The following is a 144,179-nucleotide window of genomic DNA, read 5'->3' on the forward strand; positions in this document are numbered from 1 at the left end:
ATTTCAATTGCTTAACAGATTTAGTTTACATGATAAGTTTTGTATCTATTGAAATCTTAGTTTAAAACAAAAGAGGCAGGCGCACACAATGGAGGAATTTAGGTTTGGAATTAGGAAAATAGAATAATACTTTTTGTCAGCTAATAATTATGACTGTCAGCAGGGGAGAGGGTATTCGAAAACCACTTATGGGTGTGACAGGTTACAAAAACTTTTCGGTGAGCACATATAGGTTGTAGCTGCAGGCTCGGCGTTCATCGCTTGACTCAAAATGCAGAATATTTGGATATAGGAAATGTACCCAGAAAAATGATAGGGTCCACGGTTGAAGCGACAACATACGATAAGCAATGTTCCCTGTAAGGTGTGCGCATGTGCGCGCGTACACCTACCAAAATGTGTCTGCAAAAATGTTTTCTTCCCTGGCACAGTCCTCACACGTAATAAATAACTTCAGGTGTGTTTAGTGTATGTAACAAACATTTAAAGTGAACAATACGATTGCTTGCCCAGTTACATAATTTTATAGAGAAAACTTATCGCCTAAAAATGTCAAAAAGGAGAGAATGTGATATTTCAAATGCAAGAAGAAATACTGCGATAAATTTAAATTGGAATGGCTCTCTGAAATTGTCGAAACAGAAATGCCATCTTCAATGATTCGCAAAAAGTAAGATTGGTGATATATTTGTTTATTCGGAAACAGATAAATTGTGTCAAATGCATCATAGGCTCCGCAGCAAATATGCAAGGAGAATTCAAGTCTGGAAAGAAATGGATTGAATGGAGGTTGTATCTTTTAAAAATGCATGTCAAAAAAGTCAAAAAGTACACCAGGATGCTGTTACGAAATTGAATTTTTTAAAAGATGTGGACTTTTGAACATAATGATGGAACACCCTGATACTGCGAAGAACGAAAGAATAGGATTGAGATCACCGAGTGCAGAAAATTATCGTTGTTAGTGTTATTATTATATAAAATCACTGAAATTAATAAATACCTTAAAAATATAAGTTTTAATGAAAAATAATTGGATGTGTATGTTTGTGTGGGGTGTAAATTTACCGCACCAGGTGACACCAACCCTAGTTACGCCACTGCTCAGATGCGTTGATGATCTGCATACACAATAGAAAAATTAGAGGGTACGTTGACGATAAGTAAATGTGGAATTCAGTGGCGCCTGCTATACATTGTAACCCTGCCCCCACCCGCCTGCAAATTTTTATGGATATTTTTTGGAAATGGACACCCCCATACAATTTTTCTTTGTTATAATAAAATTAATATTCTATTATCACCTGGTTATACTTATTATCTTTATCAACGAAATAATAGTTCTTTCACGATTTATAGGTATAGGCATTTTTCCCGTTATTATCATACCTAGCTGTTTTGCAAGAATGGAGAGCAGAGCTGAGATTCTTGAGCGAGGACGTTTTTCTTCTTCCAAGGCCTCAATTACCCGAGATCTTCCCTTGAATGAAAAGACACAGAAGTTGATGTCTCGGGATGAAGCATGATGTGGCCAAAGTAGCTAACTTCCTGATTTTATTTCGCTGATAATTTCTTTGATCTTCTTCATTCACAGTGACTTGTCATTTAGACATGCCGCATTGGGATCTTACAATGGCTACAGTAGAATACCGAAAAGAGACGGGCCAAACCGTTGAGAAGGCTGTTCAACAGCCAAAACATCCGGGTCACGATCTTAAGTCATCAGGTCCTAACGAAGAAGAACTAGTATTTCATTTACTTAAATAATTTAATTTTTTTGTTAGAGGGGGTCCGGACCTAAAAACTCCACTTGGGACCCAAACTGGGACCAACTAATATATTGGTTGAACATTAATTTCAGGTAAGGTGAGATGTCAGTGGTTATCAATAAAATGAATGACAACCAAAGCAAACAACTATTTTATTGCAGTAAAATGATTGCCACATATTTTAATAAACTAAGAATTCCTGTCTCTTTGCTCATTAACCTCACTTTCACTTGAACATGAAACCACAGATAACGGCATATGAAATTGAAAGCCCAATTCTGGTAAAATGAGTAGGTAGGATGCTTAAAAATGAAGGAGTAGGGTAGATAGGATAAAACATTGCTGTTTTCATGGCAAGGATTTAATGAAATAAAACATAAAATTTATATTATTTACATGGTATTTATCTCTTTATTTTAGGATATAATCATTGTAGATATTTAATTTTCATTACATATTTTTGAAGAAGAAACGGGAAACTTGTGACAACATTATTTTTTTCCTCGAACGGAGATAATAGTTATGGACACTATAAAATTAAAATAACATTAAATTCAAATTTACAATCTTTATAAACAAATATACGATAATAATCTATCCGTATTTTTTTTGCTTTTTTCTTTCTGGCAAGAATATTATTACAATTTTATTTAAAACATTATTATTAAAAATTGCTAAAATTTTGTTTCCGTATAAGTAGTTTAAAATATACACAACTGCTTACGATCGAATGTATTTCTGATTAAAATTTTAGGGTTGATAAGAAACTTATAGAGTTACGAAATAGATAATTTTACGGATCGCTTTTGCACCTGCACCTACGTTTACTTCATTTAAAACTTCTACATAAAATATTTTCTGCTCAGTTACCTATTGATTTGTGTAACGCAAAATCACTCTTCAATAATTGATAATCATTAATTAAAATATAACAATAAGATCTGTATCTGTAACAAGAAACTATTAGTTATTTCTCTGTATATAAAACGAAACCTGGCAGTTATGGCGGGCTCAACTATTGTATTTATTGTATTGTATGAAAAATAAACCATTTGATTACATTCCGCAATAATTATTATTACAATAACAAGACCTTTATTACTCTTCTTAAATTTTTATATGATAATAATTACGGCTATTATATTAGTTTATCTCAGAATATTTTCACACTGTAAATGAGATATTGTAAATGAATATAAAATGATACGTGAATCGTGGGCTAGATTTTAAAGATTCCACTAAAACTGTCAAAATATACTATATTCTACATCGGTAGACTTGTTATTAGCGAGACTGTTAAGTTATCCAAGAAAAATAGAACAATCCCAATTGGTTTCATACAATTAATTCATTCGAAAAATAAAGTATTTGTATTCTCTGATTCAAAAATTATTTTAATTCCGTTATAGATAATTTGACAGTTTTTTTAAAATTTCATTCCTGTAGGTAGTCAAATTAATTTATTTGGTAACACCACAAAATATTAATATATTTTCATTTGTGTATCCAAATACATTATGACATTTATTTTGGTTTTCTTTTTACCAACGTTTCAAACCCATTTTTACTTTACAATTTTGCAATGACGTATACAATTTGACATTTTTATTACTTATAAATTTTCTTTCGGAAAGAGTGCACTATATTATTTTTCGAAGAGAAAGTTTTTCTACCTATCAACCAGTCTAGATTATTTATTTATTGCGATCAAATGATATGATGAAATGAGATTTTTCAAAATATTAAATTTTACACTAAACATTTTGTTACATTACATTAGGTCACTTTCAAAAGATTCATGTATTTCGGTTGACTTGAGATTATATCTACTCTCAGGTTAGGTTAGGTAATATTTTTTGATACTTTTAATTGTAAAGTAAGCATTATGCAAAAATATGTGTTTAAAAATATTTTTGGAATGTTAAATAAGGACAATTTTTAATGGAATGGTCCTATCAAACTTAATTTGGTATGACAATTCTCACTCAAAAATACAATGCATTATTCTAGGTATTTTTTGACAGAATAAATTAATGACTTTAGTTCTTACAGATTTTATCACTCAAAATAAGCATCATCTGTATGAAACTAAACATACATAATCACTAGAATTGTGAGGAGTGGATATACAGTAAACCTTGATTTTGCGCACCTTGATTAAACGGATAAAATTTCCGATCTGACGTGTACCTAAATAAGATTTTCTTGCATTTCATTTTGTTTTCGAGAATTTAATTAAAAATAACGTAATTAATATGCATTCGGAAAACCTAGCTTATTACATAACGACTTTCGGTTTTGACGGACACTCCCAAACCCGAGTTAGTCAGTTACAACAAGGTTTTACTGTAGGTACTGTAATAACATAATATATTATAATTTAACGTTAAATTGACATAATCGTTTCTGAGGCTTCTGAAAGTGACCCAAAGATATCCAAGGCAATTATAATAGCTTTGTTATGTAAACTGTTCTCGTATTATAGTGAATTAGAAGAATTATTAGGCCAACACTGAAATGTCAAATGTGCATTTTTCTACAATTTATTTATGCTTAGTTGTAATTTAACATGTAACTATATCACTTGTTTATCTAATTATACAATGGTAATTATATATTTCTACTTGAGAAATATCTTTTCGAAGAAATCTGTATTTTATTGTATGTTCAGATCACTCATGGCTGCATTATTACGATTATATTGTAAAGTTTGTAAAAATCAAGGCATTCAGTTTCATATTATGGAATCAATTATTTGATTAAAAGTGTATCTTATTAGTTAAATTAACATTTTAATATTGTTTGTATTTCTGTAAAATATGAGACACAGAATAATGTTGTGAGTTTATATTATTAATGATAATGTTAAAATAGCCATGAGTTTTTCACACATGTCGAGTTTTTTAAAACACTGTATATTATGTTTACACAATATATTTTGGACGATTTTTTTATTGAGATATTTTCCCTTCCTCGGAATAAATTAATATCCACTCGTGTTTATATAAATATTTTTAGAATGACTTATAAGATAAAAGGAATAAACAAATCTCCAAGTAGGTATACATTAATTTGGTTGTAAAATACTTAAATACATAATATTTTAATACATTTTACATCCACTGATAATCTTTTCAAAAATAAGAAGTTATAGTAATTAAACTATTATTACAAGTTATTACAAAATTTATTTCTCCACCCTCAAGGTGTGTCATAATAATAAAATAAACAATGAGATTTCAATTTTAATCAAATGAATTTATTCATTTATTATGACTAATCTGTTTAGCGAAGCAAAGATATTTTGTAGAAGAAAAATATGAAAGGATAAACAGTTCAATCAGTGGGAATTAATATTCATATTTTTTTCTGGTGTTATGTGAAATTGTCAATTTAAAATACGAAAAGTGAAGATTATCATTATAAAATATTATGATAATTTTACTGTAATGACCTTAAAATTATTATAACCTATCGACCTGTAACAGCGTTTAGATATTTATTCATTAATGTAATTCAAAATATAGTAATAACATTTGTATAAAATGAAACATTCAGTTCTATTAAGTATTTATATATGTTTATTGTGGAACTACTGCCTCGGGCAGTATCTGTAAAAAAAATCCGATAATTATAATAGTAAATGCACAATTTATCAATACATATTAATAAATGCTCATAAAAATTATCTGCCACAAACTATGACTTATTGTTTCACTATGAGGTTTGAGATATTGGTTTATTTTGTATTTTCTATTATTCTGTTAACACCTGTATAAAAAAATCTTTTGTTTATCTATTGATTTGTATGGTAGTGTATAAAAATTCTTCGAGGTCTATTATTTGACTATGGCACTATGTTATGTAGTTGAATTCAAACAATTTATGAAGAATACTTATTTATTGCATTATTTTATAATATATATTGTTCCGTCACTTTACGATAATGATAACAATATAATTGATTCCATACCATCTTAGCTTACTCCTTTAATGCAATGTAATGTCTCTTCAATAATTGTTTGACTTAGTAATAAATAACCCAATATATTATATAAACTGTTTCTCATATTTTTTTTATCATTATAATGAGCATTATTGCATATTAATTAATAATATGGAGATTTGAAGTAAACAAAAAAAACTCTTTCAATGTCTCCTACTATAATGAAAGAATATTAGTTCACAATACAACCGGAAAATTAATTAAATGATAAAACCAATAATTGTCAAATTAATTAATTTATCATTATCAACAGGCGGCACTTCGCTAAAAATGTGCGTTTTGTTTACAAATTTAAAACATAGTATCTACTCCCTCTATATGGGTACTGAGACCACTCCTGACAATACTCATGTGATGATGCCATTTTAGTAAACTGCATGATAATTACTGTAGACAGAGAAGTGTGAATATATTTAGTGTCTCAATTATGTATACGAGACATCCAATAACAAAAACTGACAAGTCACACATAGGGTCAAAATCTAAGAAAAAATATGTAAGTAGTGTATCTATGTGCTAATGATTTATAACTTCTAAAACGTGCCAAAATCACACGAAAAAAATATTTCAAAACCTAATTAAATAACTGTTAATGGGTATTTGCAATTTTATTTTTCATGTATTTATTACTAAAAGGTTTTATTAGCTAATAAAAATGGGAATATTGTTTAGTTTTAATTTATAAGTTTTTTAATTAACAAATTTCATGAAATTATTGTTCTAGTTTAAAAATAAAATATGATAGAAACCAAAAAGTTACATTTGATGCAAGAACATATAGTTTACATACTTCAAATATTATATTGTGGACTTATCGATATTTGTAAGTAGACGCCTCATAATAATATTACCAATGTAAAATGGCCGAACTGGATTTTTAAGATAAAAATATTAAAAATCAGATATTTGTAAAAATATTGATCTGTTATAATATCTGGATATGGATCTAATAATTTATTGTTGTTACACAATCTTAAGCTTTGCCATTCTACAAAGTTATTGTTGAAGCTATTTATGACATCACTTTTATCCTCTGTCCCGGGTGTGCCTAATTAGTAACAAGAAGAATTATTTGCAAATCTTTTCACTTGAGAGCGCCACACCGACACAACAAAAATCCATTTATCACAGCGATTGTCTCAGTCCTTAATTTAACAAAATACGTTGCCATTTGTCGCCAAGACGACGCCGTTGAAAACTGAATAAAACATTACTAAAAAATTGGCAAGAAATAAGAAATCAAAAAGTCAACGCTTGCTAAACAACATAACTGTGAGATTTCAATAGATAATTATTATTTTACATTGAATACATATTCTATCGTTATTATATAACATTCATTTAAGTCTTTTTGCTCCAGTATGTGTGTACAACCTTTCCAAGGTTTTGTTAATATTATAAATACATTATTTATAAAGTAACAAACAAAAAAAACTTCACAACATTAGAGACACATGTTTATGGATTCTTTTCTACAATTCAATTGATTATTCATTTTCACTCAAAAAACTTAAAGAAAGTAAAAACATTCAAGAAAAACTTCCGATATAAAAATGACATTTTTGTATAAAAATTATTTTAAGACAAGACGGTAGGTACCCTACTAATTGCATTTTTTTTATAAATCCACTGTTCATTTAAAATATCATCAATGTAGTTTCAAATGTTGCCTGTTGATAATATATTAATTGTAATAATTGTATTCACATCAGAAACTATATTGTGATTACTTATTTTATTGAAAAAAAAATCTTGGAAGCTCGAGGATTATGTAAACACTGTAGTTTAGTTTGAATTATTGATGATGTTACTACACTGATGATAACTTGAATACGTGTATTAAATAAGGCTCTAAGTACCAAAAAGTAGTATTGCCTGTAGTTACAAAATACCGAGTCATTGCAGTAAAATCTCATGAAGCAGACCTTTTGAAAAATGTAGTTTTACAGTGTGAAGCAATCACGGCAGCTTCTATAATTTTAGGTATTAAGAACTCGCAAGTGTCAACACACCATCGTCAACTAATTTATAATGAATGCCGTTGACCACTGCAGTGCTACGTAAACCATTATAAATAAAACACGACAACGGACTTACAACGTCGACAGGTTTAATTATTTTGCTGTATTTTTTTGAGTTGGTTGAGGCACTTAGACTATAGTTGAAGTTATTGGCGTTGGTATGTAGAACATTTTTCTATAAAAATGTTTGTTTTTATTTTTTTGGTACTTAGCGCCTTAATTAATACACGTATTCACTTTATGAAAACAATCGTGTCAAATGCGAAGCTTATTGTAATAATATTTATTTAGGGCCTTACACCATAGACACCGAACACCGTTGAGATATCGTACAGAAGACGCTATTAGCAAATTTCGCATATGTTTTACGCATTTTACATTAATTCACAAACAAAAATTGGGATGTTCTGCATATTTTAAGTTTGCTATTGTGCAGTCAATAATTTTACATAAGCATAAACTGACGGGAAAATGTGCATTTTGGGACAAAAAGGCGTCTTAAAAGTGGGAGCGAAATAAGATCTCATTGCCAACAACAGAGAACACATCATTCACTTTAATTGTTGCCAAATACGAAACAATTCCCATATGATTATATTCTCTTAAAAGCTCTTCTATATTTAGCAATTACTATTTGACATAATTAACATTTTGAGGCTTTTTGAAATTGCTGGTTGATAATAAATGAGTTTAAGAAGATAAGGAAAAGCAAACATGTACAATAATATTGAGTTTCAAATGTTTAATTGGATGTTTCACTACATATTCGCAACAAATCTTACAACTGTAATGACGTGGTCAGCATCTTTGGCAGGCGGGTACTTTCTTTTGTACTCTTGAATGATTACAAGATATAGATTAAAAAAAAATTAACGAGAATCAAATTTTAAGGAGAGACTTTTAAAACTATAATTCACTGTCGCGTAACATGTTTGAAATTAATATGTTGGCAGCGTAATTAATTGATGACACTGGCATTATTTAAGTTGAAGTACAGGAAATAAAATGTATCAAACATACGTAATATTTAAAGAAGTTACATTATGATAGATATAAATGTATATTTTAAGTACACTGTATATAAAAACTATTAGAAACTATACCATTCGTATACATTTTGTGATAAAAATTAGGCCTTCGAAAGATCTGTTGGAAATTTAATTTAATCTAGTATTGATAAACAAGTAAACAAAATTTCTCTTAATAATTAATAATATTTTAAAGCAAATCGTGGCAACTGGAGTCAGTGAGCAATAAATCGATTTTACTTTTACAGTAAAAATTGAACCACCAATATAATAATATAATATAATTTATTTATAAACAAAAATTATAAAATGCAGTAATAACATTAATTGACAAAGGTAAATTAAGATAATAATGTACAATAAAAATAATATTATTATAATATCAAACCAAGCTGTTACAATAGAAAATTTTACAAATAAAAGTAATTTCTTACATTAGTAAAAAAAAACAAAATATTTTCATATTCAAACAACTTATATGGTGCGCTAAAATACAGTATAATGATAAAATAAAAAAAAACATTAAAATTACAAGCACGCAGAGTATAAAAGTGTTTAAAACATTACAATATAAATAATCCACTATATTTAATTATTTAATTATATGATAAAAACATTGGCAAGTAATAATACCGTGCTTATGATACTTAAAAAAAATGCACGTAATAATAACTCACATTAATTGATACGCACATTTTAAAGCTTTTATTTTACCTGTAAACGAGAATAACAGGGATCCGCTACATGTAAGAATATTCACTCGTGAAACATTGTCCTTAAAAACCGAAAACGTACACAAAAAATGGAAATGATTTCGAATAAATGCAATTGAATGGAAACATTTTCCCGATCGAGAGCAGATCATAACCGCAGTCAGCTCGAAGCGCTAACATTATTTTAATTTCTAACAAGTAAAAAATACTTAATCAATCATTAATACTATTGCCATTTCATTGGATATTATGGTCTCCATGTAAGACAATTACGTAGCAAAGATTGCTTTAGAAAAATAACTTTGGCATAATTATTCAATAATATTACACTAATCTATGGCAGGTATTTTAAAAGCTGCATGATTTCCACATTATTCCTAATCTAATAGTTAATATTATAGCATAATTACACTCGAAAAGTGTTCATCAATGTCCCTGGATGCTTCTATATAATGATCAGAGAAAATAGTTATATTGTGTTGATATTATTCTCAATAATAATTACCCTTTCATGTAAATATTATAAATGATAAATATCGGCTTGCATTATGATTAATTAAATTATTTGAAACGGTTTTAATTTAATTAAAAATTGATTTTATCAGTACCTTTACAGTAGGTAACTATATTATTTAATACTCAATAAAAGACAGCTTTCAATTTAACCAAGTCTAACTGTAGTCATGATCTACCGTAACCGAGAGATTTAATATAACAATAAAAGGAATTAAAGTTAGGTAACTTTCTAGTCTTTTCGTAGAATATTGTTTTCGGTAGCGAGACAGCGTCGGATATCAGTTAAAAGTTAAGTTCTGCATTAAGAAAATATGTATAAAATATTCAGTTAAGTGTAAATCATTCCACCCAACCTTTAGGCACCTTTTTCTGCCGGCCTTTTGCGATCTCGGGGACCCATGTTTAAGGTACATTGGCATCATTCATAACTTTAATCTAGCGGAGTGGACGTACAGGCAACATGTCAGAATTACTCTCCCCTGAATTCCTCACGAGAAAATAATGTAACTATAATTTTTGTGACCACATTTTAATTCGAGAGTTTCGTATACATAATATAGACGTGGGTCACGGGCCAAATATGCGGAGTGAAGCACTCTCTCATTCTATCATTATCATGCAAATGTGAGGGACAAAATGTATACAGTATGTTTACTTCGATATATTTACATTTACGGTGGTGATCTGTTGTCACGTATTATAAAAATGTAAATGCAAAAAAAAATATTGCTATTGTCTAATTTACTTCTTGAATATATGAACATGATAATGTCAGAAGGAGAGTATAAAATAAATATTTAATGATTATGTTTCTACATTATATTATTGCATATAACAAAAGATGAATCTATAGACGGTTATTAAAACTAGCTTCTGCTATAGTCGATTTGAATTAGGATTCGATATAGCTGAACTATTATATGCTGTTCCGCTTTGACATTTCTCTCGCTCAGTGGCCAATACGATTTGACAACATTTGTGAATACGGTACGATGTAACATTTCACAAGCGTCTCTGGAATTTTAATTTTTACAATTTATATTTTTGATTTGTTATGTTCTTGAGCTGTGTTCTAATAATGACTATTTAAAAAAAAGGTTTTAAATGACATTGTTGTGAATTGATAGTTTAACTATGTCATTCACTGATTTACATATGTGACAAACGTCAAAGATTATACAATGTTACGTAGGTCAAAAGACAGGGACAGTATGTTCGATTTAGTTATCTGACTTCTTATAGTCTTACATTACTTAATGCATCAGATTAATGAAATTTTAAGTAAAAATGATGATATCCTAAAGAAAGTTGTTTATAGAAAGAAAGTATTATTCAAAAAGAAATAATTAGGATATAGGTACTGTCACATTCCATCAGAAATGTGAGAAGGTAATATTTATTGAATTATGGTTGTGGTATATCAAGAAATATAGAAAAGGTACCTGCCTATATAGAATACTGATAATATCATTGTTGGCATTGGTGGAGAAAACTTAATAATAAAAATGTAAGTTTCAAGTAAACGATTTTACTTGATATCTACTTTGTATTCTAATACAAGTGAATAATACCTAAGATTGAGATCAATAATTTCATTTTAAGTACATCGGAGGCATTGTTTTAATAAAAAAGTACCAAATAAAATGTAGCAATATAATATTGGTAACGATGACATGTTGCCAGTTCATCCACAGAATTATTACTCTATTGACAATGTGCACTATTTACATATTTTTAAAATATCAATTTATACAACTGTAAATATAATAATATGTAAGTCGATATAATATTGTACGGAGGGCTTGCAGTTTACAAAAATACAAAAAATTATTCCGGAGGCCCCCGAGACCGCGCGGGCCGTAGCATTCCTTATTCTTAACGTTAAACTCTCCCTAGCCTAGGGTTTTTTTTCATTAAAATTACAGTTAAAAATTACACAAAGAGATCACACATTTAAACCTTATACATGTATATAAACAAACTTTCTCATAGGCGGTATCGTGTGCGGAGCGAGATACATTTTTCGATACCTAAAGTTCTTCTCTAATTCGACGCAATATTAATATTCAAATCAAATAATAATAATAATAGTACGGGTCGGACTGGGATTTCGTATTGCCAAATTCGCGGCCGACTCGCGGCGACGAGGTTTACAAATTTTCCTACCTAAACGCTATTAATTTTTTACATCGAGATTTGGAATCGAATCGAAAACTACCCGCCCCCGTCCAGCCGGGGGAGTGTCCCGAAACAGGTTTTGTACGGCCGAAAGAATCTCGATTCCGCCGAATCCGAAGACTCCGTACGAGCACCATGCGAATATCGTTTCAAAAAATTCCACCAGACTACGTCTCCTTGCCGTCGTAGAAGACGGGATCCAGGGCGCAGGGCGGGCGGCGCGGATAGAGAGAGAGGTACGGTCACTGGGGCGGCGGTTTAAAGTCCTGCGGTGGGGGGGCGGGCGAACCCTGCGGCTGGAACTGCGGCTGGCCGAAGGGCGGGGCGTAGCACTGCGGGAAGTAGAGCTCGGGTTTGATGGCGGCGGGCGGCAGAGCACGCAGGAGCGGCTGTTTGGTGTCCAGCAGCGGGTTGCAGTTATTGTTGCGGCGGTTCTTGGCGGCGTGGGGATTCATGTGGTTGTCGATGTGCTTCTTGACCTCGGGCTCGGTGGCAAATCGTCGCCGACAGTTGGGCATGGGGCAGCAGAAGGGGCGGTCGCCCTGATGCGTGCGCGTGTGCTGGTCCAGTATAGCCTTCTGGCGGAAGTCTTTTCCGCACTGCGCGCATTTGTAGGGTTTCTCCCCCGTATGGATCCGCAAGTGCTGATTGAGGATGGTGCGCTGGCGGAAGAATCGCGGGCAGTAAACGCAGCCGTACGGTTTTTCATTGGTATGGATGCGCAAGTGCTGCGTTAAATGGGACTGCTGTCGGAAGCGCTTGCCGCACTCGGGGCAGGGGTAGGGGCGCGACTCGATGTGGATGCAGCCGTGCTGCAGTAGCGTCGACTTCTGCTTGAACTCCTTCTGGCAGATGGGGCAGCGCACGTACAGCGGCATGCCGGCCGACCGTCCGTGCTGGATGACATCAGGCAGCCCTCCCTTGCCGGCACCCTTCAAGTACTGCAGCGCACCGAAGTTGGCGCCGCCGAACACCGAGTGGTTGAGACCCTTGGGGTCCTTAAAGTAGGCCGGGTATTGGACCGAGTCCGTCGGCGAGAAGCAGCCGTTGCGGTTCTGGTCCGGGTGGGAGCTGTCGGCGTCGCCGAAGGTGGACGCCGCCTCCTCTTTACCCTCGTCAGGCGGAAAGGGGACGTCCTGCGGCCACAGCGTCGGCGTCATCCCGTTTTTGAAAATCAAGTGCGGCGACACATCTGCAACATCGTAAAATCTATTAGATCGCAAAAAAACTTCAGCACAATTAATTCTCATCGTCGCCAGACATGTGAGATAACGGTAATTAATACTTTTAAGTGTATCGGTAATTTTAGGAAATGCATGCAATTTTTAAAAAATGATAAAAAATTTAAATTTCGAAATGATCGCGACGCTTTGGAGCGGTCGAGAGGTGTAAACAGAAGGCCAATGGGTGGGTCGAATCGGCGGAAGTGCATTTTAATCTACTCGCGAATTGCGCAACATCGCGGTTGTTTCCCGTGATCTGAGAAAAACACCTAAAGCGCTGAGGCTAAGGCTGGTTTGAAGAAATACAAAATTCCGCTCGGCGGAGAGTCGGAGGTCGGTCTCAAAATGGGAATAGCGCTCGCCTTGGTGTGTGCGGACGTGCTGATTCAGGATGGCCTTCTGGCGGAAATGTTTGCCGCACTCCCCGCACGAGTAGGGCTTCTCACCGGAATGGATGCGCAGGTGCTGGTTGAGGATGGCGCGCTGGCGGAAGGTGCGCGGGCAGTAGACGCACGCGTAGGGTTTCTCGTTGGCGTGGATGCGCAGGTGCTGCGTGAGATGGGACTGCTGGCGGAAGCGCTTTCCGCACTCGGGGCAGCCGTACGGTCTGGAGTCCGTGTGGATTCGCTCGTGCTGCAGCAGCGTTGACTTCTGCTTGAAGTCTTTGCCGCACGTGAGGCACTTGAACAGGCGGAGGTCCCCGTTCGGGTTGGGCTTCCGCGGCTTGGGCATCGAGCCGTCGGGGCCGCCCTGCTGGATGATGTCGGGGAGAGCCGCGCGCAGGTCGGGCATGCTGCCGTACTGGTGTCCGTCGGGCAGGGGCAGAGGAAGAGAGCCGTCGCCCCCCAGCGGCAGGCCTCCGCCGGGCTGCTTGAGGTAGTGCAGTCCCGGGAAGCCCCCGGGCCCTAGCATGTGCCCGCCGGGGCCGAGGGTCTGCCTCGCCTCTTTGAAGTAGTGCGCGGAGTACTGGTGCTGCAAGTCCTGGTGCTGGTCTGAAGGCGGGGCGTAGCAGGACGCTCGGTCGAGAGTATCGGCCGCCGATGGCAGCTGCGCGGGAGACGGCAGCTGTGAGATCTGGTCCTGGTCTCCGTTGTGAGCGGTCTGGTCGGTGGGCGGCGCGGGACTTCCCAGCTGCTGTTGCTGCTGCTGCGTTTGGTGCTGTTGCTGCTGTTCCGCCTCCGCGGCCGCGTGATGCTGCTGCGGGGAGCCTCCGCTGGGCGGCGACTGGTGTTGTCCTCCTCCGTAGCCCGAGGAGTCCAGCGCTCCCGCGCCCCACTGCCCCTGTCCGCGTTCCATGCCATCCTTGTACAGTACGTAAGGTGCTCCGGTATCTGGAACGCAAAGAGAGAAAAATTTTAATTAATAGATTGCATTTTATTTGGAATCGGTAATCAGCATGTCCTGGAATTCACAATAGGAATTTGAAATAAAAGTATGTTGTGTTGCAATGTACCATTTCGTACATCGGACGCGTCGGGGTTGCAGGCGGGCGGGGTTGGCTTTGGCGTGTCTCAGTTCACTGTTCGGGATCTTTTGCGTGTTTTAATGCAATTTTATATTATTTATATTGTTTTATGGTTCACTAAAACGATCATTCATAATACATTACATTACGATGGTAGGTATAACATTTTGCCGTTACCAGTGACGTCCCTAGACAAAATGCCGCCCCTAGGCAGTGCCAAAATGCCGCCACATTTTTTATACAGTACTTTTTATCATCCTTTCATGACTCAAATATCTAAGAAATGTGTTGTATGGATACATTACTACTAACAAGATATATACCACTAAAAATCTAATTTAAATGCCACCTCTGCTTATACAATATTGTGAGTCTACGGTTTTAGATAAGTACATTTAAAAATACACCTGACAACTTCCAAAACTCGCGAGAGACTTACAAACATATTTGGATATTTTTTAAATTAGGTATGCACGTGTCATTGCTATTCACCAAGAACGTGACGTCCAAAGACAACGGAAGTAAACTAGACATCGCAAATCCGACAAAAAAAATGTCCTGTTAAAACTTGTATAGTACCTAGTTAATACAATTTGTTTCTAACCAGTGAACTGATTTTTTTAATGGAAAGATATTTCCGATATTACGAATGTTATGTAGCTATTTCTATATATATACTTAATGATTATCCTCGATTTGCCGCTCTTTGAGTAACTGCCGCCCCCAAGCAACGCTCAATCTGCCTACCCCCATGGGACGTCACTGGCCCGTTACCATCAATACCAACTAATTTCACTCGGGCTTATTTATTGAAGGCATTCATACAATGAATTTGTATAAAAAACTCAATATTTTCAAGTGATCAATTAACATTAGATATATTCATCGCCAAATACCTACTACATAGTATTCTGATTAATCGTATTTAGATGATTTATTATCTAAAAAAATGATCGGTCAGACGTAGGTAGAAAAAAACTAGTTTTTGTTTTAAAAAATGTTGAGACCGGAACTTACGCATGGTATGTGTAGATACTAGATTGTATGGTGTAGGTTGGTCAGGATATAAATACTGAATCTGATAATTATAAAAAAAATCTTCCATCACCAATGTGAACCTACTAACCCTTTCTGCAAAATCTTGAATGTGATCACTTCCGAACGTATTCATATTGCCGGTTATGTTTTTTTCTTTTCGTGCAAATGAATTGAAATTTTGAGTCGGGTGTTTATTATGTATTATCAAATACCTCCGATGTCTCTTTGAAATTTTTTTTATTCAGTAAACGTGATTTGATAAGACATTAAAAAAACAAGACACTACTTTCAAAATAACAAATTTAAAACGTTCGAGTTGGACTACAAATAATAGGTATCGAATTAAAATTATTATCTTAATACTATCGACCGAAGGTGCTTGATGGAATTTGAATTAAAATTCTAATGTATTTAAGTTTTGTACTATTCCATTTAAGTAGTTTTTTACGACCCGGGTTTCGCCTTTCGGCATCTTCAGGCGCTGTGTATACTCACCAAAAGGCAAACACACACTGACAACGAACACGACGAACAAATTGCACTGAAATTCCCACAAACGAGGGGCTGACAGGGCTCTAGCCTGAGGAATTGACCAGATGAGTGAGATAAACGCACATCACAAATTTGCTCTAATTGTAAAAAAATCGCCTGCGGCGCTAATTTTCTTCAGGTATATTAACATTTTAAAATATGTGGTTGTGTAATTGCATTTTTGGTTAATGTTTTTTGATACACTGAATACCCTTAATTTTATCTCTAACACCATTACAAAAAACGCTTCTATAGAGCGTCACACTGCCTTTAACCTTAGTGATAGGTAGGGGGCCCGCCAAAAATCCTGGATTGGGGGCCGCTTCAGGATGTGGAGGACATGGAAATCACTAAATATAATATTATGTTTTTACAACTTTATTTTTTATAACTTTAGTTGTTTGTTTAATTTCTTATGCGCTTCGTGGTAGTTAGCAGGTAAGAAGTTTGGCTGAAGTGAGTTCCGCTTCCGGCACCTTTGTTTTTATAAAAATAGCCCTGGATATTGCTATAGATTAATTTATTTATAAATTAATAGAATACCACAAAAAAATGGCAGACTGAATGCAATTTTGGCAAAGCGCATCCCTTCGCAGGAGATCGGTCACTTTCAAAGCCGCCCAGACTTATAGGTTTCTAAATTTCTAACTTTGAAAGCCATACTATTTATTATCAGAGTATTACTTTTACTTTCAATTTTCAACATGAACTCAATATTATCCTTCAATTCGCGCAAGAAATCCGGGGCAGGCGTTACTTGTCACTCGTATGTCGGCACCAGACGATTCGTTGATTCATACGAGCATTATAGATGGTGTTTATTATGTCAATGCCATTGACTTAGCATGGAAAATCTCATTATAACAGTGGACAAGTCAGCAGAATAGATCAAATACATGGACGCAAATTTGTAATATGCACCCTTATTGCAGTGTAGATATTTCTTTTCCAAAAACAATGCATTTACCCTGTAACTTGTATGTGTAATACTGAAATAGCGTAAACGCATAAACGTGAATTGTATTTTCAATAAGTAAGCATCCTTCCTAAGAGTTAATTTTTAATAACACTCATCTGCATTCATCCGTTTACCAACGATTGGAATTTGTGTAAGACGTAAGCATGGCCCCCACATCCTGAAGTGGGCCCCCAGGCTAGGATATTTGGCGGGCCCCCCTACCCATCGCTAAGGATAAAGGCAGTGTGACGCTCCACAGTAGCTTTTTCCAAATGATGTACGCGGTAAAGTTAATGTGTATATTTTTAGTGTTTTTTAATATTTTAATACATCCATTTGAAATATGGAATTGACGAGTATACACAAACAAACATCGTATCGTACAAACACATAATTTTAAATAATAAGGCGACTTTTTTACTATTAGAGAGGATTTGTGATTTGTATTTATATCACTTTATCTGGTCGACTCGCCACGCCGGACCGTTCCTGAGCCCGGACCCCCAGGCTAGAGCCCTGTCAGCCCCCCCCCCTTTTATGGGGGCCATGGACGTAAGTGAGGAGACCCAGTGTAAATGGTACGTGAATAATAAAAATAATACACCGTGTGATAATACGCATAAGATAAGATACTTGAGTCATGTTCACCCCTCGTCGAGATGCACGAGCTAGGAATCAAATAATGCGTTTTACCTGATCCGCGAAAAAAATGGTTTTATTTATGGTTCTTCATTTTCCGTGATGATTTTGTTAGGTGAGAATGATGAGCGGCAAGATAACACTATTAGGCGCGCCCAAGAACGTTATATACATCGAAAGTGAACCAAAAAAATGTATTATAAAATTTACAACGCATTGGAAATGTCAAGGTTTGAAAAAATAACGCAGCGAGCTGCGATTTGAATGTCACGCCATGATCATATCCAAATTATCTGGGGTCATGTGTCAGACAGACTTCAAATCAGTTCCAGATTGTGTGTTCCGTGTCGAAAATGCATGCAAGATAAGAAAAAAATCTTTGATTCAATCTCGCTATTAAAATTATATTTTTATTTCAAAATTGAACCGCATCAACCTACTGTAAATATGCTTCAAATGGTTGTAAGAATTTAGACAATCGTTATTATGTCTATAATAATCATTTTTATCATAAATATTTATCGGCACTTTCGTGCTGGGACAAGTGGCGGCTCATGGATAAGATATCTGGAGGTGCTGCGGTTGATTAAAAATAAAAAAAATGTTTATTGGGATTATATTTTACTATTAACATGAAAATTAAATATAAATTATTAATTATATTAATAATTTAAATAAAGAACTTTGCATAAATTGCTTGCAGAAATAAATTTTAACAATGTTAATAAATCATTAAAGCTATATTTCTTCCCTCGCTGTCGCGCTCGTGCTCATGTGGGAACGCAAAAACGACAAAATACCGTCGGACCGGCAGTACCGACCAAGCTTCCAACTGTGAGCTCCGCTTCCCGCACCCCTCCTTCACCCACAAGAGCATATTCCATTGAAAACGGTACTGCATAAAATAAATAAAATTAGTACCGCGGTGTATGTTAATTATTGAATGTATCGGTGCGCGGGCGAGCTTAATACATGCTTAAATAATATTGATATTTTCATATAAAATACATAAATGTATGTATATTAAAATTGTACATTTTTCTCAATTTGCTTGGGGGTGCTGCAGTTCCGCAGTGCACATGGACGAGCCGCAAATGGCTGGGACTAGGTACTAAGTACATAGTAATTAAGAATTCTTTTCCGAGTGCAAAAACACTGTGTTTGCTTAGTAATATTTAAATATACTGCTAAGTTTTAAATCAAACGAATAAAAAATGACACTTTCACGAAATTGCTACTGCGACTGCGTAATCACGCCATCATTTTCGCAATGGATAAAAGGGATGTATTTGTTTCAAACAAGATCCAACCAGCAAGGATCGTGGATCTTGTTGCAGAAATACGTCCAAATATTGCGGTGATTTTTAAATAACAATATCTTAGGAATAAATAAAAAAACAACATACGTACCTATCTGTATTAATAGGTTATAATATTATAGCGACAATGAGTATAAAAAAATACGATTACTGCTTTTATTGTTGACCATGTCCGATTGAAAGCAGATGGGCCTCCACGGGTGGAGGTTTGTATTAACAGACTTTTATTTTTACGAGATATGGATAAGTACCTATATCTTGCTATATTATACTACAATATATATATAGGGATAATATACTTGCTCAACCTATTATGTCCATACTCTGACTCCAAACACACATTGGAAAATAATGTGCATTTACCACTCAGGATTCGAACCTGGGACCCCCAACATTATAAACCGACGCGTTAGCCGCTCGGCCTCCGCTTTTATTTCTTCAATATTTGGACTCAAACTTTTGATCTTGCTTTGATATTGTTTTTAAAAAACTTGATAAAAGCAAACATCTAAAAAAATCTTTTCCATTACGGCGATTACCAATAAATTTAATGTGTATTGAAACCCTGCGATTTTTTACACTTCACTGAAATGTCGAGTCAAGAAACCGCATCAAGGTAATTAAATTTATTTATTGTTTTGATCACTATACTGAATTATATAATCATTTTATTAATTTGTAGAATGCAATGACATTATTATAATATACGTAAATATATAAGATTAGTATGGGCGGACATCGTCAAGAAGGATACAGAGCGTCATCGACTGGAGAGAGGATGTTTGGTATAGAGATACCTGGATGACAGTTGTACAGTCGGCCATCGAGTTCAATGGTCTGTAAGACCAGTTTCAATAAGTATTTTGATATTATTATGGTCCAGCACTCGAAATGGAAAATTTTACGAACCGGAGCGCACGTTAATTTTCTGAAAATAATAGCATAGTTATCTAATTTTATATGTGCTTTATAAAAATAAGTGTGTGGCCATTCTAGCTCAAACGGTAAAATTATTTTTTTCCACGAGACGGAATGACAATGTGCCGATTTTTCGACCCGGAATGGCGCTCAGGTGTGTCGAACCCTGGTAGCGGATACGTTCTGTATAATAATATATAAGGCGTAAAACCCACTAAACGCAGCGAGTGGGGCACTCGCGCAAAATTTCACAAGTGGCGCGTAAATCATCGAAAATACAACGTAATCAAATACGCCAGCGCACACTGATTTGACGACGCATTGTGCCCGCCCGCCCCATGATTCACCGTTGTTTGGCTTCTCAGCGGGACGAATTAACGAAAATACAACGTAGTCCATTCATTGAACACGGCAAGCAAAATCACGCTTCTGGAAGCGTCGTCGATAGACGGACGAGAAGGCATTATTTAATAACAGTGAACTCATTGTTTAGTTATTGCGTGTCCGATATTTCGCTGGTAGAATGATGTCATCGTGAATATTAATTAGAAGCCCCGAAAAATTTAATAATATTTTTATTGTTTTGTTATGAGAGACGCTGATAATAATAATTATTTTGTGCTTCTTGTGCCCCTTATTACATAGGTGAAGGGTAATGCGCGGGTGGGAGGGGGCCTACTTCGTAGTGAGCGTACCGAGCGCCGCTTTGGTGGGCTTTATGCCTAAAGCTTAAATTTTCAGATTATTATCGATTCACTTTTCTTGACATGGAGGCAGTGCAATAATTCTGATGATTATTAACCTGGTAATCATCAAAATTAGTCTATATAATCAGGGTTATTTGGTTAAGGGTAGATCTTAATAATCTATTTCTGACCTGCGAATAAGAAATTTCATAAAAACTCAAAACAAGGTTAGGTAGGTATCTTACCTACAAAAATTAATGATTGTAACTAATTGATAAATAAAGAGTAGCGATTGCTTCTGTAAAAAAAAATGATAAATGATGATGATTGACTGGTGATTGTGTATATAAACCGTTTAAGCTAGAAATATACTATAATTCATTAATATTTGCAAAAAAAATGATGGCTTATAAATAATAAGCAATATTCTTCGCAATTCAATTGATTGAGCCGGTGATCATCTCTAATAATAATTTTCTTACCTGCACAAGCGGAAATACCTAACATAGAAATATTAGCGATGTACCCATTAGCTTTTTGGGTGAGTAAATCAATACATATCAGTGGCGAAGACTCCATACTAGGCGATTATTTAAAGCCTACCTTCTATAATTTTTATTTTCATGTTGACGTATTTATATAATCACAAATAATAATATATTCAATATGCCCAAAGACATCTATCGTAAAATTGTCATAATTTTACGATCTTTTCCCATATTTCAATAAGCACCATCTATGGCATCTCTCGAAAGTTAAAAAAAATAGAACACACCGCGTTTCGCTTCACATATTGTATAGGATTATTTTCGCGTAAAACGACGGGTTTTTGAATATGAAGTTTTTTTCTCATTATTTCAAAATGTCTGGCGTCCCGCATACAAATGGACAAGCTGTTTCGTTAGCGCTTACGTCGCGAGAGCGCATTTATTCAAAATAATTAATAAGAAGATAATTTAAAAAAAATATTTCTATGGGATTAAATCACATAAATATGTATTGATTGTTGTTAAAAATATAAAATAATTTATCTCGTGATTTTTATTTATTTATTAGTTCACTCGTTAGACAATTAAGATATTATCTGATATTGTACCTACCTAAGTCTGTGTTTTAAATATAGAAGTATTTTAAAATGTCTAGTTTTACGGGTTAAATTATAAATTGTTATTGAACATAATACATACAATACAGCAACGGATATTTTCATAGATGAGGTAATATATTTTGAGCGTAAATGTTACGTTTATAAATGTTTAGGAAAATACATAAGTAATTCAAGCTAATTGCTTATCTTTATGAACTAATTATAACAAACCAATTAAGCTTTTGAAATTTCTTCGTTTTAGCGTACCTATTCATCAGTAGTAATATTGGGTTGTCTTCTTATTTCCCGCAAATATATTTGACATGCATGGTTACTCCCACAGCCTACCTCTTTCAAAAATTCACCCTTCGCCACTGATACATATCAACGATATTAAAAGGTTTGTGAGGATAATATTATGTACTTACAATTAAAATCTTACTTCACAATATCTGACACACGACCTGTTTGACAAGAAAAGTAAGTACCTACCTATATATGCTCTTTATTTTATATTTAGTAAATCAATCATTCATCAAATTTATTTAAAAGCGTGAGGTTTAATTAGGGAAAACGTAAAAAAACTGACATCTTCGATGCATCTCGATATTTTGATTTTCACCTCCTGGGATAAATTATAATTTTATAAGAATTCAATCGAGATTTAATGAAGTTATGTTTTAAAAAGTGAGTTATCACTAATATAGATACCTACTATAAAATTGTCATAACGATATACTTTTAATTTTACCACGTTTTTCTTAGCTCGTATTCTTGTTTGTCCGGTGGTTGTTTATCCAGTACAAATCTTGCAATCGATTTTTAACTAACTTCCCGATTAGCTAGAGACATTTGAAACTTTTAGAATATATCAGAATACGAATCCAATGCATTTTTTAAATACTTTTAGCCATCTTTAAGTAGAATTGAATTCATTTTCAGTTAATTCTATTTTGTATGAAAAGTTATTTCGGAAGAAATCCGTAATTCAATCCACTATTATTGGTTGCTAGGGGTCTGGGGTCCTAGCAACTAAATTATTAATATATGTATACGTACGTCACTATAGAAATCAAAATGACATTTCAGTATTCTATATTTGTTTGTTTGTTGCAAAATAGCAAAATGATTTGTTGACAACTGCCTTATTTGTCCTAAATTATTAATACATAGAATTGTCAAGTTTATATGATTCAACAGAAAATTTAAAAACGTGGTAGGTATATAAAAAGTTCTTTTATTTTGTAATTATTTACTTATTCATTTAAAAGAAAACCTTCTTGGCTATGTATGATTCACACAATTTATCGACAGGCGTCGCACAGCGTCGCGTCTTACAAACGATGGCAAAAATACCATTTGAGGCGTTTCATTATGCCGTTTCGTTTCAACGACGGTTATAAGAAAGAGATAGCGGTTGTCTGTTACAAAGATGTAGCTTCTCAACATGTTTTCGCACATGGGTATTTTTTTTATCGTGAAGATTAACGGAAAATTGCACACCCAGACAAAAAATTAGAGCAGATGATGGACCGAGGTAAAAATCTGTTAAGTACGGATTAATCACTAAATACTTTCGGTATGTGGGTAGCATGGCTCCCACAAGGGGGGGAAGCTGACAGGGGCCTAGCCTGGGGGCCCGGCGAGACGAGACGACCAGATAAATAAGATTAACACAGATCACAAATTTGCTTCACTAGTAAAAAAAAAGTCGCCTGCGTTTATTTTCTTTCAATACTATTATTATTTTAAATTATTTGGTTGTACGATACAACTTTTAATTGCGTATCAATACTCAACAACTCCATAATTTAAAGGAATGTATTAAAACATAAGTAGGTGCCTACACATTAATTTTACCACGTACAACATTTGGAAAACGCTACCGTAGAGCGTCACACTGCCTTTATCCTTAGCGATAGATAGGAGGGCCCGCCAAAGATCCTAGTCAGGGGGCCTGCTTCAGGATGTGGGGGCCATGGTGGGTAGGTATGTAAATGTCTGCAAGATCAATAGTTCATGTGTACAATTCTGTTGTGTTGAACATAACTTTAAACATAATTTTTTTTGATAGTAAATATTTACTTTACTTTATATTCGAGGGAAAATTTCTCAGCTTTTAAAAAGTTTGCGGCATTATACGGCAAGCGAGAAGGTCTTTTCTCATCGAGAATTGACCGTAATACATTATATGGAATTAGGGATCACGCACACTCTAGTGCACGCCAACCAAGGTCTTGGGAAGTTGCTCCTGGGACACTTTCGGCACAAATTTGAACAGCGCCTATCGTTCGTTACGCCACGGTATACGCCTGCATAACGGGTGTGGAGACGTGGCGGGTGGTGGAGGGAAAAGCAAGTAAATATTTACGCATATCTTTGGGTAAAAACATGGAAGTCATAGGTAAGAATTTTAAATTGTTAAAAATAGGTTTGACATACTGTTTCAGTAAAACAGGCTAATTTTACGATGATTACTACAAGTTATTTTACCGAAAGTAGTACCTACGTCGGCAATAACTATTTATGAAGGAAAGGGTGTATTTAATAATTTTATGTTATTGAATAATATGTATAATTGCATCTAAAGGGAACATTAAAAAATATTCTCCTGAGAAACTATTTCTTTTCGACTTACCTAGGTGATTTTACCCGAACCCAATCATCACAGAATAATAAATTGTTCACTGCTATTAATTGTGGGAATATGAGGATAACGTTCATTGGTCTTCCAAATTTCTTGTGGGGAAAAGTTTCAGAAGCACCGGCAGTTTTAAGTATATCCGTTGCAAGTCTCTGTATGTACTTACCAGGTAGCCGTTTGCAAAACCGGCTGTAGTCGACTCGACTCGTTATGATCGAATGTAATGTAAGAGTAGTGCTGTATCACCGCTTTTAACCTTGACAGAGAAACTTGTGTTGAGGTAGTGAACGGAAGTAGTATCGCTTTATCCGATAAGCTAACGATCCTTTGCAATCATAATTAAAGTTTTATAATAATTATTATTTTATTGCACGCTGTAAGTACCCGGCGTATCGCTTGTAAATTATTGATTATCGACAAGTTATTGACGTATTCTCTACATTGTAAGCATTAATAAAATGTGGAATATTTTTTTAATCATTTCAGTAAGGACAGTAGTTGGCAATATCAATTTTTCGAAAATTGAGGGTTCTAGAAACAAAAACGACAGTTTTCATTTTTGAAAAATTTTAGCAAGTCAATAAAAATGTTTTATTTCTCTTTTATATGTATAATATCTAAAAACAATAATATAAAATGTTAAGTAGGAGGTAAGTATAGAATATTATTAGATTATTATACTTATACAATATTTTTTTCAGAAATTATAACCATGAGAAAGATATAAGACGTTTTTAATGACTCACCAACATTTTACGGAAATGGAAACTGCCGTTTTTGTTTCAATTGTAGAATTAACAAAAGTTTTGTTTCAATACCAATTTTTATTTTGATTATTAAAAATACTGTGAAAAGTTCACGAATCACATCCCTTCTTGTAATCTGGTATTATTACCATTAGGGGAGCGTGGGGTAATGGGAGCCGGTGGGTAATGAGAGCGACTGCAAAACAGGTACCATCTAACACTAAAATGACTCGGAAATAACCAAAACATCTTCGTCAATCGTCGGCTAAGCCCGTCGATCGCTGTCGGCGCTTAGTGGCACGTGCACGCGTGTGGCGAGTGGAAGTGTGTTTTGGGCTAAGTGCTTACATAAATTTACAATACATAAACATCAACGTAAGTACATAAAATTTTACTTATTTTATCATATTTTGTGTCCATTGTATAGCCAGATACATGTATTTTTGTTTAGTAGTTTCAGAATCAAAGTTTAAAATGGTTTGGTTACGTTATTTATCAATCTTCAAAGTGGTTGACATTCGGTTAATTGGAGCCTAGGTGGCTCCCATTACCCCTATATAAATTTCACACCTCTTTTACTAGTAGACAAGATTTTAATTGTTCCAGATGCCCAGAAATAGAAAGCTGACGACTTTCAAGGCTGGTTGGACTGTGACTTTGTTGGAAAATGCCCTCCGAAACCCGAAAGATTATATTTGTGTTTTTTGCTTAGTTCCATAATATGACGTGTTGATTCTTTTGATATTTTTAGTACTAGAACATATTTTTGATGAATTACATTAGTAAATATTTAACATTTTATTGTACTTATGTCTGTTATAATGTGTATAAGTGTTTGTAAGCATATTAAAATATGAAGCTCCCATTACATATTTGGTAAATTTTTGGCTCTCATTACCCTACATGTGGGGTAATTGGAGCCAAATGTGTTTTTTGGGAAAACGTTTTTATTGTACCTTAGTTATAGAATTTTTGAGTGGAAATTGCAGTAATATTATTACTTTATAACCAAAGGACTCATTTCAAGTCTTAATATAAACGATTAGAACATTTTGTTACTTTTTTTCAACAATTTCCTTAGTAGGCTCCAATTCTCCCTTGCTCCCCTAATACTAAATAAATATTTAATTAGTCATTTTTGTTAATTTAGACGACATTGTTTTTCTTTATTTATCTCCACTATATAAGTATACTCATACCTATTAATTATTACATAATATTACATTCTACTCTACATATTATCATTTGCATTAGAATGTATTATTGGCTAGAGGTACTAGAAAATATTCTGTGGAATACCTATTGTTATCTTCTGAATGTGAGCAAAACTTAACACCTATCGGTCAATGTGTCGTCTGAGGTCCCGGGACAGTATTTTAAACTAAATTAATTTGATAAATGAAAAAAAAAACGATTCATAACTCCGGTTTCCTCCTCGTACTTCACCCTGTCATGTCCCAGTGTTGGGTATAGGGCAAACGCAAGGTCAAGCAACTTCCCTCGGGCCATGATCATCGTGACGGAGGATCGGAAAAGGTGTTGACTTGAATATTATTTGTATTCTATTGTCAAACGGCACAGGGGGTGGTAAAAATGTAATAGACATTACACGACAAGACACCAGTAATTATTAGACAGTTTAAAATATCTGCGATATCATAATAACATAATTACGTTGTTAATATTTGCAATAAAATTTTAATGCAAAAAAATGTATTTGGGACTAGTCGGTATACTGGGATTTCTCCCAGTGTCTCGTTGGACCAACACGCTTCTGCCTAATCACGATTTTTTTTATTCAATTCAATTAATTTATTTTACATATTGTGGACATTACAAATTATAAGTTTAAGACGTTCACAACATGACATTTAGAAACAACGAAATATTATTAAAACAATATTAGGTACATAACAAAAGAGATAGATCAGTATTAAGTTATTCTACAGTATAAATGTGTAAATACAAAAAAATTATATAGGTACAAGGAAGTACACCGGATGAGTTAAGCAGACCCTATTTTAATAATTTATAAAATAACGTCCACCTATACTCATCCTCACGTAGATGGAATATATCAACATCCGAAGCGATTTGGTTAAACAGAGTTATTGCCCTCCCAATCGGCATCACCAATGGCAGGCTAGTTCTGCTCCTCGGGAGAACAAACAACTGATGCTCCCGATTTCTAAGATAGTTATCAGGGACACACAAGTCAATACTACCAAGAATGGCAGAGTTCTCATTCACACCACGTATAAGTCGAAAAAAATACGTGGCCAAATATTGATATCTTCTAGCACTTAAACTACAGTATAGATACTATAGATAGTAAACTACAGATATAAAATACACAGTGGCGGTTTTAGACACGATGACGTCCGGTGCAGTCACTGGCAGGCATGGAGGCCCTCTTACAAAATTTTACTGAATGTTACAAATTGACATGTTTTTTTTACAGTTTTGTGCTTAGATTGGGTTTTTAAGCCGTTCACACTTTCTGATGTGCGTTACAGAAAACTGCCACTATTTCATCAGCAGTCAGGCTATATTTCAAATTTAACATGATTGGTCGATAGGCTCAGTTATTAATGTGGGAATAAATTATCTACATAACATGTATGTATAAGACATTATTAATTAACACAATAACTGATTGATTTTGGTACTTAACTGCGTTTAAAATATGTTTCCTGCGAAGATTTATAAAACAAAACAAAAAATGCTACATTAAAATACGTAGCATATTTAAATGACTATTAATCATTACAAGAGCTACATTACGTCATCTAAAGATAGGCTAATAAAAAAATCTATTACAGATATGAGATAATCATAATTATTCATAAAATAGTAATGAAAAAAAATTCATGGCCATCCATTATAATAAATAATAATAAATTGAAAATGTTTCATACACCTATCCTATTATAATATTATTATTTACATTATGTTGGTAAAACTTGATTCCATTGACCGAAAGTGCAATTGCGAATGCATTTTTGTCTCTGCTATATTCATAAATGTAAAATTAGAATATTTATTTATTCAGTGCATCAATAAATGGTAATAGCAACATTATTATGAAAATGTGGAGTCATTTATTTGTCTTGGGTCCCTTGGCACAAACACAAATATCAAAATGTCGAAATAACTATCATGATATGAAAATGCAGAGACTGCGCTGCGTGAGCCACGCTGCATGGAATGCCGGCGGAATTACCAGCAAAGCGGGCTATGCACACAAACTCCGAGGGCAAGCCACCCGAAAGACCCTGGACGACCGAAACCATGATTCAGAGAAATGTGAGATAATAATACACTATGTAATAAAATAAGAAATAAAATAAGAGAAATAAAATAAAATAACAAAAATAAAAGTAGATGGAAGCACACAGAGTGAACTTTGATAGGCCCTATCTTAAAAACTTATGAAATAACGTCCACCTAAATTCACCCTCACGTAAGTGGAATATATCAATATCCGAAGCGATTTTATTAAACATCATTATTGCCCTCCCAATTGGCATTACTAACGGCAGGTTAGTTCTGCACCTTGGGAGAACAAACAACGGATGCCCTTGATTCCTAAGGTAAATCAGAGACACACCAGCCAACACCACCAAGAATGGCAGAGTCCTCATTTAGGCCGCGTATAAGTCTGAAAAAATATGTAGCTAAATAAAGATCCCTTATAAATTTTAAGCTACAGTATGTAAGCATACCTAAGAGAAAGTCAGTCGGAAAGAGCCACGGATAATATCCATACAGCCTGGTGTGATAGCTGGACTGCGCCACGGGAAATTTAAGGATGCTCGGAGATAATAACTTTGTATTTACACTGATAGTTCGAAATGACGATGACATCGATACGATATAATCTCACTATGAGAGATATTTTTTAGACAATACGCCAATATCAATACTGACTAGGTACTTTTGATCGCATTGAATTAACGTGATAACAATATCAATAATTCGAATATCAGTCAAAGAAAACAAATGAATCTATATATCCATTATATTATGACACATTTGTCTTTGGTCATCTTTGACAGTAAGCTCTAAAAGATTATTATTTACCATGTGCAATTAACTCTTATTATATCAATATTTGCATAGTAATTAATTACTAATTATAATTGTTTAAGGGCTAAATTTTATGGTGGATACAGTGGTATTCACATTTAAATATTAAAAGGGTAATGTTATAGCCATTAAAAGGTGTTATGTGACATAGCAATTACTTGTTTTCTTAAAAAATATAAGTACACTTCAAACGAAAGATCTTTCAAGAACATATAAATCGGAATGACTGTTAGGATAATGAACAAACGTGACATTAGCGAGATGTAAGTGCGATTGAGAGAATCTCTAACGATAATTATATATAGGATAATGGGAAAATCGGGAAATATTATTTAAAATATCAAATTTCAACTTGCAACACTACATTATTATATTGTATAATATTTGAACTTTTGTCAAGAGAACACCGTAACATCCATTTTCTTATTAAACGTTAAAAATATAATACCGGTACAATGCGAATATACGAGGGTGGGTCAATAATTCCTTAGAAAAAATCATTAAAACAGTTTTTATTTTTGTATTTTTTTTTTATTTCTCAACATAATCTCCTTGGAGCTCAATATACTTGGTAAGACGTTTCTCATTTTTTTTTAAACCGTCAGAAAAATAAGTTTTCGGAAGGTCCTCAAAATAAGCATTTGTCCGATCGATGACTTCTTCATTTGAAAAAAAACGTTGTCCACTTAGCCATTTTTTTAAGTTTGGGAATAGGAAAAAGTCACTGGGGGCTAAATCTGGCGAATACGGTGGGTGGTCGACCAATTCGAACTTCAATTCTTCAATTTTAGCCATTGATCGTAAACATGTGTGAACACGGGCATTGTCCTGATGAAAGAGGATTTTTTTCCTGTTTAAATGAGGCCGTTTTTCTTCAATTTTGTTTTTTAGCTGGTCCAATAAAGATGCATAATAATCCCCTGTTATTGTTTTTCCTTTTTCCAAATAGTCAACGAAAATAATTTCACGTGCATCCCAAAATACAGTAGCCATAACCTTACCAGCTGATTTTACGGTTTTCGCCTTCTTTGGACATGGTTTGCCTTCGCAATCCACTACTTTGACTGTTCTTTCGTCTCGGGAGTATAGTGGTGTATCTATGTTTCATCCACAGTCACAAAGCGACGAAAAAAATCATCCGGATTGCGTTGCATGAGCGACAACAGGGCTTTAGAGGCCACCACCCTATTGCGTTTATTGTCGACTGTGAGCAAACGCGGCACCCATCTTGCAGAAATATTTTTCATGCCCAATTTGTCATGTAAAATAGAAATGACGCTACTTTTTGAGATCCCTGTAACCTCAATTATCTCACTCAACTTTAATCTTCGGTCACTTAACACCATATCGTGGATTTTATTGATCATTTCTGGTGTAGTCACCTCTACAGGACGTCCTGAGCGTGGTTCATCCTTTGTTGATGTACGACCACGTTTAAATTCATTTAACCAGTTATAAATAGTTGCAAGTGAAGGAGCAGATATGCCGTGAACTAAATCCAACTCATTTTTTATTTCCTTTGCTGTTAACTCTTTTATATTAAAATGTTTAATAACAGATCTAAACTCAATTTTCTCCATTTTTGTAAACAAGCAAATTTTTTTTTTAAATGTACGAGAAACACACAACAACCCGACCAATCTGATTGAAACTTCGCAGCATACTGAATCGGTAGTGCCGCTGCATGAAAACAAACCGCTTACAGTACTAGTCGCGCCACCTGTCGGCTTTTATAAGGACTTATTGACCCACCCTCGTATTATAACAAAACAGTTAGCATTTAAATTATGGTTTATATATTCATTGAATCTTTCTTTCAATAGACGATCTGGCTTGCATTAATTTATAAGCAAGAGGTAGGGGTTAATAATGTGGTAAATGCCGACTGGAAATGGTCGGTTGGCTTCACTATCTGGAAAGCATACATGTCTCAATAGGACATACATACATAAAGCGGAGTTTCTATAACAAAGATACGTCGATATCATTTTTATATAATTTTGTATCTAAGACAATGTCAATCAAATGAGCTTAACATTATATTTCTTCGTGTCAGGTTTATTCCTGCTGCACACTACAAATTGGTTCCAGACAATTTGAGATATTTGTCTCCCCATATGCGTGAATCCAAAACTAACCGGAAAATAAACCTTTGTATGATCAGTATTATTATAGTAAGTACTAGTTTTACATAATATAATTTGATGTTTGTTATGTCATCTGTCGCTTTGATAGCTTGTTGGCCACATCACGACTATTACGAGTAGAGTTGGGTATTTCCCCATAAAATCTCAATCTAGAGATTCGGGATTTCCAGAAAAGAATTCTCGAGATATCGGGAAATTGAAAAAAATCTGTAAAAATCTTAAAATCAGTGTAAAAACAGACAAATTTGAAAAAATGTGATTTTTATTATTTTTATAAGACAAACAAAATAGATGTAGGAAAACAAAAATAATTCAAAACATTACTTATTAAAATAGACTTTCAAAAAAAACAGACTGTCAATCGCTGTGCCTGACAATCGCGTACGCTTTTGAGACACAAAATTCCCTGATGTTGTAAAAATTGCGCTCATTTTGAGTCGACGTTGGCTTCATTGTGTTAAATGCCCCGATCAGTCTTTGAACGTTTTGTGTTTTCTGTCCACTTTTTCCATATGGAAAATCGTTTTTTCAATTAATATTTGATAATGAAGAAATCCCGAATCCCGAGAAAAGATTCTCGAGATCCGGGGTTTCCCGAAATGTTACAAAATTTCAATTCTTGAGATTCGGGATGGAAAATCTCGAAAATTTCTCGAGAATTCCCGTCGGGAAATTCCCGAAACCCAACTTACTCTAATTACGAGTCACCAAAAAGCAGTTCTAGCAGCGGAAACAGAATCAACTGCTGTGAGGCCACCATTCAAAATGCATATTACTCATGCACTAAACGTCAGCAAACCGCTCACAACACTGGATGGACGAAAATCGAAAAAACATAATAACAATAAAAATGTGCAACTTAAAATTAGTGATATAAGATATAAGCTGGTGGGTATTTGAAATATTTACAAAAAAATCGGTGTGTACTTATGTACGCGCGTTAGAAGTTATACTTCTTTGGCGTAACAAAACAAAAACAAAACTTGTGATAACCTAGATTCTTCGACTAGCTCTTAATTATCTTGTTAAATTACACACTCAAGAAAAATGACCGCTTATTGGAACGCCGTTGGTTTATTTCTATACACTTTAACTTATATTACTAAATTAAGTACTTATATAATTATTTATCCTTGTTTTTATTTTTAAAGTAAAAAATGCCACTATGACGTTTAATAGTTTGTTTACGTAAGGAATTGCAAATGGCCGACAAAAATAAATTCGCTGCCCAGGCAACGGAACAATTCTAAACTATAATATACTGTATAATCGTCACGATTGGAGTATCATACTGTGGCGTAATGGTAGTGCATTCAGCTGATAACCTAACAATCGGTGGTTCGAATCCTATCGAGTGCGTTTATTTTTGTGTGAAAAAATAAATTATGTCCAATTAATCCAAACGCGCCTAAAGTATAACTTCAAAAAAAAACTGCCAAAACTGTAATAAAATACTGTCGGTAACAGCTTGTCTTACTTGTTTACTGGTATCTTATATTCGTGTAAGGAATACCTAGTATAATATACACGGAAACGTTTGAGAAAAGTAGGGATAAAGGAGTTTAATAAAATATATACAAACATAGCGATGAGATTTGTAATGCAGAAAGCAATTGAATTTTCAGCGTTTTTCACGCGGAGTGAAAAGAAAATGTTTTCCGTGACACTTAAGAAGCTGTGATCATTTTTAAATTATGTTAAAAACAAACAAAAAACATTCTTATCTAGTATGATGTTTACAGTTAATATTTTACGGTTTACCAAGTTTTGTGTACATACGATATATATTTTTTTTTATATTATTAAATCTATAAAATAAATATGACTTATTACTATGGCTAATGTTAAACGCTATAGTTAAACATATTAAACATGATTGAATGTAATCAAAAATTCATTTAATTAAAGTTATTTTTAGAGCCTCCCCTTGCCTCAGATATTAATATTGCGATATTTTATAATCTCCGATACATATATCTGCAAATTATCAGAAAATGTAATACATAATAATAATATATTCTTTTAAGTTGGCTTAAAGCTTTTCAAAGAGCTTTTTTAGTAACCTAATCTAACAAATTATTATAAAGATTCAAACAAAGTCAACCGACGATCCTCGATTACAGAATTGGTTTCTTAAAAAAAATAACAAGAAAACTGATGTTAGCCACTTGCTCAATATATTAGGTCCTTGTTTTGGATCTATACATACATTGAATAACAACATGTGAATTTGCCAGACTCGAGCACGGGATCCAACGACTTCATAAACAGACACTTTGCAACTCGTCCATAACTGCTGGCAGGAAAAGAATATTAATCAAATTTATAATATATGCATGAGAATGTAATACCTACTTCTAAGATAGATGATCGTGCAAAAAAAAACGTTTTGGGTTTTAATTTCAACCAAGGACTTATGCTAATCTTCCTAATCGAAACAGATACCAAAAAAATGAGAGAAAAACAAGATATACATTTTCATGCTTAGCGGCAGTACAAAGTAATTATAAATCTACTTATATACGTGCAGCTTTTTAAGTTTGATTTTTGAAATTACCTAATTAACGGCACGCCTTCAAAAACAAAAAAAAAAGTATATTAACTGACCGTAGAGCACAAGAAACGGCGGTGACTAATCAAATCTAAATCAACAGTTAGTTATATTTAACAGAATGTAAAAATCGTGGCTTTACGATGCTATTATCACAAGAGGAATGCTTCAGATGATCTGAAAGATATCCGTAAAGAATGTTAGATAAAAAAGCTTCGGTTGTTGGAAATGACAAGGTATTCAATTCGAAATGTAATCATGCGAAAGAGACCGCACGAAAGGTGTGTAGGGCGTTTACTGTACATCCGATTACTTGAATCAAGTTTATATATTGTTTTAATTCATCAGAATTCCATCAGTAGTTTATATCAATAAATTGGAAATTCTAAACATATTTAATAACTCCCCACAAGGCATAATAAAATAATATCAGGAGAGTAGAGTTAACGGAGTGGCCTGCCAAATAACACAATTTTAGACAAAAACAATTCATTATAAAGAAAATATATCTACTTCTATACAACATTACACTACATATATACAAGATTATTATTAAGGCCATACCTCAGTTGAGACACGGTCTAAAATGATCGCGGCTAGGCGATGCGCGGATTGCGGGTCGCGGGTGCATGTCAAACGAAATTTAATTTGTCATATAAATCCAAAATGTATCCATTTAATGTTCTGTTTATTGTTCTATCAGTAACAATAATAATATATTCATTGACATGGTTTCTTTTTAAAGTAAATGGGTAACGTTTTTAGTCATCTTTTCACGACTTAAGAATTATTACGCCCGTCGCCATCGCGAAACAAAATGACGTGTCTCCAGCTCGACATTCTCTCTCCGAATGGGAGCGAGTCCAAAATTTCGTCGCGCCTATAGTTGAAAGTTATTTGCCGTTTCACTGATGTATCACCTTAAATAATAGATATTCCTCTCGATGCTTGCAAATTATTATATAATTTAGTAATAATTAACTGCTGGAAAATTAGATTTTTATTAATTTCAGCATGTTTCTATCGACTAAAATCGTTAGGGCGCGCTATACATGCTAATTTAATGTAGAGTTAATAAATATTGGGGAAGGCAGCTCATTTTAAAGAGCTGTTGGTATGTACAGAAATTTGTGAGATTAATGATGTTAATTTTGAAATAATTTAGAATGTTCACTTTACTACTTCATTTGAGCCCATGGAAGTGTCGTCGATAGAGCGCCCATCTCTGAAGCCGTGGGTGTTTACAATAATCCAATAGATTATACAAATGGCTAACAATCATCATGCTCGAGTTCCACATACTTAGATTATCAGCAAAAATGGTTGTTTACTATTTTATTTTATTAAAAATTACACGAGATTATCTCGGTGAAATTTTGTAGGGCTACTGCCTAATTTATTTATGGATGTTATAATCATTAATGAACTATCAAAAGGCCGCAATTTAAGCAGTTGGTATTTTATTATTTATATTTATTAGTTGAGTTTGCTCCTTGCAAGTGCGCTTCCAGCTTGCACCGAGTTACTGAATCAGTGTATTCTTTCGCGCAACGCGCTTTTCTTGACTGTCCGATAAATAATGAAGGCAGGTACTCGTATCATAGGAACCTACTGCGTACTATAAGTAAAGCTCTTCGTAATAATAATTGGCACATTCGCGTCGAGCAAGTTGTAATTTGTTAGTCTATAAAAGTGTGCGTGCTTAGGAACTGCAATAGTTAGCAGGTACTAACTCTATTCGTAAAAGGAATGCTTTGGTAACGTCAAGTAAAATCAATGTCAATTGGATGTTTAATTTAATACGTACGAGTCAATCAGCGACATCCATTATTTAATGTCTCTAGATTTTCTAGAGATTCTGCAAAAATCACCTTAACGCTTTTTGAAGGCCTTATCCCCAAATAAATTAAACACACATCGTCAGTGACGTCCCGTGGGGCTAGGCAGATTGAGCGTCGCTTGGGGGCGGCAGTTACCCGAAGGGTGGCAAATCGAGGAGAATCATTAGGTATATAGAAATAGCTACCTAAACTTAGCAATAACGGAAATATCTTTTCATTAAAAAATTCAGCTGACAGGTTGGAAACAAAATGTATTAATTACTATAAAAGTTTTAACAGGATTATATTTTTTTGTCGGGTTCGCGATGTCTAGTTTACTTCCGTTGTTCTTAGACGCCACGTTCAGCAATGACACGTGCAGATTTGCGAATTACATTTAAATTGTAGATAGGTATCTACATAGTTATTATCTAATTCAAAAGTTATCGAAATAGGTATGTTTACCTGTTACTCGCGGATTTTGGAAGTTGTCAGGTGTATTTTTGAATGTATCCGAAACCGTGGACTCGAAATATTGTATATTGAGGCAGAGATGGCATTTAAATAATTACATTTAGTGGTATCCATACGACACATTTCTTAGATATTGGTGTCATGAAAGGATGATAAAAAATTCTGTATAAAAATATGTGGCGGCATTTTGCCACTGCCTAGGGGTGGCATTTTGTCTAGGAACGTCACTGCACATCGTCTCTTTTCTAAAATGATAATATAGGTATATTATAATATTAAATTCTAGAAGAAAGTTTATTAGTCAATAGTCATTCCGGTGTTCACCATTATCAAGACGACAAAGATGAACAATCGAGTCTCGGCTTAACTATTTAATTTACAGAAAAAGACGGGATCTTCAATCTCTTTCACTACAGGAACTATTCTGGAATAATTCCTTCATACTTAGTATTAAGGCGATGCTTCAGTGAAACGGCAAATAATTTTCAACTATAGGCGCGACGAAATTTTGGACTCGCTGGCAGTCTGAGAGCAAACATCGAGGTGTGAATACGTCAATTTGTTTCGTGAAGGCGACGGGGGTATTAATTCTTAAATCGTGTAAATGATGACTAAAAACGTTACCAATTTACTTTAAAAAGAAAACCTGTCAATTAATATATTATTATTGTTACTAATAGAACATACTCATACGTTAAAGTGCCCACCACCACCCGTCATATATGCACAGCCGTGAAACAATAAACAGAACATTAAATGGACGAATGTTGGATTTATATAACAAATTATATTTCGGTCGGTATGCGTCATTTGCACCCGCGACCCGCAATCCGCGCATCGCCTAGCCACGATCTTTTTAGACCAGGGGGGGGCAAACTTTTTGGATGGTGGGCCAAATTCAAGAATTCAAAATGAGCGGCGGGCCGCAAGTAAAATACCATTTTTAGATATACACTATTTATTAACAATACAAAAAAATTAATGAGAAGAATGAAACTGTTGTACATTTTTTTATTTTTTTTAAAATTCAGGTGTTAATTTTGTAGTTGATATTCTCAAAACTGCTTGTAAATGGGCATCGGAGATATTTGATCGTAAAGAATTTTTATTGAGGTTCATGATAGAAAATGTTTGTTCACATATATAGGTTGATCCAAAAATAACGAACATTTTTCTTGCATAATCTTTAAGTTGGTCGAATTTGTCTGAATTAAGGGCATTGTAAAATTTGGAGATTTCTTCACGACGATGCAATTCTCTTAAATCAGTGTCACACTGCAGATCAATAATCTCAAGTTGTAGCTCTGTCGGTACACTATCAATATCTATTGAAAATGTATCGCGTACTATCGCTAAACTTGTCTCAATTTTTCGAAAGTCACCAAATCTTTGTGAACAATCGTCATTCAGAGCTTTAATAATTTTACCATATTCTTCAAATTTATATTCTGGTATATTCAGCAACTTCAAAGTTGGAAAGTGGTCCACGTTGTTATTCGATATTTGTCGAAGGGCTAAACAAATTTTAATCTGTCATTTTTTTTTTTAAATTATAAAAAAGTTATTCGTAATCAGAAGTACAATTAATGATGGCGGGCCGAAAAAAATACCCGGCGGGCCACATGCGGCCCGCGGGCCGCAGTTTGCCCCCCTCTGTTTTAGACCATGCCTCAACTGAGGTATAGCCTAAGTATCTTAATTAGCTTTACAATAGAACAGATTAATACATATTGTATGGCATGCTTAAATATACGAGTTTCCAAGTTCTTAGGTAAACATTAGTATAGTAAATTATTTAATAAACCATATCAACAACAATTTAAGCACAATATAGTCAATGTATTGAGGGCGCGAAACTCAGATGGACCGGTCACCTTGTTAGATGCGATGGTTCTAAAGCTCTCCATAAAGTTTATGAAGGAACCCCTGTAGGCACTCAGCCCCTGTTCGCCCCCAGAGGGAGATTGGCGGATAACGTCAAGAGGGACGCAGAGAGGCTGAGTGTGACTGACTGAAGAGAGAGATAGAGAAACGTGGAGGACGATTGTACAGTGAGCCATGGACCTAAATTGTCCTAAATGGTCTGTAACGCCAGCTTAAGTAAGTATCAAATCATTGGATCCAATTGACAGTCATATTTAATTGTGGACTTCTTACTAAATTTAACAAAGGCGATGCGTCAATAAATTATGTATTTAATTTGTTTATTATGTGTTAAATTATGTTATGTCTTATTAATTATGCTATTAATATTTCGAGATAATTCTTTTATTTGTTATTTATTGGATAAAAAACAAAATATGATTAATAATGTTATTTAAATTAATGGGTAGGTACTTTATTGGAAATTATATGAACTTTCATAAGAGAAAATCCTTTATAGTTGGCAAAAGCTCTTCTCTTATAGTCAGAGCTGTAATTATAGGAAACTGTGGAGCGAACGTGATTATCAAGAGCAATCAAATATAACGCAGTTTCACTGTCGATCTTGTTAAATGATACACTTCATTAGAAATTGTATTTTTAACAAACGTTGTGAGTTTGTTCCTCAGGTATGTGATTTTTACAGAACAAAATAATTATTATTTATCAAGCCACTGTTTTCTTAATCACGTATCTAGGACGGATTTACGGGTACTTCGTGTACGGGTCGCGAAGGAACGCCCAATATAAAAAAATATGTTACAGTAAGGCCCGTTTCAGACGGGACACCGGTGTCGCGCTCGATATAATATAGGAGGCCATTGTATTCGAATAAACGGGCCTTTGTATTATGCTTATGAACGCCCTAGAGCTAATGAGTCAACGCATAATTTCACGTTATAAACATAAAACTGGCTGCGGTGATAAAAACAAGTGTTTCAGCGGCTTGAGAATGTAGCGGCCGACGGAAACGTGTACCGGACACGCGTTGACTCATTATCTCTGGGACGTTCATAAACATAATAAAATGGCACCTTTATTCGAATACAAAGACCTTATTATATACGAGCGCGACACCGGTGTCCCGTCTGAAACGGGCCTAAGTGTTATATTTTTTTAATTTCAGCAGTCAAAAATGGTCAAGATAAATAACAAATGAATTTATAGATAATCTCGATTACGACTCAAAAGACAAAATGCAACAAAATATAAAAAGCTATTTTTAAAAGGAAACACAAATATTTATTGTTGAAGTAAATAACACTATGTACCTAGTAGTAAAATAGTAGAACTGCATTTTACGTGTATGTAGAAGCGAAGTAAAATGATTGAGTAGGTACCTAACCTCCTCAGAAAATTTTGGTTGTATTGATTTAAGAATTTAAATAAATATGAAATGCTAGTTTTTCACGCCATTTTTGGCAGGTGGTTAAAATTCATGATTTAGTGGAGAAGGGGGAGAATATCGCCATCAAGTGCTTGAAATAATGAATGTTTTTGTTACTAAAATTAATTATTTATATTTTTAAGAGCCCTATCTATGTTTGTGTAAACTGTAAACAATGGCGTTTTCCATATTTTAGTTCGGTCTTAAGTGACGGATTCTGTGGGCAACTGATGCCTTCGAATTCTGGCGTTAGCCTCGTATTTATCTGACAGAGTGCACGACGAACCGATCAATCATAAGAGACTCGTGATAAAGGAACGGCTATCGACAAATGAAATTGTCTTTAGACACACTCGTGACAATGTGTGAGGGGTGGTGAGACTTCCGTCGCATGGAAGATGGCTTAATTTCAGTGGTCACAATGATGTGGTGACCTATAAAAATAAATCGCGATCGTAAATATTCTGCTTCAAAAACTGTCATTTTGTAAATGCTACGCTGCCATGAGTAAGCTCAACATGCATTTTTTTCTATACCCATTTGAATTTTAATTACTTACTTAATATTTTTTTATATAAAATATACAGCGGATATCTTTCGATAAAAAAATAATTTGCAATTTAAATAAATCGATGTTTAAATTGGGTCCAGAACCACGTACGATACAGCGAATATTTGGTTTTTCCAGCATGAAAATTTTTTCGGTCACATAATAATACAGCACGTATAAGTAAGAAATGGCCACAGAAAAACAAAAATTGTCATAGAAGCAGACGGAAGAATTACAGTTACCTAAATTAGTTGATATCAACTCGAAATCGCAAACCACAGTTAATAATAATAATAATAACAAATTCTCAAAAATAACCAACACCGTTACGATTTCATATAAATGTATTTCTTAAAAAACCTTTGTCTTCTGAGTGATTTTTTTCTTACATTATCGTCGTAGCAGTGAACTAAATAAAATCATTTCTATGGACTATTGTAAAAAGATTTGGATCGGAAAACTTCGTGAATACTTTTCTGATACACACAGTTATTGCTCTACTGCTAATCAATAAAATGACGACTGATAAAGTTTAAGTCACTGTAACGTGGATTAATATTTAAATAAAACGCCTGGATGAGATCACTGATGTATATAAGTACAGGGGCACATTAATTATTATTTTGTTTCGTTGGGTACTTTTCATAAATATATATTTACTGGCAACCTACATAATATGTAAACCCAAGAACCCACCATGATTGACTAGAGCCATAGAACCATGGGTCGCGGGTTCGAATCCAGCGTCATTAAAATTCACATGTTGCTCGCTGTATATTTGAATCTTTTTTGCATCGATGTCCGCTCGAAATTAAAATTGTTTTTTTAATCTAATTATTAAAATGTACATATTTTGGATATTGAGAGGAGTGAATGGTTACGAATCTACATCATTAAAGTTCCACAGACACGACTATGTAAACATATTCTCAGATAGCCAATCCAGTCTGGTAGCTCTCCAAAACCCATCATCGACACACCCACTTGTACGAGACATTTTAACATTGTCAACACAGCTTCGAATGATAGGAACAAACCCCAGATTCTTCTGGATAAGAATGGAATGAAATCTGGAAGAAGAAAGAGGGATAGCCGAAAACGAGGAAGCTGATAAATACGCTAAACAAGCCACAACAGACAAAAGACCTTTAACCTATACACACTTCCCTCTGAGTTACGCAAAACAAAAACTAAACGAAGATACCATAGAGCTATGGAACCACAGATACACAACATCCGCCACAGGATCAATAACGCAGAAATTTATTCCAAACATAAACTGTGCCATCACTCTTGCCAGGAACTTAAAAATATCACACGAACTCACACAGATACTAACAGGCCACGGATCGGTGCGAGCTTATCTAAAAAGATTTAAATTGAGGGATGACGACTGTTGTCCATGTGACGGCAACACATCTCAAACTGTGTGGCATGTCATCAACGACTGCCCTATACTAGAAAGGGAGCGATGGACTCTCAGGACTCGATGTAGACAACATAATCACGAAATTGACCTCCAAAATCCTCACGAAGCACTAAGCAATAGAACAACACAAAATATTTAATCCTGGCCATAAAGAAAATTAAAGATATAAATGGAGGCACCTAATTAGCCCCACATCAATGCAACTAACCCACCCAACCACCTTGCACGAAAAAGCAAGGGTATGGTTATTATTAAAAAAAAAAATCTACATCATCAAAATTGGTCTCGTCAAAATAAATCTGTTACAATGCGGAATTGTGGTTTATTATTTTTATTCAAGCCATTTAAAAATGACAAGTAGTTAACAAATGTAATGCTATTGGTATTTAAAATAAACTTCGCTGCGTAATAAACTTATAAAAATCACGAAATATTTTCATTCAAGCTTCATTTCATTTATGTATACGTACTTATTGCTACTAACTTTACTAGTAAGTACAGCAACTAGCTTTTTATCACAGGAATCAGATTCCAATCCCTTAATAGGCGTAATTCGCTTTAGTAATTATTGCAAAGCTTTTTTTAGCACCGACTTCTTTAAAGTGATAAACCAGTTACCTATGTTATTATCAATGGATCTCGCGCTTTCCACTTACGGGTGGTACAGCTTCATTGAAAGATATTTTCCTTCTCGGCAACATGATTTACAAGGTAAACAAAAAGGTGTGCGGTGTAAACGTGTTGAGTTTGCCATTCCATCAGCCGCAGAACTAGACCTTGGTCAATGTCCACGTTATTATATACATACCTGTAGTACACGAGCATTCTTTTTTATTTACAATCTCACATCCTGCGACTCAGAAGAAAAAGTAACCCCAAATAAAAATCTCAGGGGATGAGTTATGAGTATATTATTCAAAGACATAATATTGCAGGCTATTTAATAAAAGTACGTAGTTAAAAGACATATTATATAAACACACAATTAATATTATTATTTTCGCATCTTTTTCGGAAAAATTTGTGGCATTTCTCGAAATAAATAGGTACGGGTGTTTCCACGAACACACTGCGTCATGATTAGGTATGAATCTCGAGGTAATGCTACATGTATCCAAATTAGAGATGGGAAAACTGGTCGATTTTGAAGACTAAGTATACTTAATACCAGTATAAAAAATAGTTAGTATATAAACTTGTTTCAAAATACTTAAGTACTAGTATTTGGAATACTATATAGAGCGTTTGGCATGCGTATGCGACATAAGTTTCATACTCAACTGAAACTAAAACCAACTATTAGTAGGTATTTGAAATACGTATCGGCTCAGGGAACTCAGACTGTGTATCGGCTTCAATATAATCACTAAAAATACGCTGAGCTCCGCTTGTCGAAAAGTCCCATTTATTATAAAATTTTAAACACATTTTAAATTTATGAGTTGTTTTTCTGTTAGGTTACAATATTCTTGTAACAAAAATAAAAAAGTGATTTTTTAAAATTTTCAGCATGTTTTCAGCGGTCATATAACAAGCCTAAGTCTGTGTGTCATCTCACCACTGTGCTGCGACACAAAATTTATGACTCGCGATGATATCATCACAAGTTTTTTGGAATAAGTTTATTGGGCCATACATACTGAGTATGGGTAGTTTCATCCGAAACTTGGTACACAAACTGGTGACAGTATTTCCATCTCACCTCTAATCCAAATGAACCGATTTTTGAAATAGGGAGCAACCTCTAGCCCGCCAGATATTTTTTCGGTATGTATGGTATGGTATTATTAAGAAATGTGTAAGTATTTATTAAAAGAAATGAATTACACGAATCAATAATTAGTTATTATTAATTATTTTCAACTAGTATTTATTTATAGGTACCTATAAATATAGACAAACAAAAGAAGAATACGATTTATGAAGTTTGTTTATCCCAAGGCCGTTTTGGATTTATCCAGTACCTACCAACTTGAGAAATGTAAAATGTACAATTTTATTGTTATACAGCCAGATAAAAAATAACAGTCAAAGCTAAAGAGCACATTCCCAAAATACTTTAGGTGCTTAGGTATTATATGCTTGATTGGTTTTGCCTACAGGTAAGAACGGAAACGGACGCGCGACAGTGCCTCCGTTCAGGCAGCGTGGACACCTTAATAGCGACCGGGGACATGGCTGTGAAACAGACTGCCCCGCTGGCCGCTGATGTACGTGGTGAATCGCTCTCTTAGCACCGTACAGCACTGACCTCGACTAAATTGCAGATGCAGGAAAAGAATCTGTGTGTACCTGAGCAGGTACTTGTTCGAGAACGATATGTCTGAGCGCGCTGCATTGTTCGCCGGAGTATGCGTCATTTAAAGTCTTTAAGCTTATCTTTTGCATCTGTCTAAATGTAAACTGGAGTATAACGAGATCTTAAGAATTAAAATGAGCTTTGAACCATCTTGACGAGCCATAATTACTATTGCAAAACACATAGTTTTAAATAAAATATGATAGTACCTATAAATCTTTATTTAATGCACAATTGAAATGTGTCAAAAGAAAAAACGGTACTGTTCGGTTATACGGAATACAGCGGAAAACACATTTTGAAAATAGCCGATAAACTGGATTATTTGTTAGGTTAACCTAACCTAACCCAACCTAAACTAACCCAAACTAACAAATAATCCAGTTTATCGGCTATTTTCAAATTGCGTTTTTCGCTGTATTCCGTATAACCGAACAGTACCGAAAAATGTATGTGTGAGATATTATTAATGCTTATATAGTGCATTAAAATGTTAAAAAACAGTTATGTGTTCTAATTATTCCGAGTATGATATAATAATATACTATCAGCTACTAATAGTTTAGTAATTCGCAAGCAGGTTAATTCTGCACGGTTGCCCCGCAACAATTCAAAAAATATTGTAAAAAACTATTGACAACTTGAAACCTTTTTGGTAATAGAGTAAATATTACAGTTACAAGTAGGGAATAAATTATTACTTAATTTAATTTAAGTAATATCCACTTATATTATTTCATATCTGGACAGTGCTCGAAATGGACCGGAGCGCCGTTCCTGTTCGTAAAATCGGTAAAATTATCGATCCGTCTCGCGGAAAAAAATAATTTGACCGCCTGAGCCTAGATATGGCATACAATAGAAAATCTAACATACTTATTTTAATGAAATACACATACAATTTGATAACTATGTTTTCTAACTATGCTAACTATCTATTGATGTAGAAAACTGTGGAGCGCTCCGGTTCGTAAACTTTTCCATTTCGAGCGCTGTATCTGGACCAGTTTCGTCCGCCTCAGAGACATTTCAGTTTTCAGTCGAGTTTCATTTTCAAAGAGTTGAAAATGTCCCTCTGAGGCGGACGAAACCGGTCCAGATATTAAGGTGACGCATCAGTGAAACGCCAAATAATTTTCAACTGTAGGCGCGACGAAATTTTGGACTCGCTGCCATTCAGTGAGAGAATGTCGAGCCAGAAACACGTCACTTTGCTGCGTGATGGCGACGGGTCAATTAATTCTAAAATCGTGTAAAGATGACTAAAAACGTTACCCATTTACTTTAAAAAGAAAACATGTCAATGAATATATTATTATTGTTACTAATAGAACAATAAACAGAACATAAAATGGACGTATGTTGGATTTATATGACAAATTATATTTCGTTTGACAGGCGTCATTTGCACCCGCGACCCGCAATCCGCGCATCGCCTAGCAACGATCTTTTTAGACCGTGCCTCAACTAATGCATGGCCTTAAATAAAAGTGGAATAAGTACGATAAAAAATCTTCAACAGACAGTAAACCGATTGATAATTATTATATTGCAGATTATTATGCTCATGATGTGTAAGATGACCCATAATATGCTTCATAATATTTCCAGTAAAGTAAATTCAAGTTAGCTAGGTACTTTCTTTCACGTCATAATTATTTGAAGAGTTCATTAATCTACAGAAAAAAATGAATATTTGCGTACAATTTTTTTATACAGAATTTACTGCATACTTATGCGAGTTCATAATCCGCATATGTACACAATATAAAATTAGAGGGAACGTTGTGGTCACACCAAACAATAATTATTAAACTGGACGACAATAGTCATTTAGAAGAGATGTATGTACCACCGTAATAAAGTTCTCTTTCCATCTGACAGCTGCGATCAAATCTCTTTCATATGGGTTGGTACAAAAAAAGAAGCAATAAAATATATATATATATAACATAGCTTTCGAGGTTCGCGATTGTGATTTTAATTGCAGCGGAATGGATTGAATATTAACGAACGAAATGCGCCGCGAGAGGCAATAATGGCGATCAAGATTGCGATGGTGATGTGCAGATAACCGAAATGCATTCGTCTTATTTAAATGTTAACCTTGCCGGCGTACAAGACAACTAAGCCCACCTATGCGCAGTGCCAGAGTTAGGATATGTTGTGCCCGCTTCCGCATAAAAACAAAAAATTACTCAAATGGAATAGACTCATAACAATATTAGATTTTAAATCACCACCATTTTAAATACGCTGGAATCAAGCCCTAGCGGCTGGCCCAATCCGTAGTACCGTCAACTGCCGCAACTATGCCTAGCATCCTAACTTTGCCCAGAGTACGTCGCCAACAGAAAACATTACGCAAACTTTTTTTTTTAAGTGTGGCAATATTGGAATAAATTTATTTAAATAAAATAACTATATAATATGGCAATACTCAAAACATGGTATGGAGTTACATTCACTGATGTTGGCTTGACACTTGATTAAGATGACTCAAATGGTATAGTAAAAAACTCATATCAATTAGATTTTTAATCACGATCGTTTTAAATACGCTGGAACCAAGCCCTAGCGGCTAGCCCAATCTATACTAAACTTAATTTAGATAGGTAGGTACATATCTTCTTCATGTCGTTTTCATAACATTTTAAACAAAATTAGATGCAAAAGTTGTATATAAATCTATATTCCGTCGAAAGAGAATTAAATAAAGTCGTATATTACAGGTAACCACGTGCAGGTAGGTAGGTTTCTTTGGATATATTATATAACATGATAATTTATCAACTTATGATTTACAACGCAGGAGAGATTTGTATGACAGCGTATGTGTGGTGACGGTGCCAAGGCTCGCAGTGGACTGCCAGAGTTGGTGACGCATCAAATAGGTATCGATGATTCCAATTCGAGAAATAGCTGCTTCATATTCAAATAACTTAATAACATAACCACCGCACGTGTAATAACAACATAACGCACTGACATTTAGATGTCAATTAAATTAAAATAAAACACAATAATAATACTTATGTAGATTCATTCTACATAATTTAATAATCATCAGGAACGGTTTTGTCCGCTTTAATGGAACATACGACAAATAGACGCCGATTATGTTGTACTTATTATAAGAAAATATCACGTATAAAGTCAGTGGCACTTCCATAGAAAATTATGGCTATAGGTACTATCAATATTCAATACTAATAAATTTGTGGTTCAGTCTTATTAGAGTTAGATAAGCATACATCGTATTCCTTTCTCTTGTGTGTATAATTAATAGTGGTGAGAAATTGATAAAAAAGAAGACAATTCGATAAGGAAATAAGCAAGGGTATGCGATGTAATTGAGGTTGATAACCATCTTAAATTGGAAGACCCAGGGTGCACCCATTAAGCTGGATGAAGCTGGTCATATTTCTACTCAAGATATAAAAAGTGTCCGAAAGAGATAGTTCAATTATTATGCGAAAATATGTTACAATACAATGCACCATATCAAGAGGAATGAAATTCGATTAGAGAGGGTTTCATACAACAGTGGATTGATCAAGGCAATGATGATATTATGTATATGAATCTGATTTACATTATTATTAATTTAATATATATATATATATATATATATATATATATATTAATATTAATAACCATGCCCTTGCTTTTTCGTACAAGGTGGTTGGGTGGGTTAGTTGCATTGATGTGGGGCTAATTAGGTTCCTCCATTTATATCTTTAATTTTCTTTATGGCCAGGATTAAATATTTTGTGTAGTGGCCTTGTGTTGTTCTATTGCTTAGTATAAGAGTCCATCGCTCCCTTTATAATATATGGCAGTCGTTGATGACATGCCACACAGTTTGAGATGTGTTGCCGTCACATGGACAACAGTTATCATCCCTCAATTTAAATCTTTTTAGATAAGCTCGCACCGCTCCGTGGCCTGTTGGTATCTGTGTGAGTTCGTGTGATATTTTTATGTTCCTGGCAAGAGTGATGGCAGAGTTTATGTTTGGAATAAATTTCTGCGTTATTGATCCTGTGGCGGATGTTGTGTATCTGTGGTTCCATAGCTCTATTGTCTTTTCCAGGGAACTCAGAAATAATGGGAACTGAAGTACACAACGGGTAAGGCGATAGCAGGTAACCGACTCGAGTAAAGAAGAATCCGGGTTAAACTTACACACGTGTTTAGAATACGTTTTACGTCGAATATTGAAAACTGCTCTCGGTTTATGCATTTACGCTCATTTAATGTTGGTGTATTACACACACTATTGCACGTGCATAATGCGTGCTTCATTTTCGTAGGACACTCACACATTCAAAAGCCTGCTTCACCATGCGGTGTATTGAATATAGCGTATCGGTATTCTATTTATTATCTGTTCTGTGGTCTCTTCGTTTAGTTTTTGTTAAAAAATGTTGATTATTAAAATTAAAAAATGTTGCCAGAAGAAAAATGCTATCAATTAGATTTGTATTGTTTCATAAAGTAATTTTTAAAATTTTATATTAAAATCAGGTGTTGCTAATTCCATCCCTGAGTACATGCAGTATTTTTAGCGTTCATTTAAGATTGCAAATAAAATAAGAGTCAAAAATGAAAAAAATGCACAGCACCTCGTTCACCATTTGACATTGACATTGATTTGAATGCAAAAAAGCCGTTTCCAAATGCAACAACAGAAAAAAAACCAGTCGGAGGCATTCGCTAAATGCTGCATGCGTCAAAATCTGAATGGCTTCAGACTCCTTAGACGTTTAATAATAATATAGTTATTGTTTTACGGCACTCCTTTTTATGCGGCCAATAATAATGCAAACATGTGCTCGTAAGTTTATATCAAATTTATTAAACAAAAAAGGAATCACCTTCACCGTGAAATGATTACTGTGAACTTGTTTTATAATATCCAGAACAAAGCGAATTGAAATGACAAGCCAATTTTACTACTTTACAAAAAAAAGATGTCTATTGGCCAGTAGGATAATAAATAAAATACGTGATTTAACGCGAATTGTAAGGTGGGCAAATCTTTCAGTTCATTTCATTCTCTAACGGTGATATTATAATAATATGTAAGTAGGTACATAAGTATAATAAATACTATTATTTTTGTCGTCACGTTCAGAGGGCGAATGGTTTTACGCAAAAAATCTATTTCCATTTATCTTATTTGGTCCAACTATTCATTATGCAATTCAGGATGTGATATATTCTACAAACGCTTTGGTCTACTGAACCAAACAGCAAACACGGTACTTATTATATTTATTCGAAAACAAAAAAACGTACCTATTGATTGATTGATTGATAAGAACTTCGAAATTCAACATATTATAAATAATAAATCCGTAAAATTATATAAATATGTAGATAAGAAATTCTTAAAATAAATCATTTTAAATAAGTTAAGTCTTATAATATATTATATTTATGTGAAACACAACTATTTTAAAATGTTACAGTAAATTGAGCCTTCCATAATTTCCCAAATGTTTTGTTTCTTATTTGCGTATTATCTACCTAATCAATTAGATTTGGATAGGGTAATTCATTATCATTTTTAAATTCAAGTTTCCAATTTTTATTTGTTTAGTTTTCATCACGTAGCATGCGAAGTCGCCGCATTTCATGGCTTGAGAAACTCCGTGATTGATACGAGTGCAGTTCCACCCGACTATCCCGGGTAAGACTATAAAAAATATCGACTCGATGGTTGCCAGCTTCCGATAAGAGGAAATCACTATGAGAAGAATATTCACCACATACCTATTATAAATATTGATTTTCGCCCACATAGTAAGCTTTACTACGAGGAACAAAATGGTTGATTTGCTTTAAAATTTGAATAGGTACTCGTAATATAGGTATCAATACCAATGACCACTGATTTGGCTTAATTTAATACAACAGGCGCATACAAAAGGAGGGGGGGGGGTGGGTTTCAGGTCTGGACCCCACCCCGCATGGGTTTCGGGTCTGGACCCCACCCCGCAGAAACGAATAAAATACAAATTATTTAGGTTTAATAGAATATTACTTATTCTTTTTCGTCAGGCCCTCCTACCTCCTAATTGAGGATCGTGACTTGGGTGATTTGGCTGTCAAACACCTTTCTCAACAGGTCGGGCCCTCTCCTTTTGGTATTCAACGACACGTACGACCTGTGTTCGTGAACGACACGAGACACCTATGAATTGGTGCAACCATCCGAGGAATCCACTGTTCGCGGCAAAAATACGACAACGCAGACGACACAAAAGGACACTAACAATCCTAATAATTATTATCGTTACGCCACGCGCTTTAGATAATCTCTTGTAGACAGATTGTAATATCTCGTAGGTGAGCATCCGTAAGTATAGCTGCAGGAATGGTCTATATCGCTATATCCAAAGTGCGGAGTGTCTGGGTATGGGTAATGCGGATATCAGTGGCACCTGCTGAATTTTGTTGCCTCCCTCTCCCAGCTCCTTCAAAAATCAATAACCGATTATTATGATATTTGTTCGACATGGATCCCACCCATACGATTTTTCTGTTTGCGCTCCTGAAATGCAATATAAACTACCATCTTGCAAGTATACTGGCTTACTAAAACTTTTGTACTAGACAATGGATAACCTCAACTTATTACAATGCCCAAATTTTGAATATGTAATGTAAAAAACGTGCATAAATATTTTATCGCTTTAAATGTAAATGTAAACGATGTGCGCATTAAGAAGCATTCCGCGATGCACTTTATATACTTACTGCTCAATAGCTAGCTACCTGTAATGTCTTTCTAGTTTGTGTAGTGGGTAGCGCCTTTACTAAGTTGGCGCCGCACCGTGTCGTACGCCAGTGAAGAGAAACTTTCAAAATATTAATGAAACAAACCAGAAAAAAATAAAACATAAGTCAGTAAATCATGACTTTTCTCCTTTCCCACATGATCTATTTTTGCGTGAAAAGAATTCAATAGTGTAATTGTATTGTATAGATAGGAATAAACATTTCATGCAAGCATGAAAATTTTCAAAACGCGTAAAAAATTCGTAAACGATTTAATACAACTTTCTAACAATTTATATTAAAAATTTAATTATATACTATTCATATGTTTAGCGACAACACTCCGAGTGGCCATGCGATGCGCAAGTGGCGTAAAAAGCAAGTGTCGTCTAGGCTGCCTGTGCTGTGCGCGCATCGCACGGATTATTGCAGTGTGCTTAGCTACTTAGATAATAATATGTTCTGGACTAGGCTTACCATTGAACTACATCTTTCATAGCGACGTATCTGATTTTAATGTTTTGACCTTACCTGTGTCCATTACAACACTAATAATCATAAATAAATATAAATATCTCTCCTTGTTACAGCAATAATATTATATTATTTGAGAACTAGACCTCTTTTACAGAGTTAAAAAAACAGTTTAACATGTAAAATTATCCATCGCATACATTTTAACTTTGAAATCGATTTACTCAATTCGATAACTTTATATGCTTTTCGAAACATATTGTAATTCTCAGTTTGTCAACTACCCCTTTAAAACCAAACATGTAGTATTTACCTATGCATATTTTTTTGTTACCTACATACAATGACAATTGCCTACATACTTATTTACTTCAGAGTAAAGAAATCAAAAAATGATTAATAATCGGCGACGATTTTCTTTGACGCAAATTAGGTAAGTAATCGAATCGTCAGAAGATTAAAAAGGTGCCCCAAAACAGTACAGAACAAGTCATGCCGTTATTAAAATGATATCAAAAGATGCGCATTTCTCACAAATTAACTAGGTATATAATATATTACCCAAAGCATAACGAAATCGCTGCAACTTACACCAAATGGACCAATAAAACAACCACTTCAACAGAATGATATAGATGTACACAAAAAACACATACTTATATTATCATGTGTCATCACTGTCATCGTAATTGTAATTATGTGATTTGAGTCTAGGTTGTTTGTTGGTAGTTGGAATTTATTGTAGATACTTATTTATTTAATTTTTTATAGTGGGGGGGGGGCAAAATGGGCATATAAGTCCCTAAATTTTGCTACTGTTAATAATAAATAAAATAATAAAAAACAGATGTATTCAACCACTGTCGCAAAATCAAAAGCTTCCGCCGATAAACAGCGGAATGCAAATATCGCAAACAACATTACGTGCTCAGTCAAATCCATCGTGTTTTACGAATGCCTTACAAACTCTATTCCAAAAAGAAAACCAAACAATACCTACTTGGTAAAATTTTTGTTTTTATCGGTTTAAAATTCATTACAGTCTAATCTAAATTAGTCCAAGAGTCTATTAAAACAATGTAAAAGTTTGCATAATTATATAAAACGTATCTCCTTTCTTATATTTATTTTCCAATTACACAAAAAAGACCCTTCCCTTGGAAGATATTACAGAGGAGGTCGCAGCATAATAATGAAAAATTCAAGAAATTCACTCATATTAATTAGGGACATTTTTCTTTGTTAAATTTTAGACACACGCAGATAAACCAGACGAACAGTAAGAAAGCATTTTCGGAGAAAGAAAACAAAATTTGTTACCTACGTCCGTCTTTTATCTATTAAGAAATTGTGTTTTTTATATTCATTTGACGGGGAAAAGAATGATTTCAATAGAACATACCATTAGCAGTAGATTAAAACTTTTGATAGTTGCAATAGTGACAATAATTATGAATTATCATATTTTTCCGAGATACTATTCTTCTTTTTGGTCGTACACTCATGGCTGAGCCTGAGGATCGTGACCACATTTGAATTTCGTCATCCTTTGAGCGACCAAGACTTTCCATCCTTCTCGATCTTCCGCTTCTCTCAGGGCAGAATGGATGGTGCCCCCCAATCAGCTCTTTCACTTGGTCACTCCAGCGCATAGACGCTAATCCTCTGCTTCGCTTTCCTTGGAGGACACCCAAAGCCACGGGTCTATCTAGGTTGTCCGGTCCGCGCCTGACAATATGTCCAAAATACTGCAGAATTCGTCTCAGACATATTGTCGAGAGGCGTTGCTTTATCAGCAGTCTCTGGATGATTGATTGGTTCGTCTTGTGATACATCCAAGAAATACGAAGCATTCGGCGCCACCACCACATCTCATAGGCATTAATTTCCTTCCGTTCCCTTGCCTTCAGGGCCACGACTCGATTCCGTATAAAAATATCGAGAACACTAATATTTGCACAAGCATAATTTTTGTGGCAATCGAAATTCCCCGTTCCTTCCATATAGTGGCAAGACGTGTCATCGCAATTTTTCCAATCTATGTGCGGCTTCTTATTTCCGCTTCACATCCGCCCTTTCCACTGATGGTCTATCCAGATATCCAAACTCATCGACTGTTTCTAAGTTTTTGAGTGTAGGTACTTGCTGTTGATACTATTTTGGTCGGAGTAAATGAAAACTCTTATCATACCTACTTGATCAGACAACCGTTTTAAGACATCGAGAGCATACATCGTTTGTTCTCCTGTTAATCCAAGAAAACGGCTTTCAACGATTAAAAAAAATCAGTTACTTGCATAGGTAAACTGAATGATATATATTATTGAAATATATGAGTATGTAATTACTTACGCTGCCTACAGCCGAAGGGCGGCAAATTAAACAAATATTAGGTACATTATATTCTTATTTAGGAGTAAAATATTCGATATAATGACCAATGTTTCACAGTTGTAAATAAAAATATTAAAAAGCATTCTTTCAAAGTCTCAATAAGTTGGGCTAGAGTCAAAGCATAATAAATAAAAGTTTGTTTAAAAAAATTATAATATATTCTTTGTCCGACAAAGGGCGCCAGAAAATAAACAAGAGTCATAAAGGTACCTACCTAAAACATTAATTCATATCACGGGTATGTTTCACAGATTTTCTACCATGTCATTAAATGTCTTCTTATTATGCCTCAGTATTCCATCGATATACGATATTATATATGAGGCGTGTAGTTTCAAAAACAACTTATTCCACTTTTACAAATTGTTGGCAAACAGCAAAAAACTGTTTACGGTGTTGATTTTACATATTTTTTTGTTATTTCTGTTGAAAATTGTAGTTTACACTTTGAAATGGATATCTCAATGCTAAAAACTCTGCCAATGTTCTTAAAAGAATGTTTTTTCTAATATTATATTTGGAATAAGTTACTTTTGTTTCTGAAACTTGGAATAAGTTATATTTGAAACCAACACATTTGGAATAAATTGTGTTTGTAAAAACCACTAAAAAACTGTCATGTTAAATGTTGCAGGAACAATCGTGAATATTCTTACCCATCCAAAATAATTATTCTGGGTTACTAATTTTAAAATAATTGAAATTAGGTAAATAAAATTGGTCATTCAAATTATTTCACTGTTTTGTGAAATTTAGGCATAGGTACATCCTATTAAAATGGTTTTGATACAAAATAATATTTTTGAAGTTATACTTCTTTTAGCGCGTTTAGTAGAGGGTACAATAATTGACAGCTGCGCGCGCACACCGTTACGAAAGTGCGACATGATCACGTGATCGGGGTACCATTACCATACGGAATACATACCGATCGTTCCAAGTCTTATCACGTTACACATTCAGAATGTAGATATTTAATATTGATTATAATAAAAAACATTTAAATTTGTATTTGGTTAGGTACTTTCAAATATTTTTTGATCAGTCACCCTGGGTGCGGATCTGATCTTCCCTTTATCTTCCCTGGACGATTAACCGAAATATGATTTACTTTCATGAAAAAAAATGTCTTCACGTAAACACCTAATAATATGTCAGTTAGATATTTATTCAAACAAAAAATGTCTGTTTATATCTATCCGGATGCCTGCTTAGTTATGAGTTGTGTCATTTCACTTACATGTAACATAATAAAGTAATTGACAGTGGGCATCATGGAGAGAGGTTATTAAATTTATTTTAAGTAACATGTACTGATTTCGCGATTGATCTTGATTTGGCTTTTTGTAAGTACATATCAAATCGAATTATTTTAACGAGCAGTTATTTAGTAGTGTGCACACTACACACGTCATTTTCGGACTTGTGTCTGGTCGCGTGTAATAAGTATTTCAGCACACACTGACAGATTCAGGAGAGCATACATCTGGGGCAGTTTGAAAAAAACCTATATCAAGATAAGAAAAAATCTCTTCTCTCCATTATTATGTGCACGACTTCGAATATATTGATAAGTTATATTGCAAAATTAACAATGATTTTAATGATGATGTTTTATTTTGAATATTTTCACACAATTATTTTATGAATTCAATCTTGTAGTATTACACATATCTACCATATATTAGTCCATAATATTTTGTTTGGAAATGTCATCAGAATGTGTGATGGTATAGTGTAGCTTTCACGTAGTTTTTTGAATAAATAGGCAATAACACATTTTAATAGATGTATGTACCCACAGAACAGATAATAAATAGAATACCGATAGGCCATATTCAATACGCCGCATGGATTTTGAATGTGTGAGTGTCCTACGAAAATGAAGCACGCATTATGCACGTGCAATGGTGTGTGTAATACACCAAAATTAAATGAGCGTAAATGCATAAACCGAGAGCAGTTTTCAGTATTCGACGTAAAACGTATTATTGACACGTGTGTAAGTTTAACCCGGATTCTTCCTTAGTCGAGTCGGTTACCTGCTATCGCCTTACCCGTTATGTATTTCAGTTCCCATTATTTCTGAGTTCCCTGTATGTACCATTTTTCTATAACCTAAGTATGTACCTATGTAAACAAGAAAATTTAGGTAAGCATATAATATTATCTAAAAATAAAAGACAGCCTACGTGAGTATATGATATATTTTAATTGACATACTGTCTTCGCGCCATGACTAATAATTGAAAAATTAAAAATTATTGTAGCAGTATCTATGTATTATCATTTAATAACTAACTTTTTCTCTAGTTTCTCTGTTATGTGTGAAGATCAAAATCTCGTGAGTAGTAAATTTTATACAACGAAATAATATGCGCAACCTTTTACTATTTTTTGTGTAGATGAATGAACTCCTCAAATTATTACGCAGCGAAAGAGTACATATAATAAAATAAGGCTGACTATTCTCAGGCTGAGGCATTGAATAGTGAGTTACGGTGGTAGTGCTAGTGATTGATTATCTTCCAATGCAATGCGGTAACATGTTCGCAGTAAATGAAGATTTTCGAATGTATATTTCGTTCAAACTACCATTAATTTCAATATACAATAATCATCGTTTTCTACAACAACAAAAAAACCTATATTGTATTCTAAGTATGACCAATAACTCAGCGCTCGAAATGGAAAAATTTACGAACCGGAGCGCTCGACAGTTTATGAAATTTTTTACATAGTAAAGTTATCAAAGTTTATGTGTTTTTATTCATAAAAATAAGTGTGTTAGATTTTCTATTATATGGCCTATCCAGCTCAGACGGTCAAATTATTTATTCCACGAGACGGAGCGATAATTTTACCGATTTCAAGAACAGGAACGGCGCTCCGGTGCGTTCCGGTCCATTTCGAGCCCTGCAATAACTAACACTGCCATCGAAGTTTACAGTTTCGTGCCACGGCTTGACTATAGTGGGAAATTAAAATCAATGTCGTAGTTAATCGACCACGGTGAATGATCAAATTGTGACTAGAATCTTGAAACCTTTTGCGTTGCCTGACAATTGCCGGCCACAGACGGACAGTTCTCGTAACAGGTTGAACATGCCAGTTAATAACTATACAGTTATCTTTGGTAGATAATCTGCGGCGCCCATAGACGGACACTTTTCGACCTTTCAGATATGTGCCATGTTCAAACTGCCAGCGACCCCCCACTCCCGTGTTTTTGTAAAACTGTTGGAATTTCAACTAGCCGAAAGTTCTCGTTTGACGTTAGATGCTGGTAACGTAAAGTAGGAGTAGCTGGCGCGATTTGGCGGCAAATTTTGACAGTTCTGTCATAGTTCGTTCGTAAGAAGTATATTATTTTTGTTGCGTGTTAGTTCTTTTGCGAGATACTCATATTGTATAATTACGAATATTGTGGTGTCAACTAGGTACCGCAAACAATATTTTCCACTACTTAAATGTAAATAAAAAAATAAAATGTAAACTTGATGTAAAATAAATCTAGACAAAAGAAATATGTACTTACGTAAATTTAGTATTAAGTTAATGTTATAATATGTACCAAATTAATAGATATTATTCAAAACCAATAAGTAAATTGTTTTGGTGATTGAATAAAACATATTACACAAATTTAATGTATATAACCCTGATTTAAATAAAACAATACGTATGTATTTTATCTTAATTAAATTTTATTAAAACAACAATAAGTATACTATGAATAATTTATTCAAAATAAAAGAATCTGGACATATATTTACACAAACAATAAATTGTAATCATAATAAATCTAACAAAGTAAAAATATTCGTAGATCAATCGTTCGTTCAAGTATACCCTACTTAAAACTAATTTAACACATGGCACCCCTGTGTATGATCTCGGCGAACATAACCTCCATAGTTTTTGACACTTGATCTGCCACAGACAATAACTGTACGTATATGGGCACGTCTGTTGACAGTTCGACAGATTTTAAATGGGGTAGTTAAACTGATCTGTGGTGTGTCCACTAACGTACAGTTATTGAACAGTTATTGTCTGTGCCATGTTCAAACTGCTACGAGAACTGTCCGTCTATGGGGGCCTAATGTGGTGTATTCCGAATACAAAACCGTTCATGTATGGCGTCCGTTTATAGCATGTAAGAAATCGAAAGAATCGTCATAACATAATCGTTTCATTACGATATTACACGCTGAACAAGACGTGATGCAAAAATAATAAAGAACCGGTTCTAAAAGGGACTGTACTGCTCGAATCAGGTTTCAGCGAAAAGGGATAAGGGTTCGATAAGTTTTATAAGATCCAGAATGGCAGATGATAAAAATCAGTTGATCAGGTTTAGTAAAGTGTCAGTTTCTTAGTCGAAAGAAATCATATTATTAATTAAAACAAAACACGTCATTGATAGCAGGTACGTAATACCTACACATAATTATGTGGATTATGTATGAACAATTTATTGTAAATATTTTGTAATCGGGTTAAATTTATACTATTAAATCGATAATGTCAATAAATTAGTAAATATTAAGTGTATGACATACTGCGGTTACATAATTACATATTATCATATTTTTAATACTAAGTACTAAGTACCTACCTACATATTATTATATTGAAATAAAAAAATGTTTCCATATTAGCAGGCAATAAATAACTAAAATAATATTCAAAAGTTACGAGAAACAGCGCTATCTTTAGATTTAAAAAGCCTGAGCATATTTTTTTGCACAACCAACGAGTGGTCCACTGTTCAGCTGTCAAAATCAGATTCCAGATTGCTTCGCCCTTTCTCGTTTCAAATTGAATTATAAAAAATTCTCAAATCAAATATATTAACTATCAGGGTTATTTATTATACATTCCTGTTATTCATCAGCTGTCAAAGTCCGACTAGTCCTTTACACAAAACCGGTGGTAACAACGATTTCCAAAAAATATGTAGCATTGATCTATGCATTACATTATTGTAGAAGGTGTGTTAATGCTAGTGTATTATTTATCATGTAACTCATATATCCAAATCCAACCATTTCCTATGTGAACACGATAGACGCGTCAGTATGAACACTCTATGGAACAATGACAGGCAATGACAGGTCATCCACAGACAAAAACGGGAGGGGCGGAAAAGGCAGGACCAGTCGTTGTGAATGTATCGGCTTTCTACTTGAGTCGGCAATGGTAGAAAGCATTCTGTTAAGTTGGTGATATATGTATTATATATAATTATAAACGTATTCATTAAACATTAATAAGGCTTGGTTTCAAAGTCGCTAACATCCATATTCCGCTATTTTGAGATAATCGCAAATAAACTGTCGCAAATTAGAAAACAATTAAAGAAAGTAAATAGTGAAATAAAGTGTCCTTAACGTCATTAAAATTAATAAAAAAAATCATTAAAAATGCGAAATATAAAAAATGGCGCCTTGTGAAAATAAACGAGTTTGCAATTATCCTCCGGCAGTGCCTCCCTTATGTAGACTTAGAATGCCGTTACCTATTATTTTAATTTTCAATTTGTCCGCAAATTTGCTAAGTGTCTACTTACGTATTGTATTATTTATTTTCGACAATCTTGAAGAGATAAAATATCTACATACACACCAAAAATTTTTATTGACATACACAACAATATTAGAGCACATTTCCACGAAATTTGCTCTCAGACAGTGGTGGTCGTGGTTTTGGGTACGTGGAGGTTTTGATAGGTTTGGAGGCACCCTTGTGAAATTGTTTCTTGTGTGATGAATCGCCACAAGAACATGTATTACAATGGGTATTAAAATACAAGAATAGTTATGTCAGGATTTTTCATACTTATAATATTTTTTTAAACCAAGATACCTATCGATAATAATAACTAATATCCACAATTATTTGACTACAGAAAGTTGAAAAAACATTCTCCTATGGAGATGGAAACATTCACTATGAAAAGATAGTGTTTGTGGTTGATGTTGCGTAAAAAAAACTGAAACCTGCTTCACCGATTTTCATGGGGAAACCACAGAAGGCCCTGGCAGAAGAGGCATTTCTTCAACACTTTCTACCGCGTTTCATTCATTAGGGACATTTTTAACTGATCGGTCGGTATTGATTATTTTTTAAAGATTTATATAATATGGTAGAACAAAATAAAAATTATTAGTTATTTAATTATTGTGGCCTTCCACAACATCGAATAACGGTTTTTTTTATTATTCGTTAGCCATTTATTTGTGATATGATCAACTTAATATTAATATCCACCCATCAAGTGACAGGAAACTACAATGATAGGAAAAAATTGGGAGGTTTATATTGTATTACTATAATACTGATGCAAATATACATGCATAGACAAACCATTATTCTTTATTATTGCAGTATTCAAGGACTGATTGCACTCATAACTCGGCCATCCGAATAAGCATCAAATGCACACATTGGTAAAAAAAAATACAGTCACTGGTAAAGCATTGATCGACGCCAAGGCTTTCGGGTTAGCCACATAAATGATCTTGTCTGTCAGTGGTGTTTTTTCAGGATATTGCGCTCTCTAGAAATTCTACAGAGACTTGTCAACTACATATAAATTTGAATATTTGACTTGTTCATTTAATTTATTTGCATATGGATATTAACCAGGGCTCGAAATAGACCGGAGCACACCGGAGCGCCGTTCCTGTTCGTGAAATCGGTAAAGTTATCGCTCCGTCTCGTGGAAAAAATAATTTTAAATAGGTCATATAATAGAAAATCTCTCTCTCAAAACTCTTATTTTTATGAAATACACGTAAAATTTGATAACTATGTAAATATCTTTAGAAAACTGTCGAGCGCTCCGGTTCGTAAACTTTTCCATTTCGAGAGCTGATATTAACTTTAAATAAGAGGACATAAATAATGATATAATACTTAGAAAACTAGACTTAAAAAACGCAAAAGATGCGATTAGTTAATCCAATTCCGGGGTGAAATAATTGGCTGTTTTACGATAATATTGATCAGCAGAATCTCGACGCTTCTAGTTAATGTTATTCGAGAATAATTATTGTTGTTATTGATGCAGGGCTCGAAATGGACCGGAGCGCACCGGAGCGCCGTTCCTTTTCGTGAAATCGGTAAAATTATCGCTCCGTCTCGTGGAAAAAATAATTTTACCGTCTGAGCTAGATAGGTCATATAATAGAAAATCCAAAACACTTATTTTTATGAAATACACATACCATTTGATAACTATTTAAATATCTTCAGAAAACTGTCGAGCGCTCCGGTTCGTAACTTTTCCATTTCGAGCGCTGTATTGATGTTGGCTTTGTATAAAAAAAACAGCGACCCGGTACTATTTCATTGAGCACTACACCACACTGAATGGCAGTAAGGTCTCTACACAAAACATTGTCAAATCCAACTTACACATCATTTAATGATAGATTTATTATACCAATTTTGAAAGAGAAATATTTTATGATTATGTCACATTGATTCCCAATCTTTTTTATTTGGCCTTGAGTCATTTTTTTAAAATCTCATGGAATCCCTACTTGGCTGACACGCAGTAAGTTCCAGGTGATAAATTACAAAATGGCACATAATATTAACAAACTGAAAATGCCGATCATTATTCTTTTTGTTTCAGATATTATCTAAATTATTCATTATCTACTTCAAATGCTCTGAGGAAATCTTTACAAAAAGATTTTTAAAATTATGATCAATACCTCTTTAGAAATTTATATGATGTTAGCGCTAGAACTTTATGTAGTCTATCATCAAATGTTGGATTACATATTCATATTTATTCCCTAATCTGTCGCCCTCTCAATAAATCTTGCACTAAGCGAGGTACGATTTGCCGATGTCACTTACCAGTAGGGCTAGTAAATAATAATTAGTAGGTAGGTACCTACTTAAATAAATAATATACTTAACAGTTTTCAATTGAAACTGAATTCCTCAAATTCTCATTCCAAATATAATTTCGCTTTAGTTCAATAATAACAATGTTACAATATATAAACCTAAACAAGCTTAATTTTCCAACACTTCATTACTTAAATGCAGGCCATGTGCTTCCTTTTTGCCTATTAGCAAGATGTACCTACATTTTGGGTGATCTTTTCCTAATTCTAGCGGAGCTCAGGGTTACACATCCCCTGTTGGGAATCACTGGATTGTGACATCGAACATTGTTTAAAATGCATTTCAAATCAAGTGAGTAGGTAGTAGGTAGGTACCTATTAAAAATAGTTCATATTTAAAAGACAACAATATGCCTACAAGATAAACGTAGACACAACAGTATTTGGATGCATAAATTATTTTTTTAGCAACGAGAATGGGAAACAGTAAGTGAATTTGCAGGGAATTATAATGTCATTACGGGGAGATTAGCTATGCGGCTCTGTTGCGATGCGATTGTGACTGTTCGCTACCGCTGTTGCAAAAATGTTAATGTTCCCAAATAGAAGCAAGTAATAATTTTATACATATTGTACGGATAAGCCAACAATTATCTGCGATAGTAATTTCAATTTTAAAATGCAATTCGAATGAAATACGGAAGCTGGAAGGCATTTTTTTTGTTCAGATGCAAATAATTTATGAACACAGATAAATACTGCGGTTACAATTAAAATTTATAAATATTATAAGTGAGTACCAAACGTAGGTATTGGTCATACTATATTAAAATATATATATACTAAGTATATACCTACTATTATTAATATATACTAAGTATTATCATAATATTATATTGGCATGGGTTGAATTTATTGTTTTTATTCGGATTTAGGTAAGTATAATATGTATCGTCTTTAGTTAATCTTGTATGCACATTTTATCCTGATACAGCAATATTCTTTTACTAGGAATAGTAATTAGTCATTCGCTGAATGCATTCTACCTAACCTAACCTAACCTAACCTAACCGAACAGCATAATCTGAATTTGATATAACCGTAGATTCAAACGTGCTGAGATAGTGGCGAGTATTTTGTCCACTGTTTCAACGCTCGTGCCATATAAATACTCAAAGGTGATTTCCTTTTATGTAAATGATGCAATCGTTTCGCCAGTAGATTGAAAAGGGGAATTCAAAACAGTTCAAACCTGTCATAAAATTATAAAATTATAGGTAAGTACCAATATCTTCAAAATATGCGTATTTCTCACAAATTGAGTATACGTAAGCACAAGGGCGGCTCTACCTTAAGGATTCGTAGGGACCATCCCTATATCATTATGTCAAAAACACAAGTTCGATATTTTTATCACTGTCACAATATACATAGTTACTTACATGATTAAATTAACTATTTAATTTATTTTATCATACTGGGGAGCAAATCAAATGACCCCATGGTGAGTAAAAACGCTAGCTGTACGTCGTTGTTCAAAACTGATAATGGTAAATCTATAATAATCATTAATAGGCTTTTTAGATGTCATTAAGTGACGACTCAGATAATCATAATATTTATTCTGAAAAATTACTGATTTCCTCATTAATAACATCATATTATTATAAGTATCATTTGTATAATATGAGAAAGTAGGTAGGGATGTATGTATATTTAATAATTAATGGCTAAACCCCACCGCCTAGAAAGTCGTCAAGCCGCCACTGCGTAAGCATAACGAAATCTTCAAACTTCATAACTTCAAAAGAGTCTACAATATAACTATTTAAACAGATACGTACGTGTACACAAAAAATAAACCAGTAATTATTTTGTGTCATCCACTGACATCTTTAATAAGAATTATTTTAGTTACCTACATCATGTGATTGTAGGAAAGAGGTACTTATATTAATATGTTTTCTAGGTATGTTGTTACGGGTTTAATTTAATTTTTATCATGTGGGCTTCAAAATCAGGGTCGGGATTCCACTTTCCTAAATCAGTCACTGAGAATACTGCCCTTCCAAGGAAGAAGGCAGTAACTCGCAAAATTTGTGAAATTGAGTTATGAATGCCATCCGTTAGGTAATTTTGAAAGCTATATATTCTGTTCATCTTGAAATCAGAACTATCACTAAAATACCGTTAAAATCCTTAGTGAAAAAATGGACATCTGCTAAATACAAATTTCTTAGCAAAAAGCCAGTAATTGCACGTATTTATTGCAGTTACTGCTTGTTTATTATTACTTTATTTTTATTTTAACATCCTACTAATAAAAATTATCACCGTTTTTTTTTATTAATTCACAGTACTAAAGTTGTGTGTCATTTATCTCGAAAGTGTGTGAGAGTCAGTTACTGCCTTCTTCCTTAGAAAGGCAGAATACTGTCCAATTGCCATAATAGATCGCAGGTGTGTTAGAATGTTATTGCACTCAAAAATTTTCAAGTCTCGAAAAGTTTTTGAGAGATCGGTGCATTATATAAAATTATTTCATGTTCTGACAATAAAGCAACGATCGTAAATATTCGCATAAATTCGTGCAGTGTCGCGTTGTTTCGCGCACGCATCATTCGTCGCCGGAGCAATGCACTTTTTGTGTGCGCGAAAAATGCACACAAAAACATGTCTTCCAATGTAAACACGGCGGCCAGTGTTCTGGTCGCGGCAAAAATACATTTTCGCCGCAGACTCAATAGCCGGATTGATGACTAACAGATATTCCCGCACACGCTGGACAAGTTCACAAAAAAGTGTATTATTATAATGGCAACACGTGTCGTCGAGTTAAGTTTTTTTATGTTTGGAAACAAGGAAAATCGTGTGAGAGCTCAGGATGAAAACCACTTACCGGTTTCCGAGAAGACTGGATTAAAATACTATGATAGGTAGCTTACTGGGATAGCATATTACTAATATTAAGATGACACACATAAATACTTATTGTAAATATATAAGTACCGACATCATTTACATAAATATATATTCACCTTCGGGAATTAGGCCGGATCCGACTTCGGGTATTCTTATAACTGGGCTTCGCTTAAATTTAATAGGTACCTATGTAATAATATTAAGATTTTGTTGTAAGTATTTTCTGTTGTTGTTCAAGCTGGATTAGCTTTAATAATAATTATAAATTGGGACAAAATGCCTGCACAACGTTGTTAGCGTATGCAAAATTCTAAGAAGGGCAACTCGGCGACAAGACTGCTTCAGGTAGAAAAAAAGACGAGTGGGAAGGGGTGATGATTACGTTGTCGTCATTTGCTGCTCACTTTAAGGCGCGTAGGTAGAAAATCACTGTCCTTTTAGCATGCCACTATTAACACATTAAGAGCATACATAAATGAAACGGCAAATAATTTTCAACAGTATGTGGAACGAAATTTCGCAGTCGTCGCCAATCGAAGACTGACAGTCGAGGTGTGAGCACGTCAATTAGTTTTGTGATGGCGTCGGAGGAATATATTCTTAAATAGTGTAAAGATGACTAAAAAACGTTCCGCATGTACTTGAAAAAGAAAACATGTCAATGAATATACTATTATTATTACGAATATAATAATAAAAATAACATTAAAAGGACGAATGTTGAATTTTTATGACAAATTATATTTCGTTCGGCTCGCGTCATTTGCACAATCCGCGCATCGCCTAGTCAAGATCTTTTTAGACCATGCCCAGCTGAAGTATAGCCTTAACATTATTATTAATAAATTTATTGTATCCGCTATAATCGTCATTTTCAAATATATATCTCTCCGGTGCAAGTTATTATTGATTATTGAATTTAATCACCCCCATTCGTAACCTTAGGAGGTACTATTAACATATCGTTGGTAAAAGTTTGTAGACTAGGTACCTATTCCGATAGTCGATTAATTATGCTACATCATTCGTTTGGGGATATTGTGGCCAACATGTTCGATTAAATTTGAAATCAAACAATATGTATGTCCACATTTCTTTAACTATTTTTAATTAATTATAGAAGCCACGAGTACTATTTCAATCTGTCAAATATTCAATTCAAAATAAAATACCATGCATAAAACACTACAAATTTAGCCATTCACGTAGGTACCGTAGTTGTTTATTTTGTTGATAAAACACGCTGTATATGTTTGCAACAAAACCTCCAATGTAATACGTCTTGTTACTGATAACTTTAATTTTAAATAATTAATATGCATCGAACGACATTAAAATATTTTTTGAAGTTAAAAAATACACTTACAAATTTAAAAAATAATAATATAAAATATGGGTTTTTTATTAGTCCTACATCGTATTTTATGAATATTTATATCATTAAAATGTATTTTGATAAGTTCTTTAAAACGTCACAAAACAATTTTTCGAAAATTTTAAAACTTAAAACAAAAAAAATGTGTATTAAATAGACAATAGTTAATCCACATTTTTTTATAACAATCAGTACCAGTATCGTCTAATTACTCAAATTATAAGGATAGGTACTCATATCTTACACAAGACGGCCAGATTACAAGATTTTTATTAAGAAAGAAAATTACAAATACATTTTATTTACCAACACCTGAAAAAAGTGTGATAGTATTTTATTTACATGAGTTGGGCTGAAAATAATAGGAAAATAAAAATTATAGAAATCAGTGACGTCCCTTGGTGAAGAGCCGCCTTTAGGCAGACTTAGAATGCAAATGCAGCAAAATGACGTAGGTACCTACATAATTATGATCCACCGAGATAATTGGAGCATTTCTACGAAACATATTTTCAAAAAGCGATGGTTTTGGATGCGTGACAAGTTTGGAGGTCCCCATGTGATTTCTTTAAACTAAGATGTCGGCACCTTTTAACGAAGCAACCGCATTGTCCGCTCAGTGGAAAATCGCCTCTGCTTTCAAGTTGTTTTGATAGGATACATTCCTTAATGTTCCGCTGCTGACTAGATAATGACTTTTATATTACCACCTTTAAAATGCACGTTAATTACATCGATCGGCCGCCTGGTCATTACGCGCCAGGTGCGCCTTCAGCATCCAAAGTATTAAGCAACGCATAGCCTGCCTACCCCCCCCCCCCCGAACGTCATGATAAAAATGTATGGGTTCGAATAATAATATGGTGTGCATGATTAGATATGTAATTAAAGTCACACATATACGTACTATAATATTATATGACGTATAATATTTCAATACTTATACATCGGTGAATCCCTTTCAGAGGTCATCGATTTTTATTGTGAAAAAATAATAAAATCGTGTATTTTTTTTACAATACTTGAAACTTTGAAGTCAAATTAGGAACGATCCATCTATCATCTATCTAATATTTAGTTTAGTCGAGATTATTTTGGTCGATTAGTTTTTCAAGTAACCAATGACCTTAACGGTCGAAAATTTGCGATGCGTAAATTTAAAAAAAATATATTTATCAGACTATACATTATATTAGCATGCTTTCTATTGTATAATATAGTACAAGCCTTTATTTCTCATGACGGAAACTTCTCTTTGTCAGGATAAAGGTCAAGGTGGTAAGTTCAACAATTTCTAGCAAAGTAGCAAATTAACATTCGAATATGTACTTAGAACTAGCAAATATTTACCAGGTGGTTGTACCACTATTCAACACTCTTATACGTTTTTCCCATGTATCGTATTGTTCTGTTCTAGTATATATTCTGGTGTTTCAGACTCAATTAATTGTCTGTGAGCTACTGCATCTTCCTGGCGGAGCATTTTTAGTCTCCTGAACATATTACTATCACGTTGAGATAGAGATAAAACGTTGAGATGGAGATACTAACCTTCTATCACTACCTCAGCGTGACAGCACGTAACAGCACTTGAGGTGATGGTGATGTATTCAGGTCATTAGTTGATGCTTCTTCCCTATCATCTCTGTTCTGGCAGAACACACTAACTGGAGAATACTAGTTTTGAGTAATTTGACTTTGAAGTTGTTAAAATGTTTGAAATGGTCTCCCTATCATCTCTGTTCTGGCAGAACACACTAACTGGAGAATACTAGTTTTGAGTAATTTGACTTTGAAGTTGTTAAAATGTTTGAAATGGTCTATCATGTGAGTTTATTAAGTAATCGTAAAAAGGATGACTTTAAAATAAAGACTGTTTATTTATTAAGAAGGTTTCCAAACGGTAAAGTTTGAAATAAGGAACATTTTGGTATAACTAACTCAATGTGTCATTTTTTCGAATTAGTGTCTTCTGCCAGAACAGTGACGCTATAATGTTTATATTGTTTGATTGATTGTGTGTTACCTTAGAAGGTTACAGCACTCTTATTATAATCAGTAATCACCCTTAAAAATTTCGGATAACATAATAATTTCTCGATATGCAATTACCGCACTATAAACATCTGTCAAACTATAATGGAGTATCATTATTTGTTTTCTTTCATGACCCGATTGAAATAAAAGATTCCTCAGATTTTTCAAATTTTGAATTTTCATAGGTATCCCAAAAACAAGGAAATAGTATTGGGCTCATATAAACGGACCGGGCTTTCATGGCGTCTTCAGACCTACCAATGCAACACAGACAGGTTGTATCATTGATGATGCCACAGATACAACAACGAGCTGTACCTGTACACTCTATACAAGAGTCCACGAATCGTAGAGTGGCATCAAATTGGAAAACCTTACATCTCTAGAGTCTAGATCTATACCTACTGACACCCCCGTTTTATGATGACATCCATATATACGCAAGTAAAGCCTGCTCGTAAAGTCGATTCATCATACGTTTTGGGTTTACGATGTATCCTGGATGTACAGACTTCACTACCCCCATATTTGCCTTCAAATTACAAGATTAATCGTTTTTAATCGATACTCGCTTTCCGTACATGCATAGTATGAAATAAATTATATGAGTAATACTTACCTATTGTCCTGTAAACCAACTTTATATATTTTTTTCCCGAAAATGTCCAATCCTAATAAGATCATTGTGCGGATCCACAGAGTGGAGGTTTGTATCAACAGGTTTTTACGATAAATGAATGTCAGCCACTTGCTCAGCCTATTAGGTCCAAACGCTGACTCATACACAGATTGAAAAACAATATGAGTAGGTACTTGCCAGACCCAGGATTCGAACCTGAAACCCACGACGCTATAGGCCGACGCTTAAGCCGCACGGTCATCGTGGGTGCCAATAAATCAATTTAACCAAAACAGTGTTCATCGTCAATAAAAAAAAAATTCCAACCCTTCTCTCCCGTGATTTACCTACTGTATTCATCTGGAGAAGTAAAAGTCATGAAGTCAGTTATCAAAAACTAGGTGTATTCAATTGACATTATAATGATGATTCACACATCATTTTGAATTTACAGTTTAGCGTTTAGACACGAGTTTTTCGTCCAATTTATTATTCGTAGCTTTGTCACGCTGTCCGGCTCTTGTCATCCAGTGGTTCCCAATCGTGCATTGAGCATTGCCGATCGCTGCAGTTTGTTTTTTATGGATCGCCGAGTTGGCGACCGCTTAACTGTCGCGAGCCGTCGTCCTCGGTGGAGTTTAGTGACGCAGCGCACCCGATTCATATATCAAATTTCGTGCATCTTTCCCACCAGCCGCTCTTTACATGCGATGCGACGTCTAAAAATACATCATTCCTCTCAAATCGACGACGGCGTATTTTTTCGACTCGCACTCACACTCCGCGAGCAAGTTCATCGAACTGTCTCAACAAAAAAAACACATTTCGTCTGGGTTTTTTTCTCTAAGGGAGAATTATTCTACGCAAGGGTAAAAGTAAAACGTGTCTGCGTCTATTCTCGGCCTTATCGCGAGGTGCTCCAAGGGAGGTTATCGCGAAAGTGATCTGCGAAGTTGCGACCGATTCTGGGAGGAGAATTCGAACATTTGGTAAATATTGTTCGGGATGAATGGTTTTAAAAGGCGTGGGAATAAGAATTATTTTTGCTGAAATAAGTTTGTTTTGAAATTTCCAAGATCTTTAGGAATAACGAATAACGAATAATTTTTCATATACAAAAAATCTATCACCATGTAAATAGGATTTGTTTGCATTATATCAAATGTAACAACTCGAGAAACTATATTGTATTTGGAAGTATTGTATAATACTCCCGCGGTGGACTAGTGACAGATATTATCGAGTTCAATCCTCGCATCTCATAACTTCACGTGTTGTAATCAACGTTCCCTCTAATTGTTATATTGTTTGTGCGGATCATCAACGCATCTGAGCAGTGGCGTAACTACCCGGTGCGGTAAATTTACACCCCCTCCCCTCACACAAACACACGCATACAATTTTTTTATTAAAACTTATACCCTCGTCATTATTTTCAAAAGTCCACCTCTTTTCAAAATTTTCAATTTCGTAGCAGCATCCCGGTAAACACTAAAATACGTATCTTCTTTTCGTATATTTTGGCACGAGATAGAAAGAGACGGATATAGTGATTCCGTTTGACGAAAAAATTTACTTGCGAGCTCGCGTTAGTCGCACTTGACTTTCGTCTTCCGAGAAATGAGTCGAAGACTTGTGCATGTGATAGTTTCTAAACTAAAATCTGGAAAGGAAACTTTCTTTTACATTATTTTTGTGTAAGGACTGTGCGGGGGATGAAAACATGTGTGCGGACACATTTTGGTATTTGTACGCGCGCACACGCGCACACCTTACAGGGAACATTGGTTGTAATGTGTGTTTGAACTAGACTCACTAGAGCAATCACACAGTGTCACGTAAAAGTAAATTACTATTTTCGCTTCTAACCGGAATATATAGATCTCCAAGAGTGGATGACGGATGTTATATTAACATACTTTTTACGAGGAATGGTTATTAGCCATTCGTCACACACATTGAACAATCAATAATTTTTTTCCGGTTTCAATCATTCGTCGTAAACAAGTGTGGAGCATTTAAGCTTTTAATGTCTGTTGCTTCCCTAAGTCAGGCGTCAACTTCTTGACTCTGATGGAGTATTTCCTGGATGTGCCCCCTGTTGTATTCTGTGTGGAATAGATCTTTGTGGGATAGGAACCAATTCCAATTCAGTGTCTCGCGTTGCCCAACCGGGACAAGAATATCTTCTTCATTTATCGTCTATTATATTTTCACTTCCGTAATAGTTTGCATGACTCTGTATACTTCCAAAATATGCTACGTTTAGGACGAAAAATACAATTTACGTATATTTCAACCACGATGGCCGCGCGGCTTAAACATCGGCCTATAGCGTCGTAGATCCCAGGTTCGAATCCTGGGTCTGGCAAGTATACATATTGTTTTTCAATTTGTGTATGACCTGTATATAGAAATAATAGGTTGAGCAAGTGGCTGCCATCAATTTCTAGTAAAAACACAATACAAACCTCGACTCTGTGTAGGCCCATATGATCGAATATTAAGATCGGACATGGTCGGGATATTGCATCAATTGAATAAAAAAAAGGTCCGTATGTACTATCTACTTAGGTTGTAAAATTCCAATACAAGAAAAAGATAATATGAGATAATCCCTCTACGGATAATATTTGAGCAAGTACATCTACTCTCAATGAAATCTAGTAACCCTTATACCGCGTAATTAACCACTGTGTGAGCCAGTGGGTACGTTGCCCCGCCGTTCTGACGTTTCAATTAATCTCACCCCTATTCAAGGGCAAGTGTGAACCGTTTCACTTTCCCCTCCTACCCTTAATGCCAACAAGAAACAACTAGACTCGGAAACTTTCTCGTCCCAGATTCAACGTATCCACCCCGCTCATAACATGATATCTACCGGCGGAGCTTTTCAATGCGAAAGTTTAACGAAAGCTTGCATCACTTGCGGGCGGGATTTGGTTCATTCATTAATCGTAACAGAACGTTCGATTGCAAAATAATAATAAATATCAATATTGTTATACAGACGACGATTTCGTTATTTTTTATATTACTAGAAACACGTCGATTTACTTTATTCGTGTCAACCAATTATGAGACTTTTTCCCATGTGGTATATACTATATAGCAGTGAAAAATTCTAATTATTTTTCTTAGTTTAGTTAGCCCTTAAAAACGATTAAATTTTTAAAGTTGGAGGGGGGGGGGGGGTTACTTGGATTTTAAACGCAAAAACATAAAACTATTTCTTTTACTAATCGTTTAATTCACAAGATTTAAGAATGTAACATTCTGTAGTCTTCTTCTCTTGGTGCCGGTATTATATAGAAATTACCGAAATCTTGCAGTACACCTCCCTATCCTGTGCTAGCCGTATCAGGTTCCCGACGACTTGGACATTGACTAACAGCCAAGAGAATGTCCTCTCCACCCACGCCTCTGCTGCCATATACCTTCACCTGCATTATTAGGCATTATTGAACACAGGTACAAACTTCGAAAACATCTTAGAATTATACATCAGTATTAGAAAAAAATGTGATGTCTGGGCGAGACGCTTCAGTCTTATTAGTCAGGGTAATTATCATAATTAGGCAGGGTGCAGGTGGCTAAATTGTTAAAGCACAATGGCCAGAATCAGATGGATGCGAGTTCACGCCCGCCCAGTACATATTATATTTTTTTTCTCGATGTAATAATGTTTCTGAGGTGTATCCAAATAATGATCTTATATGCATACATAATAAATGCTAATTATATAAATTATCCAAATCTGAACGTAGATAGTACGTACGCAATATATTTAGTAAATATTTGAATACTGGTGAAATATTAATTCTGCTATACATATTCATTCCTTTATTTACATGTATTGTGTGTTTATCATAATATTATAATGTGCGAATTTAGAATAACTTGTGGGTTCCTACTAAGTGGGAAAATATAAATAAGACATCTAAGTATCAATTTATTACTACAATTGAATGTATCCTTGGCAGAAAATTGTTCTAGTATTAAAACACACTAAAACATATTATTACTAGCTTCAACGATTATTTTATGACGTGTGAACGATTACCCGGTCACTTAAGTTTGCATACATATTATGTTATCTAAAATAACCAATTTCCACAGACCGCAACGTTGAGTTTAATGTAAAATTTACGCCAGTTAACTTCCAAGTTAACTGGTAATTGATTTTCAAATAATTGAATAATTATTCTGACTACTTATAATTCTAATGAAGAATAAGAAGATATAGTTAAATATGTAACTAAATAATCATTTTATGTTCTCTACCCAATTTGACATTATGGTTCAATGTATTTTCCCTATTCAAAGATAATACATATATACAATTTAATTAGCTTTCGCACTTTTGGCCATTTTCGCTCGGCATCCAGCCAGCGGCTATGCTTCACCGTTTGCAATGTTCAAATACTGCGAGAACAGAAAACAGATATCTCCCAATCTTCAGTCACTGGGAAAGCCTACCGAAAGACGAAGAAAACGCTTGAAAGTTTGACATAGTACGTAATTATGAAATGTCATTTGCTTTATTACTGATAGTTTGACAGCGAATAACCTGATTCACACGATGTGGAAGTACCTATGTTCAAAATACATTTTACCAAAGATCATTCGTTAGGTATTTCTTCAACCCGTAAGACAGAAAGACGAAGCAAGAAAAGAAGGGCACTGTGAACAGATACACAATATAGTATATTGTTTGTATTACAATACATAGTTATCTATTTATAATTTTTTTTTATTTCGTTCACAGGATTCGAACCCGGACTCTTAATAATTGCTAATGAACGAAGCTGGTATATTAGAAATCACTAGTTGACTCAAAATACGAATGATATATTAAACAGTTTGAGTAATCGGCTAATACGACCTGTGGGTCTATTCTATACTTATCGACCGCTAAAGTGATAAATATTATCAAACTTAGGGTAGTTTTGTATCAAGGCATTAGCACTTATTGTAACAATTACAATACGTTGGTTGTAATAAGTGCTATATTTTAACAGCAGCAAGAGAGGTGCTATTAAAATATAGCACTTATTGCAACAATTTATAACCAACTTATTGTAATTGTTACAATAAGTGCTAATCCTTTGATACAAACCTACCCTAAGTTTGATAATATTTATCACTTTATTAACTTAGCGGTCGATAAGTATAGAATAGACCCACTGGTTTACAAAACGGGATCGTATTTAGTATTTAGTTAATTTAGTATACGTATTTGTGAAATGAAGGTGGAACTATGTTACAATAAATAAATACGATTAATAACATTCAATAATGTCTATTGCCCACCATGCACAACTTTGAAGAGCACTCATCGTTCGTTATTCTACCGTATAGTAAGGGAAAATGTAAAAGATGGTGGAGGAAATTTGATGGTATGCATATTAATGACACTCCGTTTCATAATGAATGATAAGCCAGTAAATAAATAGTTACCTACTTAATCAATTATGTATATATTAGAAATTTTATAAACATTACCTACGTAGTAACGTAGCACTGTCTAGTCTTATACATAATTATTATAGTAGTGTTCTCGTGCTAATGACTCTGATAAAAATAAACAAGCTATCGTGGTGTGTGCACGCATTGCAAACGATGCGAAGCAAACCACGTGTTTCCACGCTGAATACCTCCCTCACCCCCTTTGATAAAGTTTGAAGTGATGTTAACTTTGCAAACTATGCTGCGTAGAGCTTCAACAGGTCCCCACTTCAACCCCTCGCCCTTTCTTTACCCTCCTGCGACGGTCGCAGTAGGTACTAATGTTTTGTATGTGACAAGCGTAGATAATGCACAGGCTATGTGATAGCGCTACGTTTTCAATGTTTTCAGCTTAGAAAATATTTTCGAGTATTTTCGCGCAACTTACACAACTGTGTTACGTTGAACCGGACAGTAGCGAAGAAGAGTTGCCTCTCATATATTATTTATATCATAAAAATCTAATAAAATGAATCTGAAATAATTCTTTATAATATATCTATTTTGAAAATAAATTGATGTTGATTTTACGATATTTGGTTTCGCGCAAGGCATCGTTAAGTCCAGTGGGCGCTGGCGTATTTGATTACGTTGTATTTTTGATGATTAACGCGCCACTTGTAGAAATTTTGCGCGAGCGCCGCACTCGCTGCGTCAATGGGCTTTATGCCTAACAATATATAACTAATAGCGCCCACTGGACTTAACGATGCCTTGCGCGCCGCCTGCCGCATGAGTCACCGTTTTTCGCTTCTCGGCGATACGATTTAATGAAAATACATAGAAGTCCATTCATTGAACATGGCTACCAAAATTACGCTGCTTGAGGCGTCGTCGATCGACGGGCCAAAAGCAATTATTTAATAACAGAGAACCCATTGTTTTATTTTATTCCGTGTCATTATATTTCGCTGGTTGAATAATGTCGTCGTAAATATTTATTACAAGCCCCGAAATAATATAATATTTTTATTGCTTTGTTATGAGAGACGCTGTAAAAATAATTGTTTTGTGCTGCTTGGGCCGTTTATTACATAGGTGAAGGATAATGCGCGGCGAGAGACGTGTGATTATGGTTATGAATACGCCGACTTCGCCCGCTCGACGCGTTCTGTGGGCACCATCGCTAACGGCCACGAGACTCAATGACAGTAGTGTGGTGAAACAGTAGTAAATATAGTTAGTAATAGAACAATCACAAACACCCAGACTTTGAGAAAATCGCATAAATTTAATATATCGTGACCTCGCCGTGAATCGAATCTGGAGCCTCCGGATGAAAGGCCAGCACCTGAGGCAATGGACTACGGGGGCCGTCAGTGCGTAGTTTAGTGTTTAGCTAAATAGGTATATATTTCTTCTAAATTAAAGAAGAATGGCTTTTTGTCAAGCAAACAGCATTCTGATTCTACCATGATGAATTCTCCAGAGCGTTGGAGCAGACTCTTTTTTGAGTTGCTACGCTCCATGGTCGGCTCCGCTCTGGGTAATAAGTTTTAATATGTATTATACGAACACAAACGTTAAAAAAAAAAAGTAGGTAAGTAAGAACTTTTAAAATAATCGTCATTTTCATTATTAATTCTATTAAACAAAATTTCCGCCAGCAAATCGTCTCTCATTATTTGCCTCTTCAGTCAAAAAAGTGAGGTTATTTATCACTCGGCAGTGGTGCCATGCCATATTTCAAGTAATTGCAGTGCTGCAAAATGTCAAAATATATCTAGTATTTTCATTAGATTTTAGGACGAAAATTTCATAATAAAAAAAACAACCGGAGCAGTGGAGCACTACAAATTTTTGGTGCTCCGGGTAAAATCTCATTGCTCCAGTGCTCCGTGCTCCTGCTCTGAGCTCCGCTCCAACGCTCTGGAATTCTCTCATCGGGATAATCCGATCACGGCAGATATTTCTATTTTGCGATACGTTCATCATCGTGAATTCGAGTTCTAATAAATGTATTTAAAAATATGTATTATCCGATTCCTGTAACTACATTTAAAAATAAAAATTTATGGGTATATATTATTATATTTAAATAAATTTATATTCATGTAGTAATTGAATAGGTACTGATATAATAAATACACATTGGATTCGAAGCAGACACGTTAATTGGCTACATACATTTCGCTGTTGGTGTAAAAAGAAATAGATAGGTACGCAGATTATGTATGATGATCAAAATCGGACATATCATTAAGTATAAATATATTTTCTATTAATTTTATATGTTTAGTTAGACTAGCTATACGTAAAAAAAATACTTATAGGTAGATACAATGACATTTTAAGAAGAGACTGGAATGAATTAAAGTTAATAAATTATTTTTAAGGTTAGTAAACCACTTAAGGACATCATAATGATTCGTAGGAAGATAAAAAAAACCTAGCGTATAATATAACTTAATAGTGATATTAAAAAAACAATTTTATAACATAACACTGGATAATTAATATTGTTATCTTAATTAATACATTATAAATTTTCTTGTAACCGTATTATTTTAGACTTGTATAGTATTTATTTAAATATCTACAGACCAAGTTAATACTAATAATTGCTAATGTGCTAATTAAATAACACATTTTTACCTATCGACGAACCACAATTATTTTATAACTAGCTAATTAATATTACCCTATGACGTCAATATTCTCATACGTCTTCTTCCTGTCTCCCCCTTTATCATGCGTTTGCGCGTATGTGCTGTATTACCGTCTTTCCTGTCAATTATTTGTCGGTGAGCTGCTGCATCAGCCTGGCGGAGTCTTTGTAGAGTATCATCCTGACTTTGCCGAGCATGCTGCTATCTGAACTCATAATTTTTCAAGCGGCAACGCTTAAGTGATGGTTCTTCCTACTACATGTTTAAATATTTTTTATTGATTGTGTATGTTGCCCAAGGTTACAGTAGGTTACAGTACCCTATCCATATAACCCTAATTACCCTTAAATCTTTTGAAAAATACACTAATCAGTCGATAAATGATTCCACCAATTTTTCGTATTCTCCTTGCCTTGCTCTCTTCCACATTTTCATATATTTTCTCATAGGCGTTACAGATAACTCAAGACAATATATATATATGTAAATTATTATCCAAATACCGTAAAGTTTCAATGAAATTTTAATGATATCGGACATGTTTAAATGGCTTCTCCCAACATATTATAATATTTGATTTTTTTGGGCATGTTTATATGCCCAGCGAAGTGTACGAGTTAAAACTATTATTACTAGAAAATGTGAGATGTAGGCAACTGTTTAAGTATCACATTATTATTATGTAATTAGAAAATCATTAATCTTATTGTTACTTATTTTAGGAAATGGAGAAATGGGTCATGATGTGTAGGTACATTTAGTTTATTATAATATTTTACTTTCGACAGTAAATGTATTTAGTTGATTTTAACTGAGGACAAGTGATGAAATTAATCTCGAAATTTCTGATCCAATTGTGCGATCCGATTAATAGCAATATCATCCGTCAGATAGGCGTACTTATTAGTGGATATTATTATACTAATGCCGTATGTACACGTGCAGATTAAAATTACAGTCAGTAATAGACAATTAAAAAATATTTGCGTTTTTTGCAGCAATAATTAGTGTTCGTAAAATAAATTATATTGAAACGAGTTATCTACCGGATATAATACCTATTAAGGTGAATGCACTATGACTTTTAATGAACACCGTACATTAGAATGACATTGTTGTAGACATACACCACAATAAAAGAGCCGAATATAATTATTACGAATAGGTTTTTTCCAAGGATCATCATGTCATTTCGAAAATAGTGTTTGGATAATATTTTGGGAGATAAATCAGTTAACTTAGGAGTATTAGAATATCTACTTCAAATAAAGTGTAATGTGTATTTGACCAAAATAGGCCGCTTGATTTGCCGCGCCAATTTGGGGAAATGTTTTGAAAAAATACCAATAGACGCATACCACCCTAAGCGCAGACGTAGACTTGATTCTACGTGAGAATCTTATTTTCGGGAATCTGCGTAGAATGTCGACGGCGTACATATTAACTGCCCGTAACTAAACTAGAAGTGATATATATTTATAGTAATGTAATCACATCATTTATTCTTTTGGGGCTTATTTGGCATCGTGTCCGGAAAATGTTACGTATAAGCCCCCAAGGGAACTGTATCAACCATGGCCCCCACATCCTGAAGCGGCCCCCCAGGCCAGGATCGTTGGCGGGCCCCCCTACCTATCGCTAGGGTTAAAGGTAGTGTAATGCTCTACAGAAGCGTTTTCCAAATAATGGGGTTCCAGGTAAAATTAGAGTATGCAGTGTATTTTTAGCATTTTTTTAAAAATATTTTTGAATAAATAAATCCACTTGAATTACGGAGTATTTGAATATCAACACACAATAATCAAAATTTGTATCACACAATCACATGTTTTAAAATGTTAATATTTTTTAAGGAAAATAGCGCCGCAGGTGACTTTTTTACCATTGGAGCAAATTTATGATGTGTGTTTATCTCATCATTAGGTCGACCCGTCACGCAGGCCCCCTCAGACCCCGGGCCCCCAGGCTAGAGCTCTGTCAGCCCCCCCCCTTGTGGGGGCCATGGTATCAACATTACTTATATCATAATCGTGAATTGAATTTTAAATGTTTTAATTTTAGAAATATTTAATTTAAGCCTGTGTAGGGAAATATTTTATTTAGTATTTTTGAATAATTATAATATTTATTCATTAAGTATATCTTAATGTAATAAAATTTTCCTACTTTACCAGTTTATTTTAATATAATAATTCATTTGAAAATTAAGAGTCGTTTGGACATCCGGATTCATTTTCTGAGAATTTTGTCTGTTCTAAGAATATGACAGTGGTGATAGCATAATATTACGCAAAGCTGGATTGGCCCCTACGGTAGATAAATTTAAAGTACATTTGTTGACCCTTATTATCTCTTTCAAAAATTCACTTTATGTTTATATCATATTTTTGAGATTAATTTACAAAATATTGACGTACAAATAAAACAAACGTGTTCTTCCATAAACGAAATCTCGTTAGTTTTAGTTCAGCGAACATAACCAATAGACTGAATCAATTAAATGCAGTACGTACTATCTGTGTTTTAAATTACAATTAAATAATAATATATTCAATTACTGAAATAAATTATACAAAATAAATTTGCGCTGTCAAACAATCATAATTGTCTATGCGTTCATGAGATAATGATCACCGCTCTTGTAAAATAACTGAGTTCATCAGTCAAGTAGCCGTAAACGTAGTAACAACGTAGTCAAGTCGAATTCGACGCACACAGTGAAAAATGCCTCACGCACACACGCGTAGTCGGTGCAGTGCCGGTTGGGGGGAGGGGATCAGTAGACGCGGGAGTGCGGGGGGTGTTGGCACTGTAAACAAACCATTATTCAGCGGCGAGCGTGCGTAGGTACGCGGGAAAGCCTTCCGCAACCGGCTGGGCAGTGCGTGGCGTAGCAGACACGCGCTACGCCCGCTACGACTCTACGCATCGCCGCCGCGAATCGATGGAAACTTCGTAGACACGCAGCGGAAGTTCGAATTGTGACGTGACTTTGGATTTGTTTTCATCGGAGCGCGCTGCGGAGCTTTGTTTTTTTCGCGACATCCGACAAAATGATAAAGAGTCATTTTGACGCATAAAGGAGTTTGGAAACTTGACTTAACTCAAATTAATTTAGCAAAAAGTGTACACAATATCAACAAATATAAAATTTACGATGAATAATATGTTTAATAAAGAATGTTACATTCTCTATTCACGAAAACATAATTTAATTGTCTATATAATTATTTATTTAGTAAAATTAAAATTCCAGAAGCAATCTAAGGATCAATGTTTACCTGATTTAAAATTACAAAAAAATGGTCGCCGATATTTGAAATGACCCTCGGAGATAGATACTATGAAATTTCGCCGGTAGTTTAATGGGTAATATTACCGCCCAGAATGCAATGACAGGAAGTTCAAGTCACATTAGGTATATTTGTATGTTTCTGAGAATGTTCAAAATCATGCATGAATATAATAAAATATATCTACGTAACATAAGTTGATTCAAGTTGCAAAAACTTATTAATTTATTCATTGTGTTGGCCGTTCTAGTATTTTAAAGAGCTATAATTATATTAATTGGCCCTTTCAAATATTGAAAGAATGCAAATTTAAAACAGCAAGTACACACCTAGTTATTATTTAAATTAAACCAATTACTATCTATGTATGTACATACTTTTAGCATTAATTTGTCAAAGTTTATTTATTTTGAATACTGTTCAAGTCCCCTTTACAAACCGCGTGATATACAACATACCTATATAATATGAAAATGATTATCCTAATGAAGTCAGTTCTAGAGAACTGGACAAAATGGTTTTCATTCAATTGTTTCTTTTACAGATATTGTATAAAATCGGTGGTATATGCCAAATTTATTATATGCATAAAATTGACAGTAACGACATAGGTAATGATTTTAATTTTGTGAAATATTTCGTTTGCTCTACCCAAACAATTGAAATAATGATATATATAAAAGGTATTTGGAAGTAAATTTTATAAAGTTTACCATCGCAGTTTACTTTCCAGGATTATATAATATAGACCTAAACTGTAGTACCAACTGAAAAATATCTGTTTTTCACTGATCGAAGATAGCAGGATACATTGTTATATTTTTGAGACTAAGCGAAAGCAGGATATGCATTAGCTACTATTATCAAATCGTCTCTGTTCTGGCAGAACACACTAACTGGAGAATACTAGTTTTGAATAATTTGACTTTGAATAATTTGACTTTGAAGTTGTTAAAATGTTTGAAATGGTCTATCATGTGAGTTTATTAAGCAATCGTAAAAAGGATGACTTTAAAATAAAGAAGAAGAAGAATAAATAAAAGAAAAATAAAGATTATTTATTAAGAAGGTTTCCCGACGGTAAAGTTTGAAATAAGGAAAATTGTGGTATAACTAACTCAATGTCATTTTTTAGAATTAGTGTCTTCTGCCAGAACAGTGACGAAATAATATACCTATGCGTTTAATACCTACACCAAAAGGTGGCAATCGCAATAATGTATAACATTCCACCAGCTCAAAAAATATTATACCTATTTTATTCTTACCCAGAACGAATAAATTCATGAAATTTACCAATTATTGAATGTCACAGTAATAATTATTATTGTAAGTTTTACCTACAATATTAAAAAAAATATTGATTATAAGATATGACCGGATTTTTAGTAGCCATATGTCGTTTCTTATCAATCGGACATAGCTACATATAAACATAACCGACCATGTGAAAACAACTTTCATTTACTGATAATAACGTATCTACTATCTAGGTAAAGTCCCTTAAGCAAATCCCTTGCATATTAGTCAAATTATATGATTTTTCTTCTCCATAGAAAAATGAAATGTTATAAATTTGTTTAAACTTTTCACTGCATATCAATAATTATTGACTTTGAGAGTAAAATAATATTGAATTACTTAGTGCCACAGACAAAAAATACTCTTATCCCCGTAACCTACTTTCAAAAGTTATATTGTTCTCATATTTTCATTTATCTATCGTTCCCAAGCATTAGACGACCTTCTTACCCTCACAGGACTTCACTGAATAACATGTGATAGGAACTAAAACTTAATGAATGACATAATATGTATATAAATGTAGAGTGCTTGTCATCTTAAATTTTATATACATTGTGCTACAATATTAGAAAGGGAAATCAGTTATATATGTTAATTAACAAATAGACACGAATGTAATATTGTATTAGTTTGTTTTGAAGGTGTTGAAATATCTTTCAAAGATCCATTTTTGATCGGTGTACTGAAAGAAAAATATTTTGATGGTACAATGCAAACATTAGATTTTTATATTGTATTTGCTAAAAGTCAAATTTAAGATTACATTTACTGCCGATTTAATAATGATAACAAAACATAGTTATAATAACTGATCGCATATACGAAGGCCAGGTGATTTATAATTAGGAACGATTGCAGGGAATTGCATAATTGAACACAGTTCGATGAGTAGATGCGACATGGTTGGTGCATTCGACATCCGTGTCCGGAAAAGTGTTTATGAAAAACGTCCAATTTGCGAGATGCACAATCGATTGTATGTTTGAACACAATCGACAGGACTGGCAGTCATCGACGATGAATAATTTGGGCGCCGCCCTGCGACCAGACGGCCGATGGGCAGACGCCACCCCCTAACGAAATAAAAAAAAGAATAAAACAAAAAAACATGAAAAAAGCAGTGAGCGTTTCATACATTACAAAGAGCCTGGCCAGGGTACACATCCCACCACAGGGTGTACGAAAAATCAATAACGCAGCGCTTTTTTTCAGTCAGCTCGCGTAAAACACAGCACGAATGGATAGATAGATATATCGCTCGGTCTGTAAAGAAAGAAAAAGAGAGACGGTGATATATTCCGCCGGCGGGCTGCCGCTGCAAGGTTCGCCGGAGTGCAAGAGGGACGGCTAGAGGGAGAGGAGGACGCCGTCGAAAAAATGGAGGGATTTTTATACAGACGGGGGTGTAAATATGTAGAGGTAGGTTGCATCGGCGAGGCACCACTGCAGCCGGGCGGAGGAGGGCACCCGAGGGCGGGCGGAGGGGGAGGTCGGGAGAGGATTCTGCCGTCGCTCAACCGACCGAATGATGGAGGCAGAAGCAGAGGCAGCGGGTCTGGTGGCTGAAAGCTCACGAAAAACCTACTCTCATTTGTTCGGGGCCCCCGAGAAAAAATGAAAAACAAATTTTCGCTGCAGCGACAGACAAAAGAATTTTAATGGGTTTAATTTGAAAAGCTCTCCGTGTGACGTATGCAATCTGCGTTTTTTGAATGATTCAAGAAAGCTCCGCTGCGCCGTACTGCTGCAACGACTCGACAGTTTGATGGAAAGCCGAAGAAAGCTCAAATATTTTATTTTTATTAACGAACATAACGTTATAAGCAAATAAAAAAACATAGATTATGTTGTAGCAAAACTCAAAATATAAAATTATTACCCCCGAATTTATCAAAAAACATATTTATTTAATAATTAATGCTAAAAGACTTAATAATAAAAATCTTTACTAACTGATTAGTTCCTACCTACTTAAATACTTACTAATAATTTATCACTGTAAAATATCAAACTTCGTACCTATACCTAGGTATATTATTAGTATAGCAGTGTGAGAAATGAGGAAGCAGTGATAAGAGTTGCATTCTACAGGAATTTAATACGCGAAATTAAAAACACAGATACAAAATTAATAACAATATTATTATACTCTTCAGTTGTTTTACAAAATGTCATTATGTGAATATGTGATGACACTAAAAATTACAAATGTAAAGTTAAATAAGTACTCACATATTTATGTAAACTAACTTTTATACAGAAAGCAAATTTCTAAAGTAAGCATGAAACTACAAATCGATTTCATACTTTGACAGTTTTTTCACTAATAATTAATTTGTTATAACATTATTGTTCTAAACCTCACAAACATAATGTGTTTATACATTATGCTATATTGACTATGTACTATAATATCGTCACTGTTCTGGCAGAAGACACTAATTCGAGAAATTGACATATTGAGTTAGTTATACCAAAATGTTCCTTATTTCAAACTTTACCGTCTGGAAACCTTCTTAATAAATAAACAGTTTTTATTTTAAAGTCATACTTTTTACGATTACTTAATAAACTCACATGATAGACCATTTCAAACATTTTAACAACTTCAAAGTCAAATTACTCAAAACTAGTATTCTCCAGTTAGTGTGTTCTGCCAGAACAGAGACGATATATTCTACCCCAACTGATCATATTTTTCAGTATCATAACAGTATGTAGTTTCAAAAAGTTCCCCAACCTTTTTTGAGGCACGGCAGACTATTCACAATCATTTTTTTCAAACTCACATAGTTTGCGTATTTCAATGAAATATTTACTTGCGCTTCCTCTTGTTTATGTTTGGGTCAACACTTGGAAGAGCTATTTGTAATCTTTGACCATACAATTAAAAACTTTAGAATTCTTGATAGTGACCACCGATGAGAAAGATTGCCCAAAGAGAATGATTGCGATGATGCTAATGGTGGAAGAGTTGTGTTTCTTTATCAATATAATATGAAAAATCGTTATCTACAGTCGAACAGAATTCAGGTAACCGAATATTTTGAACTGAACGTTCTTTTATTTCGTTGAAAGATTATTTAAAATATTTTAGAATATGACAGAAACTAACAGAACTTTTGAATGTTGGTTTTGTCAAATTCTCCTCAAGCATGCTCAGATATTGGCTTGTCAGTTAGTGCTAATAATAATTATTTTCTAGAGTTTGAATTAAAAAAAAAACGATTAAACTTTGAAAGAGAGATGATTGAGTTTGGATTTTAATTCATTTGCCGTATCGGTATATTTACAACGATTATGATATTGAGTACCTACATGTTAGTATATTAACTGTTTGTCTCTAAATAAATTTAATGTTCATCTCATCGCACCAAACGAATCGCGCGACGGTAAGTACACGTACAGTTGGCGACATTATCTTGCGGCACACTTTCAAATCTTTCCCGGCACACCGGTTGGGAATCTGTGCTCGTAGTTAAGTCCTGTTTCTTGTAACTGCTATACCTACTCACTATTTATTTTATATTGAATACTCTACCAGATGAAATCGACAGTCTTTTTTATTCAACCCCTTCAAATCAAACCACACTGGAACTAAAAAGATACACAGTGCTTGAATGAAATAACTTACTAAGTCGACGCAGGTCGCAGCCAGTGGGATTAGAATCGGTGACCAATCTATTCAAACGCAACGCGGTAACCTCTATCTACCTATTACAGTGGGCGAAATTTTAAACAAGGTGTTTTTTTAACAAAAGGTCCTAGCAGGCGATATTTTATATAAGCGTTTTATTGTATATAACATACATATAACTACGTATCTTCAGCCGATTTGTACACATTGTCTTCAATTACTTAATTTAGTTGACCACATAATCTGGAACAACCTCAGAACATCAAACATTACACCTTACTATCAACCCGCAAGGGGCGCAAGATTAACTCAAATCCAAGGATATATTTAACTAATCGGCAAACGCACTAATTCTCGCCCTCTCTAAAAATATATACCTAGATATAAATTGAAATTTTAAACAAAATTTAACAAACTACCTAGGTACCTATCTGAAAATTGCAAAGAACGGGTTCATAAAAATTAGATCAAAGTGAAAATGGTTTTGTAATTCGTCATCCTTCTCGTCATTGAATCAATAGTATTAAGTAGGTACCTAGGTAATGGACCATAATCGCACCCTCGCAACTAAGTCCAAATATACGTGTTTTGAGTTAATTACCACGTTTCATTTTCTATCGTTCATAGTATATGTACCGAAAATTTCATATCTCTAAGTCATCAAATTCAAGTCAAAAGTTCATTCAATATCTAAACAAATTTCAAAAACACAATACAAAAATGCGAAAGGTAAAAACTTCAAAGCTGATTTTCTCTGTTTGGCGAGTTGGATTGTGGCAGTTTAGTTGCGATGGTGCGATATAAGTATTGCTACGTCTTGTTCTTGTTGTTTAAGCTTTTTCGTAATTTTGTTTGAACAGATTTAATATTGTTGCTTTATATTTTATTTTATTTTGAGGCTCTTGCCAGAAAGAGGGGTCTTCAGAATACATACTGGTAAATCTACTGGTTAAATCTTATTTGAACTAATATAATTGATAATATATATATACTCAGGGAACTCAGAAATATTGGGAACTGAAATACATAACGGGTAAGGCGAAGCAGGTAACCGACTCGAGTAAGGAAGAATCCGGGTTAAACTTACACACGTGTTAAGAATACGTTTTACGTCGAATACTAAAAACTGCTCTCGGTTTATGCATTTACGCTCATTTAATGTTGGTGTATTACACACACTATTGCACGTGCATAATGCGTGCTTCATTTTCGTAGGACACTCACACATTCAAAACCCTGCATCAAGATGCGGCATATTGAATATAGACTATAGGCTATTATCTGTTCTGTGTATATACTATTCAGAACAATGATTGGAAGTAAGCCTCTCTGTAATATTTTTTACCAGGGTCAGAGATCATAATATAAAACATTTGGTCCCTGCGAGTCGGTACTTTATTTATTATAATAGGTATATTATTATAGGCATTGTTAGACGATTAAAAAGGCGAAATTACTCTTCATGTTAATAAGTCAACATCAATAAAGAATCTATGTATGGCACTAAACTCACTAAAGTAATCAACGACCACTAGGTTTATGTGGCCAACTGGCATAACTAAACGATATGAGTATAGAAAACAATATTTCGACGAATCAATTCAATTAGGTACAGATTTACTCATTACATACATTTAATTAAGGTAGCAATCGCGGAATAAAAAAAAACGGATTTATTAAACTTAAAATCGTGACATTTTAAATTGAAAGTATCTTGGCCACAGTACGTCTTTTTAATGGACGGACATCAAGAATGGATTTCCCAGTTGGATTCTGGTTTAGATATAAAAAAAAATATACTCAGTGTGAGGCGTGATTTTTTTGCGTTGTAGCTACAATATTTATTAATATTGTTGTTTATAAATTGTTTGAATCAAAACCCATTTAATAGCAATAAACACTATTTATAAAACTAGTTCAGTGGGTACGATTTTTTATAATATATACATAAATTAACTGTCTATAAATTTCATTTATAAATCACGTACCCACTGTGTATAGATAACTAATTATAAGTATTATTTAATAACAATATAATAATATGTAATACGTATTTGCGTGGGTAGATAAAATTATATAAAATGCTGCATTTTATGCCATGGTGGTTTTTTGTGAAATATTCTTACTAAGTAGGTAGTATTTAGTATTACTGGTTACTACATAAATAATATAATTAAGGCTATACCTCAGTTGAGGCATGGTTTAAAAAATCGTGGCTAGGCGATGCGCGGATCGCGGGTCGCCGGTGAAAATGACGCAAGCCGAATGAAATATAATTTATCATATAAATCCAACATACGTCCATTTAATGTTCTGTTTATTGTTCTATTAGTAACAATAATAACATGTTCATCGACATGTTTTCTTTTTAAATTAAATGGGTAACGTTTTTAGTCATCTTTACACGATTTAAGAAGTAATACTCCCGTCGCCATCACGAAACAAATTGACATATTCACACCTCGACGTTCGCTCTTAGACTACCAGCGAGTCCAAAATTTCGTCGCGCCTATAGCTGAAAATTATTTGCTGTTGTTAAATAAGTTATAAATATGGCGGCAAAAGACTATAATAATACTAAATAAATTAATATTAAAATAGCCATAACATAATAATTTATTGTTAAGGACTTCGCATTAAATTTATAATAAAATAAACACTAAAACCATGATCGCGGTGAGATCAGTAATATAGCGTAATTATTATAAAACTATCAATATTGGTAATGAATTATAAATCATTTATACAAGGTTTTCCATAATAGAATAGATACCTACCTGATCAATAAAATTTTATTTGATTTGAAAAGTAGGTACAATATTTAAAAGTTATGCTTCACTTAATAAATAAGTGTTGCTATATACCTTTAATGACAATTTATTCATATAGCTACTTTGTTATAAAGCGGGGATTCATGAAATAATAAATATGACCAACTTTTAGATACCTACTAACCAACCAAATCTAATGAGACTGAATAATAGGAGTTGAATTGTTAGAATTAGACAGTAAGATGATTGTAAGACCGTATGTATTAATAATTAGTATCATACATATTGCTTAGTTATTGTTTTTCGTTTCATAACGCCCTTTGTGCAAAGATTTTTTCATGTCGCCCACAAAAAAGGACTAGATAATCAGAGGAATAATTATTATTGGTGGCCTGCTATTTACAACACAACAGTTGTGAAGTTACTTCTCAAATGTTGAAACCAAACTAGGACACGGTTGCCCCTATTTGTTTAGTTTTTAATTATACTTATTTTGTTTTTGAAAATTCACTTCAACAAAATAAATTATGTTGCTAACAATATATTTTCACAGACATTTCAATGATTAGACTCTCTTCCAGGGCCGACATATAGTTATATGGAGATTGGGATTTGAAGAGGTCATATTATTATCCTAAGTATTTTTGAACTCCGAAGCTAATACGTGTACTTAAAAAAAACTATGTGAATAATTATATAGGTATCGTGAGAGAAAACCACTTTACTTAAGATGATAAATTTTAGAGTTTTTGAGAAATCTGGCCCACAATGGGCAGACTATTTTTATAAAATTTACAATCTCCACTATAATAGGTACATTCAATTGCGTAGAAAGCTTAGATAGTTTGATGCGAGAGATCTCTATGAATTTCATATTATCTGAAGAAAACAACCATCGAAACTGTGCCCATTGCCCAGGGAACATAAAAGTAATGGGAAGTGAGTTAGCGTATTCTCACAAAGGGTGTGGTTGTAAGAAAGTATCTCTCTCGAGTGTGGATAAATTAAGCGCGTTTTAACAATTGCGTGATTTTCAATATTTATGATTGTATCACGATATACATACATATTTACGTTAAAATTTGTCACGCAAAAGCAACGCGCAAACAATATTAGTGATATTTGAGGACATTCAGGGGCTTTGTATTTCTTGCGCTTAATGGCTTAAGTAAGTTATAAACCAAAACTGCCGCCAAAGGTCTATGCCGTATGATGACGACTGACTTTCGTATTTTTATCCAATTTGTTCTTTGTGACTGTGCCCATACATAATAGCATTGTATTAATATTGCCTGGAATTATCCAAACGCTTCTCAGTATGAATTTGAAATAAGAATGATTGACAGAAAGTTATAAACCACTCTTGAAACCTATGGGTCGGGCCGGTCATAATGACAAAATACCTACCATTTGATTAATACTTCATTCTTTTTTAATTAAAACAAAAGTATGTACAATTTTATTTAAGCTTTACAAATTAATTTCAATATTTATATACCGATAACTTTGAAGTTCCAGAATTTTATTCGGCCTAACATCGGCACTTCTTGGAAGGTTGTTTAAAAGCTGAATTTTTCTTTGTATCATTGAATATAATATATGAAGTGACTCACGTATTTAATAGGTAGGTATACAAAATAAAATAAATTCTGAATACCTACCTACAATTTACTAAATACATAATGTAGATATTATGACGTATAACGCCGTGTTATTAATATGCATACTGATATTATAATACAAATTGATTATAAAAATTAATAATATGTTATAAATTTTGAAGTATGTAGTTTCAACTTGCATAAATTTAGCAGTGACGTGGGAAAAAATCAATTCGGAGACTGCCAAAACAATTTTAACTTTCATATTATTATTTTTTTATCTGGCAATAGCAGTCAAGGCCAAATCGAATATCAAAGATAGCCTTGAATGCACTTTTGAGGTATCATGTTTCGTGATGCACATTGCACATTGTGAATAATTTATTATCCATCCGATTAACATAGATTAGCACTACCACCAGTTCAACCAAGTATTATATAACTATAATAGGTATGACGCTATTATTTAAAAAAAAAAAATGGTTTTATACTGACTAGGTACTTAAATTTTAGACGATACATTTCAATTAGCCACTGGCCAGACAATGTTCAAAGAGCTTTACTTCCTTAAACAAGAGGTTTTACAAGATATTTTATCACTAGTATTTTTGTAAGTTTGGTTTGTTGGCCATTCGCTTACATTTTTTTTTGATAAATCTAAGTACTTACCTAATTACTTTATATTGGTATTAAAATGATATACCTATCTAACAGTAACAGACCTGAATTAAAAATATTAAATAAAAGCTATATTATAAAGAGAGAGGTACTTATGGATAATTTATAATAACTACTTTAAAATGCTAAAAAATATGAATAATGTTTATACCTAATTAATAGCCTCACGTTTTTTATTGATTAAAGAAATCTTTGATTTGATTGAAGTTTTATAATGACAGAAACACAACAAAAACTTTTTTACAACTCGACACAAAGTTTCATGTATAATCAAAATTAGTAGTAATTGTAATCTATCACAAGGCACTGTTGGATAGCATTGATTTTAAATTAAATTAGACAGTTAAGTGATTATAATATAGTCTATTTAAATTTACAATAAGATTCTGATTGGAATCGAGTCGAATTTAAAGTTTGAAAGTTTCGACAAAGTTTTGTAATTATAAAAGTTTGAAAGTAGGCATTAAAAGATTGAAACTCACCGGTGTGACAATAGTCCTCCAAATAGTGTCTCGCAGCCCTCTGAACTATCGAATAGTAGAGGCTGACTGATGATGCGAGCGCCATCCTCGCGAATTTCCAAAAACAATAATAATTTTATTACAATAAATAGTAGATGCACCCAAAAATATCACTCGCGGGTTCAGGAGGGCCGAAAACGGTGCCTCAATACACTCGCGCAACTGAAAAACCATCAAATTTAAACAATATTAAGTCGCAAACTAAAAAAATAATCACACCGCACTAGATCTATTCGATCATGTTTGTAAATAATAACAGGATCAACACGTCCGCACGGACAAAATATGCCAACCGAGGATTCGTTGACATTGTTTTGTTTTTAATTTTGAATTGCGATAGTTTTGAATATCTTTCAGAAGGGCGCGCTCAGTTCGGTTGCGCTCGCTTCCCGCCGCGAACTTCGGAAGCCGCTGTTCGTTTGTTTCGGCGCGCTGTCATCATTTTGAGCGGGAATTGTGTCCGCGCGGCGCGGAGTCGCAGCTTGGAATCGGAGTGCGGTTGAAGAAGGACGGCCGAGAGGATGGATGGGACGGTCGGAAGGTGGCGCATGCGCGGGAGGGCGAGGCGCGGGGGCTCGGGTGCAGCGTGCAGCGTGGGGGCTCGCGCCGCTCTGCTCTGCCGGCTCGCTGCGGCGGCGGCTGTCGCGACTCCGGCGGTGCATCTCGCGAGATGCGATCCGGTGTGCAGTGTTGCCAACCTCGACCCTGCCCCGTCCCCGTTGCCGCGCTATTTTTTCGAATATCGGTCCGCGAGTTTTGGATAATGTATAAACACATTCGGCTGACAGCGATAAACATGCACGAGGAAGCAGTTCGACGGCGGTCAAGGATTATTAGTATGCTCGATTTAGGAAATTATGACAAAAGTATGTAGGTACGTACTTTTTATGTACCTACATAAAAATATATATTATGTAGGAATGGCAAAGATTCCTTACTAGGCGATTTTTGTAACTATTTAGAAAGCTTACTTTAATATGTTAATTGTATGCACGTAACTCGACAGCCAACGTTAATTTAACATTTTAATGTTTACCTTGACATACAAAGATCATTGAACTATTTGCAAGAATTTATAAACCACTACAATGTTATGCGTAGTAGAAGAAATAATATTTAGTACGTGAAATAGACAGTGAAATCTCGATTATCGCAGCCTTTCTATGTAGTCAACAGGGAACACAAAAACTGTTGTGTCTACAGCAAATACACCGATGGTATCACGAATAATTTTTCAGACTTATTGAGCGAAATGAAAGCGTTTATTAAAAAGCCTTTTGTCTAGTTAGGCTGCAGACACACGGCATTGCAGTTGACGTGCGTCGACGCAGGTCTTATTTGATTCCAATTACATCCGATTAGAATCACCGATTAGATAAAAACAAATCCAACTGGTGATTCTAATAGGATGCAATTGGAATCAAATAAGACCCTGCGTCGACTCGCGTCTACTGCAATGCCGTGTGTCTGCAGCCTTAGTTTAATTCATATAATCCCTCCAACGGAGCCATGGCGTTTTCCAGATTCGATACCGTAGCTGGTCATTTTTTCTTGAATTCTGCTGTAAAATATTTAGTTTTTGTAGTACTTGTGGACCAACCAAAATGAACCAACATGTGGGATGTGCTAATACTAATTAGTCTCCAGATAATAATCACAATTTGAATTTTTTCGAAGTATTGACAAAATGGTTTTAAAAGATAGGATCCTTCCGCTTCTCTGGGCCCCTGTTACAATATAATTCCGCTAAACTTAAGTTCATATATCCAGCGGATTTAGGGGGGCCTTTGGGTATCACTGTTTTAACTTTATCCTATTACATATTGTAACCTAACATTATTAAAAATCCAACAAGATTCTAACTAGAACGTTTAAAGACTATTTTTTAATCTTTCGTTCTGAATTTATTGGTGTAGTAAAGATAATCTCCCGAACAGATTTCAGATTTTGCAAGAATATTAATAAGTATTAAGTACATAGTCTTTATTAGTTTTCCGTTTTTTTAATAACATTTTTGACAAAAACTATATTTATTATGTAAGTAGGTACTTACTTATATAATATTAATACTTACACGTATAGATAGATATTGTTTACGTTTATATCAAAACGGTAGATTACAACTAGTTATAACTAATAGCTGTTTATAGCTGTAATATGCCAACTTTAATACCTATATGAATATACTTGAAAGGATTCCATTCGTCCTTTTCCCAATAAGCAAAAAACTCCAGCCTGCATTCTCGTCTTGACCAACTAACCCGAAGAGTTTTTTACTTCTTCTTGGCCGTATGTTAGCAGTCCAAGTTGCTACACCGCTGTTCAAGAAATGAGAGCTATCAAAAAATATTACATTTAAGACAACCTAATAATATTACCTAATTATTTTAACATTTCCATGTTCTTGTAACACTGTGTGACATTAAATGACGACTGTTCGTTCTGAATTTAAAACATGTATTAACAAATATAAGTAAGTACCTACTTACTTAATTAAAAACCTCATTCTTTTAGTTTATCTTTTACCGTAAGTTTGACATCTTGGCTATCTGAATTCTGAACCTTGTACGAAATTCCTCAGAAGTCAGAATAAGAGTAGTGTATCAGTGTCCAAATTAATAATATGTGGGTACATTATCATCAGCACATTTATTTTATTTGACCTTTATTGTAATTTTGGCCACATCTATACCAAACGTAAAATTAATATTATGCACTACTTCGGTTAATCATTCATGAGAAGATAAAGGACAAAATAAGTCTAAGATGAAGACGCATTTCTTGGCTGAAGAATCAGCGCCAGTGGTTCCACCGAAGCATCATAGACGGAGATTAAAACGGTGATACCCAAAAGGCGTTTAGAGTTTATACATTTTTAGAAGACATGTTTTTTCCCCGTAAAATGTCCGTGTTTAACATTTACAATAAAATACATTATAATGTTTTTAGAGTACAAGTTACGATATTATAATACGTATACAAAAAATACCATTATAAGCTGAGAAAAGCCTGTTTAGTAGGTATTTACAAACATTTTATTGTCTCATGAAAAGTTGCTAACAAGAAATAAGCGATTTCAAGATGTGTAGGTATGGTTATATCTGATCGCATGCGCGTGATTCCACTCATAACAATTCCTGGCACGTGGCACATGTCAAAATAAGTCAGTGACAAAAACATAATATTGAAAATCGTTCGCGATATATTCGCACTCGCATACATCGGGATAGCAATGAATGAGGTTTATCTGTACTATTCATAATTTACTTAGTTTTTAATAATAATTTATATGACAGTTTCATTAATTATTAATTATTATAATATATAATATTATATATTGATCAATAAATTGTTACCTACTTATCGTAAAACTTTATGACCATACTTTATTACACTCATCAGTCTACGATAATACATATTGGCTTTAGCTATAATTATGTAAGTATAGTAAAATTTATATTGATATTAATTCCGATTAACATTAAAGGCTATAATTAGCAGCAAGAAAATTAATACCTTCAAAGGTTTATTATAAATTATGTATACATTGACTATCTTTTAAACAGCTCGACAGATAAGAATAAGGTAAAGTAAAATAATATAAGTAAGTAATTAAAATAAATACTTATCTATTTATCGACTGGCGTCACAGATTATTCAAGTCCATGTACAACTACACAAACTTCCTAAACAGGAACTCTTTCCGGAGCTTTTTTTCTCCAGCCAGTCACATTCAACAAAAGGTATCCAATATAAATATATATTAAATATTTTTGTGATAATGTTAGAAAGACTGGATAACAATAAAAAATATTTGTAGACCAGGGCACGAAATGGAACGGAACGCACCGGAGCGCCGTTCCGGCTCGTGAAATTTGTAAAATTATCGCTCCGTCTCGTGGAAAAATATATGTTGACTGTCTGAGCTAGATATGCCATAGAATAAAAAATCTGACATACTTATTTTTATAAAATACACATACGATTTTATAACAATGTAAATATCTTCAGAAAATTTGTCGAGCGCTCCGGTTCGTAAACTTTTCCATTTCGAGCGCTGTTGTAGACCATAATATTAGGTAGGTACATTTAATATTTAGAGATATAAACGCAAGAAAAAAAAGAAAATTATAATATGTACATATTTATAAATTATACATGATAGCAAAAACCTAAAACTTTGTTCACAACATAAATAAATATGTCAACATCTCCATGGATTTTTTTTATCGGCTCTTCAATCCAATATGGATCTTGCCCACCTACCTCCCAAAGAAGTTTCTTCATAGATTTTTTATTTAATAAACTATTATTTTTATTCAACGAAAAATACACAAGATTGGTGAATGTAAAATTAAAAATATTGAATATACTTAAGTATATAATTTGAAAACATTTCATAAAGATCACTAGAAAAAATACGACACCCGACGGGACTTGATCTGCTTGGATTCGCGCCAGTTTTTCAAATTAAGCTACGGGCATCTTAGTTATTACGAAAATTTTAACTAGTAGTTGTTACATGAAATATTTATCAAATTGCGTGTATAATGTTGGCTATCGGTTTTAGTACCTATATTAAATTAATGTAGGTAGGTTTCTTATTAGAAAGATTTTTATCCATTCACTTAACTTAGTTGGTCCATGCCCTGAAACCAAACACACATTGAATTGAAAATATATGTATACCTACTTACTTAATTTTTATAATTTCAGTCAGGCTTGTCAGGCAACAGTAGCAAGAGCTGTGTGACTGGTCAATGCATTCTTTAGATACAAAGATATTTTTAGTGATGCGCTATGGATTTTGTTTTTAAAAATCTACTTTATTGTTTAATTCGTTTTTTTTCTCGAATTATTTTTGTTTAGAAAATTGTTATCCTTTATTGTTTTTTGCTATAAGATTTTTTTTTGTTTGTTTTTCTACTACCTTGATTTAGCATTATTTTTATTCTAAATGTCATGTTGAGAATGTCTTGTATTACTAATTTGTTATGTAGGTAGGTACATACTCAATATGTTTTAATAAATGAACATGACTACGGTCAGTAACGCATTGGTTAGTATGCTTTGCAGTATTTTTTTGTATGTGAATGCTTTAGTCCTTTGTTAATGTCGTATTGCCCCAATAATTCATAAAACAATTTATTCTAACAATCATAAATTAAAGGGAACTCCAGTTTTTAAACAACACCGATCGAAAACTTTATTATTGTAAAATAAAATGAATTCACAATACGGAGCGCAATTTGTATTTTTTCCACGAGACGGAACGCTAGTCTCGAGGATTTTGCGAACCGGAGCTGAATGGTACTTCGATCTGTTACGGTCCATTTCGAGTGCTGAAAAATAATGGATAGGTAACTGGACAACCGGCTCGAACTAACCGAATAAAATGTTAGATAGGCCCTAATAAATCGATGATTTGTATGCACTTTAACCAGAGGTCATCAAATATATAAAGTAGAAGATAATAATATATGTCTAATAAAAATAATAATCGACTAAAATTATAATAATACTACATCCTTCAATACGTATTATTTTGAAAAAATAATCTTAGTCGTAAATAACATTTAGCACATAAAACTAAATCGATCGTTTGAATATAATATATAGGTGTATATATGAGGTGTCTGGAAACAAAAGCGGAAGTTTTTAAAAATCGATAGAAACAAAAACGGAATTATTCTGGTGGCAGCTAGTAAACAATTCCATTTTTGTTTTTATCAAATTTTAAAAACTGCCGTTTTTGTTTCCAGACACCTCATATATATATATATATATTATATAATCAGCATATTATAGGGATTATTGTGGACTTTTTGACTAGACAGCGACCGCTTCAAGGCCATCACAAAATACAATACATATATTTAATAATCGTTATGCATAGCAGGTCTGTTCAATTATTGTATTATTAAAACTATTATGGATGCACCTACGTAGAGTGTTCTTTCACCATGACACTACTATAATATGAAGTAAAACCAATTAGGTATTAGACCAATGGCCAATGTCCATTTTAGATCTTACCATTTGTGTAATGTTATATGTAGTGTCACCCACCTCCCGTCAATTCATCAATCTACGGATCGACAAACAAAAAAAGAATCCAATCCATATTCCATGGTCATGTTATTCATGAATCTGAAAATAATCAAATGTAGAATATGAACATGATAATAATATATTAATAATTCATTATTTTTATACATTTTTTCCGTTCCGATCATGTCCGATCCTAATAGGATCATATGGACATAGTTATGCAGAAAGTAGCCAGTCCACAAAAAAATTTAAAAATGAGATATGATGTAGATCAGAGGCGGGAAGGTTTTCTCTACGTTCTGCTGAAAATAGCCAAGCCGCAAAAAAAATATTCTTGAAATAAAATATTATTTACAATTTTACATACATTTTTAGTATCATGTTGTTGCTAAAGTGCCATTATCTCAGCTCGAGATTATTGTGAACTGGCTACATTCTGCATAACTACGTTCATATGGGCCTCCACAGAGTGGAGGTTTTATATTAACAGATTTTGTTTTTACGAGAAATGGATGTCAGCTACTCGCTCAACCTTTTAGGCCCATACTCTGACATAGGTACATACAAAACAATATGTGTACTTGCCAGACCCAGGACTCGAACCTGGGACCCACGACGCTACCATTTAAATTTATATTTCTTATGAATGTAAGCTTTAAATAATCGCCTAGTATAGAGTCTTCGCCACTGAGATCAGGCTTACCAATTCCAATCATGTGAAGTCCCTCTTTGTGATCTCTCCCGTCTGTCACTATGGACTGACGCGTTTGCTCATGTCTATGTACTTCTTAAATTTCGCAACCACCAAAAACATATTATAACCTTTGCTTAAGGAGTTTTGTAGCTTGATATAGCTATGAATATTTGATGGATGATTAGGGAGAAAAGAACTTGGAAGTATAATGTGGATAAGGATGTCAACTAACCACTGGAAAGAAGCAGCGGTGGACCGAATATTGTCACAAGTCGCAACGGTTGGAGATATCAGGATCGAGGAATTTGAGGAGAGTTTAAAGACATTTTTTCTAGCATAATAGGGACGTTCGATTCGGACAAGAAGATCGATTCGTGTGATTTATTCGAATCAAGCAATAAAAAATTGATTCTACAACATAGCGAAAACAATAATATACTTATCGATTTAAAAAAAATGTCGTAGATAGGTATTTAAAAAAAAATAACCATTTTAATCTAGAAATCATTTTTTCAAATAAAGGCTATAGTCTCAGTTGAGGCATGGTCTAAAAAGATCGTGGCTAGGCGATGCGAGGATTGTGCAAATGACGCGTGCCGAACGAAATATAATTTGTCATATAAATCCAACATGCGTCCATTTAATGTTCTGTTTATTGTTCTATTAGTAACAATAATAATATATTCATTGACATGTTTTATTTTTCAAGTAAATGGGTAACGTTTTTAATTTATCTTTATACGATTTAAGAATTAATACCCCCGTTGCCATCACGAAACAAATTGACGTGTTCACAGCTCAACGTTCGCTCTCCGATTGCCAGCGAGTCCAAAATTTCGTCGCACATATAGTTGAAAATTATTTGCCGTTTCACTGAAGTACCGTCTTGTATATCCATCTTTCAGCAGATAAATTTTCAAAGAAAGTCAATTAAATAAAGACGAAAGGAGTTCCTAATAAACCGATTTTAATTGCGCATCCATATGGCAGAGGATCCTATTCCAACAGATCACTGCATTTTGGTCAGCGTTCATTGACATTCAAGTTATCCATCGTCAGATATAACAGCGATGCAGGCTAACATATTTAATAAATTAGCAATTAAAAGGAAATATTTGCAAAATATTAATGTTAATAAAGAGTTTTTTTGTGTTCTAAATCTAAATATTCATTTATCAACACTGCTATGCAATTATTATTATTTAGTCGCAAAAAGCCCGAATGCATTAAAATTGGCAGAAAAAACAATGTGTACGGATTCACTGAACTGAGCATTATTATGAGATACAAAACGTGATAAACGTACTTAAAATAACATTTTTTGTTTATAGTTATTATAATGCATTATTTATTACATTGCATAATCAAAACTGTAAATGATATTTTGAAGTATTTAAGTGTTTTAAAATTATGTTTAAGTCATCGTGTTGACCCCTAGCCGATTAGGATGCAGGAAATGAATTAAACAATCAAGGTCGCCAATAAATTAGGCTGCTGGTTACTTAATGAAATCTTATATATATGTACTATCAATAGCAAGCAATAACGTTGCTGATTTCATTTGCTATTTAAAATATAAACTACTTAATTATAATACGAATACAAGAAATCATTAAAAAAATGGTTTATTTGACTATTATACTCCGTTCGGAGCTGCTGCCTCGAAGAATTAAATGAAATGGTAATAATTGTCGACATTTGAAGAGAATACAAATAAGGATGACGAAGAAGATATAGTCAGAGTTTCCCAATCATGTTTGAACTACCGTCCCGGTTTTAGAGCCACACATCAGTGGTTAGTGAGCCTATATTAAATATTATATTTGAAAAAATGCAATCTTTGTTTTTCATGTACAAGAAGAAAGTATCACAGCTTAAAAATGTACATTTCGAAAGTATCAATTGCCTTCCACTCCCTTACCTTTAGGGTCCATGACTCCATATCATTAAGACGTAGTGAAGCAGATCGAAATATATTTCTTTTCTTCGGGCATCTGGGACGGGACTTGAAACCCTATCCACTGAATTCGCGCAAAAAGCTTTACCAATTAATCAATAGGCGTCCTATTTACTTTGAAAGATATTACGGTATGTTTGACTATCACTGCTGATTTGAATTACCCCATCGCCATCTGTGATGTATAATATTATACAGCCGCGTCAAAATTCGACTGTTTTACTCCTCCGTTGATCATTAGGAAAGGGTGGACAACTTATTGTCCGCGGACTTTTGGCTCGTCAATAGATCCCCTAAATACTTATTACAGCGTTCTAATAAACTGCATACTTACAGATGGACATACTAGAGGATTGTTGTGTATTCACAATTGAAACATAGCTTGCCGAATTTGTATAATATAATTAAATATGCAACAGTGATAATATGTTAATGTTTTTTAATATCTCGGTAGGATTATTTAAATTTAAATGAACGCGCTGTTTCTCTGCTTCTCGAGACGTCCCAGCCGCCCGCCATTGGTGCATTCAATTTATATTGTAATGTCTATAATGCAGCTACACCATTCTGATTTTTTAAATGCAACAAGCTTAGTGCGGTATCAAGGTCGTCTCTCGCTCAACTGCCCGCCTAATAAAATGATTTATCTCGCGTCTTGCATACACATAGGTACCCAGGTCTACATATTATAAGAATATAAGGTATCCTTTGGAAGACGCAGGGTTGTACAAAAGAATATTTCCATGTAGGTGTAATGCAGGGATATCAGCCATCACCTATTTTTTTTACCACATAAATTATTAGTAGAAAATTAATGTGCTCTTCTATTTGCGTGGATACATTTTTTATATCCAGAAAAAAACAGAGAATGCCAGCAACATAATCTACAGCGGCCATATTCAACTTCAAGTAGGCTGTAATCTACTATACAGTATCAAAACTATTGTCGAACAGGAACTTCTTGTCGAAGTGTTAAAACTGTGAACTAACAAGCTCCTCTATCCTCTATCAATTTAGTACTTTAATGCTTTTTATAATAAAAATAAAAATTTTATAATAAAGTAAAACGATCAGGAGTGATATTAAAATTATTATTAGTAAAATTTTGGTGTATTGCGAAGAAGAAAAGGAGTCGCATAGAGAACTGATACATTATTTAAACACGCGTTGCCGCCATAACAGGTACGTCACTGAGAAGTATTGCATATGCGACTACAGCGACTTCCGGTTATCAACGAGATCTTGTTGTCGGACAGTAAGAGTGATCTACTTGACCATATTATTGAGTAAAAGCATTACCTACATTTTCGACGTGCGGACACCTCGACGTCAGTCTCCGATTGGCGACTACTCAGAAATTTCTTCGCACCTACTGTTGAAAATTATTTGCCGTTTTACTGAAGTACGCTCTTAATGAATATATTTTGTAATTGATTATTAAACATAATATTTAAATAATAAATTCATTATTTATTTTCACACGCATAAAAAATATAATTTGCCGACATCTGTAGGCTATGTATTATAAAATGATTGTTGACTTGGTCAACCAGACGGCACGTAGCAATTCCACTAATACGTAACGAGTTATAGTTATAAATAAGGAACATAATCTAACAAAGAATTTAACTAATTTGGTACATTTCAGGCATACGCATACAACACATACCTATAAAGAATTACACACGTACCTATCACAATGTCAAAACCTGAGGCTATAGATATAAAAGCCTGACATATTTACAATATTATAATATTCTTTATACGACTAAACGCCGAATTACCGAGACAGTAAAATTTCCTAGTCCAAGTTCGAATTGCGGTTGGGCATTATTTTTTATGTCTATTTTAGCGTGTCCTGAAACGGACAAGTGGGAAATGTGCATATGCAGTTCGCCGTATCACACTTCACGTATCGGAAATATGACCGTATATTAAAGACCGTCCAACCTATTTTGGTTATATAGTACTAACATAAAATTCATATCTAAATAAAACACGGTTCTTGTCGGTTTACACTTTACAGGAAGTCAGCAGCTAACAAATTTTGGAAATAGCCGATATACTGGATTATTTGTTATGTTAGGTAAGGTAAGGTTAGGTGAGGTTAGGTTTTCATTCTTGAATTCATGTATTTTGCCAAAATCAGCTATGGAAATTGAATTAATGTTCACATTGAATCTAATAAAAATGCAGACCGTATAGTATACGATCATCTCTTTCCGATAAGAAAGCTCACGGCGAACTGTGCCACGGTGAAATGTTTTGCGTACAATTTACATGTAACCCTATTTTAGTGCCTGTAAATATGGTTGTCCTAGAACTTTCTTTTAGTTACCTACCGCAGCCTACATACTTTCAACAGGCATCCTTCGCCCCTGGTACCCACCCAGTCACGAAGGCTGACAAATTGTTAAAAAAAACGACTCATAAGAAATGTCGCGTTTTGATAACATGAGACATTATTTTGCATGTGACTCTACGTATGTTTGTCCGGTTACGTTACATCCTTCGAAACCGAAAGTAAGCTTGTTTAGGATGGCGGAGAGGAGAGGACGAAATAAAATTGAATCTCGGCCAGGTCAGTGAGGGGCGCGGAGGTCCGCGAGGCCGAAGAGGACGGGGGGTGATAGATCGTCTCCATATTATTATTTCGGCTCGAAAGCAAAAGTGGTTTGGCCGGTAGAGTAGGTAAGGTCCGAAGACCGGCTACAGGTGGGTAGGTCGCGACGGTTTGGGTTCAAATCATGGGAATCATCGGAGTCATTACGTCTTCGACTTCGGCAAAATGGACATTTTTGTAGAGATTCGTCGAGGAACAATCATTATAAACAATGCAGCTCATTGACTAAAAAAGATTAACTAGTTAAAAATAATTACAAGATAAAAATAACTTTTTTATATACTTACAACGTTTTAAAATTTTCTGTTGAATCATATAAACTTGACTTGACTAACTTAAACGACCAAAACAATTTGTACTTGATAGAAATACTGAAATGTCATTTTGACATTTCATGTTGATTTCCATAGTAACGCACGTATATATTAATAACTTAGTTGCTAGGACCCCAGATCCCTAGCAACCAATAATAGTGTTTTACTTTTAACGGATTTCTTCCGAAATAACTTTTCATACAAAACAGAATCAACTGAAAATGAATTCAATTCTACTTAAAGATGGCTAAATAAAAGTATTAAAAGAATGCATTGTCGTCGTGTTCTGATATATTCTAAAAGTTTCAAATGCAGGGCTCGAAATGGAACGGAACGCACCGGAGCGCCGTTACGGCTCGTGATATTTGTAAAATTATCGCTCCGTCTCGTGAAAAAAATATGTTGACCGTCTGAGCTAGATAGGCCATAGAATAGAAAATCTGACACACTTATTTTTATAAAATACACATACGATTTGATGACTATGTAAATATCTTCAGAAAAATTGACGAGCGCTCCGGTTCGTAAACTTTTCTATTTCGAGCGCTGTTCAAATGTCTAGCTAGTCGGGAAGTTAGTTAAAAATCGATTGCAAGTTTGTACTGGATAAACAACCACCGGACAAATAAGAATACTACCTAATAAAAATGTTGTAATAATAAAATACACAATATTTTTCGCTGTGATTCAATACATTGCAAAAATTTGTCCTAATTAAATTATTGGAAAAATGATTTTTTAAGCTAAAGTAAAATTCGAGGCACACGTCATAAGTACTATGAAACGAATGATTATTTATAATTTATTTATATACTGTGTACATATTAAGTATAAATGTTCAGGACCATGCCCCCCACATCCGGAAGCGGGCCCCCAGACTAGGATGTTTGGTGGCCCCCCTACCTATCGTTAAGTTGAAGGGCAGCGTGATTTTTTACATTAGCGTTCCCCAAATGGTATTCCGCGGAACTCCAGGGATCTCTTTGAGATCAAATTAAGGATGTTTCGTGCATTCGATTTTTGTATCTATAAATCCAGTTGATTTATTGCGTTGTTGACACTCAAATCATAATATTATGAAAATCGCGACCCTTTTTGTGGTGGCCAAATAACATGCTAACTTTCGACATATTATTAGATAAAAAATAGCCATTTTTATAATCAGGAACACACTAAAAATAATTATAAAATAAAATTCTACACATGAATTATCATTTAACTATATCAATCTTCATGTCACATCAAATTGCATCGCTTATCAAGTACCGGTCGATAGTATTAATATTTATTATTATTATTATATCACTGTAATAGCACCATAGGCGACTTTTTTGCTATTAAAGTAAATTTGTGGTGAATGTATATCTCACTCAACTAGCCATGCCGGGCCCACGATAAGCCCGGGCCCCTAGGCTAGAGTCCTGTCAGTCCACCCTTATGTGGACCATGTTCAGGACTATAAGGAAATACTTAGTAGGTATAATTTGGTTATTTTTCCGCAATAATACCCACTTATGACAATGCATAAAATTAAAATATGTAGTACGTAGGTACGTACGCACACACATAATATACCTATTTATTAAACATCTTCCTCCATAATATTTATTATTAGAAACGTCATCAATTCGTATTGTCATAATCAGAGTACAGAGTACAGTGTGTACAATTTGGAGTTGGAATTCCCTTACAGCCTATTTCAGACTTAAAAGAACAAGAGAATAACGACTCATAACCTTAAATATATATTTATATATGAGCACTCAATTATGTTAATTTCAAGCATCGTGAATACACACTAGTTATTCTAATATTAGTGAGTCAAGCCTACCAGGCACCATTAGCGAGGGGTGCTAGACTAGTCAATGCGCTCCCTAAAGACAAAGACATTTTCAGTGATGTGCTGTGCATTTGGTTTTTGAAACTTTATTGTTTATGTTTTTTTATGTTTTTCTTCTTTTCTCGTGTGTGGGTAATATTTGATTCAAGAATTACTTAATGTAAAATCACATGTTATGAACGTCCTGAATTTTAATTTGTTATGTTTCCTTAAATAAATAAGTAAATAGTGAAAATCAATGGAAGCACCTGTAATAGTACCTATGTATTTATTATATATCCCGATCCGTAACAACTAGGTACAGTGAAAGAAACTATTTGAAAAATTGCGATGTGATGTACATGTCGCTCTGCAAGAGGATAACTAACCACTTGACAAATTCAGTAATACGCGACCAAACCCTAAAACTCTATGACTATAATATGAGATAATAAAGTTTGATGGAAATACGTGGCAGAAAATAATTAAGGAGTGATAACAGTGGTCAGTGTATATAGTAAATTTTGTTTTTTTATGCGTTCCAATATGAATCGCACCAACTCCTTTCCCAGAAGATCCAACACCTTTTCTGATACATCGTGAAAATGCTAAATTTGAATTCGTAAATATGTACACACAACACAGGATTTATACTATTTTATATTCCGTAGGCACATCGATTTAACTTCTTCGAAATGATACTCCAGTTGTAAGAACTACGTCAGAGTCCTTCAGAAACGCCTGTGTGTGTAGGCAAACACAATTTCACATAGTGATTCCGGTCGAGTTTTCAAATAAATTAATACCCAGGATTTATCTCAGTGCCTAGTAAATAAATCTTAAAGCATAAATGCGAATTTTGATATAATTAATTTGAATACGAAAGGACTTGTAGCTAATTTATATTAGTGTTTGTTTCCTTTTTTTAAGTTACGTTCGTTCCTTTCTAAAAACCTTCCATATTTGTGACAGACTTTCCACGGTTTGCCTTTACCAGTATTTTTGGTCATAAAAATGTGATGTTGGATCGGGCCAAATGTCGGAGGTCGGAGAGGGCGAGGAAGGTCCCCTCCCCCAGATGGCCTGACCAAATCAAGAGTGGGCAAGTTTACCATTGATGAAGGCCCTACGTGCCGCTGAATGGGACATGTAGGTGTAGAACAAAGCCGTGTAGAAGGCATAAAGCCCACCAAAAAAGCGCTCGGTGCGCTCACTTCTGAGTAGGCCCCCTCCCACCCGCGCATTACCCTTCACCTATGTTGGGCCCAAGAAGCACAAAATAATTATTATTATCAGCGTCTCTCATAACAAAGCAATAAAAATATTATATTATTTCTCGGGGCTTGTAATTAATATTCACGATGACATCATTCTACCAGCGAAATATTGGACACGCAGCAAACTAAACAATGGGTTCACTGTTATTAAATAATGCCTTCTCGCCCGTCTATCGACGACGCTTCCAGGAGCGTGATTTTGGTTGCCGTGTTCAATGAATGGACTACGTTGTATTTTCGTTAATTCGTATCGCTGAGAAGCCAAAAAACGATGAATCATGGGGCAGGCGGGCACAATGCGTCGTCAAATCCAGTGTGCGCTGGCGTATTTGATTACGTTGTATTTTCGATGATTTACGCGCCACTTGTGAAATTTTGCGCGAGAGTCCCACTCGCTCCGTTAAGTGGGTTTTACGCCGAAGGCTCTCAATTGGTTCACGAAGAGAGACGTATAAACTGTCGGTATGAAAATTCTCGGAAAAAAAATTTAAATCTAAGACATTTTAAAGCGCAAGACAATTTTTTTAAAACCATGTCAGTCCTAGACGCAATATGGTAAGCCTATTTATAGGTAATTTTGTGTGTGGCCGTGAATCGTGATGACAGATGGTGTTACGTACGTGGAGGCTCGATGTACGAGCAGGATTTGAGGCCTCCGTTCCTATTTTTCTTCTGGCCTTTGGGCATTAAAAATACAGGAATAGTAAAATAATGCTACTAGGATTTTTCACACATTTTTAAAAGCTTTGGTTGATTCATTATTTTTTGATGAAGCGACCGCCTCATCTGTTTCATGTAAAACCGCCACAGACCGATGATTCTTAGGCGCAACGGTCTCTACGTATTATTAAAACGAAATAAGTGCAGCGAGGATTTCCCTTAAAAAGACTATTATGATGACTGAGGCAGGCAACTTATTTCTTCTTTGTTTTTGGTTGGACTCGGCGCTGAGGTGAGACGTAACTGCAAATCCAACTTTTGTTGTTTTATCCGACCAATCTGCGTGGGTGTCAGTAGCGTGATGTTACATTATTATATTACGCCCAAAGTGGAGTAGAGACTAAGTTTTCTCTTGTTCCACAAGTATCGTGTTCAAATCCCGATACTGGCTCAATATTACTCGAGTTTAATACTATTCTAACCTGGGGACTAAATTAATAGAACAAAATAATAAAAAACCATTATTTTGTAAGTAATCAAAAACTAAAATATAATTTAAAGATGTCTTACTGATTAAATTTAACCCGAATACCTAGTCATTGATCTGCATTCTAAGAATGGCATTTAATTATTTTTAATAACTTACTTCATGATTGAAGGTATGCAAGTGATATATTAATATACATATATGAAAAAGTATTCAACCGTGTACTTACCTAACTGCTTTTTATGAAAAGTTATAGGCATCTTTTTCTTAACAAATTGGATAAAATTTCAGTAAAACTCCTGTTACTGTAAATCACCTTAGGTTACACAGCCATCATTATAACATCTAATTAAAATGTTATAATTTTCAAAAGTAATAGCATTATCCAGTAAATATTCGTCTTTAAATTTAGCAGTTATCATGAAGAGACGCTTTATGTGGCTGGGACACGTATTCCGGAGTGCGGCACTTCGTACCCTTGTGGCACAGCCTCAAGGGTTCCGTCGCCGTGGCCGGCCCTCCCTCACCCTGCAGCGGTGCTACAAGAGCGACCTACGTGCTGCAGGTCTGACATGGCGGGTGGCGCAAGAGTTGGCGATGGACCGAGGTAAGTGGCGCCAACTTGTGCTTGCCCTATGCCCCAATGTTGGGACGTGACAGGGTGGAAGAAGAAGAAGAATTATTATAAATGCACATTGCAAACAGAGCGTCGCATTCCATGACGAACAAAAGAGACAGATCTAAAAGTATATGCGACAAAGAAAGGTTGTGAGATAGAGATATGCAAGTAAACGGTGCGATCATGATAGCATTAAGACTTATAGGATGTGAGAATGTATAGAGGTACTAGCCAATCACGTACGGTAACCCAAGATGACATCACCGAAACGGACGGAATTTATTAGCATCGTAAAGGTAAGGTTAACTCACGTGTATATTATAATGTTGTTTTATTTTATATTTAATTTACATGTTTGGCCTAACTTAGTGATCTGTACCTCTTCAAAAACTAAAAACACTAATACAGAAATATATTATGAATAATGTATCATTTGAGAACTAGATAATTAAATTTACTTATAGAATGTTAAAATCTGCACGAAAGTTTTATAAACGTATAATAAATCGATTAAATTCTACTTGGTTAGGTACCTAGAAGTCTGTCTTCTATAAGCTGGCGTGTTTCCCTCCCGCTTCAGCATCCATCTCGTTCCCTCCCATTGAAAACTTCCAACAGTCGAACGCGATGGTACAATGCTTTCCGTGTGACGTGGATTCCAGTTTATAGAATACAGTCTCTATATAATAGGTATATTATGGCGTTTTAATTCTTTTAATAGTTCCTGAATACTAGTATTATTTAGTTTTACACAGAGCGTTGGAGCGGAGCTCGGAGCAGGAGCACGGAGCACTGGAGCAATGGGATTTATCCGGAGCAGGAGCGGAGCCAGAGCACCGAAAATTTGTAGTGCTCCACTGCTTTTTCGTCCTAAAATCCAATGAAAATAGTATATTATGTTGACACTTTGGAACACTGGAATTATTTGAAATATGGCAACACTGCCGAGTGATAAATAACTTCACTTTTTTGACAGAAGAGGCAGATAATGAGAGACGATTTGCTGTCGGTTTGTTTGATAGAATTAATAATGAAAATGACGATTATTTTAAAACTACTTAATACTTTTTTTAAACATTTGTATAAGTACAATGTATTATATGTCATATAATACTTGTTAAAACTTTTTACCCGGAGCGGAGCCGGGGGAAGTATTAGGTCCCGGAGCGGAGCAATTCAAAAAAGGGTCCGCTCCTACGCTCTGGTTTTATATAATATCAGTCGATTCGTGGCCTGGGAGCCCACTCTATTTTCGCGAACTGAAGTAAGAAATGTGACTCACGTCGTCTGGACTGCTAGCTGTAACAATATAAAATATGTGTTTTAGTATTTTATCCCTGAGTCTGGGCTCTGAATACTGCCCAGTCTGTCCAGCGTCTACTACTCACTATTTCGTTTTCATGATTTTTTACAAAGTATGTAATAGGTCGTATACTTATATTTTTGGGGGCTACTTGTTCTCTCGTTGATATTATATTGTTTTCGTCTTGTTCAAATTTTGACTTCATATTTTAAAGCGTACATTATTAAGATTTATTATTAAGTATTCCTGGAAGTTTGATAAATATACAGAAGAAAACTGGTAGAGCAGACATGTCAAGCGCGTCGATTGTGGGATGGATTTCGGTCGAAACTTGCACTAAATGCCCATAGCAAGGCCGACTAGGTATATTCAGACCGTCTAGACCTGACCGTCACACTGAATTATTGCGAATTACGATGTTAGTGCTAGTTATATATTATTGATTATGCTTTGAATACAATGCGGTAGGTACATATCTACATTACCTGTTCACAATAAATGAAGATTTTCAATTGAATATATTATCGTTCAAATTATTATGTACTTACCACTTATTTTAATCGGCAACAATCATCATTTTTTGCAAACAGTTTTCCATGTTGCATTCGAAGTAAGTACCTAATTAATTTAAGCAAAGCTAGCACTACCATCGAAGTTCACAGTTTCGTGTCACGGTCTGATTATAGTGGGTCTTGTTAATTACTACCAATTTTTGATTTGCTAGAGGCCACACAAACAAACTAGTCCTTTATTAGCGAATTCCACAGTCATGATAGACACTTCTAAGTTCCCCTGCACAAATGTTTTGCTCGTATAGCTAGTTACAGGGATGGTGATTACGAATGGAACTCACGATACATAAACTCATCGGCAGGGGAGTTGACCCGAAAGTTTTTACCTTCGATTTCAGCAGCACGAGACGTCAGGGTGCATAAAGAGCTGTGTTTTGAGATGACTCAGATTCTTACAGGTCACGGAGTCATGCGAGCATATCTGCACCGGTTTAAAATAACATCTGATGGAAAGTGTCCATGCGACGACGGAAGTGACCAGGACGTCCTACATTTACTCCTAGATTGTCAAATCTTTAGCAAGGAGCGGCAAAACCTAAACTTTTTATTACAGATGGCAGGACATTCGACACCTTCCGGGGACCATGGCAAACGAGGCCGGAAGAGATGCACTTTTTAATTTCTGTATTGATGTAATAAAAAGAATAAAAATAATAAATGGTGACATGTAATGATGATTCATGCCTTTCAGATCAAGTGACTGCAATCATATAAGATAGGATAAGTATATGCTCAGAATATCAGTCCTATGCGACATTTCTTTTACCACGGGAAAAACTCGACTACAAATAATCGTAGTCCTCAGTTCCCAATGAATACGACAAAATATTCATCAGAATCATCACCGCCTTGCGCTACAAAGAATTTTCCAGGGTTTTTGCAAGGCGGTTTCATAGGCCCTGGCCGAATTCAAATTACCAATACCCGATGCGGGTAGAATAATAGTTTTCAATAAGGCATATTCTCTCAGCCGGCACAATTTTCATTTGACTAGCATCGAGTAGAGTAGTTTGCGTGCCAAAGTCCTTAAGAAACCTCGATAGTAAATACGAGGTAAAACCACCTAGAAAAAAAAAACTGGAAAAAACTTGTTAGAATTGGTCAGGTCGATCGGTCCAACCGAGGCTCGGTTTGACTTCCTTTGAATCAACGTAAATGTATAATTCACAATTAAATCTGAATGATTGAAACTTTAAATGCATTCTTAAAGCAGAGACCAACACTGAAAAATAAAAGGCATCTTTTAAAAATTAATTTTATAAATATTAAATAGTCAGCAGTCACGTGTATTCGTCTATCATTTTTCATAAGGCAAATATCTTTTGAAACAAAAAAATATTTTTGCAATGTACCTACTTACCTATAAAAAGTTATAGTTTTTTTATAATTTAAAGATAATAATAATTGTTATCCTCTAGTTTGGCAATAACGTCATACAAATAAAAGTTGTTTTAAAAACCGGTTGGCTTCATGCGGACTACTTGCCATTATATTTTTTTGTCTTATTAATAAACAAAATAAGGATAGATAATTATATTTTTAAAACATTACACACGAATCGATATTTCGTATTTGAAATTATTTATTCCCTGCGACTATATCTATGTCTGTAACAAAATCTATAAAAAAACAAAAGAATATAAATTACACAATTGAAGAAGTTTAATAAATAATTTTGATATTTAAGTACTTAATGGAAATAAATACAAGTTCTTAATTAAAAGAATATGTACTTAATTATCATAAGTACAATAATTAAATTAAATATGTCAGCATTACGTGTTATTTTAATTATAATAAAAAACTACTGTTCCAATGATCACTCACTTTACCAATACAATAATTTTAGACGTCATATTATACTTAATATTATAGAGCATATCAAATCGCATTATAATAATACATGTTTTTTTAAATGTCAGATAATCGAAGATATTGAGTATTGAGTCCATTATTTCAGATATTAGAACCTTCTGTAATGTTCCTATAAAAATCGCTAACGACAGCTTGCCATTTTTATAACTAAGCAAACAGAAGTATTTTATCAGGGTTTTTGTTATCCTATTGCCACCATTTTTATACACTTTTAGCTTCCATCTCTCAGGACCGACTAGGTATATGGTAGTGCTTTATCTTCGACTGCAATGTGGTAGATAACCTGTTCACTATAAATGAAGATTTTCGATTGTATTACTTCGTTCAAATTATTACTATTTATTTGCCACATTCCATATTTTATTACCACATTTTTAGCTCGTATTCTTGTTTGTCCGATGGTTGTTTATCCAGTAGAAATATTTCAATCGATTTTTAACTAACTTCCCAACTAGCTAGACATTTGAAACTTTTAAAATATATCAGAACACTATGCCAATGCACTCTTTTAATACTGTTAGCCATCTTTAAGTAGAATTGAATTCATTTTCAGTGAATTATGTTTTGTATGAAAAGTTATTTCGGAAGAAATCCGTAATCCAATCCACTATTATTGGTTGCTAAGGCGGTGGTCCTAGCAACTAAATTATTAATATATACGTGCGTTACTATGGAAATCAAAATGACATTTCAGTATTCTATATTTGTTTATTTATTTGTTACAAAATAGCAAAAAAATGATTTGTTGACAACTGCCTTATTTGCCCTAAATAGAATTGTCAAGTTTATATGATTCAACAGAAAATTTAAAAACGTGGTAGGTGTATAAAAAGTTCTTTTATCTTGTAATTATTTTTTTACAATTTGCCACTTGAAGTATGATTCATGCGTGACTCTCCTTCTTGTGTACATGGCCCAGCCATCTCAGACGACATACTTTATACTATTGGTTATTTAGACACGCGTATCTTAGTTAAGTTCCTATTTACACATCTCACTGACTGATGTCATATTCTAATACGTCTTATAAAATGTTTAGCACCTAAGAACGGGCAAATCAAAAACACCTGTTATATTATCGCAGTCAAGCAGGACATTATTATAATTTTCTTTGTTTTTTTTTGCGTAGTAAAGCACTTTTCACTGAGGCGTATCGCCGCGATGCATGGCAACAAAACAAAAGCAAAACGAACCAAAGGAAGGCAATGGGCATGAGGTATGATTCATTGAATAACTGACCTGTGTTCGAAGGAGGTAAACCAGTGATTCCAAAACTTATTGATTTGGCGGAACACTTGAAACATTATAATATTGTAAAATCTCAGGCAGTCCTTACACGGCTATTACCAAGGCCTGAACAAAAACGATGCATAAGTGCGAGTGAGAAAGTATTCGGCACCCTTATAATCTCTGCGACACGCGCTAGAGTAAGAAGATAAAAGGTTTACAGATGTTTGAGATGGTTTGCTATGGTGTCGCCGCCAAATCTTAGTTTGTTGCTTAACTAAGCGTCGATAACCTGCGAGCGCGCGTTGCTAAAATTAATATTTTTTATGTTGAACATAAAGCCAGTGGTAAATATTTTTAGTTAATTCAGTAGAAAAGATGGTTCTGTGTGTTGTATTAAAATGTGGTAGCCGTACTGATAAGCAAGAAGATAGTATTACGGTTCATAGGTAAGTTTATACATGTTCGTGATAATTTATTTGTATATTATTATATATTTTAATATCAAGTGACGTAGTGTTTCTTTAAAATAACTTAAATTATGGATATTTTTACCTAATGGTTTCATTTTGACCGCTTAAAAATACTATATAACGTAAAAAAAAAAGAAAATTATGTTTTAATTCTGAGCGTTTAGTGCGAGCACTAGCGAAATGGTCTATGGTCTCAAACATTTGTATACGAATGCGCTCGCTCGCCCACAAACCAAACGTACGGCACGCAGCTTCATTTAGCAATGCAATGGGTGGCGTCTAGATGTATCTATAGTCTAAGGCTATTACATATTAAGGCCATGCATTAGTTGAGGCACGGTCTAAAAAGATCGTTGCTAGGCGATGCGCGGACTGCGGGTCGCGGGTGCAAATGACACCTGTCAAAAGAAATATTATTTTTCATATAAATCCAACATACGTTCATTTTATGTTCTGTTTATTGTTCTATTAGTAACAATAATAATATATTCATTGACATGTTTTCTTTTTAAAGTAAATAGGTAACGTTTTTAGTCATCTTTACACGATTTTAGAATTAATTGACCCGTCGCCATCAAGCAGCAAAGTGACGTGCTTCTGACTCGAGATTCTCTCAGGGAATGGCAGCGAGTCCAAAATTTCGTCGCGCCTACAGTTGGAAATTATTTGGCGTTTCACTGATGCGTCACCTTAATATAATATACGAGACTCGCGTGCGTTTTGGCAAACCCTACTTATCAGAAAGCAAGGCAAAGAAAATTTTCGCGTCTGCATCGATCTAGGTAGCTTATGGCGACCGCATTTCAACGTCGCCCATACAAACTACAGTGCCTAGCTTGTTCACTGCCAAATGGAACGCGTTATATGGGCGCAGCACATTTTTGTCACTCGAGCGTAAATCATACTGAGACACGCGCTATCTGGATAAGGTATTAGGCAGAGTTTGGTAAGACTCGATCTAGGTGGGAAAATTACATTATATAATATGTATTTCTCTTAATTTATCTATCTTGACATCTGTAACGCAAAGGGAAAAAAAATCATATATGAAACTATGCGGTAGAGCGAGAGAGAGAGAGAGAGAGAAAAGAAATATTAAAATGCGTAAGGTGAGAGATAACATACGTAAATGTGTGAGAGTGGGCGAAAAAGTAAATCAATATAGTGGTAAGGTAAGGTGGGCAGGCCCTCCCTCACCCTGCAGCGGTGCGGTGCTACAGGAGCGACCTACGTGCTGCAGGTCTGACATGGCGGGAGGCGCAAGAGTTGGCGATGGACCGAGGGAAGTGGCACGAACTTGTGTTTGCCCTATGCCCCAATATTGGGTCGTGGCAGGCTGGAAGTAGAAGAAGAAGGTAAGGTAAGACAGAACATGCACGTCAACGTATGAGAGAGAGGGAGACAAGGAGAAGACGCATTAAAAGGGATACGTCGAGAGAAAACATAGTTAAGAATAATATGTAAATATGAATGTCAGAGGGATAAAAGAAAAATATATTATTAAAAGTGGTGAGGTGATAGATGTCTGTCTGTAACGCATAAAATGTCTTTCTATGATGGACGTAAATTTGCATGAGAAAGATTTTGACCCATTTAAGAGTACACCGACAAGAATGTTGTCAGGTGGAACTGCCACCTAGTAATTTTTCTAGTTATAAGATAACCTTGTCAAGCAATATGCATTATCTAGGTAAAGTCCCGCCCTTAATCGAACTAAAAATGTCGGCGTTTATTGTTTAAGTTTCAAATATTACGCAAATTCATTATTTATTAGGTAGTGACGTTGCCTTTTTATGACAGAAACCATCTATATGTCTTTCGAGCCCCGCTGTAGCTCATAAAGCCGATTCGCGATCTATTTGGATTACGATGCGTACCCCGGATGCTTAAATTTCACTCCCACATAATAACAAGGAGCCAAGGGGGTTTGAGATCTACAAGCTAAAAGATTCAGACACATTCTTAATCGATAAGCACCCCTCTCCCGCAAACGTGTTGTAGGTATATAATGAGAGAAATAATATATTTCGAGTCACTTTAACCCCCCCCCGATTCCTCACAAAAACATTCTACCCCTTTTTCCTGCAATTTCACACCGTACTTGTGTCGAAGGTCGGTTTGTTAGTAAATATGTAGGTAGGTATGTCTTATTATTTCTGTGTGACCCAGTGGCGAAGGATGGAGGTAGGCTGTTAAGGCTATACCTCAGTTGAGGCATGGTCTAAAAAGATCGTGGCTAGGCGATGCGCAATATAATTTGACCGAAATATAATTTGACATATAAATCCAATATGCGTCCATTTAATGTTCTGTTTATTGTTCTATTAGTAACAATAATAATATATTGGGTAACGTTTTTAGTCATCTTTGCACGATTTAAGAATAAATACCCCCGTCGCCATTACGAAACAAATTGACGTATTCACACCTCTACGTTCATTCTCCGAATGCCAGCGAGTCCAAAATTTCGTCGCGCCTATAGTTGAAAATTATTTTCCGTTTCACTGATGAAAGATCTCGAAGATTCGACATAAATATTGCATAGTAAACTTTGTCAGTCACACTTATTTGTTTTCATTTAACTAAGAATACAATGTGCAGATGGTGCTGGTTAGTTTTCAAAATTCAATTAAACTCTGCCTAAACCAAACCATAATGGTTTTGGTATGCTATGGGTGATCCGACAAAAATTGTGCACACTTTTCAGCCATTCTTGTTTGTTTTCGTTAATTTAAGAATACATGTTATTATTACAGATGGTGTTGGGTAGTTTTTTTTAAATTCATTAAACCCTGCCACGCCAAACCATAATCGAGAAAAAATATTCTTCTATCTATAAAATTTATAAAATTATGTAAGTATTGTTTAATGGCATAATTTTAGATATTTTATAGAAAAACGAATATTTTTTACTATTAAGTTACTTACTTACTTGGATTGGGCAGGGCTTAATTGAATTTTAAAAACTAACTACCTCCACATTGTGGTCCTTAGTTCAATGGAAACAAACGCGTTTAACTGACAAAGTTTAGTGTACATTATTTATGTCAGATCGTAACAGCCTACCTCCACCCTTCGCCACTGGTGTGACCACTTTAAACGGCACGTGCAGAATTTATTTTAAGATTCTTATACGGATACAATTTAATAAATAATAATAGTCCGTACGTGCCACAAGTGAAGGAAACAATAATTAATACTACTAGCAGGAGTAGCAGGTGAAGTAAAACATTCGCTACAGGTACCTATGTGTATTGAGAAATCTCGCTGAACCCCTGACACGGCTTGCGAAACTGTAGTTTGGAATAACTGACGTAGAAGGTGCAACAAAAGTCTTGTTTTTGATGAGATTGACTGATGATTTGATGTATGTATTCACGATAAAAGGAATTTACCTGTGACGTAATGGTGCGGTTGCCATTTTGTTTATACGACAAAATTCCTTATTAGTTATTGTTATTTTATTATATTACCTTCTTACACAATGATTTCGTTTACTGGCCGGAATACAGGCCATATTGTAATGACCTAATGACTGTTTGTTCAATATATGAACGATTTATTGACAAAGCAAATTCAGGAACTGACTACCTACCTAATACTAGACATTTTTATTTGAAAAACATTCCAAGTTTAAATATTTTTGGCAGCTTATTTTATGTATGCAATGGTAATAAATATATCAATGGGTGACATGTAATAAAATATGAAATTTATATATTTTTAACAATGGTTAAGCTGTCAAATATGGCAAAGTTTTTACGCTAGGAGTCAACCAAACCAAATCAATTATTAATAATTACGATTTTACAGGAAAAATAATTAGGTCACACCTATAAATCTTTAAAATCACCATCGCCAGCCATAACAAAACATGTTTGAGTTATTATGGCTACTGCAATATAATAAATACTACAGACTGTATTTATAAAAAGCTCAGTCTGAATGGTATATTGGTAGGTACTAAAACCAATCAAAGTTTAGTTGGTAATACTAAACAAACTATGAAACAATGGTTCGTACAATAAAATTATTGTCAATTTTCTTTGTAGGTACGTACGATGTGAAGATAATATTATTATCTAGCGCTATAATGGACCAATTGGGAATATCACATCTTTCACTTTCGGAGTGATGGGTTGTATCCAATAGGCTACCGATTTGTCTGTCATCGTTGTGAATTATTGGTATTAACTGCGATATTTGAGATATTATTTAATAAAATTAATGATTGATTACGAGGACATTGTAGTTCTTAGCCGACACGAACCATCAGCCGTTGCGTTTGACTCCGCACGCCTGTCATGATTTCCGCCGTATGAAGTGGAGGATCCAATCAGCGTGGAGGCCTGCGCAGGGCATAGAGGGACACTCAACGTTTGGTGGTTTATGTCGACAGTTTTAATTTTTAAACTTAAACAAATGATTTGAATTATCTATAGGTGTACATATTAGGTAATAAACTTCAATACAAAGTATTTTTTAAAAGTTAAATAAAGGAATATTAATATTAAATAAGTAAGATGATAATTGGGCTTCAATTTGTATTCAACCGACCATTCTAAAGCAGGGGGTCATTCTATGTTTCTGAAAATATGGAATCTATTTATGAAAATTTGTGATTTTTTTCTTCACTTTATAACAACTTTTTATTAAGATAATATTATGTAGGTATAATAATTTATCTTTATACATTTGATTAATAATAATAATTGTACACGAACATTGTTATAAAATAGGATTGTAACATTACAAAATAAATTCCTGTATTCCGCCGATTGTAGGTACCAGATTTCGCGTTCTGGTGTTGTATATTTTCACTTTTATCGTTTTTATTACTTTTACTTCTTCTTTATATTAATGATTCATGTCATGTTGCGAACATCTTAAACTTATAATTTGTAATGTCCACAATATTCTAAAAGTAAATAAATAAATTGATATCGAAAATTGAACACTTTGATGGATCTTTCTGACGACAGAAATTTCGTGAAAGTTTAGACTTTGAGCTTTTTCATTACCTACCTAGATACTTATTGCAAATATTATTGTGTTTCTTTAAAACATAAAACCGATTTAACTCAATACTTACCAACTTTTTAAAATAGTCGTATCTTTGAGTAGGTAGTTACGTAAATTAGTAAAGACTAATCAATATTTATAAAGATAACATTCTAATTCTGTATAACAAGTTTCGTTAAAGATTCATAATAAATTATAATGATAATTAAGTACTGCCAGAATAATTTAAATCCTTTCAAACAAAAAAATCGCGAAACGAAATTCTTTGTTTGACATTGACATTGAAAAAAATCGTCGTGTGACCTTGGGATTTTTAAAAATATTTTTAAAATCACATCTTTTATATAGAAATTCAACTTTACTACATAACGTCTTCGCCGATGTGGAATACCTAGGTATATTATGTATTATGAGCCAGTGGCGAAGGGTGTTGGTAGGCTGAAAAATAGTGCACACTAAACTTTGTCAATCATACGTATTTGTTTTAATTGAAATAAGACTACAATTAACAGATGGTGTTGGTTAATTTTTAAAATTTAATTAAACCCTGCGAAAGCAAGCCATAATAGATAATAGTAAAAAATATTCGTTTATCTATAAAATATATAAAATTAAGTATACAATTACATCACTTATATAACTTTGGATATTTTATAGATAGAATAATATTTTCTATAAGTATAAAATATTATAGTTTGGTTAGGCAGGGATTAATGAATTTAAAAAATGAACCAACAGTATAGAGACAGACAATATAGAGTATTAAGAATACATACATAGGTATGTATTCTTAATCCAACGAAAACAAATAAGTATGAATGAAAGAGTGTGCACAATTTTGTAGTATCGCCCAAAATGCATCAAAACTATTATGGTTTGGTTTAGGCAGGGTTTAATTGATTTTTAAAAACTAACCAATACTATCTGTAAAATTGTATCTAGTCTTAGTTCTTAAAAACGAATACGGATGACTAACAAAGTTTGATGACGTGCACTATTTATGGCGGATCTTAACAGCTTACCTCCACCCTTCGCTACTGTTATGACGTATGAGCAATCCATTTGCTTTAGAATTTTAGGAATAATATAATATATTTTTTCATAATTTCTTACTGCATTTTACACTGTATAGTGAGTGCTAACATTTTTTTTACAGCAAATAATTACAAAATTCCTTGATTTTATTAAGTAGGTATCTATCTGAAAAATAGACGTATAATACTCAGACTTACTAAATAAAAACGTTCAAACTTGTTAAAAAAAACTACTTTTACTTTCGTTTAGCGATCATCCGAAATAAATAATCATCTTTCTACACACACTGTAATATTTTTGTATAGTGTATATTTGCGTTTGTATGGTAATATGCACCTGCGTGCATGTGAGATTTTCTTTAAATGTGTATGTTAACTTCTACAAGTGTGTTTGGATGTTGTGCTTTTTTCGACTGAGATTTTTATACTGTATCGTACAGTTCACCCTTTTTTAATGGTTGCTCGTTTTATTCTCGATAAAAATATCACGGTTTTTTAGGTGGCAATTAAATACTGCACGTTAAAACTATTTTGAATCAAATCATTCATTACGTATATTATCAAAACTTATAGGTACTTATCGGATTGAAAAAGATTAGTCGAATGTATCAATGACCTTCACTTAGGGTTTAGTTTGTACCTAGTTCAAAGTATGCTTATGCCGGGTCCACACTGGCAACATGTCGCCGGCAACCTCGTTAAATTTTACGATAATTATCATGCTTATCGTAAAATTTAACGAGTTGTCGCGCGACATGTTGCCAGTGTGGACGCGGCATTATATCTAGACGATTTTTATATTTAGCCACGTATTTTTTTCAACTTATAGGTACGCGGTGTAAATGAGAATTCTGTCCCTGCTTAGAAATTGGAAGCATCAGTTGTTTGTTCTCGAAAGATGCAGAACTACCCTGCGATTGGTAATGCTAATTGGGAGGACTATAACCTATAACTCTGTTCAACCAAATCGCTTCGGAGGTTGACATATTCCACCTTTAAAATATGGTCAATTATTTAGCTCAGTCGGTGTACTTTCTTGTACATATCTAATTTATAATTTTTGTATTGCTAATTTGTAACGTTCAATGTGTGTAAAATAAATACCTACCTAATTTTACTTGATATTTAATACTTTCTATCTCTTTTTCTGAAATTCTGACATTTTCCGTCCATGTCCGATCCTAATAGGATCATCTGGGCCTCCACAGTGTGGAGGTTTGTATTAACAGATTATGTTTTTACGAGAAATGGATGACAGCTACTTGCTCAAACTATTAGGACTATTAGGTCCATACTCTAACGCATACACAAATAATTGAAAAACAATATTACGTGTACTTGCCGCACGCAGGTTAGAACCTGGGACCCACGACGCTATGGGCGGACGCTTAAGCCAAGCGGCCATCGTGGGTGTAATTCTGACAATCGACATAATATTATTATTAACATTTTTGTGTTTAGTTTTCATAGTTTAGAAGACGATCGTGAAAAAGTCAATAAAATACAAAATTATATATCCAACTTCAAGCAGGCTGTGATCAGTGACATCCCGTGGGGGTAGGCAGGTCATGCGTGGCGTATGGGCAGCACATAATAAAGAGCGGCGAATGAGGGAACGAATGTAAATATTATTACAACTTTTGAGAGCAGTGGCGGTTTTCAATCAAGCAAACGATGCGGTCGATTTGTTAGAAAACATCGACATCGATAAACATAAAAAATCCTGACATCATAACTATCATATTGTAATACATTTATCGCAGCGGCAAAATTTTCACAATGGTGCCTCCAAACTTGCCAGTGCGAAGTCTATGGTAGTACCTAGAACCACCACTGTCTGGGAGTAGGTTTCATGGAAATGCTCGAATTCTCAGTAGATGGTAGATAGGCGTGTGTGCCAATTTAGGATTTTTTATGAATCTGTCTGTTTAAGATAATATTATATTATGAAACTAATTATCATAGGAAAGTAGGTAAGTATCAAACAAACTTGCAGACGATTTGGAACTATTGAGAGGACGGCATCCTAGGCGGCACTTTGCCTAGGGACATCATTGAGTTCAACGGTGATTTCTTTGTCCCCCTTATTCCATGATGTTCTTTTAATGGTTTTTTTTTTCAATGAATGCTTCTCTTGAATTTGATATCGCATATGTTGCTAACCTTACAGGAAACCCTTCTTCCTTTTCCTTTCATCCAAGCTTAAAATTTGCATCGACATGACAATACTGTGCAATACTAAATAATAATCGCTAACCTTTCATCCGGGGGCTCCAGGTTCGACTCGGTGATGTCACAATACTCACGATATAAGGTTCTTGTCTGTTTAATGGAAGCCAGCCATTGGAAATAGCCGATATACTTACTGGATTATTCGTTAGGTTAGATTAGGTTAGGTTATCATTTTTGAATTCATCCGAAATCGTCTATGAAAATTGCCGCTGTTTTCTCATGGCTTCCAGTAAACAGAGTTGTACGCAATATAATATTTATGTGATTTCTCTGCTTGTGATTGTTTTTCTTCCTTTATGAATAATTACACTACTGTTTCACTACACTACTGCCATTGGACCTCATGGCCTGTTGTAGTGTTAAAAAGAATATATACACATTTATTATATATACATAATAATATGATATAAGTAATATAATGTTGTGTTTTCTTTATAAATATCAAGTTAAAAATAATCACACAATTTAAAATTGGAGCTAATAATGATATACGACTTCTGTAAAAAAAAAAGTATGTTTACATACTATTAGCTTCATATACGCGAGCTGTAAAATTCGTCTGCGCGCATACGCGTGTGTGTGTACAACTCGTGCATTAAAAATACAAAAAAAAAATCCACATTCATCCAATACACATTTAAACATCCGTGTGCATATATATGAAAATATGTAGGCATATATACTGATCTATGCACATAGTTTCGTTGTATTGTATGTCTGTGTTATTCGGGCTTAGTATAATACGTATACAATAAAATATTATCCACACATATAGCTTAAACTCTAAACGTCTAAACAGACAGCATTGATCAGATGAATGCACGGTTTTCGGGTTCTGTATTGAACACTTGTGGACCCGTGGACAGGGCCGTAGCTATGGAAGCATATATTATATATTTTGAGCTGTAAAATATTGCACATATCAGGTAAGGATGTAGGTATGTGATTGTAGATATTGGTAATATTTGGTAATACAATCAACGAATCAACATCCGATACACCGAGATTATCACAGCCATTAATTAGTAATCAATAAAATTGGCTATATTATAGTACATAACATGCATTTATGATTGGTTTATTATAATTAAATTTATGATAATACTATTATTTATTATGTTCGATTTTAGTTTAGTTTTTCTAGTTTGTCAGTAATTTAACATTTTAGCTGTATTTTAAAAATGTTCTGTTACATATCACTGTTTACCTCTCAACATCAACGGATTCAACGTCATGTTTGACCATCTTTCATCCTGAGACGATACTGCAATTTTATTAATAATTACGCGATGAATGGTTGAATAGAAAGTTCACACAGGACATCGATTCTGGACGATACAAGAGAAACTGTGTAGTAGAGTCTGTATTCTATAAGCTGGCGTTCACGTCACGTCGTTCGCGTATGGAAAGCATTGTGCCATCGCGTTTGACTGTTGCAAGTTTTCAATGGGAGGAAACGAGAGGGAATGCAGTGCTGAATCCTGAAGCGGGGGAGAAACCGCATGCCAGCTTATAGAAGACAGACCCTAGTATTTTTACAGTATGTGCATCATTTTATTGCTGACAGTACGTATTATCGCGGCAATAATAAAAAATGCACGTGTAAACACGTATTATCGTGAAAATTGCAAGATTTCATGCATGTATAAAAATGTTCAGAAGATTCTGAATTTTCACGCGACAATTGGGCTGTGCAATATCTGCGCCTGCGCAGTAGAAAAATAGTAGCGAACCTGCAGGTAAAAAAACTAACTACACCGCGCATAGACTCATTTTGTCACTGTCAAACATAGACTACTGTCAAATAGTAGGTTGCGATGATAACATCGCGTCTCGCTTACTCTTGAAGAATGAGATTGGTGGACAGTCAGCGCTTTTCCGTGTAAACAGTTATACATAGTCGCGATAGATATAATATACACTATTGGTGCAAGTAAATCCAAGCACTGTACAGGCGCTATTATACTAATTTCACATTGATTTGTAGCTAAATAGCAGTAGCATGCGGTGATTACTGATTGTGGGGGTGCACGTAGGCTACATAATATATTTGCAACAAATTTTGTAACAAAACTTTTTTAGTCATTTATTACGAATAACAATATATTATTAATATTATTTTTTACATAGCATCATCATAAATCATCATTGCATTGCAACGTAAGTCCGCAGAACCTAACTATTTCGTTAATTTAGCGGCTGTATGTATCGTTCAGACGTTTTCTATTTCTTGGATACCACGCCAGATTTGTCCAACGATTGTGCCTTCTTTGAACCATATGTAATTTTAAACGTATACCTAGTACTTAGTCGTTTTAAAAAAAACTGTGTTTTTTAATGTTTTTGAATTTAGATGTTGACCGATGACTTTTTGATGCTACGAAATATTTGGCCATGAAATTCAAGCTTATCCGAGAATCATCGCTAACAACATTGGAACATTTTCGTGATTTTCATAATAGTAATATTTTTTCATAACGGTCGATTCGTCACACTTCTATTCCAGTCAATATAATCGCCATACTAAATCTTGCCTAGTTTTTTATAGATCCGGGTATAACATTGTTTTTCATTTGCAGTAATTGTGTAGTACAGACAATTTTTGGGTGTACCAACTAGTATAGGTACCAAGGTCGTTTATAGCCAGGCCACGGCACTAAAATGCGATGGTACCTAGTGCTTATACGTTTTATAACTTTGCACTTTTTTTGAACTTCTTACTACACTGATACGCCTCTTTGCTTGATTACCTCGCATAAAATTAGATAAAATGATATTCAATTGTATTATTATATCTAGTAATAAATACATATATAATATATGTAAAAAATATATTTTTATAAGTAATATATTACTTACATCACTTTCATCCTAGCGCTGGAGTGCAAAATTGTAAAGCATATGTTACGCCGAATGTGCGAAATTGACTATTACATGAAATGGGAAAATTTTTGCCTAATTCATGTAATAGTCAAGCCCGTTGCCTTATTCATGAATTAGGTAAATTATCTGCCGATTGCGTGAATTCGCCAGGGTATGGAATTCTTAAACTGTCAACATGACAGTAGAAAAAGTAAATTTAAAACGGATGGTTTTATTAGTTATAATTGGACATAATATTATAATATTATTATTATTATGTTAGGTTAGGTTTTGTAATTCTGAATTCAACTGAATGTCCATTTTGAGATTAGCTAACAAGTAAGTGTTAACAAACTATCAAATCATACTATCACAAACAAACAATCGACCATTGCACGATTGGTACCCAATCACGAATCAAATCGCGAAACTACCTTTTAATAAAATTCTTCCGTTATCATATTATAGTTCTAGATTTTTTTGAGCATAGTAAATGGATAATATGAACGTCATTGTAGTTATTGATTGGTATATTTTTATACAATCAATGACATTTGACACATTTGATTAGTTTTATTAGTTGCAAAAAACACCACCTGAGCGCGACCATCTATTTTGACAAATGCATGAGCATTTGACACATTTGGTTTAGTTGTAAACACAACGTAGCGCTATTATATAATTTTCCCAATGCATGAACTAGGCAGAAAAAATACTACCGAATTCACGCACTCGGCAGATATGTTGCCTAATTCATGAATAAGGCAACGGGCTAGCATTTTTCATGATTTAGGCAAAATTTTGCCCATTTCATGTAATAAATAGTCAATTTCGCACAATACTCTAATTTCGCATTCTCAGTACCTAAACAAAGATTTTTGGTTGAAATATCATCATTTTTACAAACATTTCATATGCAATAACAACACTATGATCGAAATTCACAGTTTCATGCCGCGTCTGAATATAATTAATGGGCGTCAATAATTATTATGTTAGTTTGATTTTATGGGGTTGTCACGATTGGCGACATTGCATCTTGTTGCGGCTCTGCCCGCTTACGAGACGCGGTTAACAAAGTGTGCGTTGGGCTTGGAGTTCGCCAGCGAGTTGCATTGCTTGAAGATTTGAGGCGGTGTTGTCGAGTAGGCTGAGGTCCGACCTTGAAGTCTGGCCCGCGACCCTCCGTCTGGGACGGGAGTCGCGAGTCGCGGTCGCCGCTTGACCCGGCCGCACTCGCATGCAAGTTGCATCTCACTGTGTAACCGGGACTTTAGTGGAACAGAATCGGTATCAATAACTTTTCGTCATGCGGGAAAAAGTACTTGTTTCTTTTGTGTGGGAACACGTAGATTAAGTCTATACCTCAGTTGAGGCACGGTCTAAAAAGATCGTGGCTAGACGATGCTCGGATTGCGGGTCGCGGGTGCAAATGACGCATGCCGACCGAAATATAATTTTGTCATATAAATCCAACATGCGTCCATTTAATGTTCTGTTTATTGTTCCATTAGTAACAATAATAATATATTCATTGACATGTTTTCTTTTTCAAGTAAATGGGTAAAGTTTTTAGTCATATTTACACGATTTAAGAATTAATATCCCCGTCGTCATCACGAAATAAATTGACGTGTTCCCAGCTCGACATTCTCTCTCCGAATGCCAGCGAGTCCAAAATTTCGTCGCGCCTATAGTTGAAAATTATTTGCCGTTTCACTGATGTATCGTCTTAAACAATATAATACAATAAAGATTTTTTTTAATTCAAGGATCTACCTACCTACTTACAATTATTTTAATATTGCCGTTATAAGATATAGTAATGTTTATTAAACTAAATAAGAAAATTATTGCATGGTAGTGTAGTTAAATAAATTATCTCGAGCGTATTTGTACAGATTGTTGAATAATAATTCATAGTTTTATTTAATTAAAAAAAAACCTCGATATATTTAGATAATTTAAAAATATATAAGTAAGTATATTTACAGTGAATCGAGTTCTAGTTGTGAGAATATTGCGAACAATTAATCCACAATTCGAAATGAATGACATGCAGATAGTTTAATTTTAATTAATATACCCGATCCAAATTAGGAAGGCATCCACATATAACTGGATTATCCTACAATATGTTGTCTTACTTTGACATTTCTCTCGCGCAGAGGCTACTTAATTTAGCATTAGTTATTAGTAACAATAATAATATATTCATTGACATGTTTTCTTTTTCAAGTAAATGGCTAAAGGTTTTAGTCATCTTTACACGATTTAAGAATTAATATCCCCGTCGTCATCACGAAATAAATTAACGTGTTCCCAGCTCGACATTCTCTCTCCGAATGCCAGCGAGTCCAAAATTTCGTCGCGCCTATAGTTGAAAATTATTTGCCGTTTCACTGATGTATCGTCTTAAGGCTATACTTCAGTAGTTGAGGCATGGTCTAACTAAAAAGATCGTGGCTAGGCGATACGCGGAATGTGGAAATGACGCGAAAATATAATTTGTCATAAAAATTCAACATGCGTCCATTTATAGTTATATTAGTAATAATAATAGTAAGTATATTCATTGACATATTTTCTTTTTCAAGTACATACGTAAAGTTAAGTATGTAAAGTAATATATTCCTCCGACACCATGACAAAACAAATTGACGTGCGCACACATTATTGTCCGTCTCCGATTGGCGACGAGTGCGAAATTTCGTCGCACCTACTGTTGAAAATTATTTGCCATTTCACTGATATTGAATACTCTTAATTTAAATGGGTACCTATATTAAACGCAAAAGGACCACTCTCCATCACATTGAGATATCCGAATAAAAATATGGGAATATTATTATATAAGTATGAACAAAGTTCTGAGAAATTGTGTAGGAAAATATTAATTTTTATCAAAATATAAGAAAGTTAAAGAAAAAATTAGTCCTGCGCTTCAATTATTAATCGTTCACGACACACCTATTGTGAAGCCCTTCGTTAGAAGACTTAAAAATATACCTCGAAAGAAGAAAAAAATAATCGTTTATAGATATTATCTTCGAAGGGGTACTTAAACGATTACGTGTAGGAAACAGTGATATTATAAGATATAATTCATATGTAAGTATGTATTGAGTATTTACGTAATAATATCATAAATTACATTGTAAAATGCAAAGTGAAAAAATGCTACTTTATTTTTTATTTGATAAAATTAAGTTTGTATTAATTGACCGTTGATGCCCTCTGCTTGGTTGAGACAAACTGGTTTAGTATAATTTTATACACAACCAAATAAATTATTTGCATCTATGCATTCATTAATAATTGTCTTCTGGAAAACTTAACATTGGAAACTGAACTTTTAAGCCAGTGTTTCTTAACTTTTTTAACCGTTGAACCATCTTAAAAATCTTGGGGAACCCTCCTTATATAGATGATACATTATGGTGCAGAGGGCTAAATAGCAGAGTAAAATGTGACATACATACCTGGAAAATATGCTACCCTAAAGCAGACCCGGACAATACCTAAAAAAACTCACCCCAGTAATACTGTGTTTTATATAAAGAATTAAATTTAAATAAACTATTTCCTAACATAATTTGGATACACGTCAGAAACATACATAAGTATTAGATAATAACTTAAAAAATGTATGGCGCCGAACCTGGATTTTGGTCAATGTACTTTAGTATAATTGGTACAAAATGATTAAGTACATACATTCTTCAAACTTGTGAATTATTCGTTGAATAAAAAATAAATACGAAATGTGAATGGCGCTTCAATTAATTGCATGCGCTGCATTTCGTCGTAATTAGGTAGGGTGTATGTGGCTAAATTGGTAAAACACGTTGACCGGAATCCTGTCCGTTACCATATATTTATATACCTACTGAAGAATTTTTCTAAAATATATGCTTTTGAGGTGTTTCCAAATTTTTAGATTTTAGTTGTATCCTTTTTATTAAACTTAGTAGAGCTAGTATCTACCACTAGTAACTACATATTCTTCCTCTTCTCCGAGTCATTATCCTGACTACTGAGTGCCGCCACCTCCACAGACCAGAACAGCTGCATTATTTTCGACTATCATCTGTTATTCACTATGCACCCTACAACTCTAAGGGATATTGCTATTAGTAATATAAGGTACCTAGTTAGTTTATAATATTTTCTATAGTGCTGTAATAGTAGTTGTTAGATGTCTCCTAGGTAATATTGTTAGGGGTATAAATATTTTAGTTTGTTTGAATATTCACAGATATTAGGAAAATTTCCATAAAAACTGTCTGAAAGTGCAAAAATGTCGTTTGCAAAAAACTGGCTGTTTTAAAGACTTGCCCGGTTCAGGGCAAACGAGGTCCAGCTAGCTTTGGCAAATCAATACCCAACAACTTGATAGGGATGCAGTGCATACTTTGCTATAATGGCCAATTATTTTAATAATTCATCCGAAATTAAGTGCCATGATTTTTTTTGCAATATTCCAAGAAAAGAGATTGTTGAAAGTTTAGTAGTATTATTCTAATCTTGAATTGGCATTTACGTGCTGCCATTAAATGAGGTCATAATTATATTTGAGGAAATTAGTAATTGCAACGTATCTATTATCTGTTTATTGATTAATTTACACGAATAAGTGATGCCATGCTACTCATATGAAGTCATCCAGATCTATCCGAGTGAAAGAAAGCAATAATTAGTGTACTCATTTCCCTTGAAAATATAGTATTGTAGTCCTAAATCATATACGTTGCAGACATACCCTATGTGTGTATAAAATGCGTAAGTGGGGATTAAATCCCTCTCTTTTTGTAAGCGTAGAGGAGTCCAAACCATTGATCATATTGTTGTCGAGACCTGAGTCCTGTTTTTTTTCCTTTGTGAACTCTCTGCATCATGCCCCCCATATCCTGAAGCGGGCCCCCAGGCCAGGATCTTTGTTACCCCCCTACCTATTACTAAGGTTAAAGTATGGCGCTCTACAGTAACGTGTTAGAGGTAAAATTAAGAGTATTTAGTATATTTTTTTTAGCGATTTTTAGTATTTTTTAATACATCCACTTGAATTATTGAATTGTTGAATATCGACACACATCAAATATTGCATCGCATAACTACATTTAAAAACCATAATTAACATTAACATTTGAAGTAAATTAGCGCCGCATGCTACTTCTTTACTAATAGGGTAAATTTGTGATATGTGTTTATCTCATTTATCTGGTTGACCCACTACCCCGGGCCCCTCCTGAGTCCGGGCCCCCAAATTAGAGCCCTGTCAGCCCGCCCTTGTGAGGGCCATGCTCTGCATCCACCGAGCTGATGGAAACGCGCTGGCATGGATTGAGACCCTACCAATGTATACCTAGTCACTGGTGCGATTGTATTGACAAATGATTATGACTGTCACTATTTCTTTGTTTTAATGTATTTATCCTGTTATAACCTACCGCCACATGATGAGTGAATAAATAAGAAACTAATAATTTGAGAAAAGGGTTGAAATTGGTCATTAATAATAAGTAAAAATTACACTCTGTGGAGCCCCATATATCAGTCTTAGGCATAAAGCCCACCAAAAAAGCGCTCGACGCGCTCACTACTGAGTAGGCCCCCTCCCACCCGCGCATTACCCTTCACCTATGTAATAAGGGGCCCAAGAAGCACAAAATAATTATTATTATCAGCGTCTCTCATAACAAAGCAATAAAAATATTATATTATTTCGGGGCTTGTAATTAATATTCACGATGACATTATTCTACCAGCGAAATATCGGACACGCAATAAAATTAAACAAAGAGTTCTCTGTTATTAAATAATGGCTTCTCGCCCGTCGATCGACGACGCTTCCAGAGCGTGATTTTGCTCGCCGCGTTCAATGAATGGACTGCATTGTATTTTCGTTCATTCGTATCGCCGAGAAGCCAAAAAACGATGACTCATTGGGGCGGACGCGCATAATGCGTCGTCAAATCCAGTGTGCGCTGGCGTATTTGATTACGTTGTATTTTCGATGATTTACGCGCCACTTGTGAAATTTTGCGCGAGAGCCCCACTTGCTGCGTTAAGTGGGTTTTACGCCTTAGGATCGAACACGGTACGGTGATTATATTATTTGAAATTAAATTCGTGTTCTTTTGAAGATTTAAAAAAAATATTCTTTTTTAAGTATAGCCTAATGATCATCGGCCACTATTGCCAGCATGTCCCTGAAACTACGTAGGTTTTTATTCCAACACTGGCGTATTTTTTGCCCAACTCTACTCGCGTTAAAAAATGTGCATTCTAACGTGCATGTGTTTGTGCGGGCATCGCATAATAAAGGAAAATTCGGGAAAGTCCAGCGCGTCCTGCGATAATAAATTAAAATTTATCAAATGTTATTGAGTTGCAATACCTACATTACATGCCTTAAATTTATTTAATTTTGTTACAGTTCGCTACAAACTATATTAGATCAGTCGGCCACTGCGATTTGTTTTCTATGAGGGAATGTGTCGCAGCTTTAACAAGTTTGCGACATACGTGCGAAAAAAAATTGTCATCAAGACTTGACCATCATCAATCCAAGATGTAGAATGTGCATAGATGCTCCGCACCTCCAGAAATAATCGATATTGTACTGTGTAATTATGAATATATTTATTGTGCAATTGTATCGATCTAAATACATGCCTGTCTATGTCACGCCACGAGAAGTCGCACCAAAGTTAGATATTGGTGCATACAAGTTTGATACGGTCGACAGTTTCATATACCTTGGATCTCTTGTAACTCGACATAATGATATTACAGAAGAAATCAACAAGAGAATCATGTCTGCGAATAAATGCTACTTTGGTCTGGTTAAGACATTTTAAGTACCGCTTACTATCTCGCCGAACTAAAAGCACTCTTTACAAGACACTTGAAAAGCCAGTGCTCACCTACGCATCGGAAACCTGTACGAAGATTGCAGCGCAGTTCAATCAATGAAGATTGGGATACTGCGATGGCTAGGTCATGTGCACCGTATGAATGACAATAAACCGGCAAAGAGAGTGATGTCCAGCAATCCAATAGGACGTAGAAGAAGAGGGAGGCCAAAGATTCGCTGGTTAGATGGAGCTGCCAGTGACTGCCGTATTCTGGGGGTACCAAATTGGAAAGCGGCCACACTGGATACGGACAGGTGGAGGGAGCTGTTGGAGGAGGCCAGGACCCACACCGGGTTGTCGCGCCCCTGATGATGATGAATTGTATCGATAATAATTTGACATCATTCTACTTTGAAAGATTATATATAATTAATATAACAGCTATAATAAAATTATGAAGGAGCTGATGGGGTACTTTCATTTGTATTAAAATCTGTTTTTGGTACTTTTGACGATAGATCGATTAGGTAAAGATAACAAAATTTTTGCCTGCGGCTATAATGTCGTTTCAGTATTTGTAGAGATGTGTAGCAATCATACCACACAGCATTTCATGGGTAACACACTTTATTGCTCTATTGTTTTGTTGTTAAAATAAAATAATAGAGCGAAAACGATTGTCAGCATTTCCTCAATCATAGCTAGATTAGTACCGTCTATTATGATTTGTTAATTGCGACAATATATCTTGTAATATATACATTTGCATAAATAAGAAGAACAATCCACAAATCCTCACTCACTTATCGAGTCCATCACGCGACGCACCCCTCTCACACTGAGTACGGTCACTCGACATAGTCAGCCGTCATTCAATTTGAGTCCAGTCTCTCAGTTCATTAATATAATCAATCACATCAATCTCATCAATACATCTGTACCCGCGATTATAACCTCACGCTGTCATCTTCAGTATTGTATTTATTTATTCTTGTAACGATAAATAAACTCTCTCCTCCAACATCCAAGCAACAGCGACCTTCTCTCTCTTCCACCTCATCACAGCCCCAAAGATATTAATCATATTATTTGATTAGTTATTTATTTAATTAAATAAAACACAATTTAATAGTACTTATTCCACTTTATTAATTAAATTTTGGGCCGGTTTCGTCCTCCTCAAAGGGACATTATCAATGCAGTTCCACCATGAATTGACAGTTAACACTATAAAAGAAAATATCAATCATACTTTTAAAGGTTTTCCATGCATAAGTATATAAATACTTATATAATACAATTGTAGTACCTATGTTAGTAGGTATTGAATTTAGATAACATGTAAGACTAAAATAGTAAGGACTGGCATTTTGAGTCTGCTTAGGTATATAACTGCCTACTGCTTAGCACTTTTAGTAACTTTGTAATTTGTCACCCAGGACCTTAATGTCTAAAAGGTTCCGCCAAACAACAACGAACATAATGTTCGTAATGTATTTTATTGCACTCATGGCTATATAAATTTTCATACGAAAACATACAAATAATATTAATACTATCGACTGAAGGTACTTGATGGAATTTGAATTTAAATTCTAATGGATTCAAGCTCTGTACTATTCCATTTGGGTCGTTTTTTCAGGCACTGATAACATAGATATATCTCATTAGTTAACTCCGTTAAATTTCCAATACGTTACTATTGGTCCCAGAATGGACGATTTTACACCTCTTGGGTGTAGTATTTTTATTGTTTATAATTACTAATGATCTATTATTAGGTGTTGACGATTTATTATAATATGCGTATCGAGTGTATTATAATAATAGTAGTATAAGGTAGGGGTTTTTATAAACACTTCAACTATTCATAATTTGTTTGTTATATTTTATATTTTTTATTGTGATCCTTGACTTATATTATACTTGGTGATAAAGTTTTTGCCCATTTTATCGTATTGATTTGTTATGTAGAGTTAACTGTATTCGTCGTCAGTGTGTATTTGCCTTTTGATGAGTATACGTCATAGTACCTGATGATGCCGAAAGGCGAAACCCGGGTCGCAAAAAACGACCTAAATGGAATAGTACAGAGCTTGAATCCATTAGAATTTACATACAAATAAAGTTAATTTTGGAGGTCGCTCATCCATTGAAAATTGGTTTTTTAACACATTCAAGTAATGTGCATACGTATTGCACTATCTGTGTCAGTTGTATGCACTTAGTGACTAAAGCTTGGACTTAGAAGTACGGAGACATCTGATTGTAAACCGAAGATTGATTGCTTTTATCTGGATTTGTGTATATTTCCACTGGAAGAATAATATGTAGTAAGGCATGTGGAAAACATTCGTTAGGTTAGAATGGTTAGAAGCAAACGTTGAAGAACACTTTCTCTATATAGACGGGGCCTAGATATTAGTGGCGGTTGCAATGTAGATAGGTACCTACATGTTTGGAGGCCCCCGTTTGAATATTCTGCATATGCCATAAAACGCCATTGAATGTTAAAATTCTATACCTAGTGAAGGTCGTTGTTGATGACTTTCATCTTGCCCCACCTTCAATCCTATATGAAAAAGTATGGCTGAGGAAGCGGATAATACGTCAAATGACACTGGATGCGGCGTCGAAGACCTGATAAATCCTTCAAATGCAGGCACACATATTTGTTTTTCCCAAACGTGCAATGGTGATTGGAGGTTACCAGATTGACTCCTGACCACCACACCAGGGTCTCTAGGGATGTTCGAGAATGTGCTCCGAGAGGAAAGACATGCTCAAGTTGTTCTAACCAACTGTTGGGCCCATCGGGCTGTACAACATGGTCGCCACATCGGCCAGTTTTGTTGCGTTTAAAATTTTTGCGGTGTCACTTTGCAAACACCTATCTCTCTCATGGGCCACTTTTTATTGGAAAGTCCCTCTAAACTCAAAGCACACCTGACTGCTAGGCGTACTCAGTCTTGGGTATCAGCTCTTAAGACATTCCCAGGCGTAAAAAAAAACTGCTGATGCATCATATCAAGCGTAGGATCTCGTATTACTCTTGGTTATGACCGAGTGTGGTGCGGAATGGGATGGAATGAACATACTTATGTTTTCAGGATATCGAATGATTTTTTTTATGCTTATACTATTTTTTACAAACTGAGACGAGGATCAGTCACATAGGGTTATAGAGCCAATTAAAAAATGCAAGATAAACCTTGAAACTGAAATTTGTTATAAATTCAAATCAGCTATTTGATTAGAGTTATTTCAATGTTGTAATAAAATAAAAGATAATATTATGACATGTGCTTCTCCTCATTGTAACAACACAAAAATAGCTCAAACAAAAAAATCTCCGCCAATTTGTCGACGGATAGGAAACGAAGCGCCGTTTCTCGACTTCTGATACTCCCATACAAAGCAAAACAACGGTTAGCTTCGCTCTCCGCCTTCCTTTTGGTCGACGCGACGATTAATTTCTTGGTGCATTAGGCCAAAGTATGGCCCACTAGACCGGATATTTTAAAACTCGCTTGTCGGATCGGCGGGGAAAAGCGCCCATCGGAGGCCGTATGGAGTATCTGAAGATTACGAAAATTAAATGCAAAATAAAAAATATAATAAAAATAATATCGAGCAATAGTTGTTTTTTTTATAATAGTGTTCTAGTAACGACTATCAACATGCATTTGATATGCTTATCAATCAAATGTGTCTATAGACCATTGATATACTACTAGATGAGGAGTTCCCATACAAGTGTCATTTTAAAAATGTACCACAAAAGAAGATATTACGAATATCGTCTTATAATATTTCTTTTTAGGTATAATGCGTTAAGACCGTTAACATGGATTCCAGAATTTCACCCGTATTGCCCTGGCTGTAAAACTAAATTTGCGTTCTTGGAATAGTGACCCTAAGGGTGTCTGCAACCCAAAGCTTGCAAGCTACCAAAAATTCATGTCTGAGCGGACAGAGCAAGTCGTCATGCGCTGACTATTAGTTAGAGTAAGATGCAAGCTAGATCGGGCTTACTCATAATTATTGTCAGGTCGTTTTCGAGACAAATATTAAGTGAGCTTATATCGAGTTAAGTCCGCTGATATTAAAACAGTAAGTTTTAACACTGGCCGAGTCGCTGAAAATCGGGCGTCATTTTAAGAAGCATATGATTCATCCAGTAGTACGAGTATATCAATGCTATAGACAGATTTTTAGTATAGTGCCAAATACAGAAAATAGTCCTGAAACAAAGTGATATAACTAAAATATGATTACAGCCAAAGTCGCGAGACTTGTATTTCATAGCTAAAAGGATTTTGAAAAAATCTAGGTTTCACCTGTAATGACATCAGAGATCAGAAAATCTAGATTCGAAATTGTTTTTAAGATTGCCAAAGCTTCAACTGATGTGTATTTTTTGAATTTTTTTTTACATGCGTTGAAATGATTGAATAAATTATTTCTTAACTGAGATTGACATACAACATACAAGTACCTATTTTCTGACTAAATGATGCTGCCCAAATTAAGATCTTTTGAAGGTGTATAAAACACAGTTACTTAATACAAGATCTTAAATCGAATGACCAGTTGATACATCGAAATTTTGGTGGCTTAGAGCAACTCGAAACAGACCCATTAATTCAAGAAAAAACACCTTCAGCGATGAAGCTGATTTTTAGTTACTCGTAAATGGCTTCGTAAATATGCACAATAGTAAAATTTCGCATAACGAAAATCCACATGCTATTTTTGAAACACCTAATGGTCCTATCATGTTTCTGTGGCATTCTCAGTCACAGGAAGCATTCTCCCTACTATATTCGATTTCAAACAAATACAGTACAATTACACATCTAGACCATAAACCACACCAAACTGTTAATTTTTGTGGAGGTAACGGTGTTTCAAGAATAGCACGTGGATTTTCATTATGCGAAATGTGACTATTGTGCATATTTACGAAGCCATTCAAGGCTATACCTAAGCTGAGGCATGGTCTAAAAAGATCGTGACTAGGCGATGCGCCGATTGCGGGTCGCGGGTGAAAATGACGCGAACCGAACGAAATGAAATTTGTCATAAAAATTCAACATGCGTCCTTTTTATGTTATGTTTATTATTATATTCGTAATAATAATAGTATGGTCATTGACATGTTTTCTTTTTCAAGTACATGCGGAACGTTTATAAGACGTCATCTTTACATGATTTAAGAATTAATTATCCCGTCGCCATCATAAAACAAATTTACGTGTTCACAGCTTGACTTTCGCTCTCCGATTGCCAGCGAGTCCGAAATTTCGTCGCACCTATAGTTGAAAAATATTTACCGTTTCACTGAAGTGTGCTCTTGTATTAAACCGACGTAAATGGCTACGTTATGGTTTTATGTGAAAATATGAAACAATCAATATAATATTTGGTGTCTACGCGTTATGTCCATGGGTTCTTCAAAGTTTTTTGAAGTGACGACTCCATCACAAAAGAAATTGACGTGAGAACAGGTCGTCTAGCCTCTCCGAATGGCAACGCGTCTCAACGCGGCGGAAATTTCGTTCCACATACTGTTGAAAATTATTTGCCGTTTCACTTATGTACGCTCTTAACTAAAAATGAGCTTCATCGCTGAAGATGTTTTTTTCATGAATTAATCCGTCTGTTTCAAGTTGCTTTTTTCTGACATGAATTAGATGTTTTTGATCTGGATGATGTGTCGTTCCGACAAGATGGTGCAAAATACGATAATATAATATAGTATCTCTTTATATTCGATAATAATAGTGTGGTGATTTATTTATTTATTTAGAGAAAATGAGTATTATGGCGTTACAGCGATTGGCCAATGCGCCATAATACATTATAAACACAGAATATAAAAATAACTTAATTATAAATAAAAATAAATGAAAACCTTTTATTCTAAAATAAAAATATATGTATTTAATATAGGTAGGTACTACTTACCTATCTGCGTTCTACAAAAAAAAATATTGCAATAAAAAATATTAAATTATGTAATTATTTAGGATTACGGCAAAGTATCTATCTGCTCAGGAGTCAGAGGAAAATTGCAAAGGCAAACGATTTCCGCCGCCGGAAGAATTGCACGCTGGTTTTTTTCAACATTTTTTTCCTTCTTATTTTCCCAACTGAGAAAATACTGCGACGCATTGCTTTAGTGATAAATGCAGTTCGTAGGCAATCATTATCTACAATATTCATAACAATTACCACTAGCGTTGGTATAATCATAGTCGTAATGAAGTAGGTACCTACCCATTCTTGTTTGTCCGGTGGTTGTTTATCCAGTACAAATCTTGCTATCGATTTTTAACTAACTTCCCGACTAGCTAGACATTTGAAACTTTTAGAATATATCAGGACACGATGCCAATGCATTCTTTTAATACTTTTAGCCATCTTTAAGTAGAATTGAATTCATTTTCAGTTAATTCTGTTTTGTATGAAAAGTTATTTCGGAAGAAATCCGTAATCCAATCCACTATTATTGGTTGCTAAGGGGGTGGTCCTAGCAACTAAATTATTAATATATACGTGCGTTACTATGGCAATCAAAATGACATTTCAGTATTCTATATTTGTTCGTTTGTTCCAAAATAGCAAAAAAATGATTTGTTGACAATTGCCTTATTTGTCCTAAATTATTAATACACAAAATTGTCAAGTTTATATGATTCAATAGAAAATTTAAAAACGTGGTAAGTATATAAGAAATTCTTTTTATCTTGTAATTATTTATTTCGTGATTTACATAGCGAAAATTTTCAGACGTCCTTCGTTTTCGATAATATGAAAGATGCAACTCCTTTTGTGATCCGTATATCTACAACGATAGGTTATATAGGGCTTGGTGCTAGCCTCTGAAGTGGTCGTGGATCCCACTCTTCCCCCTCCTAATTTGGCATTTGAAAGACTGCTCTCGCGTAGGTACTATTATGATACTTATACATGTACATGTCTTGTACGTATATTCTTTTAAAACATTATTTATTTATTATCTATATAAGATAGTAATGAACTTATGGAAGAATTTAAGTTAAATTCTTTACTGTGCCAAATATATAATATATTTTTTAATTAAATTGGTCGACTGAGTAGTATCTTCAATCGTGACCACCCACTGTGTCGAAAGCTTAAAGTAATCAACCAACGTATGCTACCAGTACGTACGTATGCATGTGGAATAATATGTACCCTTAATGTGACGTGGCATGGAAAGGTGCATGTTGGACATAACGCGGAAATATCATAAAATAATCCAATTTATAAAGGAGGCAGGCGGGAGTACGCGATGTGATAGACGTCACAGATGGAATGACAATGGGCTGGCATGTTGCTCGTGCGCGTGGATAGAAAATTGTCAATAATTTGAACCGATAGTTCGGTTACATTTGTACGTATCTTACGTGGAATGCATTTGTACGTATCTTACAAGATCCGGCGATAGTTTGCAAATGTACTGTTCCAATTAGATTAACCCTAACCTAACCTAGTAAAGACATATCCACATGTTGTAGCATACGTACAAGTAGGTATACTCCACGATGAAATGTTTAACGAAGAACTCGTCATTTGATTAAATGTTACACGAACTCATGTTTCACGTACTGCGGCGCACGAATAAGTGTCCTGCGGTGAACTGTTTACGTACAAATTTCCGGATACCCGATAGCTCATATTTATTTTGTATTACTATACTTTGACAGATTTTAGTTTTATCAACCTTTCTACCATACCGATTGAGCTAGGTACATAAGTTATTAGATTAAAGTAGCTAATCTCAAATAATGAGTATTGCTATGGCTCGCGATAGACATGTTAACTATTTTTACATAACGAACGTTCGTTTTGTTTAATAATTAAGTTTGGGCCAGTCATACCGAGAAAACGCGTGCATTTTTGCTTTGGCATTTTTGACAACTTACCATTATTTAAAACTATAAATAAATTTCATGTTATTATTTCACAATAAAACTGATGTATTTATTACCATTGCACATGTAAAAATTAACTGTCAAAACGTTTAAACTTCGAATGTTTTCCAAATTTATTTTTCCAACATAACATATTAATATTTATTACCTAAGCAGTTCCTGAAAAAAGCTTCATCAATGGACAGGGCAAGAACGGAATAGAATTTTAAATAATTGTAATATGGTTCAGAGAATACCACAGAACAGATTAATAAATAGAATTCCAATAGGCTATATCCCAATACACTACATTTTGATCCAGGGTTTTGAAGGTGCGAGTGTTCTACGAAAATGAACCACACATTATAGACGTGCAATATATACGTGTATGTTGCAACTTTAAAATACACCAATAATGAATGAGCGTCAGTGCATAAATCGAGAGCAGTTGTCAGAACGAAGGAAAAGCCTAGAATGACGTATTATTGACAGGTGTTTAAGTTTATCCCATATTTTTCCACACTCGAGATCGGTTGTCTGTTTCTCCACACCCGTTAGATATTTCAGTTCCAATTATTTCTGAGTTCCCTGGAGAATACTTATAACAACTACTCACCTATTAATTATACTTACATATAACCGCATTTAAATGCTTTTTACTAGTAGGTATGTGTTAATATATATACATATATATGTTAAGTTAGCAAATATCGCATTGACATGGTTTTACCACAGTATATAAGTACTTACTTACAATAAAATTATAACGTTAAAAAATAAAAATAACCATACGTATGCTTTTTACATTGAATGTCTAAACTAAATCAGGATTATATACTAAAATCGACAGGAATTTCAATTACGGGACAATGCCGGTCAAATCGGGACAGTTGTCAGCCCTAATTTAAATTTCGATCCATAAAATAAGAATAGGTACCTATGCTGTATCTAGTTTCTATTTTTATTTTTATTAAAGTGCTTGTATCAAAATAAATACACTATACAGATCAGTTTATCAGCTACTTAATTTAAAAAAAACATAGGTACTTGGGTCTGAATTACTTTATATTAAGTATGTATATGAGGGCGTCTTCATCTAGCAGCGAAAACACACACAGATTGCCACAGATGATAATATATTACAAAAAGTTTGAGTGAATTATTCAAAGCAAGGACAGGCGTGTGGTTTTGGCAAGCGAGTGTTTATAACTTATCCATACACTTTTGGCCGTTATGTTAGGGTAGGTAGATGTCTACAGCGAGCGGTTCGCTTCGTTCGGAGGCCAGACTTCACAATGAAGGAGATAAATGGTAAAAGTATGCACGCGAGAAAAAACTACCTACCCTACTCTTCTTTCCATAGTATGTGCAGCCCCAGGCTCCCACCCCACTGGCATACGAACTTGCCGGGGGAAGGTGGCAACTTGTCCAAAAGGGAGGGGGTTTATTGCAATAAAATCACTTTAATTTGAATTTAAACAAAAATATCGATAAGTGGAGATAATAGAGAATTTAATTCCTACACACCCTCTTTTCTATTTTATTACTTCCAACATTTTTGGATTAATTATACTTTCCATTCCTCATCGGTCCGACTACTACCTGAATAAGGAGAAAATGACTAATAACTGGTTCTGATTTCTGATGTTTGTAGAGAGAGTTCGAAATAAATTTCTGAGAATCCTTTTCTTGAGACTGTGGATCACACATAGGGTTGTCAACTGTCCCGGTTTGACCGGGATCGTCACGGAATTGTAGGGCATGTCTAGAATCTTGGTAGGAGCTTATCCGGGACCCATAATATCCCGGATTTTTAGAATATTCAACCAATGAACGGTTTAGTTTCCTGGAAAAAAATCGACCCTCATCGTGAACGTAAACTCTATTTTAATATCATTGCTTTTCCCTTACAACACTCGGATCCTCTATATTGCGTAAAATGTCCAATCGCCCTAAGACCGAGATACGTAGAGAATCAAGCTTTAAAGTTTATAATAAAACTATTAATGACGGAGTGCTTTGTGAACGTTGATATTAAGAATCTTTTTTGTAAGCTTTAAGCATAGGTTTTAGATAACCTGTGCCTCTGTATGAAAAAAACGTATAGGTACATCATTATGATACCTTGAATTTTCTCATTTTAGAATCATATTTCAGAAACATCATAAAATATATTAATAATTAATACATACATGCAAATATTAAAATTATACAATGAATTTTTATATGGTTTGATAATGGAACGCGATCAAAAAAATCATATTTTGGGTTAAAAATTCTATCAAAACTGTTCTAGCATTATTTGAATGAGAAAGAATGAACATTCAGATGATGATGATAATAATAAGTACCTATATAACACTGTCATAAAATATATAATATCCTATTTCAAGGAAAATACGGGACGCAAAATCTGACAATTTCTTCAAAATTACGAGTCAATTACAAACACCATTGAATAATTTATCGAATATATAATGCATGACGTGTGACAAAATAATAATTTGAAAAAGTGCCATAACCGCAGTCATCTGATGTAGCTACCAAATATGGCTTTATGCTCAATTTTAACACGACAACGTTTACAAAAATACTTATTTTTGTTGTACTTATTAATATATTTTATGTGGTCTAAATGCTTATTACTAAGCTGACAAATAAGGCAAGGTATCATAATGACATAATAATATACGTTTATATCTACAGATTATATTGGCTAAGCTCGCATTGTTACCTACTTCAAATTCTTTGTTTTCGACCTTCACACACGCCCTTGTATTATTTTAGTGTTCTTTAATTATTTTTTTGAATTTTTAAAAATAGGTACGAATATTTGCGAAAAAACAGAACCAGTGTAAACGGCATATAAAAAGCTCATTCGTTCTTTCAGAGCATTGATTGATGCCCGTACAAATATTTCTCGCATGTCCTTCTGTGCTCTAGCCATCGGAAAATCGGGGAAATTTCTTCGTTTTCTTTTTGGCATTTATGCATAGAAAAAGCTCGTGCATTCGCTGGTTTATTGTTGTAAAATTTCGGTTAGTGGCCGTATAAACTGCCAGTAGTCTCGCGATAGGGGGTAGTTTTCAAATGAAAAATACACCCCTACACCACCTTCATTTGGAAAAAAGAACATAATATAAATTTAGCAGCGAATGAATAAAAAACAACAATTAAATATTCAGTGTAAATACCCACATAACATATTATAAATATTCCTACAATTTTAATTAAAAATATATCTCATAATATATAGCAAATTGCTCTGAATTTATTTTTAAAAACTTCCGGCTTCCTCGAGAACTTGCAGGTTTTTGTTAAACTGGTTGTCATCTTTCTATCACTGAGTAGGTAGGTACCTACCTAACTAGTTACATAAATTTCAATAATCAAAAAAATAACCTGACCTATTTATAAAATAATGAGACATTTTGAAAATTCAGTTTGGGCATCTGTGTGATGGTAATCACTGAACCATTTTATAAAAAAATACTACACTTACATATTATAAATTAAACACAAAAGTAGGTCAGGAAAAGTATTTGCTATTTTTTATACATAATCTAGTTTCTAGTATGTCTCAGCGATGTAGAGGTACCCCGATTTTTTACAAAAACTTAAGGTTTCTATAATCAAACAAGTTTGGGAATCAAATAATTTGATACTAGAATGTATGTAGCTAGCAACCTAGTAGTAAGATATACACGTGTGTCAAGCCAGCGTTTTTAAGCAAAAAAAGCAGCAAATCAATAGATGTGCTGTGTTTTTGCTTATGGATCATTATTTACTGTTTTTTTGCTTCGAAAATCTTAATATTTTTGCAAAAGTAATGAACACATTATGATGATTTGTATATTAAAATAAATGATTTTCTGTTTATTTTTTTATGTAATTATGTTCAGAATTTTATCTAGTTTGTCACCTCATACTTACTTTAATTTTTCATTTTTTCCCATTAGCTGTGTTTTTCCTTATGGGGGCAGTATTAGTATTGTCACCTATTTTAAAATGCATAATATGCCAAAAAATCCTAACAAATCGTCATTCAAAAATTACGTATACAAATATTATCATTCTTCTAGTGTCACTTTGGTGTTCTGAGATAACATAGAAACATTGCCTCTGTGTTGGATATCATTAAATTCACTTCAGTTATTGTCCAGATTTTCGACTACATATTCATGTGAGAAGGCTTTTTCGGCTATGTCAGTAATAAAAACTACATAAAGAAACCGAATGGATAGCAATACAGCGCTGCGTATCTCTGAAACAACACTGAAGTCACGGCTATCAACTATTCTAGTAAAAATGCAGCAGCAGCAGATTTCGAACTGACATTGACAATTTATTTACAGAACGGTTTCAGATTATCTCTGTTCATAGAATTTTCATGGTCGGTATATATTCACAATCAGACTGTTATGTCTGGTTTGTCCATTTATAAACGAATAAACAAAATACTATACGTATAAATTATACTTTTTATTTTACGCCATCGGTCCGCGAATTTTTTCTCGTATTTTCACCAGTCCGCTAGTAGTAGCAGTAAAAAGGTTGAGAAACACAGAAAGTTGAAAATGTATTCGACAAATTGGCAAAACATATTATTACAAAACTTGAAAAACGTACTATCAAAAAGTCGCCAGCGCTTCTCAAAGTATCCAAAAGAACCGCGCGTTCAGAACTGCCACGCAAAATTTGCATTCTCAAATAAATCACGCATCTTCAAACTTTCAGTTTTCTCTGAAGCAATGCATCTAAGTGCATCGCAAACTGTCAGTGGCGTGGGCCGCGAGCAGGGCGAGGGGTTTGGGAACAGGGGACTCCGCTGCAACGTTCAGACCATAAATCCCCATCAACAAACTTCCCGTGCTGGCGTTACACCTGCAACGAGGTTTAGTTAACCCCTTTAAGAATCGTCAATTTTTGTATTCACTTACCAACCCCATATGCAGTCTTATAAATCAGGTAAAGAGGGTGCTGCAGGGATTTTGTTATTCATTTCGCTCTTTACAATGCTCACGAAGAGGTTTCGTAAAGAAATGAATGTTAAATACTTGTTCAACATATAAGGTCTAGGCTCTGGATCTAAACCAAACACACATTGAAAAACTACATATGAATTTTGCCACACCTGGGATTCGAACTCGGGACCGTCGACATACCAAACGGATACGTTGTAACTCGGCCGTCGCGGACTCATTTTTTTGCGCAACGTTTTAAGATTTTTGTATAATAATTAAAAAAATATATTATATGACTGGTTTCAACTATTTCGAGGTTTATTAATTAAACGATTGCGTCGTCTACGTCGGATAAACTCTTCCCTGATAATGTGAAATCGTAAAAACGTATATATTTTAGTTTTCTTATTTTTGTTCAAGTTGACCTATTCAGGGTCAGTAACTTTGACAGTCAAAAGTCGCTATGTTACAATGGCGAAGTGTGACTTTTGGAAAGAGGTAGACTGTGGAGATCAGAGAAAAAGAACACACTTATCAGGTATACCTACGGGAAATAAAAAGATAATAAGAAATTAATACTAGGTAGGTACACACTAATGATAACTACACACTCATTCGAAAACATTTCAATAGCTCACTGACGACATAAAAATGAGCGATGAGTTTAAATTATGTATTTTTATAAAGTTAAAATTATCAAAGATCATTAGATAAAATTATTTTTTATTTTTAAAAATAATCTATAAATAGGTACTT

The 144,179-nt window shown here is 34.4% G+C and overlaps 1 protein-coding gene across 2 annotated transcripts; it reads right to left on the bottom strand.

The window, feature by feature from the left end:
• Positions 1–11,107: 11,107 nt before the first annotated feature.
• jim (zinc finger protein jim) lies at positions 11,108–91,171 on the bottom strand. Of its 2 annotated transcripts, none has more exons than XM_085959699.1 (3): positions 90,520–91,171; positions 13,817–14,785; positions 11,108–13,423 (listed from the first exon to the last, which is right to left on the bottom strand). In XM_085959699.1, exons 1-3 carry the CDS (start codon positions 90,602–90,604, stop codon positions 12,474–12,476), a joined length of 2,004 nt encoding a protein of 667 aa, XP_085815825.1. In that variant the 5' UTR covers positions 90,605–91,171; the 3' UTR covers positions 11,108–12,473. The 2 variants fall into 2 exon arrangements, with proteins under 2 accessions (XP_085815825.1, XP_085815826.1); XM_085959700.1 differs by having other exon boundaries at positions 11,965–13,423; positions 13,901–14,785; positions 90,520–91,055.
• Between the last annotated feature and the right edge of the window lie 53,008 nt (positions 91,172–144,179).

Source organism: Rhyacophila brunnea, unplaced genomic scaffold, assembly GCF_057557595.1.
Source record: "Rhyacophila brunnea isolate RB1 unplaced genomic scaffold, BYU_Rbru_1.0 scaffold_9, whole genome shotgun sequence".
Taxonomy (NCBI): Eukaryota; Metazoa; Arthropoda; class Insecta; order Trichoptera; family Rhyacophilidae; genus Rhyacophila; species Rhyacophila brunnea.

Bases quoted from the DNA above. Each gene is read 5' to 3' on its own strand.
- jim (XM_085959699.1), bottom strand. From the start codon at position 90,604: ATGGCGCTCGCATCATCAGTCAGCCTCTACTATTCGATAGTTCAGAGG. The intron at 14,786-90,519 runs GTGAGTTTCAAT...TTTGCGTTCCAG, and splicing joins GGAGGACTATTGTCACACCG to ATACCGGAGCACCTTACGTA. The intron at 13,424-13,816 runs GCGAGCGCTATT...ACGATGTTGCAG, and splicing joins GCACGTCCGCACACACCAAG to ATGTGTCGCCGCACTTGATT.